This window comes from Eschrichtius robustus, chromosome 3 (genome assembly GCF_028021215.1).
Source record: "Eschrichtius robustus isolate mEscRob2 chromosome 3, mEscRob2.pri, whole genome shotgun sequence".
NCBI lineage: Eukaryota > Metazoa > Chordata > Mammalia > Artiodactyla > Eschrichtiidae > Eschrichtius > Eschrichtius robustus.
In genome coordinates this window covers 30,497,202-30,637,128 of record NC_090826.1, presented here as the reverse complement: position 1 = coordinate 30,637,128, position 139,927 = coordinate 30,497,202, and the positions used below count along the sequence as shown (strand labels likewise).

Genomic DNA, 139,927 nt, shown 5'->3' with positions numbered 1-139,927 from the left:
TTCCCATTCTGTTCAGAGCCTTGGAGTTTAGAAGGCATTTCCAGACCTCCTATCAGTTGAGCCTCACAACCGCCTTTGGAGGGAGACGGACTTAAGTGATGGTACCCTTTTCATAGCTGATAACGTCGAGGTCTCAGGGGAAATGACTGATCCAAGTTCAGCCGACTTGGGTTCTAATCCCAACTCTGCTGCTTATTCACTGTGTGACCTTGGGCAAGTCGCAGCCTCTCAAAACTTCATCTTCAACATGTGGGTGCTTTGCTTTTACCCCCTAGGGTTGCTGTAAGAGGCATATGGAAGCCCTCAGGGTCTGGCACTCAATAAACAGCTGCTGTTATTCTTACTTTTGTTCATATTTTGCCTGCCACCAAACCCAGGAATCAGAGGGCAGGAGGCACAGAGGAGGGTGGGGTGACGTTGGGAAGCTTGTGAGAACGGAGGTAGGACCCTGGGACTGCCCTCTTGGTCCTCAGGGATTTGGGGTAGGGCGTTCCTGGCTGTGCCAGCTTCTGGGAAACTGGCATCCCAGGCTTCAGGGGCGGAGACTGGGAAGAAGTCAGCTCCACCCACAATCCAGGAGGGGAGAGATTGTGAAAGACCCCTCCAGCTTCTAGCCTAGCCCGGCAACCCTCTCTCCCCCCACTTCCCCAGAGGAGGGAGAGCTGGCAGGAGGGCTTCAGGGAGGGACCCAGGAGTCCAACCAAGGTGATTCCTGGAACCCGGCCTTGTAGAGGCAGAGGAATTTGCCCTGGGATTGCTCTCCCCTACTCCAGGCAGATTCGTGCTGCCCCGGGCAGGAGGAGAGCCAGACTCTGGGGTGTTGTGGATGCCCAGCAATAGGGGGAGAGGAGACCACACAGCCACTCTCGGGGTGTCATTGTATCCCTCGGTTCAGCTCTGATTAGGTGGTCCTTGGGGTGCCATGAGAGGCTGGGACGCTCCTCTCGCCCCCACTAATCTCCTCTCCTCTGAAACCGGCTCTCTTGGGCCTCCCCTTGGGCTCCGGGGCCTGGGATTGGGTTGGGGTTGAGGTTGGCTGACCGTGGCAGGAGTCCCAGCCAGCCCTCAAGAGAGGCTGCTTTGGCCTCCTCTCCCCCCATCCCCTTGCCTTCCTTTCTCTCCCTCCCAAGACTCCCCTGTGGTAATTGCAGCCCCAGGCCCCTGTCCTGCCCTGTGTGAGTGGGCGTGGCTGGGTGGGCACGGGGACCAGGGGAGGCGTCCATCCGCGGCTGAGCCAGAGGCCCCCAATCTGGCCCTCTCCTCAGAATGCAAGATCGAACACTGTGAGGCCTGCTTCAGCCACAACTTCTGCACCAAGTGTAAGGAGAGCTTGTACCTGCACAAGGGCCGCTGCTATCCCGCCTGTCCCGAGGGCTCTGCGGCTGCCAACGGCACCATGGAGTGCAGCAGCCCCGGTAAGGCAGGAAGGCGCGGTGGGCAAACGCTGTGGCCCAGGGTCCAGGACCCCGGAGGAGGGGCGGGCTGGGGGGATCTGGCCAGAGAGAGCGTGGGCTGTGCCCTGTGCAGCAAAAGCGCATCACCACCGCCCTCCGAGCTTTCCCTCAGGACTTTTCTGCCTTCTGGACTAAAGACGCCTCTAGCCTGGGGCTGCGGCTGAGAGCAGATGAGAGGGGCTCCCCTGGGGTACCCGGGGCCAGGGGAGGAGACGTGACCCCCTTCTCCTCTTGCTTCCCTCCCCTCCTGCCAGCACAATGTGAAATGAGCGAGTGGTCTCTGTGGGGGCCGTGCTCCAAGAAGAAGAAGCTCTGTGGCTTCCGGAGGGGCTCGGAGGAGCGAACACGGAGGGTGCTGAACGCCCCTGGGGGGGACCACACCGTCTGCTCTGACACCAAGGAGACCCGGAGGTGCACGGGGAGGAGGACGCCCTGCCCGGAGGGTGAGCTGTGGCCTCACCTCCCTGGGGTCGGGGGTCAGCACAGCCACGGGAGTTCTGACCCCCTCTGCTTCCTGCCTGTGGCCCAGGAGAGGGCTCAGGCCAGGACCCCATGCTGTGCAAACCCATGCCAGGCAGAGAGTGGGCCCCGCAGCTGTGTGATGGGTCGGGAAGCTTCTATGGCCCTATCCCTCCCCATTTCTTCTGAGCCAGTGGATGTCGGCACTGGAAGTGCCCTCAGAGGTCAGATGATGGGGGCGTGGAAGGGGGTGTTAAGACCCAGAGAGGTGCAGTGATTTGGCCAAGGTCACACAGCCTGCAAGTGGCAATGATGTGGCAGTGGCGTGGGGTGGAGGAGTGGCGGTGGGGGGGTGGGGGTGGTGCCGTCCTGCCTGTCCCGAGAGCTGCAGTGACCATCTGGGAGATGACCTCGGCCCATTGGGATCCAAGGTCTGAGGAAGAGGAGGGCGTCTGGTTCATCGAGGGGTGGAGGGTGAAAAGGCTCATGGGACCCCTTCTCAGTACCCATGTTGCAGCGCCCTGTGCAGTGGCTGCTTCTCAGAGGAGGCCTTGAGGGGACCCCGACTGCCCTTGGGCCTCCTCCCCACCTCCCCACGCCCAGCTTCCTCACCACATTCCTCCTCGGGCCCTTGGCCATGCCCAGGGCCTCCCTGCTGTGTCAGGACGCCCTTTGTTGACTCTTACAGGGCAGAAGAGGAGGAAGGGCGGCCAGGCCCGACGGGAGAATGCCAACAGGAACCCCGGGCGGAAGGAGAACAAGGAGGCGGGTGCCGGTGCTCGGAGACGCAAGGGCCAGCGGCAGCGGCAGCAGCAAGGGACAGCGGGGCCGGTCACCTCTGCGGGGTCCACCTAGGGACACTGTTCAGCCTCCGGGCCCGTGCAGAAAGAGTCCAGCACTTCTCTGTGTGATGAGAGCTTTACCGAACTCGAGCACTGGGGGCAACGCATACACACACTCTCCACACATACACGTACACACAGATACGTGCACACAGACCCCACGTCCAAACGTGTAACTGACATACATGCAAACGTGTGCACACGCGGACACACACACACACAATCGAGGTTACCGGAAGACACTTCTGTCCCTCGGACATCATTGGGTCAGCAGGGCAGGGAGGCAGAGGGGTCATCTCTGCCCTGCAGGGGGCCTAGTGGCACACACTTGGTCTGTGATGCTCCCAGTGGACACATCAGAGAGAACATTTTCCAGCGTCCAAGCCCAGACCCTGCAGAGTGGCGGCTTCTGGAGGAGCTGATAGGACCAGCCTGGTGTGGCAGACCGCAGCCAAAGCTTGAGGAGTGTTCAGCGTCTCCAGCTGTGTGACTTTATCTTTGGAGAGTATTGTTACACCTCCATGATCCATATCAGGGCTTTCCTGACTCTGAAAACTGCTTAAAGGTTTATTTCAAATTAAAAACGAAAACCAAATGACAACAGTAGCCACAGGTACCACGTTTCTTTTCAGGGTATGGGGTGGGTAGAGTACACGGGAGCAGGAAGGGAAAGGGCTGAATTTCAAGAGACCCCTCCTGGTCTAATTTACAGAAGGTCCAGAGCAGGAAGAAAACTTTGGGGATATGTAGGGCAGTAACCAGATTCTCTACATCTTTGTTACTCAGAGTGTGGTCTGTGGACCAGCATCAACATTATCACTAGGCAGCTTGTTAGAAATGAGAATCTCAGGTCCCATCCCAGACCTGATGAACCAGTCTGCATATTTTACAAGGTTCCAGGTGACTGGCGTGCACATTCAAGTTTGAGAAACACTGCTCTAATTACCTCTAAGGATGGAACAAAGGTCTCGGCCAGTTTGCAGCAGGAAGGATTCTGGTCAGCTGTAAAGGGAGACTTCCCACCTGGGAGAGGTAGAATCTATATACTGAAGGGCTATAGTGGCACTTCTAGGGAGAGGGAGCGCTCAGACTCTCTGAGATGGTTGGGGACCGTTGGACGGGAAGGCAGAACAGTGGATAAGATCACTTCTTGTGGTGTTCTGAAGTGTCCACTGGCAGCCATCCGGGCACCAGGCTCTGGACGAATGTTTGGTTTGCAGAGGGGAGCCAGACAGGGGCCTTACTCTCATGGAAGTTAGAGGTTGGTGGGGGAACAGGCATGAATCAAGTAATCATTTGAATAAATGTATAATTATAAATGAGAGGAGTTAAAGGCAGGCAACCACTGAAACATACACATAGCTATGAAAGTAAATAAAACTAAATAAAAATAGAAGACCCTATCTCGGGGAAGCTTTTTAGAGGAGGTGACATTTGAGCTAAGCTCTGAAGGATAAATAAGAGTTAACACAAAGATGAGGAACGGCATTCTAGACCAGTGTTTTCCAATAGAAATACAATATGAGCCACTTATTTAACATTTTTCTAACAGCCACATTTAAAGAGTAAAAAGAAACAGGCGAAGCTAATTTTAATTCTATCTTATATTTAACCAAATATATGCAAAATGTTATCTTTTTAACATGTGATCAATATAAAAAATTATTAGTGAGATCTTTTACATTCTTTTTTTAAACTAAGTCTTCAACATTCTGTGCGTATATTTACACTTACAGCGTATCTTAATTCGGACACTAAATTTTCACCAGGAATACTTGATATGTATTTTGATTTAATAAAAATTCATGTTGAAAAGTAGATTCACATACCCAAAGTGTTTAAAGAGTAGGTTAAAATTTTCTGATAACTGAATTGAATATGTTTAAAATTTTTTATTTAATTAATTGAAATGAAATAACATTAATAATTCAGTTCTTCAGTTGCACTGGCCACGTTTCAATTGCTCACTAGCCGTATGTGGCTAGTGGCTACTGTATTGGACAGCATAGTCCTATATAGAGGGCACAGCACATACAAATGTCCTGTGGCAGACAGGAGCTTGGTGTTCAATGAACTGAAAGAAGGCCAATACAGCTGGGAGGCCTGGAGGGCAAGAGAGGTGAGATGTTCCCAGAAAGGTCGCCTAGAGTTGGGTCTTTATTCTCAGAGCCAAGAGAGGCCACTGAAGAGTTTTAAGCAGCCAGCCCACAGGATCAGATTTGCAAAAGGCAAGTCTGATCATGTCGGCCGTTGTATAGAAGACAGATTTTCGGGAAGCTGTTCAGGAGGCTGTTGCTGTCATCCAGGTGAGACGTGTTGCAGGGTTGGACTGGGGTGGTGACAGTGGAAATGGAGAGAAGAGGACACAATCAGAGGTATCTGGAAAATAAAGTTGGCAGAGTTTGGTGATAAACCGGACATGGTAAAGGGGAGAAAGGGAGAGGGAGGTGTCAAGGACAAAGTCCCCATTTCTGGCTTGAACATCCAAACAGGATGGTGCTGTGTTCCGAGATGTGGAACTCATGAGGAAGATCAGTTTGGGAGGAGAAAGAAGACCAAAACTCTGGTTTTGACTGTGTAGAGTTTGAGGTGCCCATGAGACATCCTGGTGACGAGGGTGGGTAGACATTGCGTTGACACAGATACAGGTCTAGAGTGCACAGGGGACGTCTGAGCTGGAATGCCAACTGGCGTAGAGAAGATCACTGGGGCTGTGGGTTGGGAAGAGCCCTGGGTGAAGAGAGGCCTCAGCACCCAGCTCTGGGCCCTCCAAGGATAAAGATCAGATAACAGAGGATCGGTTGGCAGAAGAGTCAGAGAAGGAGCAGGCAAAGGAAAAGCCAAGGGAGTGTCACGTCCCAGAAGCCAGCAAGCAGGAGGGGAGATCAAGAGGACCAAAAGCTGCTAGACGCAAATAAACGAGGCCAGGGAACTGACCGCTGACTTACAACATGTGCACCAGTAGTGGCCTCAGCCAGAGCTGTTTGGAGAAGGTGATGGAGGCAGAATTCAGCACAAGTTCTTTCCAGAAGTTTAGCCGAGAGACAGAGAAGTAAGACAGGGGCTAGAAAGAGATATGGGCTCAAGAGAGTGTCTTTTTTTTTTTTTTTTTTTTTTTTTTAGGTGGGAAAGACTCGAAAATGTTTAAAACCTGCTGGGAAGGGTCCAGTTAAGAGGAAGAGGTTGAACACACAGGAGAGAGAAGGGGAAATCAGTACTGAAAGACTCTGTGGGGAGGGACAGCTCTTATAGGAACAAAGAGACGGTGGTGCCGGAGAGGGAAGGCTGGGAGGTTTGGAAGTGGGGAATCTCAGGTCTGTGCACCTGACACATTGTGAGGCTCGACCCACCCATACCTCTGAGCCCCTTCGCTGCTGGTCAGGAGCCTGGGCGGTCATGGGCTGGCTCCGGCCTCTCCCCTAACCCCTTACTTTGCCTCCTCTCTCTGCCCCGGCTCTGTCTTTGCCAGTCTCTCTAGCCCTATGCATCGTCCATCTCTGATTTGGTCTCTCTGCCTTTGCCCCTACCTGTTTCTCTGACTCTGTCCCTTCTCTGTCCCACTTTTTGTCACCGTGTCTTTCTCTGTTCCCACCTCATCAGCCCCTGGCTCTGTCTGTGTGTGCCGTTGTTTCTCTGTTTTTCTGTCTTTGTCTGGGTATCAGGCCCTGCGTGTCTTGGCTGTCTCTGGCTCTGATTTGTCCCCATCTCCCAGAAGCTCAGGTCCTTGCTACTTGAAGGGTGGCCATGGGTCAGCAATTTCAGCCTCATCTGAAAGTTTGCTAAAAATACAGACTCTTAGGCCCCTCCCAGACCTAGAAATCGGAATCTGCCTTGTAACAGATCCCCCAGGTAATTCACGTGCATGCTAAACGTTTCAGAAGCACTGCCCTCAGCTTTCCTCTAAAACATCAAAGCCAAAACCCAGAATCTTAGAATCAGAGTGAGCTGGATCTTCCTGTATCTCCTGCATCATCTGGGTGATGCTGAGGCATTCCGCTTCTCCGCATCCCTCCTAAAGCCGCTCTTGATGCTTTAGGCAATTAAGGGAGGGAACTTAATAGGAGCTCCAGGGGGTCCTGAGCTTCCACATCTGCAGAATTACTGGTGGGAGGGAATTCTCCTGGTACGGATATACTGGTGCATCCAGGTACAATTCCAGTGTGTCCTTGCAAACATTCCCACCTGGATCTACCCCCATCTGTCTCACTCTGTCCTTTCAAGACTAACAATGCTTTTTTTGAGCTGGAGGTAGGGTATGGGTATCAAGATGGGGGGGGGGGGCAGTTACCTGCTCGCAGCCTTAGAAGCAGCCCACCTGAGGCCAGAGACCATAGGTTGGATGAGAAGTCACACTTTGTGATTTTCAGAGTGAGGGTGTGCTGGAGAGAGGAGTCATGTCAGGATTCCTAACCCTGGGACTTCCCTGGCGGTCCAGTGGTTAAGAATTGGCCTTCCAATGCAGGGGAGGTGGGTTTGATCCCTGGTCGGGGAAATAAGATCCCACATGCCACGGGGCAACTAATCCCCTGTGCTGAGGGGCAACTAAGCCCATGTGCCCCAACTACTGATGCCGCACGCCACAACTAGAGAGCCAGTGCTCTGGAACTAGAGAGAAGCCCACACATCACAACGAAGATCCCACATGCTGCAACTAAGACCCAACGCAGCCGAATAAATAAATATTTAAAAAGAGAAAAAGATTCCTAACCCTACTCCCAGGTTTAGGCAACAATAGCATGTGATGTGTATACTGCTGTTATCTGGCCACAGTGTCATTTGGAAAATGTTAAGTTTTTCCTCTACAGGGTCGCAGACTCCCTCAGACTAACACATTTCTGGCCACCTTACCCAGTGCCAGCTCTGGTATGTTTCAGATCAATCCTCCAGAGAATGCATTTGTTTTCCATTTCAGTATTTCAGGTGATGGGATTGTGTTTTCTGAGTTTGTTTTTTTAAGTAAGTTCCCCCCGCTCCACACCGGTTTGTTTGGTTTGGTTTGGTTTGGAAGGACAGAGAGAATTTAGGAAAAGGGTCAGCTTCCTGGGCCCCAATTCAAGTCCCTGACACAGGGCCAGTAATCCAGGTGCTGGCTTTTTTTTTGCCCCTGATTCCAGCTGTGGTCCAGATTAGATTTAAACGTTGAAAACCCTCATGAACGGTGGTAAGGAAGGAGAAAACAACCAGAGAGAACAGGTCCCATTTTTGAAGGATTAAATGCATTCATTGCAAAGGGACTCGAGTGCTGCCTGGCTAGTAAAAGTGAGCCGGAACAAAAGCCTAGTTACAGCGGTGTAGAGAAAATCTGGAGATTAGGTGCCTCAGGGGTTGCTGAGACGGAGCATACCAGAGTTGGGTGCACCTGCTTTGGTGTGGCGTCCCTCCCGGCTCTCCCTAGGGAAAGAGCTGACACAGGGTGAAGAATAAACAGGTTTTGCCTGGAGCCTTGCTTGGCTTCAGCATCAAATAGACCCTGGGTCAGCAGCCCTGATGGGGAGGGTGGGAGAGCCGCTCAACCTGGGTCCCTACCTTTCTCTCCCACCTCTAGCCTACCAGGTTAGTGGGGAGGAGGACGAGAGACCCAGGCCAGTGGTTGGAGAAGGTGGCTTGGGTCCTACCCTAGAGCCTTCCAGAGCTTAAGTAGGAAATTGCGAAACAGGGCTACATTTTTAAAGAGAAAGTATGTGAAATATGGTTCCTCCCTCGCCTGTTCACTCTCCCGGAGCTTGGTGCAGGGTGGTGGGTGAGATGGATTCCTGGCTGGACTCAGTCCTGTGCGGGAAAGAGGGCAGAGCCAAGCCCCCCAAGGGCCCCTCAGGCCAGGCCACAGCAGCTGCCAGCCTTTGGTTATTGATTATTGTTATTGGGAGGCACTTTTTCCATCTGCAGAGCATCAGCCTGGCCCATGGAGAAGGCCGGCTCCTTCCTCTGGCTGAGTTTCATCTCCTGAAAGGGCTGGCTTCTGAGGGCTCCCTCTGCAACCCAATATGTACCATGGGCTGCTGATTAAGTACTTGGAATGTCTTCAGGTCGAGCCAGGCCTGTCCATAAAATGGGAGGCATTTTGGCAGTTCCAAGGCCCCTGGCACCCAGTCTTGGCACTGGCCCTGCTGTCTTCTTCTAGGAGCTGGGGTGGGCCTCCCGCCAGCATGCTTCCCTGGGAAACATCGAAGTGAGTTAAAGTCAACAATGAGTTCATCTCCAAAAGGAATAAGCCGGCAGCCTTCAGGGCAGGGGAACTGGAAAAGGGGGAACAGGGATTCGGGGGCAGTGGAGGGGGTTAAGTGATGCTGGAACAGCCAGACCAGATCCAAGCCTGTCAAACAAGCTGGCAGCTCAAGGAATAAAGAAAAGTGCTCTCCCAGGCCAGTGCTGGATGGCTCCCTTGGCAATGGTGGTGACAATGAGGGTGTCACAATCCCAGGGACCATGAGAAGTGTACTTTCAAGGATTGGGAGCTGGAGCAAGACACTGACTTGGAGAGAAGCTGGGGTAGTTGAGTTGATGGCCCCTTGAGCTCTGGCTCTGCTGGGCCCCAGGGCTGCCTGGAGGGCACGTGCCGATGGCCATGTGGGCTGTTGAACCCACTGTCTCATCTTGCAGGATTCAAAGGGGGAGGACTCGGCTGTCAAGGCCAAGAGAGGAGCAGGCTTGTGATTGCAGAACCCAGCATCTTCATCTGAACATCTCTATCGTTACATTCATCTTTGAGGGCTTGACATTTGGATAATCGTTCCTGGTTTGGGCCAGTGTGTCATTTCTGTGCTCTTCACCTGGGGCATGAGGAAACCACATCCTAAATGGCATTGGACTGCTCTCTACTCATTTGATCTGATGCGCCATGGGGCCGGGGAACCAAAGGCAGAGCAAAGCCCAAAGTGAGCCGTACTCTGGGACTGGCCTGAAGCTGGAGCCACCTCTCTTTGACCACCAAGTGGAATCCTGGCCTCTCCAGCCACCTTTCAAAGGCTGGGCTCCACACGGAAGGAGGGGAGCAGACAGAAAAGCATGATGATGGCCCATCAACTGCTTGTGCCGGTTGAGATACACAGAAAACCCATCTGGTTCAGACTTCGGATCTGACCCAGGGGCTGGGAGACCGGCAACAACTGCCTTGAATATGTACTTGGCCTGTCTCCCAAGGGCAGAACCATTGCTGAAGACTGTGTTTGATTTCTCCCATGCCCTCACATCCATTCTCACAAGGTATTTTATTGTATGAGGTATTTGTCGACCATGCATATTTACAATTCTTTTCCCACCACCAAACCAACAAAATGTCCATGGACATTGCATCTCAATTTCTCAGAAACACATTCTCTTTGCATTCCCATGGCTTCCCCTCTCCCCATTTCTCTCTTCTTCTAAAAAACCTGCTTCACCCTGTTGGTGCTTCTGATTCCTCTCCATGTGGACCAACTTTAATGTTTCTGCTCCCCCCAGAGCTTTTCCAGCCCCCTCCCACCACCATCCTGTGTCTTTCTTTCCTTTCGATGTGCAGCGCCAGGTCCCTCACAGCCAGGCCTTGCTCAGTACATATGTCCCCTGTATTTTCCACCACTTGCATTTGTCTTTTGTTATTGCGGGCTACATGTTTGTCAAGTGAATGCAAAAAAGTGAATGAATGAAAAAGTCTCGCTTGAATGTGTTTACTCTCATATTATTCCTGGAGATCGTAGCTACTGATAAGGCTTACTCCTTTTTCCTTCTGGGAGTAAAAATAAGGCCAGCATCAAAGTTCATTAGGGCACTGGACCAAGAGCAACCTGACCTTGATCTCTTTGTTATTGGCCACCACTGGTTGTGGCAACCCAGCTTACCAGAGTCACTTCCCTCCACTCCCATCCCCCATCCCATCTACTCTTCTGCCCAGAACTACTCAATGGTGCCCAGTACCAATGAACTTTCAAATGTCAGTGCCTTTGTCCATGCTGTTCCCTCCCCCTAAAATGTTCTTCCTCCATGCTCTCATCTGTGGAGCTACTCATATTTCATCCCCAGATTGAATCTGTATGTGAAGGTGCTCCCCTCCCTCTGTGTTTCTATGGACTGTCTATACACCTTTATCACATCTAAGTGTCCCCAGCCCAACGTCAGCTCCTGAAAGCAGAGACTGTGGGATTCATTCTTGCATTTCCTGTCCTTTCCCAAGTCTCACGAAGCTGCGAAGCTACGGTTATAGTTGGAGACACACTTAACAATGGCCAACATCTATATAGCACTTACACTATCCTAAGCCCTTTACTTGCATTGCCTCACTTCATCCTCAACACAGCTCTGTGACATGGGTACTTTTGTTATGCCCATTTTTCAGATGAGAAAACTGAGGCACGAAGAGGTAAAGGGAAGTGAGCAGGGACACACAGCTTATAAACAGTGGAGCCAGGACTTGAACTTAGGGAGTTTGGCTGCACTACCGCCGAGCTGTGTAAAAACTCACATTTTGCATGTCCTTTTCCCCACCAGCGTACCATGACACCCAGCCTGTTCAGGTCTCACTTGTTTATCAAGAAGAGGAGGAGGATCCAGGGCATGGATCATACGTGCTCACAAATAACGCCATAGGGTCCTCACGGGCACCCACCAGGCCCTGCCTCTCCCCTCCAGACCCTCATCAGTCATTGCTGTGAAGCTGCTCAAGGCCACCTTACCACTGCATGGCTGCCGGTATATGCACCAGCCTTGGGCCCCGGGGGGCTGCCTCAGGATGCTCCTGAAGCTGCCTACCCTGGGTGCAGACCTTGAAGATCCCAATGCACCTACACCTCCTTGGGCAAAGCTGAAATTCTTCGCCTCAAGATCACCAAAGCCCATCTCACAAAGACTCTGGACAAAGGGGCTCTTTGGATTTCTGCCTGAAGCTCCCTTCTCCTTTGGGCTCCAAAAAAAAAAAAAAAATCCTTGGCCAGTGTCCCTCTTCCCAGACCCCTTTTCTCCTCCATGCAGGCTCCCTGCGCACCCCTCCCCATGAAATGTAAACCTCTGCAGAGAGCCCCCTGCTGGTCCACTAAAGCATCAGCTACACTGAGATGTGTAGGGACCCCCATCTTTTGACTTCCCAGGGCAGAGAAAAATAACTGTAATTCCATGTTGAGACTGGCAACCTTCACTCTCAAAGGGCAATGGCAACCGACCACTCTAGTCGGTTACATGCCTGTTCAATGCGCGGAACACACACCAGAGCCCCAGGACTGGGTCATGGCCAAGCTTTCTCTGTAAAGGGCCAGGGAGTAAGTATTTTAGGCTTTGCAGGGCAGCTCTTCATCTCTGCCATTGTAGTGCCAAAGCTGTCGTGGACCGTTTGTAAACAAACGGGGTGGCTGTGTTCCAATAAAACTGTATTTATGAACTCTGAAATTTGCATTTCTTATCAGCTTCAGGTGTTACAACATATTATTCTTATTTTTATTTTTTTCTACCATTTAAAAGTGTGAAGACCATTCTTAGCTCATGAGCCCTATAAAAACAGGTGGCTAGTGGGATTTGGTGGGAGGGCTGTAGTTTGCCTACCCCTGCCCTCAGAAATAAGCTACTTGGTTTACGCCTGGTGCACTGATGAGGTAAGGGAGGGGGAACACAGCAGAAATCTGAGTCCCCAGGTCCTGGGCACAGTGGCCAAGCATCCTAGGGATTTGCCCAGCTCTGGCTAGCAGCGAAACTGACAGCTCTAAAGTCTCTCAACTAGACGTTTAAAGCATCTAGAAGATTACTCCAACCTGGTTACACAGTGAGTTGGAAGGATTGCTTTTTCCTGAGATGAGGGAGTTGGCAGATTTGTCTTTTTCTAATCAAGGCTCTAAAAAAATACAGAAATCAAGGGTTTGACCACTTCTTCCTCTGCTGCTTGAGAAGGTATTTGTCCTAACTTTCTTCCATACCTCAGGCTGGGTCTCTCTCTTGGAAGTAAGATTTTGTTCCCAGTCTAGACTAGAGCAGACAAAGGAGCAAGAGGGATACAGGAGGCCAAGGAAAATCTCAGCGTCTTGTTGGGCAGAAGCTGCCCCTAGGGCAAGGCTGACCTTCTGACAGACAGAGGTCCCCCTGACACATTGGTTTCAGGAGTTGAGTTCAGATTCTTTATGTGACATTATTCTTCTGGAAACAATCTAAGGTACCTGGTCAACATTTTTAAAAAGTGTTTCCCTAAGGAAAAGGGGGTGGTGGGCAGGAGAGGAGGGGGTAAAGAATTACACAGAGATTCAGTCTAATGGCTTAAAAATCAAAAGGATCATTGGACAGATAGCTATCAAGTGTAACAGGAAACACACTGATCCTGGGGAGATGACTTAATATGGGCCCTCCAGCCTCCTTGGAGCTTAAACACTTATCTACGATTTGGAATTATCCTTCAAATTCCCACATCAGTGTGTGTTCTGGATTCACTTCTCAGGACGCAGCCAGCAATCTTGAGTTATCTAAACCAGTTGGAAAATTAGAGGCCATTAATAGCAGCTCATAAAATTGCTTCTCAGATTTTCTTAAGCGGAATATGCTGAGGACCACAGGGATTCGGTGATAGGAAGGAGGAAAATGCTGCTAGTTATTTTTCCAAAGCTTAATCTGGGGATCTTTTTTTTTATATATATATTTTTTTTTAATTAATTTATTTATTTATTTATTTTTCGCTGTGTTGGGCCTTCGTTTTCTATGCGAGGGCTTCCTCTAGCTGCGGCGAGCGGGGGTGAACTCTTCATGAGCGAGGGGGAACTCCTCATCGCGGTGCGCGGGCCTCTCACTATCGCGGCCTCTCCCGTGGCGGACCACAAGCTCCAGACGCGCAGGCTCAGTAGCTGTGGCTCACGGGCCTAGATGCTCCGCGGCATGTGGGATCTTCCCAGACCAGGGCTCGAACCTGTATGCCCTGCATTGGCAAGCAGACTCTCAACCAGTGTGCCACCAGGGAAGCCCCTGGGGATCTTTTTGAAGAGCTCCTTACCCAGCAATGAGGTGAATGCCAAGACCAAGATAGACTCTGTTTTTCCCACTTAGAAGTGGTGACCAGATACAGCATCCGTGAAGAGAAGTTTCTTGGGGTTCCCAGGGGTGAATCTCTCAGCTTTTGATTGCTCTCCATAGCCACCCAGCCCATCAGCTTGCTATAAGCTTGTCTAAAACTTCCCTGGCATCCTAGGTTGAAAACTGAGGGCAGTTTGGTCCATGAAGCTCCAGTTGAACACACCTTATTTTTTTGTATCCCCTTGTTGAGGTTATCTGAACAAGGACTGTCTCTTTTTGTTTTCTACAAATGTAACAAAACTCTAAAAACGTATTCCGAGTGCTTCTCTGTTCTTCCAGGATCCTGGAGCCTCTGCACGGGGACTGGTAACTATTTCACACGGAGAAACAGCCAGTCCAGGGGCCCAACTCTTGGCCCCAGCAGGCAGGGGTCACTTCATCAGTACTTGCCAGAGAGACACGGGAAACTGAATAGAGAAGGCTCTGCTCTCAGTTCAACCGGGAAGGCTAAGCCAACAAGCTGGCACTAACTGAGAGCAAATGGCCCTACAATGAATCATTGCCAAAGGATAACGACCCTCAGGCTGCAGCATAAATATCAAGGCATTTGGGGCAGAGCCAAGACATATACTTTTAGAGTGCACAAGACACTGCCGCAGCCTTCCTCACCCTGGCTCTGCTGAGAAAAAAAGAGAGGATCTAAGATAGGTGGGAAAGGAGCTGGGTCTTACCAGGACTGCCTTCTAGTCAGCTCATCAGAAAGCCTCAGGGGGACTTTGGGGAAAGACTTTGTTTTTCAGATCTCAAACTTCTGTGTACCCAGGAATCATTTGAGAAGTTCTTTAAAATGTATATTATCTGGGCCCCACCTCCAGAGGGCCAGATTTCAGTAGCTCTTGGGTGAAGCTCAAGAGCGCAGTTTTTAGAGTTGCCATATGATCCAGCAATCCCACTCCTGAGCATGTATCTGCAGAAAACTATAATTAAAAAAGATACATGCAACTCTGTGTTCATAACAGCACTATTCACAATAGCCAAGACATGTAAACAACTTACATGTCCATCAACAGATGAATGGATAAAGAAGATGTGGTACATATACACAGTGGAATATTACTCAGCCATAAAAAGAATGAAATAATGCCATTTGCAGCAACATGGGTGGACCTAGAGATTATCATACTAAGTGAAGTGGATCCGAAAAAGACAAATACCATATGATATCACTTATATGTGGAATCTAAAATGTGACACAAATGAACTTATCTACAAAACAGAAACAGACTCACAGACACAGAGAACAGACGTGTGGTTACGGGGTGGGGTGTGGGGTGGGGGAGGGAAGGACTGGGAGTTTGGGATTAGCAGATGCAAAGTATTACATACAGAATGGATAAACAACGAGGTCCTACTGGATAGCACAGGGAACTATATTCAATATCCTGTGATAAGCCATAATGGAAAATAATATAAAAAAAGAATGTCTGCCTATGTATAACCAAATCGCTTTGCTGTACAGCAGAAATTAACACAACATTGTAAATCAACTGTACTTCAATTTTAAAAAAAGTCTGCATTTTTTACCAACTCCCCCAAGTGTTTCTGATGCTGATGGTCTTCCGATCACACTTTGAAAAAACGCCTATTTAGAAGCTGCTGCTACTTGTCTATTAGATCCCAATGAAAAAGTTTTTGCAGAATGAAGAAGGAAGTGAGGTCAAGATTCTCTGCTTCCCGTGAAAACACCAGTTCATTCTTTCCTATCAGAACTTGGCACAACGTTTGGCATTTTGAACCACCTTTCTGCTCTATTCCTGTTGGGATCTTCCCATTCACACACACCTGTGCTTACTAGCAGCAAGATTCCAGGGAGTGAGAAGCTAACCCTGGGTCTGGAGGAAAAGAGAAAGCATCCCATCTATATGGTGTGTACTGGGTGTACAATGCTTTCATGTACCATAATTCATATGACCACACTGCAGTCTTTCCAGGTAGTTAAATTAATATGTCAGTTTTAAAGCTGAGAAATTATAGGCCTGGAGGTATGTCATGCCTCCTCTGGTCACCATGACTTGAGGAAGGATATATGTGAAAAATATATTACACATGTGGTAAGCAGGGCAGGCAAACCAAACCAATAACTTTAGCTTGACTTTCCTTGATGAGGCTTTTTATCTGCTGGTGAACTGAGGTTGGTTGTTGGGATCAGCAAATACTGCTGTAAAAGAATTGATGGATCACGTTATAAAAATAGATGGAAAGTTCGTATGTTAAACACAAGCTGAGTATGAGAACAGGAGAGAAACAACCCGCCATATCATCTGGGAAAATGAAACTCCTTGGCAAGACTTCACAACAGCCTGATTCAAAATTTCATAATGAAATTATGTCACTGATCAAAGCCTGAATGAGCTCATGGGCTGATTTTTGCCATTCGTGTTTATTCTGGTTTGAACCAAATTGAGGCATCAGAAATACATTATCCTAGTCTATTCTCCGGAAGTGGGCTATGGCACCCTTGTTTGGGGGACCAAAGGGACAGAGTGAAGCAGAAGAGGACACCTTTGGATCCTCACTGGGTGTGAAGTTGCTTCTGGTCAGCTCTGAGAGACTTCCTCAAACACCATGTCAGGGTCAAGGGCGTTCAAGCAAACTTGTGTTTAAGCTCATGATACTTGCCCTGGGGGCAATAAAAGTGAGTCTCAAGGGACCGAAGGTGTTTCCCGCTCTTGTCTAGGACACGGCCTGGTTTTGCTCTAGAAAGATTGTTTTGGGGTTTGTTTGTTTCAGACTCAGAGAGATAAAGACCCAATCATCCCTCCCACAATTAGAGGACCTCACTTTATACCAAGTTGCTTGTTTTTATGGAACAAGCTACCCCACCCAGGATCCACCTTCTTCTGGCCTAACCACCTCTTCTCTGACCTAACTGGAAGGCACAGTGATGGACACTTCCTGACAACTTGAAGTGCCAAAAAAAGAGGGAGTCTTCTTGGTTGAAACACAGACATCCAGAGACTTGACTTTGGCTAGTAAAAACAGAAACTGCTGGGTCTTACTACCCTCATTCCCCCTCAGGAATGCAGAGACATTCCCATCTGCTACTCACTAAATGTATCCTCCTAAAACTCATGTATGGAAATTCTAATCCCTGATGTGATGGTATGTGTGTGTGTGTGTTGGGGGGGGGGGAGAGATGATTAGGTTTAGATGAGGTCATGAGGATGGAGTCCCCATGATGGGATTAGTGCCCTTATGGGAAGAGGAAGACACCAGAGCCCTCCCGCTTTCTCCAGCATGTGAGGACACAGTGAGAAGACAGCTGTCTACAAACCAGGAAGAGAATTTTCACTAGGAAGCCAACCATATGGGCACCCTGACCATGGACTTCCCAGCCTCCAGAATTGTGAGAAATCAATGTTTGTGGTTTAAGCCACTCAGTCTATGGTATTTTCTACAGCAGCCCCAGGTAAGACACCATCTATTCATTCCTTCATTCAGTGAATATTTATTTAGTCCTTACTATGTTTAGTAGTAAGGACTTAGCCCTTACTAAGTGCTTTTTGAAGTCTTGAAGACACAGTGGTGAACAAACTTTCAAGGTCCCTGCTCTCAAGAAGCTTACATTCTAGTTTTGGGGGAAGCAGCTGATAAACTTGTAAATAACATAATTTCAGCTAGTAATAAATGCCATGAAGTAAATAAAACAGAATACTGTAACAGAGTAACTGCAAAAGAATGGGAGATTGTGATTTAGACAGATTAGACAGGAAAGACTTCCCCCAGGAGGAAGGGTTGCTGGGTAAAATACAGGATGCCCAATCAAATTTGAATTTCACATAAACAATGAATTTTTTTTAGTATAAATATGTCCCAAATATTACATGGGACATATAATATTTATACTAAAACTTATTCCATTGTTTATCTGAAATTCAAATATAACTGGGCATCCTGGTTTTTTTGTTTGTTTGTTTGGCCGCACAGCACAGCATGTGGGATCTTAGTTCCCCGACCAGGGATCGAACTCTGGGACCCTGCAGTGTGAGTTGTTTTTTTAAAAATTTTATTTATTTATTTATTTATTTATTTATTTATGGCTGTGTTGGATCTTCGTTTCTGTGCGAGGGCTTTCTCTAGCTGTGGCAAGCGGGGGCCACTCTTCATCGCGGTGCGCGGGCCTCTCACTGTCGCGGCCTCTCTTGTTGCGGAGCACAGGCTCCAGATGCGCAGGCTCAGTAATTGTGGCTCACGGGCCTAGATGCTCCGCGGCATGTGGGATCTTCCCGGACCAGGGCTCGAACCCGTGTCCCCTGCATTGGCAGGCAGATTCTCAACCACTGCGCCACCAGGGAAGCCCGGAAGCACGGATTCTTAAACACTGGACTGCCAGGGAAGTCCCATGGGCATCCTGTGTTTTTTATCTGCTAAATTTTGCAGCCCTACCTGTAGATGACATTTGAGCTGAGAACTGAATGACCAGAAGGAACTAGCTATGCAAGCTTTAGGGAAATGATGATTCAGGCAGAAGGAATATCCAGTGTAAATGTCAGAATAACCAGAGAGTGGAAGGTACAAATGAGGTCAAATAAATAGGCAGGGACCAGATCATTGAAAATTCTGTAGGGATAGCAAGGAGTTTCAGTTTCTCTGCCTCTCTCTCTCTCTCTCTCTCTCTCTCCTTTAAAGCTGAGAGTGAGGATACGCTGTTGGAGTTTTCAGAAGGGTGACAAGATCTCATTGGTATTTGGCTGCTGTGTAGTCGGCCACTTTTGGAAGGGCTTAGAGGACAAATTCAGAAGATAATTAAACTTAATCTTCTGTCATTGGCCTGGGAAGAGGCATCTACATTCGTGGGTGGACCCAACTAGGAGTTCTAGGCCGGGCGTCCAGGGTAGTTACTGGGCGGTTGCTACGGAGGGCAGCTTGGTGGTTGCTAGGGAGAGAGAGGGGCGGGGCTCGACGCAGGGCGACGTCTAAGAGGCCGGGGCGGGGGCGGAGCCTGGAGTGCGGCGGCGCGCGCCTCGCGTTCGCAGGAAGTCGCGCAGGGGAAGGAAGGGATGCGAGCGGAAGTGACGTAGGCTCGTGCACGCGGTCCATCGTGGTTCGGGCGGGTTGTTTCAGCCCGGCTTGGGGAGTTACGAGATCTTTTACCCCACGTAGGCCGGACCCAACGCTCCGGTCCCCGTCCCGTCGGCAAGATGGTGAAGCCCAAGTACAAAGGACAGAGCACCATCAACCCCTCTAAAGCCAGCACAAATCCCGGTACGGGCGGCGGGGCTCGCGGAGGGTGGGGCTTGGAGGAAGCTCGGAGGGAGGGACACCGGGTGGCCTTGCTTGGAGTGACCTCAAGCAGAGTGGCCTTTGGGGCTGAGAAGGGAGAAGATGATTACTTGTTCATAGGCCCTGGGGAGGGCTTAGTCTTGGACGCCTGTCAAGACTAGATGCCAGGCACCAGGTCTAAAGCCGGGAAAGTGAACACTCAGGCCTGGCAGCCTTGGGGCATCTCCAACTGTGAGGTGCAGAGACTGGGAAGCTCTGAGTTGGAAGGGACACTTAAATTTGACCTCTTCTTGGGTCCCTGTGTGTGTCAGGTGTTGAAGCCCCTCCCCCAAAATAGTTCAGTCTTGTATGAGTCCAGCTCTCCAGCTCAAGGAATTACTAGAAGTACTATAAATTAGATAAGTGATGTAGGCTGACCCAGCTGGCCCTTTACACTTGGCCACACTTGCCTACCACCTTAGCTCTGACCATTTAAATGGGAAAGGGCTAGTAGATTTGGCTCGTGGAGTCATCCCATCCGGTAAAGTGCATAGAAAATGCTACAGATAAGTATGATCGTTTCATACTTATAAAAAAAAAAACTTTCATACTTCAAAAACAAAAGATGTTTTTGAAGATGTGTATGAGTTTTGTTGAGGTTCCACCACAGAATGAACAAGATAGCCTTTGGGGGAGTCCCTTCCATTTGGGTTTAGTTAATAAAACATATTAAAATATGGCCTAAAGTTTTTGATTTTAATTAATGTTGAATGTTTTACCTGGACCGCTGATAAATTATTCAGTTTGTGTAGACTGGGATCTGACAGTGTTAGACCTGAAGAGGCCCTTAGAGATCATGATGTTATAGGTGAAGAGACTGAGCCAAAATAGGAGAAGTGGCTTGTCACAGCTGGCACACGTAGTGAGCAGTAGAGCCACCAGTCCTGTGATTTCTGCCTGTTTTCTATTGCATGACTTCAAGACAGATGACTTAAAGGCATCCCCAAATGAGAAGCTAAGCCGGTATTACTATGCTAATTTGTCCTTCTCTTTCTCTCTGAGATGTAAGGCAAGAATTACTACCTATTTTGCTGTTGATAAAACTAAGATCAAACCTTAGGAAATTAAGAAACTGGTACATTAGGAACACTTATGTGCCAGAATCGTAGTCTTCGTGATGCTTTGCCTGTAGCAGGCACTCAGTATTTGTTAAACTGAGACCCAGAGGTACGTGTCTTAGTGGTTAAGAGCACAGATGGTGATCTGATGCTTTTGCTCAAATTCTGGCTCTTGTACAAAAAAATCTTTGTACAAGATGCTTGCCCACTGTGCCTCAGTGTCTTAACCTGCAGAATGGGAATAATGCATCCCTCTTGGTAGGATTGTTGTATGGATTACATGAGATGATGCCTGTAATGTGGATAGCACAGTGCCATAATTAGTGCTCAGAAATATTACCTACTATCATTTTCAAACACAGTCCTACGGAGGGTTCCAGATTAGGTCAACTTTGTCATACCATGTAGCTTCCAGGAATGATTTTGTTGGAGCAACATGTGGAGAAAGTGGAGATTTTGCGGTGAGGTGGCAGCTTGCCTGCTTTGAGTGAACTAGTTGGTGTGTTTGAAGCAATGGCTATACTTAGACTTGTTGGCTATCAAACAGTGTGCATTCCACTTCTGTGTTTCCTAGATCGAGTTCAGGGAGCAGGAGGCCAAAACATGAGGGACCGGGCCACAATCCGACGCCTGAATATGTACAGGCAGAAGGAGCGCAGGTGAGCGTGGGCGCTGGTGTCCTCTCCTCTTCCCTTCCTGCCCTTGACTTGTAGCTGACACCTGTTAAGCCTTTGATATTCCCACCCCCACTTTCCCCAGATAGGAGTAGTGTATTTTCAAATACCGTTTTATATGATAAACTGAATTTTGGGTTAAAGACATGCGTAGTAGGGGTTGAAATAGTGATTGTGTCACTGTACTGTACAACAGCCTTGTTCCTCACAGCCTCGGCCTCCACAAATGGCATGTTAAATCTCAAGGTACATATCTGTCAGATAGAAATCTGCTTTTCTTTAACAAAGCACGTAGGATGGTGTCATGAAAGCGGCCAGAAAATTTGTTTTTTTAATGACAGACTTTAGATCACAACATTGTGGCACTTGGAAACTCATCACAACTCAGTTCTGCTGAGGCAGCCTCTACCACAGGGGCTTGCTGAGTGTGGCATTTTGCGACCTGGTCTTATTTTGTCTTATTCAATTTGTTTGGTCTTATTCAATTTGTTTGGTAATTGGATTCTTCAACCGTTCTAAAAGATGTGTCTAAAACACAAATGTCAATGAACTTAATCTGCCTTAGTCACCTACTCTGCAGTTTGTTTTAGAATTTCGAGTTCCAGCATAAATCACCCTCTACTTAAAATTCATTTAAACCAGCCTTCAAATAATTATCCAAAAAAGACTCAAGTATGCGGTTTTCTTTTTTAAAGCAAACAAACAGTAAACAGATTTTTAAACATGGTCATTAGTTGTTATTCATCGAGCAAAAATCATTACGTGCTCTGTTGCAAAAGGTTAAGTGGCTTTGGGGCAGTCTGTTTTGAATGTAGAAGTACTTTTTGTTTACCAAAATCTGTATTTCTTGATCACTTAAAACTGGAAGGAGAAAGAAAAAAAAAAAGAGGTCCTTTTGACGGAAAGCGTATTCTGTAAACCCAGCTTTGCTGTAGCCTTTCTTCCATTGTCAACCCAAATCTGTTATTTCCTCAATTCAGGAACAGCCGTGGTAAAGTGATTAAGCCTCTGCAGTATCAGTCAACGGTGGCTTCTGGCACAGTGGCGAGAGTGGAGCCGAACATTAAGTGGTTTGGTGAGTGTTGTCCTCTGCTACTTTTACCCTAGAAAATGTGCGCTGTATGGAAAAGGGTAGACTGTTCAGGTATCTAAAAGGCAGGTATCTGGGGGCTTCCCTGGTGGCACAGTGGCTAAGAATCCGCTTGCCAGTGCAAGGGACACGGGTTCGATTCCTGGTCCGGGAAGACCCCACATGCCGCGGAGCAACTAAGCTCGTGCGCCATAACTACTGAAGCCCTCATGCCACAACTACTGAAGCCCATGCTCCTTAGAGCCTGTGCTCCGCAACAAGAGAAGCCACTGCAATGAGAAGCTGGCACACTGTAGTGAAGAGTAGCCCCCGCTCGCTGCAACTAGAGAAAGCCCGTGTGCAGCAACAAAGACCCAATGCAGCCAAAAATAAATAAATTAATTTAAAAAAAATAAATAAATAAAAGGCAGGTATCTGGGGTGAGGGGAACTGCCAAGGACAGTATGAGAAAGGGATGAGATAAGAAGCCCCCACCGTGAGAAAAGTGCAGAGAAAAGTCATGGCGGTGGCTTCCATAAATGACTTCTTTTTGAAAAGAGCCCATCATTGTTCACCGTGAGTGAACCTCTTAGACAGATGAGATCATCCTTAATGACTAGCATTCATTAGAACGCTCCTCTCCTAATTTCTAGTCACCTGGAGAGGTGACTTTGAGAGGTGCCTTGCAGGTGTGTTTGTGCCTTTAGCCTAAAGTTCCTCTGAAACACTTTTTCTTAGTGGGGTTGTGTTTGGACTGAGTGACAATGAAAGGACCTCTCGTTGGTCCTTCCCAGGAATGAATAGCGTATCTCCAGAGGCCTTGGGGAAGCAGGATTTCTTCCTTTGGAAGCTCCACCTTCATCTCTGTCGGGGCTTTCAGCCTTTCCCTCAGCCACTGCCAGCTGTGTGGGCACATCAGATGGTCAGACCGCATTCTTTGCCTGCTGTTTGGCCTCTGTTCTGGGGGGCAGATGGCAGCTACCTTTGCACATCTCATACGTCTCTTGGTGGGATTGGTACCCCCTAGGAAACTGCAGCACAGAAAAGTGTCCGAGAGAACTCCTTCAAGAGGCCTTTAGCATGGTGGCAAGGTCCGGTGACACTAGATCCAGACCTCCTGGGTTTGAGGCCTAGTTCTGCCATTTCTGGGACCATGGTCAGGTTCTTAAGTTTGCTCATCAATTTCTCCATCTGTAAAATGAAGATAAAAACGGCACCTATTTCGTAGGACTGTTGTGGTAATTAAGTGCATAAATACTCTTATGTAAAGTGCCTAGAATAGTGTCCAGCAAGTAGTACAATAGAAGCTTTAACCGCTGTCATTGTCACCATCCCCGCCAGCGTGGTCGTCTTCACCTTGAGTTTGGCATTTGTGCTACAATGCGCTGTTCAGTGAATACAATCTCTCACTTCCAAGGTGTTCTCCAAGCAGTGTTATATAGTTTCATTTTGTTCCCTTGCAGGGCTTTGTTGATTAATAGTGCCGTCAAACCCTTATAACCCTAAAAACCAGAGCTATGACTCTTAGGTGCTGTGCTTCGGGATTCTCTGAGTATGCTAACTGATCAGCTGTGATTGGCTCCAAATTTCTTTGCCAGATCTAGCAGGAAGTAGGACATTTGTCAAATCTCAGTTCCATTCAGTGATGTTTATTTTTCAGTTTCATCCAGTCAGGAAATTGGACTTGGAAAACTATTGAAACCCTTTGTGTGTCTGGGTTGGTGGATTAGTTCTTAGTGTATGAGTGCAGGAGAGGCAGTTTCTTTGTTTTTTGGTTTCTGGTTTTTTCCTTCTTTTAAGTTTGAAAATGGCTTCGTGGGATGGATGTGTCAGGTGTTTGGGTGAGTGAGGGCAATTTAAAATCTTACCTTTATAGCACTGGGAGATCAGCTCGGTGCTTTGTGACCACCTAGAGGGGTGGGAGGGAGGGAGACGCAAGAGGGAAGAGATATGGGAACATATGTATGTGTATAACTGATTTACTTTGTTATAAAGCAGAAACTAACACACCATTGTAAAGCTCCAATACTCCAATAAAGATGTTAAAAAAAATAAAAATAAATAAAATCTTACCTTTCACTGTGTCCCTGGGAAGATGCAGGCGGAAGTTGTAAGGAGCTATTTATTAAACAGCAACATTCTTTTGTAAAACAGGAAATACACGTGTGATTAAGCAGTCATCGCTACAAAAATTTCAAGAGGAAATGGACATAGTCTTGAAGGATCCGTACAAAGTTGTCATGAAGCAAAGCAAGTTACCCATGTCTCTTCTCCATGATCGAATCCGGCCTCATGTAAGATGGAGGATGTCCCCGGCAAACCACGCAGATCCCTCCTCTCTACCGTACTTTCCTCTTGTTTTTCCATAGAGAATAGTGCCTGAAGCAGTACTGATAAGCTTTCTGAGACTTCTCCTTTCACCTTTGTTAGGGGTCTCACCTTTAGCATGAACCGAATTCTGTCGGAGAAGTTCAGTGGCAATAGTGGACCAAAGCACAGGCTTGGGAGTCAGGCCTGAATTTTAATCTTTGCTCTGTCCCTTCCTGCAGCCTTAGTTAGGGTTCTCTGCGAGCTTTCACTTCCCCGACTGGTAAGTCAAGGTGACCCCCTCCTCGGGTGACTGGATGCAGATGAAACATCCATTAAGGCTCTTGGCACATGGCGAGCACTTAGGCCACCACTTACTTAGACCTAAATAGATCATGGCTATTATCAATACTGCTTTTAAATGTTTTTGGTAAGCAAACTTGTTTAAGTGGTAGTTCCATCAAACTTTGGGGAAGCATAGAATTAGGATTAGGTTGGTGGGAGGGAGACTTTCTGCTTCTGGGAGTTCCTTAGAGAGTCTTTTCAGCTGAAGGAAAGGGTGCCAGTCAGATTGGTTGTTAATCATTGAAGTTAGAAGTGCAGTAAAGACTGAATCTGGCTTGAGTGGAATTAGTTTCACACGGAACCAAAGAAATGGCCTAATGCCTGCCTGCACATTTTTACTTGCTTTGAATAGTAATTCCCAAAAATGTACATAAGTACAGCACAGAGCTTCAGTTCCAGCATGAGGAGGGGAAGAAAACACTGACATGCATACATGGATTAAACAATTCAAAGAAAAGTGTTTACTTGCAGAACAAAGTAAAACCCAAGTCCTGGTTATTGCCTCAGGTTTTGTCAATTAGGCTTTGTTTTATGACAGACTAGAAGAAGGGCACCTATTAGTGGAGTGACTGTTTTCTTTCAGGGAAACACGTGAGTGTAATTCATGAACCACAGACAAGTTGCTCATTTCCTTTGTTCTCTCTGTCCTCCCTAAAGCCATCTTTTAACAAACTATTGAATCCTGTTTATGAGAAGAACAGAGAAGTTCTATTATGGATTTATTGCTTTGTTGCCCATGGCAGTTGTTCAGTGCTTCTAAAATTCAGTGCTTAAATGTCTGATACATAGAATGAAGGGCCCACAGCTGCAGCAGTTTGTATTATGGTGCAGACGGGTACTCAGAGTAACTGATGAGTTTTCTGCTCTGTCCTTGAAAAAACTTACCTGTTTTATTTTTAGTGCAATATCTACTACTCGTTATGAAATCTGATTCTGAGATTTGCTGCACGGTGGAGTCAAATCAGATACGCTTTTAACTTTTGCACGTACACCTGTATGTGCATTACAATTACTATGTTTCTGTAGCAGTACCACAGTGGAAATACTTTAACTTATATTGTCTCTGTATTTTAGTGTATAGACATACTACTACCTTGTACTTACTAAGGTACAGGTTTATAGACACAGATCCAGGTATAGTGTACGTTATAGGTTGAGAGATTTTCAAGGATAATTTTGATCATAATTTTCCCAGTGACATTAGAACCTAGTTCTAATGTAAAACGCGACTGTTCTGTTCGGGGATGTTCCCTTGTTGGAGCGTAGTGAGTAAAACTAAACTGAGAGATGGGTTAGAGACTCTGATAATAGCTTAAGGATCTTTAGGAGTTGAAGAGGTGTCTGTCAAGTTCAGAAGCCACTGGGTTGTTCTCTCTTCCGCGTTTCGTAGCTGGTGCTTACAGAGGAGCCTGTACTGGGGGGCAGAGGGTGTTTGTTTTTTTTGAGGATATTATTCTCTGCCGGCTGTTAACATACTGTTACGTGATAGATCCTAACTCAGAGTTTGACTTTCATCCTGCTTCAAAAATTCCTCTGCCCGTAACTCCTTTACAGGCACATCAAGTTCTAGTTAGGATCAGGTTCCTTTTATCACATCTAAACTCTTATTTTGGACTTTTGCTAGATGTTTTTCATCTGAAGACTTCGCATGTGCATTTAATAAAAACGTTACCTAAATTAGGGAAAATGTTATCTGAAACTAAAATGCATCTTACAAAACAAGCAATTCCTTTTAGCCATGAAAGAAATTAACTTCCAAGAAAAAGTTGGCATTTACAGTTGGTTTAAAAAAAAAAAACACAAATTTGAGCACGATCGTCCTTGACAAAAATCTGTGAATTTGGTGAATTTTATGCACTTGTTTGAAAGCTGAAAAAAAAAAAACAAAGGTCAGAAAAAAGTTAATTTTCAGCGTTGTAGCCGTAATTACATTTGACTAAAGTTTATGATAAATGAAATAAAGCAAAGTTTTTGGCAGGTCTTACACACAACTATTCATATTTGCTTTGACTATTTGTATTTTGTATTTCTCCAGGAAAGCTTACAGAGCTTTCAGAAGAGGGGAACAAGTGCGTTTGCTATTTAAATAAGGATTTCTGTTTTGAAGTCAGGCTGCATCCGTGTTGTAGATTTTGGTATGGGTTGAGCTTTGCAAAAATGAAAGCAGAAAGCCTTTCCCAGATAGGTTTTGAACTTTTTGCTTTTTCTCAGTGCTTTGCTTAGTGTTACCTATAATTCTCCTTTCTCTTTAGAACTCAAAGGTGCACATCCTTGATACTGAAAGCTTTGAAACTACATTTGGCCCTAAAGCACAGAGGAAGCGACCAAATTTATTTGCAGGTGATATGCAGTCACTTATAGAAAATGCAGAAATGTCCACTGAGAGCTATGACCAGGGGAAGGATCGTGACTTGGTAGCTGAAGACACTGGTGTGAGGTACAGTTTTAAAGTTCATGCACATCTCCTCATTTGCTGTTCTGCAATAGACATCTTCTTTACAGTTATTTACCTGCCAGAAGCTCGGTGATTTATCTCATAGATGGAGATCTTCCCTTAGACTAGAAAAATTAGTGAAACTGGCTGGGGCCAGACTGAAGATAATTTAAGGTGGCTTGTTTACTATTGGTCTCTTAATTCCCCCCCAAATAAAAATAAATAACACTTTCTTCATAATAATAACAGTATATTCTATCATAGACAAATTTTTAAAATATAGTTAAATTGGAAATACAACAAAAAGAAAATAAGCACTCATAATTCCACTACTTATGTTAAGCATTGTTAATATTTTGGTGAATATCAGGGTTTACTCTGGACCACTGGGGGTGGGGGGAGTTCATTGATATCCTTTGAGGTTTCTGTGACCCTCTGAAGATAATATGGAAAATTTATGTACATGCATAAAAGAAGTGAGTTTTGTTGTTTTTAGAGAAGGGGAGGAGAAGAAGGATCCATAACTCATCATACTTTCATAGGGGTTCATACCCAAAAGGTCAAGGATCAGTTAAGGATATATATGTATATATATACATTATTCTGGATGTTTTTATTTATAAGTATAGTACTTTAAGACTGTATTTTAACTTGCTTTTATTTTAATATATTTTTCTAAGTTATTAATATATTTCCATGTCAGTTCTTAGTCAACAGCAATATAATGTTTCATGTCAGAGTAGGTTTTTGTTGTGGCCAGTCCCATGGTTAGACATTTATGCTGTTCAAAGTTTTCCCCTATGGTAAACAACTCTAGGGTAAAACATCAATGTGACTAATTCTTTCTCATTCTTAATTGTTCCCCAAGGATAAATTCTTAGGGGAAATGACGTCGAAGAATATGCAGTTTTTTGATAGGCGGCTGCCTTATTACCCTCCAGAAAGGGTTTACCAGTTTAGTTCTCCTGGTTCTCCCTCATGTGTTCCTGAGGTGCCCTAGCGGAGAGGTGCTGTCCCCTGCCTGCAGTGCCACTACCTTGGTGCTGTCCTCAGTCCATCGCTAGCCCTGGGCCTCCTAGAGGTCAAGTCAAGCCGCTCGAGGCCAAGCAAAAAGAGGCAGCGAGTTCATTTATTCTTAGAACTATTTGGACTTTGTATGCGTCTGCTGATTTGAATTTTTTCCACCTCCAAAGGGTACAGTCGGCAGTGGGGGAGAAACAAAACTATTTTTGTTCCAGGGACATTGGGTAAATGTCTTTGAGGCTAATAAATAAGCAGATTCTCAACCTTATCAGGAAAGTTTCACTCTCCGTGGGAGCTGTGGAGTGTGGATTATGGTTCATATTCCTTTTCATAATTCTCTGTGACAGACTGCCTAATTATAGTTGCTTTTGTTTTTTTAATTAAATTTATTGTAAAATATACATAACAAAATTTACCATTTTAATCTTTTTTAAAAATTATTTATTTATTTTTGGCTGTGTTGGGTCTTCATTGCTGCGCGCAGGCTTTCCTTAGTTGTGGCGACCAGGGGCTACTCTTCATTGCGGTGCTTGAGCTTCTCATTGCAGTGGCTTCTCTTGTTGCAGAGCACGGGCTCTAGATGTGTGGGCTTCAGTAGTTGTGGCACACGGGCTCAGTAGTTGTGGCTTGCAGGCTCTAGAGCACAGGCTCAGTCATTGTGGCTCACGGGCTTAGTTGCTCTGTGGCATGTGGGCTCTTCCTGGACCAGGACTCGAACCCGTGTCCCTTGCATTGGCAGGCAGATTGTTAACCACTGCACCACCAGGGAAGTCCCATTTTAATCATTTTAAGCATCCAATTTAGTGGCATTAAGTACATTCACATGGCTATGCAACCATTACCACTATCCACCTCTAGAATTTTTTCACATCATTCCAAACTCTGTACCCATCCAGCACTGATTCCCCATTCCCCCCTCTCCTCAGTCCCTGACAACCACCATTCTGTTCTCTGTCTCTTATGAGTTTGACTTCTCTCTTTAATAGTACTTTAAAAGTACTTTAATAGTACTTTAATAGTACTTCATGTAAATGCACTTGTACGGTATTTGTCCTTTTGTATCTGGCTTATTTCATTAGCATAATGTCTTCAAGGTCATCCATGTTGTATCGTGTATTAGTACTTTATTTGTTTGTATTGGTGAACAGTATTCCATTATGTATATGCGACATTTATTTTTATTCATCTGTTGATGGGCATTTGGATATAGTCATTTTTTAAATTAAGTCTAATTTTGGTCCATCTACAGCTAGTTGTTTTGTTTTGTTTTAATTTTTATTGGAGTATAGTTGCTTTACAATGTTGTATTAGTTTCTGCTGTACAACAAAGTGAATCAGCTATACATATACATATATCTACTCTTTTAGATTTCCATCCCATTTAGGTCACCACAGAGCATTGAGTAGAGTTCCCTGTGCTGTACAGTAGGTTCTCATTAGTTATCTATTTTATACATAGTAGTGTATATATGTCAATCGCAATCTCCCAATTCATCCTACTCCCCCTTCCCCCCTTGGTAACCATAGGTTTGTTTTCTACATCTGTGACTCTATTTCCACTTTGCAAATAAGTTCGTCTGTACCATTTTTCTAGATTCCACATATAAACGATATTATACGATATTTGTCTTTCTCTTTCTGACTTACTTCAGTCTGTATGACAATCTCTAGGTCCATCCACGTCTCTGCAAATGGCACTATTTCATTCCTTTTTATGGCTGAGTAATATTCCATTCTATATGTGTACCACATCTTCTTTATCCATTCCTCTGTCGATGAACGTTTAGGTTGCTTCCACGTCCTGGCTATTGTAAGTAGTGCTGCAATGAACATCGGAGTGCATGCATCCTTTCGAATTATGGTTTTCTCTGGATATATGCCTAGGAGTGGGATTGCTGGGTCATATGGTAGCTCTATTTTTAGTTTTTTAAGGGACCTCCATACTGTTCTCCATAGTGGCTGTACCAATCTACATTCCCACCAACGGTGTAGGAGGCTTCTCTTTTCTCCACACCCTCTCCAGCATTTATTGTTTATAGAGTTTTTGATGATGGCCATTCTGACCGGAGTGAGGTGATACCTCATTGTAGTTTTGATTTGCATTTCTGTAATGATTAGTGATGTTGATGCTAGTTTTGATACCGCTTTCCCTTGGCACATGGTTTTTTCCCTAAAACATCCTTTTAATCTTTATAGTGCTTCATTTGCTCACTTTGGGTCTTTTCTTATTTAGAAATGAAGCCCAAGAAGAGATATATAAAAAGGGACAGTCTAAAAGAATATGGGGTGAACTCTACAAGGTAAGACTTTAAATTCTGTCTCACTGAGTGGTTCCTTTGGCTTTCATGATCTTATATGAGAAAACTGACTTGGATCTATTGAAGCTCTGTCAATACAAATTCCACCTCCAGGATGGATATGGCCGTGCACATACTGCCATTGTTCTAGATAACTGCATTTTTTTATTACTCATATAATAGTAACAACCACATTGCATAGATTCACATATTCTCTGTTAATATTTCTTTGGATTACCTGCTAAATGATATTCTTGTTGAGATTCATTATACATGGTTAGAGCTGCATGAGAATTTTTGAGTTACTTAGTCCAGCCCTCTCATTTTACAGATGAGAATTCAAGTCTAGAAAGCTTGAATACCTTCCCCAGCTTACCCAGGTAGTTAGTGCAAGAGGCTTTGTGTCTCCTGAGTCCTGGTCTAGTTCTCTTCAGCCGGCTGAGTTTTAGGTCCACACTCGAGTAATATTCTCGGTAACGAAGACTTTCAAGCATAGTCACATAATCAAATAGTAACATGATAGGAAACTAGTACCATGAAAGCAAACAAAATTTTTTAGTTTTTTTGTAAAATACTCAAAACCTATAACATGGAAACTTAGAGGTCTAAGAAGTAAATGAGGGACTACCCTGGTGGTGCAGTGGATAGGACTCTGCACTCCCAGTGCAGGGGGCCTGGGTTCGATCCCTGGTCAGGAAACTGGATCCCACATGCATGCAGCAGCTAAGAGTTCGCATGCCACAACTAAGGAGGCTGCTGCAACTAAGGAGCCCTTGAGCCGCAGCTAAGACCCAGTGCAACCAAATAAATAAATAAAATATTTTTTTAAAAAAGAAGAAGTAAATGGTTCTACTCACTAATGCATAGCAGTCGTGAAATAGACCGGTTTCATCCAAGCTAGTTCTATTTGGAATTCAACAAGTTTCAGATACCCACAGGATGAAAACAATTTTTCGAGTACTGATCCCTGGGCTTTGAGATTAGCTACCACCTGCTCTCCTCATAAGACTGTTGAGAGGTTATCTCTATTGTTGCTTTATTTTTCCCAGGTTCCCTTAAATGTCTTCTCTCTTTCATTTTGCCCTTGTACTCCTGTAGCAAGTCACTTTTGCCTCTTTGAATTTGCAGGTGATAGATTCATCAGATGTTGTAGTTCAAGTTCTTGATGCTAGAGATCCAATGGGTACCCGTTCCCCTCACATTGAGACTTACTTGAAAAAGGAGAAACCCTGGAAACACCTCATTTTTGTTCTTAACAAATGTGACCTTGTTCCAACCTGGGCAACGGTAAGTACAGTTGCTAATGCAAAACAGATGACCAAGGCCACATGGCTTGTGCAGGCTCTGAGTTACCCATGAATAAGTTAGTGTCGTGGTCTCTAGGATTTGGGGCAGCAGTTAAGGTGTTGCACTGTTGAGGGTGTAGTCATTCAAGTGTTCTCATCGAAAACAAAACTAAAATGGGCTTCACTGATGATGGGCAGTTACCTTTTTTTTTAACTTTTTAAATTTATTCATTTATTTCTGGCTGCATTGGGTCTTCGTTGCTGTGCGCAGGCTTTCTCTAGTTGCAGCTAGCGGGGGCTGCTCTTCATTGTGGTGCGCATGCTTCTCATCACGGTGGCTTCTCTTGTCGCAGAGCATGGGCTCTAGGCGCGCGGGCTTCAGTAGTTGTGGCATGTGGGCTCAGTAGTTGTGGCTCGCAGGCTCAGTAGTTGTGGCGCATGGGCTTAGTGGCTCCGTGGCATGTGGGATCTTCCCGGACCAGGGCTCAAACCCATGTCCCCTGCATTGGCAGGCGGATTCTTACCCACTGCACCACCAGGGAAGTCCTGGGCAGTTACCTTTGACCCTTGGTGGTTGGCAGTGGGACAGCTGCAGTGCCCATAGGCTGAACGGTGTGCGCCCTTCAGAAGGGGCGGCTGCCGAGGCCCCAGGTCTGTTTCACATTATGTTACATTAGTTGCATTTAGTAGCAATGAAGGCATTTTTGGAATATTGTTTTGTGTTTATAAGACAAAAGACAGGCTTCCCTGGTGGCGCAGTGGTCAAGAATCTGCCTGCCGATGTAGGGGACACAGGTTCGAGCCCTGGTCTGGGAAGATCCCACGTGCCGCGGAGCAGCTACGCCCGTGTGCCACAACTACTGAGCCTGCATGCCACAACTACTGAAGCCCATGGGCCTAGAGCCCGTGCTCTGTGACAAGAGAAGCCACCATGATGAGAAGCCTGCGCACCGCAACGAAGAGTAGCCCCCGCTCACCACAACTAGAGAAAGCCCCTGCGCAGCAACAAAGACCCAATGCAGCCAAAAATAAATAAATTAAAAAAAAAAAAAGACAATGCGTCAACTGTCATACTTGAAAAAAATATTTCAAAGAATTACAGCTAACATTTTCCTTAGACAACTATGTATTTGAAGTACCATCCTGTCATTCAAGCTCTGGTTCTTCCTATGTTGTAAAGAAACAGCTCACAGTTTACCAGCTTCTTTTCTTTTCTCCCTTTAGAAACGATGGGTTGCCGTCCTCTCCCAAGATTACCCGACACTTGCTTTCCACGCAAGTCTTACTAACCCCTTTGGCAAAGGAGCATTTATTCAGCTTCTGCGGCAGTTTGGAAAGGTATTGCGACCTGACCTGTCCCCCCTGCAGTTGGACAGCTGTGGGTTTGTGTGAGAATTTCTCTTCCCAGGGTGTGTCAGAGTTACCAGCCTCACCTTCCACATCTTCTCGGTAGTGAGGACAGTGTGTTCTGGAGATGTGAACACTCACAGAGCCTCAGGATTACAAGGGATTCTGAAATACTCTCTAGCTCAGCCTGTACCCCCATCCCTGACAAACGTCGCTTCCCTTTCTGCCGTGTCCCTGGCACCGGATGGTCCACCCTCTGCTCGGTGATGACGACGGGCCCCCTCCCCACACTGTGTCCCCACTCTGGGCTCCCGGGCTGTGCATTTCTCTTCCCTCTGCCTGGGAGGCACCCTACCGAACTCCAGCCTCGGATCCCTGGTCAGGTGCTGGTTCCTCAGGGAGGCCCTGAAAGCACACGTTCTTGAAGCTTCATGTTCTGTACCTGCAACTTTGTATTTGTGTGTTCATTTAATCTTACCTGGCTTCTAACAAAGGACACCTGTCCTCTGTCCCACCCTTCCCCACTTCCCAGAAGGAGCTCGTCCAACTCGTAGCTGTTACTTCTGGTATTTTTTCCATATTTTTTATGTATGCTTATGAATCTATTTCTTCATCTCACCCCCCCCTCAGTTTTACGTATTTGTTAAGTTCCTACTATGGAAAATGAGGGTTAGATTTCTTACCCCCGTCCTCCCTCTCCACTCCCTCTGTCCTTGTATGACATTTGGCTAAACTATTACTCATTTAGTGTTTAGGTTATTGTGACTGAAGTGTCGGTCCTTGCTGATCCACGGTGCTATGATTGTAATTCCTTTCTAATAGGACCTTCTGTTTTATCTGGTGTTAATTAGCTCCGTTTTATTTGTCACTGACATATCACCAAATCCTCTGGTAGCGTGGGATCTTTCAGAGTGTCTGGCGCCTCCCTTGCAGGTGCACTGGCTGCTCCCCGGGCTGCTGCTGGGTCTTCCTGGGATTTCCTTTCCCCGTCATCCGAATGCAGGATTCCCGTGGCTGTTCCCTGTGTTGTCCTTGTTCACTGGATCCCTTTTCTTTCTTGGTTTACTCCTTCCTTTTTTGTTTTTGTTTTTGTTTTTTTTAATTTATGTATTTATTTATTTTTGGCTCTGTTGGGTCTTCGTTGCTGTGCTTTCTCTAGTTGTGGCGAGCTGGGGCTACTCTTCGTTGCGGTGCGCAGGCTTCTCCTTGTGGTGGCTTCTGTTGTTGTGGAGCACGGGCTCTAGGCCCATGGGCTTCAGTAGTTGTGGCACGCAGGCTCAGTAGTTGTGGCTCTCGGGCTCTAGAGCACAGGCTCAGTAGTTGTGGCACACGGGCTTAGTTGCTTCACGGCATGTGGGATCTTCCCCGACCAGGGCTCAAACCTGTGTCCCTGCATCGGCAGGCGGATTCTTAACCACTGCGCCACCAAGGAAGTCCTACTCCTTCCTTTTGATGGAACATGTTTTCCAAAAGCCTTCTGAAAAGGAGTGCTTAGAAGGAACATTTTTTGAGACCTTGCATTCTGTAAATTTCTTCATACTACCCTCACACCATTTCTTCTTAGAATGTTGAAGACACCACATTGCATTGTTTTCTGGCTTCCGATGTTGCCATTGAGAAATCTGAGACCGTTCTGACTCCTAATCCTTTGTGGCTGAGATCTTTTTTGAAAAAAATTCCTGTTTTACAGTGTCCCAGTGATGTGCTTTAAGGTGGGTCTTTTATTGTTCAGTGAGCTAGGCATGGATGGGACTTTTAGTCTGTTATTTGTCCTATACTGTTTTTTGGAAACCACCCCACGCCATGCCCCCCATTCATCTCTGTTCTTGTTCAGGAATTTGGTTTTATCTCCTGGTTTAATTCTTGAATTTTCATTCTTTTTTTTCTGGCCTCGCCTCGCGGCTTGTGGGATCTTAGTTTCCTTACCAGGGATGGAACCCGTGCCCCCTGCAGTGGAAGCGCAGAGTCCTAACCAGTGGACTGCCAGGGAAGTCCCAATTCTTGAATTTTCTTATCTTTTCTTTGTTTCAGTACATTTATGACATTTTACCCTGTTTTCTGGGAAGTTTCCTTGACTTGATCATTTAGCTGTTCTATCGCAAGATTTATTTTGCCTCTCACTTTTAATTTGTAATTTCTGAAAGCTCTTGTTTATGAATTGCCCTGCTCCCTTTTATAGCCTGTTCTTGTTTCACGGATGCACTGGCTTCTCTGTCTCTGAGAACAATGATAGTGGTATTTGGAAATTTTCCTCTACATTTTCCTACATTGACACTGTTTCCTCCAGGTTGCTGTTTTTCTGTCTTTTCTACTAGAGTCACACTTCAGATGTCTGGTTATTCTTGGTTCTCCACTCATTTAAGAGTGAGCCACCAAAAAAAGGCTAAATAGACTTTATGCAGGGGGTGGGCTTGTTGAATGAGAGATTTCACTGTAGGTGACTGGGCAGAAACCCAGTATTTTGTTGGGGGACACTCTAGATGTCAGTGTCTGTAGGGTGGGTTTTTTGTTTGTTTTTTGTTTTGGCCGCACTGCACGGCATGTGGGATCTTAGTTCCCCAACCAGGGATCGAGCCCGTGTACCCTGCAGTGGAAGCATGGTGTCCCAACCACTGGACCACCAGGGAAGTCCCGTCTGTAGGTCTTTACTCCTGGGCCTGTGAGTTTCCCTAGAAAGGAGTCTTCCTGTCTCCAGCTTGGGCGTATATAGACCTGGCTGCCAGGGTTCTGGGAACTCAGTGGGAGTAGGAGCCTGGGGTTGTACTATTCAATATTTAGACTTTCAGCTAATCACTCTGGGAACACTTGCTTTCAATTACTGTTATCTCTAAATCTAGGGTCCCTTTCAGGTCTGAAAATTAAAGATATTTTCAGACATGCAGGGTTTCAAAAGAGTCATTATCTCTCCTAAGGCTCTGGGGTAGAGAAGTTGGGCACCCATGCCAGGCGAGGGAGGGGAAGGAGAGGTGTGACTATTTCTACAGACGGTCCACTGGTCAGTCTTCTGGATTTCAGTCCCACCCTTAGAGGGGTCTGTACTGCTGATTCCCAAGGTCTTTCGTGATTCATTGGCAGTATATTTGCTGCATTTTTAGTTTTTCTACCTTTGTAGCCATGTAGCTTTCATATTTTGTAGTGGGCCAAGTTAGATACTACTTTTTAACTGCTGGTCTTCTGTTAACATCACACATTAGTTTGTTCTGTCTCATCTCCAGCGCATGCTTTGGTTTTATATGTTTGGCTCTATGGGAGTGTGTGTGTTAATTCCCACGGCTGTGATTCCGGTGGAGTTCGTGGAGGGAGTGAGGTGGGCAGGGGTGTGCAGTCCACCGTCTCTAGTCAGAAGTCCCCATCGGTTTGTAAACTCTTCCTGAGCTCTGCCTCTTTGAGACTTTCACCCAGTGATCTAGCTTTTGAAGCTGCCTTTCTTTTCTTTTGTTGTTTAGTTTTAGCAGTGAAAATGCAAAATATGTTGTGCAGAGAAGAGGAGGGATGGGTCTTGGGATTGCCGGTTGCTGCATCTGCTGAGGTTCTCTTCCCTGAAGACATTTTATCAGTGGATGGTGTTCTTCTAAATTGATGACTAACAAGCTATTTCTTCCTTTGTTTCTCAACCTACATACTTTTAACCTTAAAACATTCAAGAATAATTGCACATGAGTGACTGAGGAGCTAGCTGACTCACCTCTGATTTACTAATGAGTATGTGTATGCAGCCCACGCAGACTGTGCAGGTGGGGTGTGTCTGGGTTTTAAATCAAGTCGTAGCAATAGTTTTGTACTGTATTCTTTATGGTAGCAAAGTAACACAACCTGTTTGTCCCATGGGATGTTCACTCTGCGTGTACGTGGTGTGTATTCTTTTTTTTTGAACAGTTGCACACTGACAAGAAACAGATCAGCGTGGGGTTCATTGGCTATCCAAATGTTGGCAAGAGCTCTGTCATAAACACGCTGCGCTCCAAGAAAGTTTGCAATGTGGCCCCCATTGCAGGTGAAACAAAGGTATGTCTGGCTCGAGGGGGTCTTATTTACTTTGACTTATTTTATTTCCATGGAGGGTGATAATTCAGGACATGGAGATGTCTATCTGCTTCTCTTGGATGAAGATCACCATTGGGAGTTTAGCCTCCATATAATAGTTGGCAATGTCCTGGAGCTGTTTCTGCCCTTTTCGATAAGGCTAAGAGTACTTTGTGTGCCACTGCCTGGCTTTGGCATGGTTTGGTATGTGCCATTTGAGTCTGTTTTAAATTGTCACTCCAACCTTCTGCTTTGATAAACAAAACTAACCCAAGAATATTTGGTGCCTGGGTTAAGAAAGAAAACTCAATTTTAGGGTAGATTCTGTTGGTTGGGGGTCCTACCCTGGAACACAGGGTATTTGGGAAGCACCATGGTTCTGCTGAAAGGAACAGGGGCCAAGCAGTATTAATCTTCCAGGAGTACTTTTAAAAATCAGAAAAAGCTTTACTGGACATTATTGCACAATACTAGATGGAGATCCTGCCTCTGCATTATTTTTAGACCCTTAGCTGTTTGGAAACGATAGTTTATGCCTCGTGGAAGTGCCTCATGCGCGGCCCAAAGAGAGGAGGGGCTTTGGAGCTTCATTACCCAGCAGGTTGCTCCTCTCTGACCCCTACCCCCCTCTCTAGTTTCTTGAGCATCAGGGGTTTGTGAAATCGCTTTCAGGGACTGACCTGGGGAAGACTCTGCTTTTTAGGTCTGGCAGTATATTACCTTGATGCGCCGGATATTCCTGATCGACTGTCCCGGTGTGGTTTACCCGTCTGAGGACTCAGAGACGGACATTGTGCTGAAAGGAGTGGTGAGTATTTTGGTCCCGAGAGGCTCTTTGTTTGCCTTTTGGGGCCAGCGCTCTGTGGGGAACTCTGGATACCTTTGCTTCTTACTCATTCAGCAGTCAGTTTGGGGTCAGCCTGTCTGACCAAACTTGAGGAACATGACACTGAACAGGGCAGTCTCTCCATTCCACTTAAGCCTGTTTGAGGAGTTAGTGGAACCGTGGGCATATCTGGTCAATGTCATCCCACAAAAGAGTTTGTCGTTTACACACGGGCTCCAAAGGGAAGCACGGCCTGTTTATGTTTAGTGATAATTCATCTTCATGGGTTTATGGGTTGAGTCATTTTGGAACTCGGTCATTTCCTCACTTGTTTCTGAAGACGACCGAGAGCTTTAAATGGTTCCACTTAACCTTAACCAGTGCTTCTGGCTATACATCCTGTGCAGTTCCTCCCCTTCTTTCTTAAACTATTCCCTTCTCTTTGTGTCCTGGGATGGGTGGACTTTTAACCATTTCTGCAAGTCAGTAGCACGAAGGGTTCCAGTTTAAACTACTTGCGGAAGTCACACCGTCAGTTTGTGGTGAGCCGGGGTTAGAGCTGAGTTCTGGGCTCCGCGGCTGTGGTCGGCTTTCCATGGCACTCCTTTCAGCCAACTGCATCTCGTCACCTCTAGGACAAGCTCCTGCCAGGCCCCGCTTGCTTTGAGGCATTGAAATCTGTTTTCAGATATGGTTACAGAGAACACTGGGAACTTCACTCCTTCCATAATCAAGTTTGTAAGCAAGAGCTTTCCTATGAACATTTAGGTTCAAGTTGAAAAAATTAAGACTCCTGAAGACCACATTGGTGCTGTACTTGAACGAGCGAAGCCAGAATATATCAGCAAGACGTACAAAATTGATTCTTGGGAGAACGCTGAGGACTTTCTTGAGAAGCTAGCTTTCCGGACGGGGAAGTTACTGAAGGTAAGCCAGGATTTGTGAGAATTCAGACTGGGACGTGCTGCAGGTGTGTGCGTGTGTGGTGTGGACTTTTTTTATATGCATGTGTGAGCAGTATGAAGTGCGAAACTGGGCAGGTAGATGGTGCCAACTGGGACCGCCGCCATGCTTCCAAACCAGGAGGTGGTTGTGTTGTTTGAATTTAATTGGGCCTCTTCCTGCGACATTTCAGGGTGGAGAGCCTGACCTGCAGACTGTGGGGAAGATGGTCCTCAATGACTGGCAGAGGGGCCGGATTCCTTTCTTTGTCAAGCCGCCCAATGCAGAGCCCCCTGTAGCCCCCCAGGTAAGAAAAGGGTGGACCCCTCTCTCAGGAAGCATGGTTAGTGACCTGGGTGTGGTGTGTCTTTGGACCACCGTCTTCTTCCTTTAGGGTAGAACTTTCAGCTGCAGTGTCTCCCATCCCAGGGTGCCACTGCTGTGACCTGGTTGGGGGGGGGTGACCAGGAAGTAGATGTATGATAGAAGCCTGAGTATACATGCCAGTTTTCAGGGCCTTGAAAAAGGAGGGCTTATTCAATGTGAGTGCTCTTGTGGTTTTTGTGTCTTTTCTTCTGCTTGAAGAACAGGCATTTCCAAGATTCTTTTGTTTCATAGACATTACGCCCAACCATGTGCCAGGAACTGGGAGCATAGGAATAATTAACATGGTCCTTGCCCTCAAGAAGCTCGTGGTCAGGTGGGAAAGGAGAGTGGTACAGTGGATGCTCAGGGAAAGTCTTAGGTTTGGGGCCTCTGGGCTAGATTGAAAAGCTTCCCTACTGTTCCATGTCCCTCCCCCCGGCAGTGGACTGCTCAGGGCTCCATCTTTGGCACTTTGCCTTTCTATTTCTAGGGTCTTTTTCAGAGCTCAGCCAAGTATCTTGAAGAAGTGGCTTTAAGTTCTGCTTCCATGCTAGTCTTTTGGGTCCATATTTCCCTGGTTTTCTCTCACTGGGCTCCATTCCCAGAGTTTCCATTGTCAGCTATAAATTTCCAGTTGAATATTTTCTCCAACATTTCAAAATCAACATATCTGAAACTGATGTTACTCAACCTTTTCCCTTCTCCCCACTAAAACCACCAAACAACCAGTACTGCGGGACGAGGCCCTGCCCTTCTGCACGTACACACACACACGTGCACACGCACGCATACACATGCCAGTGGAGGAGTATTTGGTGTTTTCTGATACCAAATAGCTTTCATTTTTCCATACCCGTTATGCAAGCCTCTGACACCAACTGGGTGTCCAGTAACTGCCAGAGTTAGTGCAGACCCCACAGGTTAAGGGCTGAATCCCACAAGACTACCCCAACTTCAGATGCCAGCTGCAGATGGGGTTCTCAGGCTACCCACACTTCTACCCAGCTGGCTACAAATTCAGAGGTTCCCAGGTTTGATAATTTGCTGAAAGGACTCATGGAACTCAGGAAAGTGGTTTGCTTATGACTACCGGTTTATTACAAAAGATACAAGTCAGGAACAGCCAAATGGAAGAGGTGCATAGGGCAAAGTATGGGGTAGATGGTGGTGTGGAGTTTCCATGCCCTCTCCAGGCAGGCCACCCTCCCAGCACGTCATTGTGTTCACCAACCCAGAAGCTCCCCAGAGCCCATCCGTCCTTAAGGGTTTGTATGCAAGGTGTGGAAGTTCAGCCTTCATTACGTAGGCACGTTTGACTAAGATCATCAGCCACTGGTGATTGAACTCAGCCTACAGCCCTCTCAGCAATTGCTTGGGCTCTCCAGTGACCCGTCCCCAGTCTGAAGCTAGGTCCCACCACAGTCATCTCATTAGCATAACTTTGGAGAGGGGCTTATTACAAATAACAAAAGCAAGACACCCCTGTCTTAACCTGGGAGATTCCAAGGGTTTTAGGAGTTCTTGTGCCAGGAACTGGGGGTCAGGGACCAAATGCGCACTTTTATTGTCCTACAGGGAGACACGTAGTAAACAGATATGGATGTAACGTACTGATTGCTGTGAGGGAGGCTAAAGCAGTGTTAGGGGTTTGTGGGAGACAGAGCAGTGCCTCGTACGTGGGGTGGTCAGGGACGGCCTCTGAGGAAGTGGCCTTTTAGGGGGGCCCCTAGTGATGGGAGGCAGGAGCTCCGCAGGTGTCACGAGAGACGAGCGTTGCAGGCGTGGGGAGCAGCGCACCCGAGGCGGAGCGAGCCTGGTGTGTCGTGGCTCCGGGAGGACGTCGCGGGCGGCCCACGTGGCCGAGGCCTCTGACCCAAGGAGGCCGCCCCTGCGCCCGTGTGGCCCTGTGCGGGAACGGCGGCCTTGCTCTAACTCTTCCTCCACGTCTGGTCGTTAAGTTGAGATAGTCAGTGTCCGTCGTCCCCTGCCCCCGCTCCGTGACTCTCCTCCTTTCCTCTTTTTGGTGGTGGCAGCAACCCCCTTGAGAATCCGAAGGCTAAAAACCACCTTACCAGAAAAATGTGCGGAAACGTACATACGAGTTTTGTATAGTTTCCTGAATTTCATGGATTCCCGATGCAGTTAGTGCTTCGCGCAGCCCCCTTTGCCTTTGGAAAATCCCTTGAGTTCCGCGCGCCTCAGCTGTGAGTGCACAATGGCGTCAGCCGCCAGCCCACGCTCCCTCCGCCCCTTCCCCGAAACAGGCCTGGCTAGGCCTGGCCTTTGAGTGTTGGCCGCCTCAGGGCTCGTTCTGAACTCCGAGGAGGTTCCCTCCTCTTTCCTCACACCCTTCCTTCCTTCGAGGTGCCTCCTCAGCGCCTCTCCTCTGCCCTCACACTTTCTAAACTAGCGCTGCGTTCGCCCTCAGCATTCAGCTGGGCCTTCATTCTTCTGTTACGGTGTGTGCTCATTTGGAATTACACTTTTTTTTTTTGGCCGTGCTGTGTGTGGGATCTTAGTTCTATGACCAGGGATTGAACCCTTGCCCGCTGCATTGGGAGCACGGAGTCTTAACCACTGGACGGCCAGGGAAGTCCCAAGGTGTGTGCTCATTTGGGATGTGCTTTCTCAGCAACCCCCATTCCTTGCAGTCCCCAGGAACAGTGTAGGGAACCTCCCCTGTCTACAGTGTAGAGTTGACTGGTTTTGATGGCTAAATACTCTTAGGGTTGGCACATCCTTTGGGACTGTAGCTGTATTCCTCTGATCCTTCCATGCTGGGTTCAGGGTTTAATGCACGTTGACTTAAAATAGATTAACAGTACGACTCAGATGTGCATGTTTTCGATACTTGCCCTTAGTCCTGAGAAGAGGACTGCCTCATTTGAGAGCAGGGTGTGTAAGTTCAGAGATTCAGCAGGGAACTCTGCTCAATATTCTGTAATAACCTAAATGAGGAAAGAACTGAAAAAGAATAGATACATATGTATGTATAACTGAATCACTGTGCTGTACACCTGAAACTAACACAACATTGTTAATCAACTATACTCCAATATAAAATAAAATGAAAAAAAGAAAAAAAGAAACTCAGTTTTCATTTTCTGATTCCATTTCTCTCCCCACCCCACCCCTTTTCGGCCTGACTAGCTTCCATCCTCCTCATCTTTGGAAGTTGCCACAGAAACAACCCAGAACAACCCAGCAGAGGAAGTCACAGAAACTGTAGGTGAGGAGTCGGAATCCATCATTGAGAAGGAAAAAGAGGAGCCCGGTCACGGTGGCGCCGATTCAGAAATGCAGCAGATTCTGGCGCGGGTCCGGCAGAACTTTGGCAAAATCAACGTCATGCCTCAGTTTTCTGGGGATGACCTCGTTCCTCTGGAGATGTCCGATATTGATGAAGAGCTGGAGAGCCTTTCTGCGGAGAGGGAGGAGGAGGAGGAAGAAGAGGAACACCAAGGAGACGAAGAGGAAGAGTCTTACGCAGAGTCCCAGGAAGAACACGCGGGAAACAACACCAAGGCCGTTATTCAAGCCCTGGATGAAAAGATTGCTAAGTACCAGAGGTTTTTAAACAAAGCCAAAGCTAAGAAGTTTTCAGCAGTCAGGTAGCGTCCTCATCTCACGAATTGCAGTTTGCTCGTTCCTTTCCCAGAAACTTGCCATGAGGATTGGAGCAGTGTTTTTGTAGGGCAGGGGAGGGTATTGCCGTTTTTTAAAAGTGATCTGTACGTTTTTCAAATTCAACTGCCTGAAGTATGAGAAGCTTAGTATTGATAGTTCTGTCTTTTACAAATGCCCAGGAGCCGTCAAAACAATGTTGCTTCTACCGATGGTGTTAACCACGTGAAGGGGAGCGGGTTTTCGTTAATCTGCGAGCTTGTCACAGTCCCTGCGTCAGCGCCTGTGTGGGCAGCGGGGGGAATGTTGGACGGCTTCATTACTCTACTCTTCCCCTTTCAGAATATCCAAGGGACTGAGTAAAGTGGTTTTTGCAAAATCCGAAGAACAGAGAAGAACAGTTGAAGAAGATGTAGAAGATACAGGTACAGTTAAATGATTAAAGTCATGTAGATGTGATTTGCATCTTTAGAACGTTGGGGAATCTAAGTTTAATCTCCAAAGTATCTCTTGTACTGTCATCCACACAGATATTTATCATATCTGGCAGGTAACCCTGGTTCCACTTACTGTTTATCACACAAATTCGCTTTTCTTCTTTTTATTCTGCACATGTCTTGGGGTTAAATGGGTGATTTGGGAAAATTCTTCTAAAAAAAGTACGTTATTAACATTGTAATCTAAGGGTGGGTCCAAAGACAAATTTTTTTCTGGGGGGAGGATGGTTCATGTATTTATTCTTTATGCGGTTGGACTACTAGCTCCTATATTGAGTGTGTTTTCAAGACAAACGCAAACCCCGCCAAGGCCACTCAGCGCCCCCAGGTCTGGCAGCCTCCAGCCTCGTCCTGCTTTACTCTGCTCTGCTCACCACACTCCCTTCCCACCGGCCTCTGCCTTCCTCCTCCAGCACATCAAGCTCATTCCCACCTTAGGATTCAGACACATTTTGAATAACAAATTCCTGTTTCTTTCCTCTGTGTGTGCTTTGTGTTTCGTTTCCAGCACCTACCAAAAAGGGAAAGAAGAGGAAGGCACAGAGGGAAGAGGAGCAGTCAAACAAAACTCGCAGGACGCTTACATCTAAGGAAGTATGTGCTTTGGTCTGAAACATCACCCAGGTGTAGAGAGGGGAAGTCCATGTCTTGAGACTCACTCTTTCAGAAACTAACGGTCTAGAGTTGAAATCAAGAAACCCCAGTCTTAAGTGGCCTAGTTGAGGTCAGTGAAACAGGACCAAGGAGTGAGCTGCTGCCTGAAGGTCCTTGAGTTTCTGTCTTGTTTTAGGAATTCCCGATCACTATCCTCAAGCACGTGGACTACTGTTTGGAAGAGTCCGCTGGGTTTATGTGGCCTCAGGGAAATGACACGTGAGCAGAGCTGTGTAGGCAGACAGATCACCGCCTTCTGTGAAGTTCAGCTCTGTAACTGGGCCCTCCAGAGCTGGAGGGGGCCCTCTTCGGAGGTGGAGAGCTTGTTATCAGAGTGATCAGCCTTAGACCAGAGGACCGCTTGTCAGGAGCTCAGGAGACAAGATTCAAGCGTTGGATGAGGGTTGGACCAAATGACAGTCTGTAACTTGGAGTGGTCACAGGTTACGATGGAAGGGCAGACTTGGGTCTGTGAGGTGAACTCTCCCTCGTTGGCGCTGCTTCCAGTAGTTGTGGAGCGGCGTGGGAATAGAACACAGAGAAACAAAGGGGCCTGTTTTATGACTTCCAGTGTTTGATTGGTTTTTGTCCCTCTGTGTGTGTGTGCGCCATTTTTTACAGCGGAGGCGAGAAGCACGGCAGCAGCGATCCAGAAAAGTCGGTGTACGTTACTATGAAACGCACAACGTGAAAAATAGGAACAGGAACAAAAAGAAGATCAGTGACTCAGAGGGGCAGAAACGCAGACACTAGAAATTGAAACATAAGCAGCAACGTTTTAAAAGTTGTTCATTAAATTCTACAAAAATACGCAGTTAGAAACTCTGTTCATTTTCTTCATGCCCAGTTGGCATTTCGAAGGCCATGGATGCATCTGTTCTGAGATTTGACAGTTGAAACCATTCACCAGTGCTAGTGAAAATAAAGATAAGCCCCTCACCCGCAAGGATCTCAGTGATGGGGTCCACTGGAACTTCTGACACTTGAATTAGCCCTGTGAGTTCCTCAAGCGTATGGAGATACCTGACAGAAACAGGCCTGAGGTCTAGAAAATGTGGAGTGTGGTATTTCTTTTGTACTGGCAAGGAGCAATTTAGAACAGAAGCTCTTTGGAATAGAACTGTAAAAAGAAAATTTTAGGGATGTCATGTGCAGAGCCTAGGCTTTAAAATACGAAGAAAAAGCCACAGCAACTTGTGTTGCCGTCATTGAGTCTGCTAGGGGAACCTCACAGGACAGGAGTGCTGTACTATCAAGGACTAGCTTGGGACTAGCACATCTCAGTGACCACAGTTCTTTCCCATGAAAATGACAGAGCACAGACAGGCCATTTTAGTGGAATCTTGGGATTAATTCCTCGGGACACCTGGATGAGGGTAAAAGCTGTGACTTCAAATTTGAGATTAGAGTGTAGAGGGCTTGTTTGACTCAGTGGAACACAGCTGTTCTTGTTGGACTGCAGTTCATCCAGTGAGCCTGGAAGCCCTAGCCGGGACGGGTATCAGACCCGAGCACCTCTCCAAGGGAACACTGAGCACTTGAGGCCTTCTAACCGGGGGAGACGTTAGTGCCTTCTTAGTCATGCTAGTTGTGAAGTTTGACTGAGTGATGGCACTCCTTGAGCTGCTGGTATGCCCTGAATCAAGGATTTATGTCACTAATTTAGTCTTCTGGGTCTATGAAATCAGAAGACCCCTGAACCTCCAAACTGAGTCTAGCTTATGAGGAATAGTAAAATGCAGTTGCCTACAGGCCATGGCCGTCATGAATAATTAGAACTGAGAGTGAGGTTTGGGCTAGTCAGGCTGTAGGGTTGGGTTTTGATTGTCTGCAGAGCAAGGTGAACAAATCAGTGCTGGGGGAGGAGCCAAGGTCCAGGCAGCTCACAGTGGACACCGTGACCTGTATTTCTTTCCAGCACATGTTTACTGTCTTGAAACCCATGGGTTTGACCCTGCCATTGCCTCCTACCCAGGCAGTCCAAAACTAAGGAGGATGGGGTCCATTGACTTGGCAAGCAGCAATAAGATGATACGGTATAAACCGAAAACTCCAAAATGAGGTACTAGAACTGCACTGGAGTAGGGATGATGAAAAGATATCGAATAAGGGCAAGACTGAGGCCAGAGGAGCCCGGATTAAGGGACAAGATGAATTGCAGGGCAGAGAAGCAGCTTTGTGTGGCTGGAAATAAGTGATAGTATGGAGTGACAGTGAGAAAGGAGCTGCTCCACCTGAGAGGGATACAGCCAAAAGGGGTGAATTCTGAGTCTCACTGTTGGAGTTGGCAAATCCCAAGGTTGGCCACGTACAGAGACTTCCTGGACCACACCGCCTTCTGTTGTCCAGCCCGGAGCCTGGCTGCCAGACCGTAGGTGTTGCACAACACTGGGACGGTGGTGTGGCTTCTGACAAATACGTAGGTGGGATTAGGGGAGGGGTGTGGCTTCACTCAGGAAGCTTTTTATTACAAAGGGCTTATGATGGCGTAGTAGTGCTTGCTGAGACCCATATGGAAATTATCACTTCTTTGGTGCAATAATGCCTTCCAGTTGGGCCTGAAAAACAAAAACAAACTCCGTTAATATTTGAAACTTGCAGCCTTACACAAATAGCTGGGAGGTGATAAAAGTCTCCGGGAAGAATAATCCAAATGCTGCCACTCCAAGTGTTTTTCCCTTCATTCCCAACTCCATATTTTCTAGATTAGCTGGTCTCTGGCTTGGCATTCAGTCTTGCTGCATTAGGAGAAATCAGAGCTGTCCTGGTTTCCATACAATAGCTGCTCAGTGTATAATATAAGGCATTGAAAAGGAAATTGAATAAAAGTTGTTGAAATAGTGGTTTTTCAAGGCTCAGATTTCAAGCCTGAGTATGTCTGCTAAGTTAAACATTTGGCTCTCTGGTTGGGAGCCTGGGAGCTCTGTGCTGGGACAAGAGGTTTGGGAAACAGCAGATTTTCAGCCACTGAGACAACCTGATACCCAATTAGAGAAAATTGCCACCAGTGAGTAGGGAGCTGTCCATCTTGTATGTAAAGCTTCAGACACTCGGGAGTTATTTACTCTGCTCCTCTGGCAGCCAGTAAAATAATTCACTGTCATGGTGTGTGAACAGATCTCTAAGTAGGTCTATCCTGCGGACTGCAAACACTGCTTTATTTGCAGTGCAGCTTTGAGCCAATAAAAATAACTCACTTCTAAAGAGTCCTTCACCCTGGGGATTCCAAGGTTGCTTGTAAATGTTAGAAAGATGCCAAGGTATTCTGCTTTGCTCTTGCCGCCAATACCATAGGAGGAACTGAGGAACTTGAGCTTATGATAAAAGAATATGGCAGATAAGGGAGGCAGCTTCAGAGACTGCTAAGTAAACAGATTCACATCTGGCTGTGAAAGTTTCTTTGTTTTGTTAAACTCAGCAACAAGAAAATCTATGTCATCCTCCGCTAGCAGTTAACTCAAGCCCTTCTTTATCTCAAATGCCTGGCCTTGGCTTGTAGTACCAACAAGCCTGCCAATCGCAAGAATGTAAGCTTCTATGAAACTAGGGAGGAAAAGGAGATACATCTAGGGGCCCCTCCTGGCCAGGGCCATGGGAGACAGCCACTAAACGTCAATAGGCCATATATCTAGAGCAGTGGTTCTCAAACTTTGGCAAACATCAGAATGGAGAATGTCGCACCATGCAGTGATTCTGCCCACCTTCACCATTTGTTGGTAAAAAAAAAAAGTATATTTTACTCTTTTCCACGAAGTTTGAATCCTGTTTTATCTCATTATAATTAACACTTGTTTCTGCAAGATTAGCAAAATGATGACAATTGAAGTTCTGTAATGGGCACATGGATGTGTATTGCATTATTCTACTTTGTGTTTCAAAATTCTCATAATAAAAAGTTAAAAAAAAAAAATCACCTGGAGACCTTGTTAGAATGGCTTGCTGGACCCCAACCCCAAAGTTTCTGATTCAGTAGCTCTGGGCTGGGCCCAGTGATTTGTATTTCTGAAAGTTGCGGTGATGAGGATGATGCTGGTTTGGGGCCCAACCCTCTGAGAACCTTTGGACCAGACAGAGAACCTGGAGCTTCAGAAGCCTGGCCCCCTGCCCAGCCCTTTTCACTAGTCCCCCTCCCTCCCTTCAGCTCAGTTGGATAAAAGTATACCATCAGCAAAAGGGCTTTGATGAAAAGCACCTACAGCTGAGTTCCTCTGACCACACACCTCGGGAAGGTTCCTGATTTGAAATGGTTCTTCCCTCTCGAAGGGCCTTCCCTGCCCGCCCCAAATGCAGGGCCTCGGAACTGCAGGTAGGAAAGCACTCCCATGAAAGCCGGCTGGAGAGACCCAGCCCACTCTAAGAAGTCTCCAAAGTGCCAGCTGCCATGGGACAGACGTCCCGCTTCTTGACATAGCCACCTCTCCCAGACGATAGGCAGCTTTTATCCAAGGGGGAAAAAATCCTCCACTGGAGAGCCAGCTGAGGTGTCATGGGGGTTCAGAGCTGAGAATACAGCCTCTCTTCAGTGCCAGATGGAGATGGACAGAGAATCTGGGTAATGATCCCTCACCTCTCCCGGAAAGAGTCAGCTTCCTTTACTCCTTGGCAGTATTGAAAGTCAGTGTAGGACAAGGAACCAAATGCTTGGCCTGCTTGGCTGGCAGGGCCGGGGGCGGGGATGGGGGTGGCAGGAGCTCCACCTGGGCCTGGGCATCGATTACCTTCAGCTGCTGGTTAGTCCGCTTCAAGAACTGAATCTCTTCGTTGTGCCTCTTCTCCTCCACCTGTCTCCTCTCACTCTCCCGCTTCTCGATGGCCTCACCTTTTGCCTTCTGTTCGTTCACTTGCCTCTCCAAATCTCGCTTTTCCGTTTCTAATTCTGCAATCTGAGGACAGATCCCCAGTCATGCTGGGACGTCGCCAAGTGGACGGGGTGGTGTGAGTGCCTGGGTGGAGGGGACCTGGGACACAGCTGTCCAACCCAAGGCATTGCCAGGGTCTGTACTGCCACCCAGTGGGAGGTCGGTGACTGGCAGGGCATGTCCAAGGGGAGACAACTCTGCTGCGACCGGACTGGCCGGGACACTGAGCCAAAGGGTCCTCACTAAGGTGATGGGAGAGCACCTAGGTGGCCGGAATTTGGTGCTGGAATGGCAAGCTGTGGCCCTGAGATTGACAGAAGAGTTGAAGAGGGCCAAAATCTCCTGGTGAACCCACTTACTTTCCTCTCCATGTCTGACTTCCCCTGCTCGGCCTGCAGCGCCTTCCTCATGCCAAATGCCACGCTGCTCTCATACAGGGTCTGGTAGGCAGCGATGGTCATGCGGATCTCGTCCCGGACTCGCAGCAGCAGCAGCCCTCGCTCCGCACAGTTGATGGTAACCTCGCGGATCAGCTCATCTGCCAAGGCACACACATGGCAGTGTCGGAGAAGGCAGGCAGGAGGGGAGATGCACCGCACCTACTGCGAACCACCTTCCTACTGGGAAGTCGGAAGGGCACTAGGGTATGTCCTCCTCACTTGGAGACAGGCCTCAGGGAGGGGCCTTCCCATGCAGCCACTGCTCTGAACTTGGCACTTGGGAGTACAGGCCATCAGCAAGCCTGGTTTGGCCAGTGCAGAGGCAGACAAGAGCCCAGGTTTGTCTGCAGCTGTGGGGGCCCTCTCTTCCACCGTTCGGCAGAAACCGGGTGCTATTCAAAGAATTCTGACTTTTTCAATATAAACATGGTGGCTGTTTTAAAGCAGCTGGAAACTCTTATATGCCCCCTTGGCTGGACTGGTTTGGGGCTGGAAACAGCAGGGTCTAGAGCTTGCCCACCCATCTCCTCCATAAATGCTGACTGGGAGGGCAAACCAGAATCACACTCAGACTGAAGGGAGCCTGCTAGCCCCGTGCAGCTGCCTCAGGGTTTGGATGCGGTTTGCATGTCCGAGTCCACACGGGCTGGTGAGACTAGACGGAGGGCCAGTCATCTGACACCAGCACCCGAGGAGGGAGATCTCAAATCCCTGCGTCTGTCGGGTCACAACAAATCACCCTGAAATATTTTTCTGGACCAAGGCCTAATGTTGATGGATGGATATAAATATAGAACATTAAATTTTTCTGATTAAAAAACTAACATATTGGGACTTCCCTGGTGGTCCCACGCTTCCACTGCAGAGGGTGCGGGTTCAAACCCTGGTCGGGGAACTAAGATGCAGCAGGTCGTCAGGAACATGGTGACTGACAAGGGGGGTTGGGGGACTGGTAAGGGAGGTGGGCTGGGAGGGGGAAGAGGGCACAGTTAGCAGTTCCTGGGTGGGGCAGGTGGGGGGAGACAGACATTCCAGGATGGGGCAGGCTTCAGCTGCGGGGGACTCAGGGCCTGGGTCTGTGGGAAGGGAAGGGAAGGAGGCAGTAGAGGGTGGTGTAGCTTCCCTCGAGGACCGCTCACCGAAACACTGCGAGTACAGCTCCCGGCGCACCGGGCAGATGCCGGTCTCCCGGGCCTGCCGCTGCTGCAGCTTCAGGTCCAGCTGCTCCTGGAGGTGCACCACATCCATCCTGGTGCTGGGGGTGCTGGACACCTGCTGGATCCATAGCTGCGTGTCCTCCACCCACTCCCTGCGGGACAGACACAGCCAGCCTGAGCGAACCCCATACACCAGACAGGGTCCTCAGGATGTGAGCAGAGATGGCACTTTGCGCTCTCTGCCTGAGAGCAGTGAAGGGCAGCTCTGTCCCCGACCCACCAGAATCCTCCACCTCTTTCTCCCCTGATGAGTGTGTGGCTCCAAAGCCACACCCACTGTGCCACCTCCACGGGGCCCCTATCTTGGGGCTAGGCTATCTTCATTCTCCCACGACCCTCTGTGAAGTCGTCATCCACGGTCCAGATCTTACACTCCCAACACGTTGAGGGCAGATTGATGGTGGTTGTTGCTTGATCTGAACGGAAGGCCCAGCGGAAATTCCCACCGACTTGTGGGTAGGAGACACAGGGGACTATAAACCTTGTGCCAGCCAGAAAGAGGTGAATGGTGCTCACTTCAGCAGCACATATACTAAAACCAGAAAGAGGTGAATGTATGTATTGGGGGTGTGTACCTATATGGGCTCCCCGTAGCAAACCTTGTGTTAGAGACACAGCCACGTTCTGGAATCACAAGGGGGGGCCTGAGGGCAGAACCACAATGAGGGAGAGGATTCCATGCATTGTTGAAAGGGAAGCAAATGAAAAACACCCTCCCCTCCTTTGACCTCCATTTCAGAGGAGATTGCAGTCTGGCTTTTACTGTTTCCCCTCTCCATCATAACTTTAAAAACTGCTGTCAACTTATTACATAAAAACAGTTGATCTAGAGTCTGTGCTCCGCAACAGGAGAGGCCGCGATAGTGAGAGGCCCGTGCACCACGATGAAGAGTGGCCCCCACTTGCTGCAACTAGAGAAAGCCCTCACACAGAAATGAAGACCCAACACAGCCATAAATAAATAAATAAATAAATAAATAAATAAAACAGTTGAAAGGCATTGTGATCACAATGTGAGCCACATTGTGGCTGCAGAAGAAAGAAGCAGGGTGAGGGGATGGTGAAGAAGGGAGCTCTCCTTTTAGAAGGGAGTCTGAAGGAAGGCCTCCTAGAGGAGGACTCAGGACTCCGCACTCCTAAGGCAGGGGGCCCGGGTTCAATCCCTGGGAGCTGGATCCCACATGCATGCCGCAACTGGGAGTTCGCATGCCACAACTGAGGAGCCCGCCTGCCGCAACTAAGACCCAGCGCAACCAAATAAATAAATTTAAAAAAAAATAGATGGTGGAAGCAGCGTAAAAAGCAGTCAGATTTGGAAAATAATTTGAAGGGAAAGCCAAAAGAATGTGATGAAGGACAGGACATGTGATGTGAGAGATCAAAGGGAATGAAAGGTGGCCTGCGCCCCTAGTGGAAAGGAGAAGACTGAGAATGAGCTGGTTGGGGGAAGGAAGACATTGTGATTTAGTTTGGACACGTTGAGTTTGAGATGTCTATTAGACATCTTCATGAAGGTAATGAGGAAGTAGTAGAATATATAGGTCTGGAGTTTAGGGGAGAGGACAGGGCTGCAGAAAGACCTGTGGGAGCAATCAGCATATAAGTGATGTTTAAAGCCATAAGCCTGGGTGAGAGCACTCAGGAAATGATGGTAGACAGAGAAGAGGTCTCCCCGCTACCCACGTTCCCAGGATCTAGCCAAGTGCAAGCTCTAGAAACTCTAGGATGCTGGGAGGAAATCTCAGTCAGAAACAGAGACAAGGTGCCTCCTCTCACATCCCCAAGTTCAGGGATGCAAAAGCCTGGGCCTCCTCCCAGCCACTGCTTTTTTACCTCGGGGGCAGGATGGCATTCAAGATTTCTTCTGCCTGCTTTGTAGGATCTGGGACACAGGAAGTTGAGGGGAGCTTGGTCTTTGGTGGCTGTGGGACGGGACCTGAGGGTCCGGGCTGCTGAGGGCTGACTTTCAGTGGCCGAGCCTGAGAGGGAGGGACAAGTTGGGGCAGGAGGTGATTCAGACACTCAGCTCCACACACCCTGGCCCCCTGGGTTGCTCCAGCTCTCCTGCACATCCCTCCCCTCTTCCCAGCTCCCTTTCCCCCGTCTTCTCAGCTGAAGTTATGTTTCAGAGCTGAAGGAGGCCACAAAGAATCTTTGGTTCCACCCCAACCTGATGCTTGTATCTTCTTGAAGAAATGTTTCTGGCACAGCTGCTCAGGCCTCTGCTCTAGTGATGGGGCAATCACTCCCAGATCTATTCTTGGGAAAATACAGATTATTGGGGCTACCGTGAAAAAAGGTGAGCCCTATCCATCTCCCTGTGACTTTCTTCCCCATCCTAAATCTGCCCTTTGGGGTCACCCAACATCTGGGCTTCTTGTACCGCTCTCCCACCCTCCTTCTCCGGTCCCAATTCCCTTTACTCCCAGTCACTGCAGCCTCTGTCCCTCGGGACTCCCGATCCTCAAGGCAGGGATCGGTCTTTCCCCATCGGAGCTTCGTGCTCCCCCACCTTCTGAGACCCGTCCTTACTTTGGGGCTCCGTTTCTCCCTGTTCCGGCTCACCAACACCGGGGTGTCATACTTGAGCAGAGAGTCCGCGGGGGGAATCATGGCGGCGGCGGGAGTAGTAGCCCAGCTGCGGCCCTCCAGTCAGGGCCTTGTTTGCCGTCGCCATGGAAACCTCCCCTCCGCCCTCATGGCCTGGGCGGGGCTTCGGGGCGGGGCGGGGCCAGCAGCGCTAGAGTTTCTGCTCAGCCTTCGCGGAAAGATCTCTTAGCTTAGCTTAGCAGGCCACTTGCTCACCGGGTCGTCTTGGTACTCTTGGAAGCAGGGAAAACATCAGTTCTGAATCCCTGTGCTGCGTCTAGCTCGTGATTTGAATTAGGTGCAGATCACCTTCGTTGACCCTCAATTTTGTCATCTGCAAAGTGGGAATCATCTGACTCCTCAGCGAAGGGTTGGGGAAGATTCCCAGAGGAAGGCATCTGAAGTTGCCGGGTTTTAAAAAGTATTTGCTTTTAATTAAATGGAGAAATGACAACATAACAGAAAGCGCAAGAACAGAGGGGAAATACTAATGATTTGCCCACGGGCTACCATCTGTGATTGCATTTCCTTCTCTTCCTCTTTCCTTGGTATTCCCAAACGTAAATGTAATCACACACTACGCACAATTTTGTATCTTGCTTCTTTCGTTTAACAAGTCAGGGTTTTTTCCATTTGTCATATAGTTTGTAAATAGCATTGCGAATGGTGACATAACATCTTTCCTATCGCTGGGCATGTAGGTTGTCTCTGTGCTCCGTAATTACTATAACAGGGCAACAAACATCCTTGAGAGTAGCTTTTTCCCGAAAGTTTGCTTTTGAAACTTAAATCTCCCGCCTCTCGAGCCGGGTCACTAAGGCCCCGCCCACTCCGGAATCGTATCGCGTTATCTCCGCCGCGAGGGTTTCTGGGAGAGCGTGCACTCGGAAGCGGAAGTCCTAGAGTCAGGTCCGTCATTTCCTTCGGGGACAGGGGTGCTTCGGACATCTTTTTCCTTGGCTCCGTAGGTCTCCTAGTATGAAGGAGGTGAAGAGCGAGCGGGATCGGGGGAGCCGACGAAGGCACCGGGACGGCGACATGGTGGCGGCAGCGGTGGTGGTGAAGCAGGAGCGCCTCAGCCCGGAATCCGTGCCTCCCGTGCACCGCCGCCCGGACTCCTCCGGCGGTAGCCCGTCCCCACCGGCCGGCGAGTCGGGCCGCCCGAGTCACCGCGGGAACCGAGCCCGAGGAGGTAGCCGGTAAGTGAGCAGCAGCCCGGGGTGGACCTTGGGTCGGGTTTATTGAGAAAGGAGGACAGGGCTAGAGCCAGAAACACACCTTGAACGCTGAGCGCTGCAGCTTGGACTTAATCTTGAGGCGATAGTAGTGACCGGTTGTGCTTGTGTTAAGGAACGTTTACTCTGGTACCTGTCACTTGCGTTATAGCTGGGCGTTAAGCGCCTAATGCCTGCTGGACAGGATCTCGCTCCTCCATTTCTGGGTACCCAGCATTTCACCGGGTATGGTCCAATTTAAGTTGTTCGTTAAGCAATGATCGTTTAAGTTGAAATGAAAGATTTTCCCCATTTGCCTGCAAATGGAGTGCGGGAGTTATCTTTTCAGTTATCTGCCCCAAGAAGTTTACATATCGAGGGCCTAGGCGATCTGTCTGATATTCTGTGGAAAAAATTGTCTCTTGTTAGACTCGTTCATTTATTAATTCATTCGACGTAGTTTTACTGAGTACCTATTATGTGCTAAAGACCATCGTAGGTTATAAAATAATGTGGGAAAATATCTATGTAACACTTTTAAAAATATACATGTGTATATGTAGAAAAAAGAAGACCGTCCTAGATTCTGGGGCGGCAAGGATGAACACCATAGATGATCTCTACCCTGGTGAAACTGACCGTGCTCTAGCTCTGAGACAAAATAACAAGCAAATTAAATTTAAAAAAAATAGTTTCAGTTAGTAACAAGTATTAGGGGTAGGTTAAAACAGTAATGTGATAGTGAGAGGGTAGAGGGAAATGGTTCTTCCTGAACCACTCTCTGAAAAGTCCACCATTTGACCTGAGACCTGAATGGTAAGAATAATCCAGCCTTGCAAAGATCTAGGCAGAGGGAATAGCCTGTGCAAAGAACTTGAAGTGGAATCAATTGTGTTCCTTCTAGAAATGGGGGGGGGGGTGGATCCAGTACAGGGATCAAGGAGAGTGGTTGGAATGAGGTGGGAGAGGGAGGAGATAGAGCCAGAGGACTTGCTGATTGATTGATTGATTGAGTGTGATTGTGTGGGAGAGGAGCGTGGGGGGCTGCTGGTGGTGAGGAGAAAAAGAATCAAGGGTGACTTCTAGGTTTTTGTCCTGAGGAACAGGGTGGATGGTGGCACCAGTTACCCAGATGGCAGAGACAGAGGAAAGTTTCTTGAGGGGATGGGAATCTAGAGTTATGTCATCTATGTGAGAAGTTCCAGTAGGCAGTTATGTATGTGGAAGACATTAGGGCTAGAAAAGTGAAGCTCCTTAACTCCTTTAGTGTGATCAGCAGAGACCTTCACAAATGTGGTGTTTGTATTAGTAGGTAAGCCTGATACTTGAAGCTAATTTGTATTAGGGAATGAAAACTGAGATAAAATCTGCATGTATCATTCTCTGAACAGGTCTCCAGCCAAAAAGAAAAACAAGTCCTCAGGGAGAAGAAGCAAGTCTCCCCGGAGTAAGAGAAGCCGAAGTCCTCACCACTCAACAGTCAAAGTAAAGCAGGTAAGTGGATTGAGATGTTTTCATACTGGCTCCAAACCTAGAGCCTGTCCCATCATAGCTAAAGAGTGTTGTGTATGTGTTCACCTGTACTTGCGATGGGCTTTTCTAAAAGCTGGGGTTTTTTGTTTTTCCTGCTTGCTTTGTTAAGTTAAACCTTTTATTTTGAGGTAATTGTTGATTCACATGCAGTTGTAGGAAATAATACAGAAGTGGCTGTTTCTCCCAATGGTAACATCTTACAGAATTATAGAACAGTATCACAGTCAAAACGTTGACATCAGTGCAGTCAAGGAACAAAACATTTTCGTCACAAGGATCCCTCATGTAGTCCTTTTATAGTCACACCCAGTTCCCTCCCACCCTTACCCCTCAACTCGTGGCAGCTTCTAATCTCTTCTCCATTTCTATAATTTTGTCACTTCAAGCATGCTGTGTAAATGGAATCTCACAGTACAAGCCTTTAGGGATTGGCTTTTTTCACTCAGCAAAATTCTTTAGCGATTCATTCAGGTTGTTGCCTCTCTCCGTAGTTCATTCCTTTTTATTGCTGAGTCGTATTCAGTGGTATGGATTTAACCATTTGCCCATTAAAGAATATCTGGGTTGTTACCAGTTTTTTGGCTGTTAGACATAAGGCTGCTATGTAAACATTTGTGGGCAGGTGTTTGTGCGAACATAAGTTTTCTTTTCTCTGGGACACATGCCCGGGAGTGCAGCTGCTGGATGGTATAGTAGTTGTGTGTTTAATTTTTTAAAGAAATTGCCAAACTGTTTTCCAGAGTGCTGTGTTAGTTTGCCAGTTCTTCCATAACAAAATTCCACAGACTGGCTGCCTTAAACAACGGAGCCTATAATTTTCACACAGTTCTAGAGGCTAGAAGTCCGAGATCAAAGTTTCAGCAGTTTGGTTTCTCCTGAGGCCTCTCTCCTTGGCTTGCCTTCTCCACTGTGCCCTCACATAGCCTTTCCCTCTGTGCTCCTATCCCTGGCTCCTAGCTCCTCCTTTAACCACATTAGCCGTATTGGGTTAGGGTCTCACTCATTTTAACTCAATCAGTTCTTCAAAGAGCTTATCTACAAAAAATTTGGCTACATTCTAAGATGTGGAGGTTGGGACTTCAACATATAAATTTGGGGGCACGATTCAGTCCATAACAGTGGCTGTACCATTTTACATTTCCACCTGTCATGTGAGTGATCCAGCATTTGGTACTGGCACCATTTTTTTATTTTAACCATTCTTACAGGTGGGATAGCGGTATTGTGATCTTAATTTGCATTTACCTTGTGGCTAATGATATTGAACGTCTTTTCATGTGCTTATTTGCCATCTGTATTTCCTCTCAGGTGACATGTGTTTTCAGATCTTTTGCCTATTTTCTAGATGGATTATTTGGGTTTTTTTACTATTGAGTTTTAAGAGTTCTTTTTTAATATTCTTAGATACTAGGCCTTTTGGGGTGAGTGGTTTGCCAGTATTTTCTTCCAGTCTGTATCTTGTCTGGTCATTCTCTTAACAGGATTTTTCTCAGAGCAAAAGTTTTTAATTTAGATGGAGTCCAGCTTATCTGTTTTTCTTTTCGTAGATTATGCTTTTGGTGTCATGTCTAAGAATTTTTTCCCTGGCCCTAGATCCTGAAGATTTGTTTTTTCCTTAATGTTTTTCATGTAAGTCTCTGGTCTATTTTAAGTTTGTTTTACTATAAGGTGGGAACAATCTTGTTTATATCTATTTAAAAAAAATCTTGTTAGGACTTTGATTGGAATGGTGTTAAACTTGTATTTTGGGGTGAGTTGGGTTTTTAAAATTATTATTATTATATTGAGTCTTGTAGTCTATGAACATAGGTGTGTCTCCGTTTATTTAGCTCTTTGATTTCTTTCATCAGTGTTTGTAGTTTTCAGTGTACAAGTCCCATGTGTGTTTTGTTAGATTTACACTTAAGTAATTTTTTTTAGTGACTGTAAGTGATATTTTAAATTTCATTGTTTACTTGTTCACTGCTAGTACATAGAAATGTAATTGACTTTTGTATGTTTATCTTACATCCTGTGACCTTACTGAACTCATTCATTTATTTTAGGAGGTTTTTGGTAGATTACTTGGGATTTTCCACATAGATAATCATATCTGCAAATAGGCACAGTTTTATTTCTTCCTTTACAGTGTGTGTGCGTTTTATTTTCTCTTGCTGCACTGTCTGGGACTTCCAGCACTATTGTGGAATAAGAGTAGCGAGAGCAGACTCTCGTGCCTTGCCCTCGGTCCTGATGGACAAGCATTCAGTCTTCTTTTTAAAGAAGCTCTTTGTTACAAAGTGCAAATAGAGACACTGGCATTAAGAAAATGGATTTTCTTATGAATTTGAGAGACTGTGGGCCAACTTTCTGCTACCTAAAAAGATACAAAGCCAGACAGTCTTGATGGTCTGTTGTATGAGTTGGTCAGGCACCACCTTGGCTATCTCAGAATGCAGCCACTGGAACCACAGTACCCAGATCGAACCTCTCAAACCACTTGTAGTTTTGTGTGTGTGTGTGTTTATGTACAACTTGCTACTTTTTTTTTTTTTTTTTTTTTTTTTTTGACTGTGTTGGGTCTTCGTTTCTGTGCGAGGGCTTTCTCCAGTTGCGGCGAGCGGGGGCCACTCTTCATGGCGGTGCGCGGGCCTCTCACTGTCGCGGCCTCTCTTGTTGCGGAGCACAGGCTCCAGACGCGCAGGCTCAGCAGTTGTGGCTCACGGGCCCAGTTGCTCCGTGGCATGTGGGATCTTCCCAGACCAGGGCTCGAACCCGTGTCCCCTGCATTGGCAGGCAGACTCTGAACCACTGCACCACCAGGGAAGCCTGCTACTTTTTTGATTTAATAATTTTGGCATGTTACATTTTGTAGGTTTAAGGTGCAAAGCTGTGTTACTTGGATACATTTATATATTGTAATATGATTGCCATTGAAGCAATATTTACCACGTTATATCATTATAGTGCAGTATTACTGTCTATATTCATTATACTGTGCATTAGATCTCTATGGCTTATTTACTACTTGTTACAAGTTTGTACCCTTAAATACCATCAGTCTTATCCTCTCGCCCCCCATCTCCTAGTAACCACCATTTTACTCCCTGATTTACTTATATATATATATATATATATATATATATGTTTGACTTTTTCAACTTGCAGTTCTTTACCTCTGGTTTCTAAATCAGCACTTTACAGTGAATCCTGGGGCTTATAGCATGGAACTGTTTTGTGATTATTGTTATTTTGAAGTGTCTTAGTTTGCTTTTCTATGCTAACTTCCCTCCTGACCTCAAATTATCTCTTAAAAAGCTGATTTCATTGTGTTAATCAGCTAGAAACTTGGAAATGGCTCTCGAGCAGAAGGGTTTGAGGGCTTGACAGGCAGCTGAAAGTCAGTGACTTTCACCTGGATTGTAAGAGTGCACACGGCCTCTGACTTAAGCATGACTTGTACTTACAGATATTCTCTTCTGCACCACTCAGCCACCATTAAAAAAATAAATTTATCTAGCACAGGAATTATATTCAATATCTTGTAATAACCTATAATGGAAAAGAATCTGAAAAAAAAATATACGTGTGTGGGTGTGTGTGTATGTATAACTGAATCACTTTGCTATACGCCTGAAACTAACACAATATTGTAAATCAACTGTACTTCAATTAAAAAAAAAAAGGAGGGGAACAGGATTGTGGAAACCTCAGAAAAAAATAAATTTATCATTTACTTGTTCATCATAATACAGAATTCTGTAAAATAGAGAGTATGGTTTATGTAGTGTATGGTTACTTCTCTCATTAGCCTCAAAATCGCACCCCTCCCCACAAACAAAAAAATCACCTCACTCCCCAGAAGTAGCCATTTTAATAGTTTGATATTTATACTTCAAGGCTCTGTTATACTTATGTTATCTTCTTTTCCTTTATGTTTTGGGGGGTGTGTGTGTGTGTGTTTGTGTGTGTGTATTCTATGCAAAGATGTTCATTAAAAAATATATATTATCCTACTTGACTTATCAATAATTGAGAGTATATGTTGAAATCTTAGTTATTTTGTGTTATCTGGTTTTGTAATTTGTCATATTCTCTCCATAGTGTCTACTAATTTTGCCTGGTATACACTTTTTGGAAACGAAGACAGAATTGCCCATTGGATTTAGCAACATGGAGGTCATTGGTGACCTTGACCAGCAATTTTAGTGGAGTAGTAAGGGTGAAGCCTAATTGGAGGGTTCAGAAGAAGATGGGAGAAGAATTGGAGACTGATTAAAACCAAACTGTTTTGAGGAGTTTTACTCAAAGAGGAGTGAAGAAATAGGGTGGAAGCTGACATGGGAAATGAGTTCTAGAGAAGAGCAGGTGCCTGTGCTGATGGGAATGATCCAGTGCAGAACGGGGAAGTAGATTGTGCACAAGAGAGGTGAGAATCACTGGAGTGATATTCTGGTTGAGAGGGAAGCTCCCAGATGTAGGAACTGGCTTTAGGTAGAAGCACAGATAGTTTCCTTATGGTCACAGGAAGGGAAGACAGAGTATATGCGTACAGATACTGATGGGTGGGTAGATGTAGAAAATCCCTTCTGAGTAAATAAGGGATGGGAAAGACCATGTAGGAGATTTGAGGACGGAGAAGGGGTAAAACAGTCATCTGGGAGAATGAATAGATCAAGAAAATGTAGGATGGTCGCTGGGCATCATTAAGGAGACTTGGGGTCGTGCTTCTAAGGTAGGACCATTCAGAATGGTTTGTGTCTTTTCTCTAGCCACTTTGCTGTGCTTAATGCTGATTGTGGTTTTGCCAGGACAGTGCAACAGAATGGCATAGGGGCAAAGGATTTGAATATCTCCTCATGGGAGTGATCATACTGCTTGACCATGGAATTTAAGTTAGGAAGGGAAGAGAGCAAGGGACTGTGCAAAGGTAAGAGGATCAAAGGCTTGGATGAGTCTTATTGGGATAAGGATTGTTAGAGTTGGGTAAAGTGTGAGCTGGAAAGATGGGCAGAAGGAGGACTGCTTAAAATGGAAATTATAGAGGGGTTGCAGTTATTGGAAATGAAAAGGTCCGTGTATAACCATGGGGGTGAGTGGCTGAAGAGAAGGGAGGAGACAAATAAGATAATGGGAAGAGAGAAATGCAAAGAATAGAGATGCCAGCACGTTATCGAAATCACCAAGAGTAATGCTGGAGAGGATGACTTGAGCTGGAAGTAAAACTGGCACAAAGTGAGGGGAAGTGACTCAGGATTAGTAAATGACAGCAGCACTGAGAGTAATGGTGACAGTGGTCTTACGTGAGATTCACAGCTGGGTTTTATTTTGTTTTTGTTTTTTTTTAAAGATTTTTTTTTTTTAATTTTATTTATTTTATTTATTTTTGACTGCATCGGGTCTTAGTTGCGGCATTCGGGATCTTTGTTGAGGCATGTGGGATCTTCATTGTGGTGCACAGGCTCCTCTCTAGTTGTGGCACGCCGGCTCCAGGGTACATGGGCTCTGTAGTTGTGGCACTCAGGTTCCAGAGTGCGTGGGCTCTGTAGTTTGCAGCAGGCGGGCTCTAGTTGAGGTGCGCGAGCTCAGTAGGTGTGGCACACGGGCTTAGTTGCCCCGCGGCATGTGGGATCTTAGTTCCCTGACCAGGGATCGAACCCATGTCCCCTGCATTACAAGGCGGATTCTTTACCACTGGACCACCAGGGAAGTCCCCACAGCTGGGTTTTTTAGGGAGAAAGAAAAGGGTGGGGCGTGTTCTGGAATTGGCAGTGAGAAGCAAGGATGACACCTGCCGTATGTCCAGACCCAGAGATGGTGGGAGTTGGGGGAGGTCAGAGGGAGAAAAACAGCCACCATTTGAGGAGCTGCAGGGGAGCAGTGTGCTCAGGGCAGAGCCAGGGTTCTGTTAGAGCGAAAGGAGATGGGAACGATCCGGGAAAACGTGGAGGATGTAGATCAGTTTTGCCGAGCTCTCCATTCCAGGGGGCGTAGTGCAACAACAGCTTCAGGAGTTGAAGAAGGGGACAGATTTGGGGACAGAATCCTTGATGGACAGAGCCTTATGGGGATTAGAGTACAAGGGAGGTAGAGGTGATGACCTGGAATCTGTGACTTCTTACAGTGACTCATTTAATCAGGGATAAAGGGCATAATGAGATGAGTTCTGGTGAACTCAAGGCAGATGGTGGTGGCAAACTTGTGAATGTCTTGGGGTAGGAGGGTGGGGTGTCTGAGGCTCCCTGCCTCTTGATACTTGACTCTGGAGGCTTGGAAGTCTAGGAAAACTGGGTCCTGCTCTGAGCAAGCAGACCCCTACTTGACCCCTATGTATGGTAGGGAGAAGGCCTTGAGGCCGGGGGTGGGGTTGGCGGGGGAGTGGAGGCAAGGTCTCAGTCCTGGTGCTCAGGATTTCCTCTCTACCCCTTTCCAGGAGGGGCAGCCTTGCTCATAGTGTGCGGGCGCCCCCCTTGAACTCTGATGCTTTAGTTATTAGATTAATCAGGGTAAGCCTATCTTCGTGTGTTCATTAAATATTTATTTGTTCTGATAATTCCTTGTTAATATCCTTTGCCCATTTTCTCCTGTGCTGATTTTCAATGCTGAGTCTTTTTTAAGAAACCATCATGTGTTTCTTCATTTTTTTCAGATCTTTAAAAAATATATCTGTTACAGTTGACCCTTGAACAACATGGGTTTGAATTGCACTGGTCCACTTATATGCACATTTTTTTTCAATAGTAGATACTGCAGTACTCCATGTCCCCTGTTGGTTGAATCTGTGGATTCGGACCCTTGAATACAGAGGAACCAGGTATACAGAGGGCTGACTACAACTAGTTGGAGTGTTCGTGCCCCTGTGCCGCTAACCCCCTCATTATTCAAGGGTCAAATGTAGTAAATTTTTATAGGTTTCTTTTTTTTTTTTTTTTTTAATGTTTAAAAATTAACTGCTTGTTTATTTTTTTCAGGATAAATCTGTCAGGTACTGTTGCTACTCCTCTTGAGTTCTTATGGCTACACTAATAATAAAATTGACACAAGGCAGAAAAACAGGAGAAGAAAACCCACAAATTTAAAAATATGGAACGCTTCACGAATTTGCGTGTCATCCTTGCACAGGGGCCATGCTAATCTTCTCCGTGTCGTTCCAATTTTAGTATATGTGCTGCTGAAGCGAGCACTATATGTTTCTTATATGTCTTGCATATTTCTTAATTTTATTCTAGGTATTGAAATCAGATCTTTTAAAATTACTATTACATTTTCCTTTTGGGCATAAGAGAAAGCTAGCTTTTTTTTTTTTTACGTAATTATCTTGTATGTGACTACTTAACTCTGTTAGTTCTGATTCTGTATGCATGTCCCTCTAAGTTTGCCTATAGGTGTTCTTGTTTCTTGGGCTCTGAACATGGGTGTGCACCGTTAGCTCTATAGCTGGGCAGCAGTCTAGGACACCTGTTCTGTGTGGTGGCCTTGCAAGGGGACATGACCACCACTGGTAACCTTATTTCTGTGGGACATTTTGCTCTGAATGCCAAAGTCCAAAGCACAAATGACTTTTTGACTGCAGCTCTATTCATAGACTGTGGACTGCCTTTACCTTCCTGAATCTGTTTGAATTTCAGGAACGTGAGGATCATCCCCGGAGAGGCCGGGAGGATCGGCCACACCGAGAACCCTCAGGACAGGAACACAGGCGAGCTAGGAACAGTGACCGAGACAGACACCGTGGCCATTCCCACCAGAGGAGAAGCTCGGTCGAGAGGCCTGGCAGCGGGCAGCCTCAGGGACGGGATCGAGATGCCCAGAACCTACAGGCGCAGGAATCTGAGCGGGAGTTTCACAACACCCGGCGCCGGGAGCACCGCCAGAAGAACGAAGCCGGCGGTAACGCATCTCAGGACTCACTTCCTCAGCCTGGCCCTGGCAGCAACAACAAAGACAAAGAAGTGCCTGTTAAAGAAAAGCCAAGCTTTGAACTTTCTGGGGCACTTCTTGAGGACACCAACACCTTTCGGGGTGTAGTCATTAAATACAGTGAGCCCCCGGAAGCACGTATCCCCAAAAAACGGTGGCGTCTCTACCCCTTTAAAAATGATGAGGTGCTTCCAGTGATGTACATCCACCGACAGAGCGCTTACCTCCTGGGCCGACACCGCCGCATCGCAGACATTCCCATCGATCACCCCTCCTGTTCAAAGCAGCACGCCGTCTTTCAGTACCGGTAAGTGTACATCTGCAGAGGGAAACTGGAGTGCCAGCAGAAGCCCGGCGTCTCGGTTAGTTAGGATTACTGAGGTCTGTGTGCCTGTGTGTGCACAAGAAGCCCATACCCCTCGTATCTAGTATTAGTCTTAAGGAGTATTATTCATCTAACGAATAATCACTTTATACAAATAATTGCTTACATTTGTATAACAGGCTGGAACTTGGTGTCAGAAATCCAGATTTTGAATCCTGCCACTGCCACTTACCAGGTGTCTGACTTGGGGCGAGCCAGTCTTCTGGGCCTCGGTTTCTACCTACCTCGCAGGGCTGTTATGAGGGTTAAATGGAAATAAAGCTGAGAGTGCCTGGCGTATGTTAGCTGAATCTGTATCGTGACAGTTTCTGTAGTACATCTGTTATTGTTGGATGTTCACAACAATCCAGTGGGGAGGCGAGGACAGGTATTAATACCCCATTTGACATGAGAATATGAAGCTCAGCAAAGCCAAGTGGCTTGCCTAATAAATGATCACTGTAGTAGAACTCTGGCTCAAATCAATTTTGATTTGAACAATTTTGATCATCTCATCTGTTCCCTTGACTCTGAAGTCCAAATCCACTGGTGTATTCCCATTGGGACAGAAGCTAAAATATGTTGAAATATAGGTAAAAGAAGCACTATATTGATTATAAACAATGCAAAAAGTGTCAAAAAAGATGCAAAAAATGTATTTCTTAACCATGGCAAGAGGCCTTGGATTCTGCATTTTAAGCTTTGATCTACCATGAATCCTCCCCGCCCAGTAACCAGTTCTCACCATTTCTACTTGCTCCCAATTTCTGAATCCATGGCCATGCCTTTCCCTTGACTTCCTAGAGTTTGAACTTGAACTGTGTCTAAGCCAGGTTATTTACATCATCTAGACTGTGTTAGCAAAGAGCTGGATGATCTGAGGCAGGATTTCACTCACAGGTTTCTCTCCTTTATCCCTGCTAGGCTTGTGGAATATACCCGTGCTGATGGGACAGTTGGCCGCAGGGTGAAGCCCTACATCATTGACCTTGGCTCAGGCAATGGAACGTTCCTGAACAACAAGCGAATTGAGCCCCAGAGATACTACGAACTGAAGGAAAAGGATGTCCTTAAATTTGGGTTCAGCAGCAGAGAGTATGTTCTGCTCCACGAGTCCTCTGACACCTCTGAAGTAGACAGGAAGGAAGACGAGGATGACGAGGAGGAGGAGGAAGTATCTGACAGCTAGCAAACTGGAAAACAAGCCAAACTCTCGAGAGACCTTTTCTCGCTGCGAAAGCTTTGGGATTGACTCAAAGGGCACCGCCGTGCTCTGTAATGCCTCTTATTGCCTTAAGTCTTTCTTCTGTTGCTGACCAGCTTACGTTTCAGTGTAAGAAAACTGACTTGTGTTTGGTTGAACTTTCTTCTGTGGCACGTCAGCCACATGCCGTGGGCATTTGTTTTCTGAACAGTCTCACCAACACATCGTGTTTTAGTAGAAGCATCGTGGCTTGAGTTGGTGCTTTCAGAACTACTGCGCAGGAAACTATAAAGCCCTGGTTGAAGGGGAATTGTGGCTTGCTTTCTTTGTACAGTTACTTTATTTATATCGTTGTTAAGCTTTGTGGACCGGGTTTGTTTTTGTCTTGGGGGCAAAGCCCTGAACAGAGAATCTTATTCAGCTTTGGTTATCACCAAAACAGCCTCCAGAGTATACCAAAGCTTTGACCTGGTTGAGCTCTTGAGTCATAGAAATTGATTTTGCACTTCGTTGTTTGGGGGTGGGCAGGGGGGTGGGGGAGATTTACCACATGACCTCATTATTGACTGTTGGACTTAAATGGATGCTTTGTGGAGCCTGCTTAAGCTCATGACTGTACAGGAAGGTCATGGCCACTGCCAGTGGGTGCTGATTACATGTCACAAGAGGCTGAAATGGGTCGTGGATTTGTTTCTTGTGAGAGAACTCTGATTTCTCCATGGAGCATGTACAGAATAATTTTGATCTTCAACTTTGCATTTTTATTTAGAGGTTATCTCCATTCTTCCTTCTTTGAGAAACACACTGTCATTTATGTGGCAGGGTCTTTGCTTTATTCTAACAATGTGTATGTGTTGTGTGGTTTACATGTTTTCATCTTTTTAAAAAAACGTTCGGAGAGGTTGTATTTACCTGGGCAATTGGGAATTGCCCAATTTCCTAATTTTCCACCAGAGGAATATGTGTAAGTAGAAAAGTCATAACTGCTTACATCTATTTTGTGTGTGTGTGTGTTTGTGTATATGTATATATTTAAAAAATTGTGTGTGAAAGAGTTGCATATTGATTTTCCTATGAGAATGTTTTGTGATGTAAATGTAATACTGCATTATAGGCAAAGGCCTCCCTGCATTTGAAGAGCAGGTTTTCATTTATATGTATTTTTGGAATAAAAAATAATAAAACTTGTAAATATAGCCCCCTTTCAAAGAGTACTTCTTTCCTAGCACAGAGGACCTTGTGTTCATAGGTATATTTGCTGCTAAAGAAATCTTTGTATCAATATTTTGGAGGTAAAAGTAGACAGTTGTGGAGGGTGCCCTGGGGGTGATAGGACTCACCCTGCACTGGAATCCAGATCTTCAAATTTCAGCGAGTAAGCGGTGGTCCTGTTGAAGCAGCAGTGCTTTTTGAGTTGGCAGTGAAGGGGTTTTCCTTCCCAGAATAGTCAAGAGTTGGGGCAGGTTATACATAGTGGGCCTCATACCAGTTGACCCCTGTCCCTGCTCTTTCACCCTCAGGTGGTGATGGGGGGTGGGATGGGAGGAAGGAGAGATGATGCAAGTCAGTGCTCCTGCTAACTGTTCCTCTTGGGTGGAAACTAATGACATTATTAGATGGTCTTCCTTACCATTGTTTTTCCACTGAGGTCTCACATACTTAGATGTACTCAGGGTTAAATGTTGACTAGTGTGGGGAAGGGCTGCTGACTAATGTTTATTCAAAAGAAATGAAAAGATTGCCCTTTGGGGAATTCCTTGGTGGTCCAGTGGTTAAGACTCACACTTCCACTGCAGGGGGCACGGGTTTGATCCCTTCCCAGGGAACTAAGATCCCACAACCTGTGTGTCATGGCAAGAAAAAAAAGATCCCCTTTGAAGAGTGAACACTTAATAAGGTTAATTAGGTGAAAGGTTACATGAGGGAAGAAACAATGTAAGAGCAATTAGCATCCTCACCCAATGTGCCCTGGCCCCTGGAAGCACATTACATATGTGCATGTCTAAAATGTTGTGTTTTGATGAGTTTTTCTCTTGATCCAGGCTGATGGTTTTCTCTTCCTGGGATGAGGCGCTAATCTGGCATCTCACTCCAGGGCCTCCGTGTTCAATTTGTGTAACTACTGCTTCCTGGCAGCCTTAGGCTTGGCTTCAAGCACCATCCTGCTGAACACTGTGATAGATGACCAATTTGCCTACATTTTTTAAAAAAATAAATTTATTTATTTGTTTTTGGCTGCGTTGGGTCTTTGTTGCTACATGCCGGCTTTCTCTAGTTGCGGTGAGTGGGGGTCTACTCTCTTCGTTGCGGTGTGCAGGCTTCTCATAGCGGTGGCTTCTCTTGCTGTGGAGCACGGGCTCTAGGCGCGCGGGCTTCAGTAGTTGTGGCACGAGGGCTCTAGAGCTCGGGCTCAGTCGTTGTGGCGCACGGGCTTAGTTGCTCTACAGCATATGGAATCTTCCCAGACCAGAGCTCGAACCCGTGTCCCCTGAATTGGCAGGCGGATTCTTAACCACTGCGTCACCAGGCAAGTCCTTGCCTACATTTTCAATAAAAGGTCCCAGTTGTGTAGTAGACTTTTGCTTCCTGGATTAAGAGATTCTTCATGCCAAACATTGATATATGGGCCGGTGTTCCCCGCCCACACACACTTTTTTTCTTTTTAAGAGGGAAAGAAAAGATACTACTCATCTCCAAAGCCAGATATCACCAGCAGACTTCTCATTTGAAGTTGACAAAATCCTAAAACTTTCTTCTTGAATTAATTCATTGCTTAGAAACTGATGTTCATTTTAGCTATTTGCAATTGCTTTATTACCCACCCTTTCTCCACCCTGGCTATCTTGTCTGCAAGTCATAGCTGTTAAAATCAAGCGATCTGCAAAACAGCCCTTTGCTTCTGAGCCCCTCCCCCAAATCCTCTGTGGTGGCCCACAGTTCTGCCGAGGTATGGGACAGAATCTTCAGATTTTCCCCAGGAGCCTCTTCCCAGTCATTTTCTCATTCCCTCTTTCTGACATTGACAAAGGATAGCTCATTAAGAGCAACTGGTGATCTAACTTTTAAATACTTTTATTATATCCTGATGATAAGGGAAAGCAGAGTAATCAATTCAGATAACTGAAAAAACATTTTTTTGTGTTATTGTATTGGAATGCCAAAATACAATACAGCTTGGTTTTTAAAGGCTTAGAACATACATAAATATAAATATATTTATTTATGATTTGATATGGTGCACAGATGGTTATATTTTTTAACATCCTTCCCTTTGTGGAAATTAGTAGTGGATGTGAGGAACGAAATGATGCCACGTTCATCAGAGCCTGTGACATGCACATAACATGCCAGTAATGCCTGCTTGTGAAAGAATGTTCTGATCCCACAGTGTTCCCGGGTGTGTGAGTTTATATCAAGTGAAAAGGCTACTTGATTCATTTATTTATTTATTTTTAATTAATTAATTAATTTATTTTTGGCTGCGCTGGGTCTCCGTTGCTGCGTGTGGACTTTCTCTAGTTGCGGCGAGCGGGGGCTACTCTTCCTTGCGGTGCGTGGGCTTCTCACTGTGGTGGCTTCTCGTTGCAGAGCATGGGCTCTAGGCTCACGGGCTTCAGTAGTTGTGGCTCGTGGGCTCTAAAGTGCAGGCTCAGTAGTTGTGGCACACAGGCTTAGTTGCTCCGCGGCATGTGGGATCTTCCCGGGCCAGGGATGGGACCTGTGTCCCCTGCGTTGGCAGGCAGACTCTTAACCACTATGCCACCAGGGAAGTCCCGGAAACAATTTCAAAAGACAGTTGATTTGTTCATATTTACTCTAAAGTCAAAGTGAATTAATCCAATCAATCAATGGTTACATAAACTTACTATGCTAGCAATCGGTTTACAGCTGTGAGAAACGGAGCAGTAATTTGGAGGTGCGCTGCACCTTTTGCAAGAGATGGTATTTGTGTTTAGTTTTTATTTGTATCTTATTGAAATAGAGTTGATTTACAGTATGTTAGTTTCAGGTGTACAGCACAGTGATTCAGTTATATACACACACACACACACACACACACATATATATATATTTTTTTTTTTTCAGATTCTTTTCCCTTATAGGTTATTACAAAATATTGAGTATAGTTCCCTGTGCTATACAGTAGGTCCTTGTTGGTTATCTATTTTATACATAGTAGTGCGTATATGTTAATCCCAACCTCCTAACTTATCCCTCCCTCCACCCTTTCCCTTTTAGGAACCATAAATTTGTTTTCTATATCTGTGGGTCTCTTTCTGTTTTGTAAAATAAGTTTATTTGCATTTTTTTTAGATTCCACATATAAGCGATGTTACATGATATTTGTTTTTCTCTGTCTGGCTTACTTCACTTAGTATGATAATCTCTAGGTCCATCCATGTTGCTGCAAATGGCATTATTTCATTCTTTTGTGTGGCTGAGAAGAGATGGTATTTGAAGTATGCCTTAGAGACTAGGTAGATTTTTTAAAATGTTTTAATTAATTAATTTATTTTTGGCTATGTTGGGTCTTCGTTTTTGTGCGAGGGCTTTCTCTAGTCGTGGCGAGCAGGGGCCACTCTTCATCGCGGTGCGCAGGCCTCTCACTATCGCGGCCTCTCTTGTTGCGGAGCAGAGGCTCCAGACGCGCAGGCTCAGTAGTTGTGGCTCACGGGCCTAGTTGCTCCACGGCATGTGGGATCTTCCCAAACCAGGGCTCGAACCCGTGTCCCCTGCATTGGCAGGCAGATTCTCAACCACTGCGCCACCAGGGAAGCCCGAATAGGTAGATTTTTGAGCCAGTAGTAGAGGAGGACATCGTTTCAGACTGAACAGGCCAGGGGACCACAGGACTGGAGTGGAATATGTGGAAAGGATTCTATAAAATTGTTTACCTGAGTTTCCCTCAGCAAGGCAGTGGTAGAGCTAGGATGGAAATGGCCTCAGTCCTGGTTCAATGGTCTTTCATCTGAATTGTTCCCTCTCACCTCCCCAGTGGAGCTTCGTGGAGAGTTTTGAGGAGGGAAGAGACAGCTGGTTCATGAGACTTCCTGATTCACAGGATGTTCAAGAAAATCCTAGTGAGTGGGACTTTCACGGGTAGGGCGTGGCTTAGGCAAATCCTCACCTCACCTAGTCATAGTCAGAACTAGTTGGAAATCATCATGTTGATTCAGAAAAATCGACAAATATTTAATCATTGGGAGCCTAAGAATGCATGTACTGAGATCTCTAATAAAACTGGCCAATGTCTAGGAACACTTTCTATGTACAAGGCACAGTTCTGAGCATTTTACATGTTGCACAAATGCATACATTAACTCATTTCCTCCTCATAACCTTATGAGGCAGGCTTCTATTATCATTACATTTTGCAGATGCCAAAACAGGCAAATATTTCTAGACAGAGACTAGCACTCAGAAATGCCTAAGGTGATAAATGAGGCTTTGGAAGCACTTGAAGTTCAATGGGGGAAAGAGGGTGATTGAGACTTCTGGTTCTATTAATGACTGACTAAGTTATTTTTATGAATCCTCCTGCTGAAAACAGCTAAAATATCTGGATAAAATATAAATTAAAAAATTTCTGAAGGCATCCAAGAACTGACAAGTAAGTAGAGAGTTATCAGGCCAAAAGTGAAGATAACAATAATCCAGAGAGAAATGGAGCACAGATGCCTGGAAACCACATTTGATATAAAGACAAACCATATTTGATTCTAGCAAATCAGACCTTACCCTGGATTGAATGGGACAAAAATCAAAACCCAAAGCCCACATACAATGAGTCTAATAGAACATGTTTCCCACAAAAAGCTGGCATGCCAGAGAGCTATACCTTTCAGAATGAGTGGAACAGAAATTGAATCCTCCCAGGGATTTGCAGGCTGGAGCTCAGAAAACATCAAGCCTTGAACTTGGCTTAAGATGACCCTGTACTAAATACAAAGAAAAAAAGAAAAAAGAAGAAAAAAAGAAGAAAACGACCCTGTACTATTAGTGCCTCCAGGTGTCTGATATAAATAAATGAAATTACTTTTTGGAGGAAGGGACGTTTTATCTCCCCTCCAGTTATTTCCACATATTTTTCTGCAAAGATACAATTTTTTTTTTTTAAAGCATACAAGAAAAGGTTCTCACCAACAGAAATAACAGGTAACAGAAACTGATTGTCAAAGACTTCAGATACTTGAATTACAAGGTACTATAAAACGTTCGTAGTTGCTATTTTCAAACAAATAAATGACAAACTTAAAAATACCCACAGGGAACAAGAAATGGCAACAAGTGAAATGGGAGTTATTTAAAAGATCAACTAGAACCTTTTTAGAAATGAAAAATACAATAACTAAATCCATCAATAAATCCCTTTAACAGAAGCTTCAGGGAGAATTAGTGAACTGGAAGATAGGTCAAAAGAAATTATTCATGCACATAAATTTAACAACTTAGAGGAAATGGATCAATTCCCCCAAAACCATAAGCTACAAAAATTCACCTGATATGAAATAGATCATCTGAATAATCTTATAACTATTTAAAAAAATTGAATTTGTAATTAAAAGACTTCCCCCCAAATAATATCCAGGCCCAGATGGTGATGGTTTCATTGAAGAATGCTACCAATCATTACAAGAAGAATTAGCACCATTCTATACCATCTCCAGAAATTAGAAAAGCAGGGAACACCTCTCAACTCATTTTATAAGGCCATTATTATTTTGATACCAAAACCAGACCGAACAGTACAAAACAAAACAAAAACAAACTACTGAGCCACAACTACTGAGCCTGCGCTCTAGAGCCCGTGCTCCGCAACAAGAGGAGGCACTGCAATGAGAAGCCCGCGCAGTGCAACGAAGAGTAGCAACGAAGACCCAACGCAGCCAAAAATAATAAATAAATAAAAATAAAAAAATAAAGAAGCTAAGGAATAAAAATCATATGACCATGTCAATTGATACAGAAAAAGCATTTGACAAAATTCAACACCCATTCATGATAAAAACTCTCAGTAAAGCAGGAATAGAGGGGAACTTCTTCAACCTGATAAGACTGAATACCTTCCTCTTAGGATAAGGAACAAGTCAAGGATATCTTCTCTGGCCATTCTTATTCAACATAGTACTGGAAGTCTAGCCAGCACAGTAAGGCAAGAAAAGGACATAATAAGCACACAGACTGGAAAGGAAAAAGAAATAAATCTCCCTATTTGCAGAGTGTCTACATTAAAAGTCCCAAGGAATCTACAAAAAAACCTCCTGCAATTAATAAAGGAATTTAGCAAGACCCCAGTTTACAAGCTCAACACACAGAAGAAATCCAGAATGCGGCAGAGACAAAAGGATGGAAAAAACAGTGGGTAAAAAAAATAAAGGATTCTTATGTTTAATCTAAGTTACAGAAGGAGAGAGACAATGAGGCAGAGGCATATCTGAAGAAAGATAGCTGTGAATTTCCCAGACCTGTTGAAAGTACAAATCCACGGATTGAAGAAACAAAGAATTTCAAAGCAAGGTGGGAGGGGGAAAAAAAAAAAAGAAAGAAGAATGCAAGAAAGAAGGAAAACAAGCAAGCAAGAAAGATGAAAAAGAAAAAATCCTACCTAGATTCCCAGTGAAATTGCAGAACACTGAAAAATGGAGAGATCAGAGATTGCAGAAGTAAGCAGGGGGCAGGTGAATACAAAGTTAATGGTATTAGACTTACTGATTTTACTTACGTAGTCCTTATTACTTGCCAAGCCCCTTACATTAAGTGATTTACTTCTCACAGCAATTGTATTAGGTGGGCACTATTATTACCTCTATTTTATAGACAAGGAAGTTGAGACAAGTGAAATTTAGCTACCTGCCCAAGGTGACACAGCTTATCAATGGTAGAGGTAGGATTTTGAACAAGGTAGTTCTGGATCGTATGTGTCCTTAACTACCACACATATTTGTCTCCCTAAAGGGCAATGGGAAGCCATGAAAAGGTTTTAGCCAAGGGAGTGACATCACATTTGCTTTCCAAAAACAAATAATCCTGGCACCACTGTGGATGATGTATTAAATGGAGCTAAAGGTGGAAAACAGGAGGCTGTTGGAATAATGTATCAAAAAATAAGGAGAGCCTGGATGAGTGAGGGAGGTGGCAGACAAAAGAAAATAGATTTGCGGGCTCTCCCGGAGTCGAGTCCACTTGGCTCGACTTGGTTTTGGATCGGATTAAGGGGGTGAAGGAGGGTGAGGATGGCACCCATGTTTCTGACTTGGGCAATTCGTCGGACAATGAAAGTCATTCACTGAGGAGACTTCGGAGAGGTCTGATTTTGGACACGGTGAATTTGTGGTGCAGAAACTCGGCCAGGACCAAGAGCAGAGCCCAACACTGACGTCCTCCTGGCAGGGCGCGCGCGAGCCCGCGGGCGGGAGCTCGGCCCGGCACCGCGAGCCTCCGGAAGCCGCGAGCGCAGGCGCAGTGTGTCGGCGGGCGCCCCCTGGCGGGCGGCGGCGCGCAAGGACCGCCCCCAGCCTGGCGCCGCCACCGCCCGCCTCGGCACAACATGGCGATGCACAACAAGGCGGCGCCGCCGCAGATCCCGGACACCCGGCGGGAGCTGGCGGAGCTCGTGAAGCGGAAGCAGGAGCTGGCGGTGAGGGCTGGCACCGGGGGCGCCCGGGTGGGGGCCCTGTGCCTGCCTCCGCCTCCAGGACCCGGCCCCGCCGCGCCGCTCGTTACTCCGCCGACGCAGCGCAGCGCAACGGCCGGGAGTCCGGCGGCCTGAGGACGGCTGCGCATGTCGCGGCCCGCCGGCGCCTCGGCCTCCCAGCCGTGCGCATCCGGAGCAGGGAGCCGGGGCCGGGGGCGGGGCGCGGAGCCGGGGAGGAGGAGGGGGACTAGGCAGGTGGGGGCGTGGAGGAAGGATGGCGCCAGGGGGTGGGGGCTTCCGTGCGGGAGCCCTGGAGAGGAGTGTCCATGAGCTCTGCGGGGTGGGCGAGGGGGGGCGGGTCCACGATCTTTGAGGGGTGGGGACCGGGCTTGTCGGCAGGCTGTAGGAGATTGGTTCGGGCTTGCCAGTGGGCTTTGGGGGGGTGGGGTAGGAGACAGGTGTGGGAGGGGGACCCACACATCCAGACAGGCCTTTGGAAGATGGAGGGGCGCGTGTCCTTTTGGGGACTAGGAGTAGATCAGTTGGATGCGGTTTTTGATGGGCAGGGTTGTGATGTATTTGGGAACATCTTAGAAGGTGACAGGCGAGGGGAAGCGGACTCAGTCTAGGGAATTAGGAATTGTGACACGCACCCGGGACCCCTTGCACCCTGGTGGCTAAGCCCTCCCTCCCCTTGCGTTTTGGCTTGGGCACCGGGAGGCCCATCTTACCTGAAGCTGCCCTTCCAGGTTTCCATAGCAACTGCAGCCCAGTGCAGGCGGCCTTTCGGAGCCTGCAGGGAGGGGAGCGAGTTGGCGCTGGAAGGCTGATCACCCTTCCCTCCCTCGGTAGCAGTATCTTTTATGCGTGGGAGTGGAGACTGCTCACGTTCTTCTTCCGCCCAGGTTCTTGACAGCTGGGTTTCCACGAAGCCCCTGAGTACATGCAAACTTCGGCATGGGTGTACATTTTAATGGGGACAGGCTCTTTCCATTCCATTTTATTCTTAAAGGGATCCAACAAGATGGGTCTAGACTGTCTTAGTCTGAAACAGCCTGCCCCTGCCCATGTCATCCTTCTTTCCACAAGGCTGGCTCTGTATAGTTGAACTTGAGTTTATAAGTCTGATATCCAGATTTCAGTTTGGTTAGGCTTAATGCTTGCATGTAGAAGGCATTAACCACTTCCTTGTTTTTCATCTCTCAGGAAACACTGGCAAACTTGGAGAGACAGATCTATGCTTTTGAAGGAAGCTACCTGGAAGACACTCAGATGTATGGCAACATTATTCGTGGCTGGGATCGGTATCTGACCAACCAAAAGTGAGTGTCAGAAGCCTGTAGTGTTTGTGTTGTGCCCTAGTAATATTTGTGTTTAGGGCTATGTATGTTGTTGGTAGTGACTTGGCAGGGAGACAGTAGTAAAGTGGGGTGGACAGAGGTCTGCACTTGAGCTTGGACTCTGGCTCAGCCACTGCCTCACTGAGTAACCCTGGACAAATCCTACATCTGTATAGTAGAGGAAATCTGGCCAGTGGCACAGGGTTGTGTGAGGCTTAAATGAGATACAGCATATAATACCGTACACACTAGCACTGCTATCCGTGTTTTCTACATTTTAATCAGTCACGAGTCCCACCCTCACAAGATTTGCCATACCTGTGTGCCAACTGTACCACGGTTTATTTAGTAATATTATTCTTGAAAACTTTCTAAATTTTTTGAAAATTTTCAAATCTAGAGAAAAATTGAAAGAATAGTTCGTGATCTCTTGATACCCTTCACTAGCATTCACCAGTTGTTAACTTGTTACCACATTTGCTTTCCTCTCTTTTTTCCCTTTCTGTAACGTGTATTAACGCACACCCCTATATCTACACTTAAAATTTTTTTAAAATTTGAAATCATTATAGATACACAGGGAGTTGCAAAAACAGCACAGTTTTCCCCAGTGGTTGGGTTTTATGTAACCATATAGTACAATAGCAAAACCAGGAAATTGACATTGGTATAATGTGTATATGTAGTTCTGTCATTTTATCATGTGGGTAGATTCCTGTAACTACCACTGCAATCAAGATACAGAACTTTTCCATCATCACAAAGATCTCCCTCATGCTACCCCTTTGTAGTTATATCTCCCCTTTCTCCCATATATATATGTATATACATTTTTTGCTAAACCATTTAAAAGTTAAAAGCAGATATCATGACATTTGCCCCAAATTATGTCAGCAGGTACCTCCTAAGAATAAGAACATCTTTCTTACGTAACCAACAATTATCATGCCTGGAAAATTAGCACTACATTAATAATATTATGTAATATACAGTCTTTATTCATATTTCCCTAATTGTTCCTAAAATGCATTGCTACCTTGTTTTGAACCAGTGAGTGTTTGTGCATTGCATTTGGCTGTTGTGTCTCCTTAGTCTCTTTAATTTAGGAGCTTCCCACCCTTTTTGGTGGTAAGATTGTTTATGACATTGTCTTGTAGAGTGTCCCAATTCCAGGTTTTTCTTATAGTGACTTCATGAGAGATCCTTTAAATATTTTTGGCAAAAATGTTGCATTAGTGATTTGTGTACCTCTTGTTGTTTACCTCTGTTTTATCAGGAGGCACATAATGACAGATTACCCCATTATTGGTGCCGCTAAGTTTGATCATATGATTTCACCATTGTAAAAGTTATTTTTTGCCTTTGTAATTAACAAGTAATTTCAGAGGTTATACATTTTATTTATTTTTATTTTTTAAGATTTATTTATTATTTATTTATTTATTTTATTTATCTTTGGCTGTGTCGGGTCTTAGTTGCGGCATGCGGGATCTTTCATGGCGGTGCTCGGACTCTTCATTGCGGCGTGTGGGCTTCTCTCTAGTTGTGGTGTGCAGGTTTTTCTCTTTCTAGTTGTGGCACGCGCGGGCTCCAGGGTGCATGGGCTCTGTAGTTTGCGGCACAAGGGCTCTCTAGCTGAGGTGTGCGAGCTCAGTAGTTTTAACACGCAGGCTTAGTTGCCCCACGGCATGTGGGATCTTAGTTCCCTGACCAGGGATCGAGCCCACGTCCCCTGCGTTGTAAGGTGGATTCTTTACTACTGGACCACTAGGGAAGTCCCTGGAGGTTACACTTTTTAGGCAGTGTGATTATACTGCTCCCCCCAATTTTTGTCACTGGTTTTAGTATCCATTGTTGATTATCTGAATTTATTATTATAATGAAGGTTGCAAAATGATGATTCTAATTTTACTGTTCCTTTTACATTTATTACTGGCATTCTGAAAGAAGAGTCTTCCCTTTTTATCTTCTTTCCCTTTCGTTCTCTCTCTCTCTTTAGAATCACTGTAGATGCATGGATTTAAAAAAAACAACAGCGTATTGGGATCTAGTACTGTCACTTTGTAAAGGTTTATTTTATTTTTTAGTGTAAATTAATTTATTGAAATCTATACAAAGAAGTGCACAGATCATAAGTGTTTAGCTCACTGACTTTTCACAATGCTAACACACCCATCATTATCCTTTTTGATGCTTAGTTTGTCCCAAACGTGGCCAGAGGGAGCCTCCTCAGGCTGATTTCTTTGCCCTTTTTTTAAAAAAAAAATTTTTTAGTAACTTTATTTATTTTATTTATTTATTTTTGACTGCGTTGGGTCTTCGTTGCTGCACGCGGGCTTTTCTCTAGTCGCTGCGAGTGGGGGCTACTCTTTGTTGTGGTGCGCGGGCTTCTCATTGTGGAGGCATCTCTCCTTGCAGAGCACGGGCTCTAGGTGCTTGGGCTTCGGTAGTTGTGGCGTGTGGGCTCAGTAGTTGTGGCTCGCGGGCTCCAGAGAGCAGGCTTAGTAGTTGTGGCGCATGGGCTTAGTTGCTCCGCGGCATGTGGGATCTTCCTGGACCAGGGCTCGAACCTGTGTCCCCTGCATTGGCAGGCGGATTCTTAACAACTGCGCCACCAAGGAGGTCCCATCCTTGTCCTTTTCCTGTCTCAGACCTGGTATGAGTCATTTCACTAAGGAACTCTGGTTCTTTCTTTAAGTTTTATTTATTTATTTATTTATTTTTTAAATTTATTTTTGGCTGTGTTGGGTCTTCGTTGCTGCACGCGGGCTTTCTCTAGTTGCGGTGAGCGGGGGCTACTCTTTGTTGCGGTGTGCAGGCCTCTCCTCGCAGTGGCTTCTCTTGTTGCAGAGCACGGGCTCTAGGCACGCAGCCTTCAGTAGTTGTGGCATGCGTAGTTGTGGTTCGCGGGCTCTAGAGCGCAGGCTCAGTAGTTGTGGCGCACAGGTTCAATTGCTCCACGGCATGTGGGATCTTCCCAGACCAGGGATCGAACCCGTGTCCCCTGCATTGGCAGGCAGATTCTTATCCACTGTGCCACCAGGGAAGCCCTTTAAGTTTTTTAAACTAAGATTATTTAACAGAGATACTTCATAGCACTAGTCTGTGCTAGATGTTTTTAATAATAGGCATTAAAATAAATACATGTTAAATGAAAATGATTGTGAACCTAAAGCTAAAGTAATCTCATGTGTCACAGTGGACCACATACCGTCCATTGGAAAACATTGCTGTCTACATAGGCATTCAGCCTGAAGGTCATTTTGGTCAATCCAAGTGGTGTGGAGGCATTTCTGTATGGAACTTGGTAATTTAAAAAAAAAAGAGTTCCTTACATTTGTCCTGGTGCGTCCTCAGCTTGAGCCACAGACATAGCTTGGTGCTTATAATGAGTTTCTTGTGTGTGTTTTAGAAACTCCAATAGCAAAAACGATAGAAGGAACCGGAAGTTTAAGGAAGCAGAGCGGCTCTTCAGTAAATCCTCAGTTACTTCAGCAGCTGTAAGTGAGGCGGGGGGATCTTTCTGTGGCCCATTGTTAAGGAAGACCTCCGTTAAGTTTCTGCGAGTTTTCTCTTTCCTGTCCGTCTGTGAGTTGGTTGTCTCTTTCCTTTCTGTCTGTGAGTGCTCTCCTGAGATCTGTGATAATTTTTATAGTAACTGGTGGTTTTTCCTTTTAGGCAGTAAGTGCATTGGCAGGAGTTCAGGACCAGCTCATTGAAAAGAGTAAGTTTATCTTTTTACTTTTTCATCAGTTTATTTTTAAGCTACCATCGCCCCTATATTTAATTCCTATCCAATGGTGTATCTGAAGACTGCATCTCTTGTTCTTGCCTCATCTTTCTAGAAGTTAGGAACCCTTTTGGGTATCCTTAATTCTGTCTTTCTTTGGGGGAAGAAACTACCGTGTCCATCCTGCCTTTTCAGTCACATGAAGGTTGACTTCACCTGTTCAAAGACACAGAGATATGTCTTCACTTCTGTTGAGTCTTAGGGAATTTTTTAAAGTTAAAAAAACCCTTTTATCATGGAAAATTTCAGACATATCTAATAAATCCTCATGCACCCAATTTAATAATTCTTAGGAAATTCTGATCCTATGAACAGAATGCACCTGTGTGTTCTTAAATTTAAAATGGAGAGCAGGTAGTATTTACTTTGTAGAGAAATTGTATCATTCTCTGTATGTAAGCCATACAGTCTAACTCCTTTCTAATTTCTAGTGATGGGACTTAGAACTGCAGGTTTATCTTTCTGTATCAGACTCTATATAGCTGTATTGGATGCTCTCCCTGTGGGTCGGGTCACTCTGAAACACACCCTGCTTTTTGTATTGTGGCTGGTGGGTATTTTCACATGGCATATCTTGTTGTGGGATCAAGTTCTCTTGTTCACATTACCAGGGCATTGGTTTGCGGAGAAGGGATTTTGGTAGTATGGGAATTAGAACTACTCAGTGACTTCAATTATTATCTCTGTGTACAGATTTCTGAATTTTTAGCCCTATCCCTAACTCCTTTCCTGAGCTTTAGTCATGCATTTCTAGAAAATTCTAGAAAATGTCTTCTAGACATTTCCACTCAGATGGTCAGACTCAAATATTTTGTCTAAAACTGAGCTGTTCTTTTTCCTTCAAAATGTGTCTGCCTAGTTGTTTTGTTTCACAGTACTTCTGTTCTCTGTCCTTCAAAACTTTGTAGGCAGCTTTGACTCCTTTCTGCCAGCCTAATCAGTTGGACCAAGTCCTTTTGATTTTTTCTTTCATTATGACTGTCAGTTAAATCTTATTTCTTCTCCATTAATACCACTTCTAGAATGTAGAGCCATTTCATCTGCTTTGTGGAGTAACAAGACTGGTTAAGAACATTCTGGACCTTACTCCTATGAGCTGCGATGGAATGATGGCTGACTCCTCAGTTTTCACAAGAGCCTATTATCCTGCCCCAGGCTTAGCGGATAGTTTAGTATATGGCTCTGTACCTAATTACCCACACAGAAGGGGTGTGCCTAGAAACTGGTCAGGAAGACTCCTAAAGCCACTGCTTTCAGCAGCTTGACTTGAGACAAATACTGACGTAGTGAAGATTTTCTGGAGCATGTGGACGCCATCCATTCCCCTAAGATCTTCCCCCTGGATTGAGCCTCATTTCTGGAATATATCATATTGGTATTCCTTGGTTTTCCCTATAAAGTTGCACTTAGTAACATTTTGGTCCTGTAAAATGTGTCACTCTGTTATTGTAAGAGGATGTTGCAAATGTTTATTATCATTACTAATTATTATCTCCTTTAGGAATAGTTGTTTTCCCTGAACGACTAGTTGGTTTTTACTGAAAACTTGGTAATTGACTGTTTCCCTCTTTGCATGGGTGCTAAAATGCTTAAAGCCAAATTTGGGGTTCCTCTCTAGAAAGCAAATAGGAATTTATAGCATGTGTTTGGGGAATGAATCTTAGTACTACATCCAGCTTACTTTCTTCTTCTGTTCCTCTTTGCTTTACTTAATCTCATTTTAAATTTATTTTATTGGATTTCATTCTTTTAATTTATCTAGCTTGGGTTTCATTGGACTTCATGAAACTATGGTTTGGTATTTTTTATCAGTTCTGGAAAATTCCCAGCTGTTACCTCTTCAGATACTGTGTTTGCTCCATGCTCTCTCTCTTCTCCTGGTACTCTGGTTAAATGTAAGTTAAACCTTCTCTCTCATTTCATCCTTTATGTCTTTTATTATCTTTTCTATATCTTCTTTTTTGTTTCTGTGCTGCATTATGGGTAATTTTTTTTCTGACCTACCCATTCACTAATTCTCTTTTCAGTTGAGTCTGATTTACTGTTAAACCATCCCTTGATTTTTAAATCTTTTATTATACTTTTTAAAAAAATTTTTTGGCCATGCTGCGTGGCATGTGGGATCTTAGTTCCCCAACTGGGGATCAATCCTCACCCGCTGCATTAGAAGTGCGGAGTCTTAACCACTGGACCAACAGAGAAGTCCTGTTACTACATTTTTAATTTCCAGAAATTCTACTTAACTACTTAAAAAATCTGCTATGTGATTTATATATATATATATATATATTTTTTTTTTATTTATTTATTTATTTTTGGCTGCGTTGGGTCCTCGTTGCTGTGCGTGGGCTTTCTCCAGCTGTGGTGAGCGGGGGCCACTCTTCGTTGCGGAGCATGGGCTCTAGGTGCGAGGGCCCCACCAGTTGTGGCACGTGGGCTCAGTAGTTGTGGCTTGTGTGCTCCAGAGCACAGGCCCAGCAGCCGTGGCTCACAGGCCTAGCTGGTCCACGGCATGTGGGATCCTCCCGGACCAGGGCTCGAACCCGTCTCCCCTGCATTGGCAGGTGGATTCCCAACCACTGCACCACCAGGGAAGCTCTGCTATGTGATTTTTTAGTACCTTTCTTTGCAGTTGTTTTCAAACTTGCCTTTTACTTTTTTTAAATAAATTTATTTATTTATTTATTTTTGGCTGCATTTGGTCTTTGTAGTTGGGTCTTAGTTGCTGCGTGCGGGCTTTCTCCAGTTGTGGCGAGTGGGGGCTACTCTTAGTTGTGGTGCGTGGGCTTCTCATTGCAGTGGCTTCTCTTGTTGCACAGCTTGGGCTCTAGGTGCGCAGCTTCAGTATTTGTGGCACACGGGCTCAGTAGTTGTGGCTCGCGGGCTCTAGAGCACAGGCTCAGTAGTTGTGGCGCATGGGCTTAGTTGCCCCGCGGCATGTGGGATCTTACCAGACCAGGGCTCAAACCCATGTCCCCTGCATTGGCAGGCAGATTCTCAACCACCGCGCCATCAGTGAAGTCCCTACTTCTTTAAGTATAGCAAGCATAGGTTTTCTGTAGTCTGTATTTAATTTCAGTTTCTGAAATCTTTAAGAGCCTCTTTCTGTTTGTTGTTTCTGCTGTTGTATCACTCATGAAATCTAATTTCCCTGTGTGCTTGTTGGTTGTCTTTGTGTACTTCTGTTCACTATAGTTAAAAGTATTTGTAGAATAATTTGACAGCTGGGATGAAGGTGCTGTCTTCCAGAGAAGACCTATGTTTGCTTCTGCTAGGACTGCTTGGACCAAGTTCAAGGCTTGAGGGTCCCCAAAAGATCCAAACTTTAATTCCAAGAGAGGAATGAGGAATGGTCTGCTTTGCCTTTCAGTCTTTTTTCCTTTGTACAGAGTCTTTCCGTTGTCTCAGAATTTTTGTATAACAGATCTTGTGGAATGACTCCTGTGTTTTTGATCTTTGGTGGCAATGAAGAAAACATCCCTTTCTCTTAGAATTTGTACTTGTATAGTCTCAGATCTCAAAGATTTTGGAGTTTTGCACTTTTGGCATTTATTTTTGAACTGTTCTGCAATTTTCCTCAAAAAAGGCACTACTTTTGCTTCCTCTGGCTTCTTACGTACCTACACTAGAATGAGACTGGATTAGCATGGTCCCAAAGGGGAATTTTATGCTAATTAGTGAGGCATTGTATATTTTTCTAAAAAGAATAAAGTAAAAGAAAAACAAAGCAGGCAGATTTTATCCAGTTTCCTGTAAAGGATCAGCAGTCTCACCTGTTTGTTTTACTGGGCTTCTCTGAAGCTTTCGTCAAAGCAAACCCCTCCAGCATCTGCATCATTGCACAGGTAAGTGAACAGCTGCATGAGCATTGTTCTGGGTGTCTTCCTTTCTGCCTTTAAACGTTTCGTGCTGATCAGAAGTCACTGCCGCGGCACTATTCAGTAGCTAGTCCTTCAAGTAGAGCATCTCATTTGTAGATGTATTTAACTTAAAATTTGACGTTACTTGCTCTAAGAATGAGTTGCTCAGTTTTATGTCAGTGAGAGGCAAGCTCGTGTGTCTTTTCATGGTGGCAGCAGCAATCGATTGACCGACTTGCTGCTGTACCTTGATATGTTGTAACCCAGTCCTCTTGCTATCACTTCTCTTCTGCTTCCATGAGCCGAGGAAGGAAATGATTATTACTTTGTGCTCTCACTTTGTACGTTAACAGCGTTTAATCTAGTCTCCCCAGCTCCAGTCCCTCTTATAAACCGCTTCTAGCCTAATCTTAAAACACGGGTTTGCACAGAGAACTCAGTACTCGTTAGTTGTTTGGTGTTACTTCCCTGTTCCGAAATTCTGGATGCCTTCATCTTGTTATGTCCGGCTAGCAGCTGTTTTACTGCAAATAACCCTGACTGATTGCTTGGAATTTGACTTATGTGTTTGTAGATCTCAAAGATGTTGAGATTTGAACACTTACTGTGTTCCGGACAGTAAGCAAACTCTTTACATTATCTCATTTAATCCCTAAAGCTACTTCTTGAGGATAGGGAACATGGCTGTAGCCCCAAGCATCTAGCCCAATGTCTCGTCCATAAGAGGTGCTCAGCACGTGAGAGAAAGAATTCCTATTTTACAGACGGGGAAACAGGCTCAGAAAGATTAAGCAACAAGTCAGTTTTCTTAACATCCCCTCGTATTGTCCCCTGTGTTAGATCCCCTAGTCTGACAGTTATGACTCCGCTCAACCTGTCATTCCATTTCACCTGTCATTTCTCAAGCTCTCTGTTTAAAAGGTGTTGTTTGACTTATTTGTCCCAAATACCTTGTGTTTTCTCACCTCTGCACTTTTTTGCATGTGCTACTTTTTGTACTTATTTTGGCTCTCATTTTTCAAGGTCCGGTTTAAATTCCACCCCCTCAGTGAAGCTTTTCCTGAATAATCCGCTCTTTCTTCTCTGACTCGCATAATACTTAGTATCCGTATCAGCCCTTTGGGACATCGGTTACTGCCTGGACTCTGTTCATAGGGCTTTGATTTGATTTACGCTGCTTTGTTTGTGTTTGCATGTGTGCGTGTGTACACGTGTCCCCACTTTATAGACTATGACCAATTCCTCCATCCATTTACTCAGAACTCCCATAGCAACTGGCCCCAAATGAGTGAATAGTTGGTTTTGCTCCCCAGTGTCTTTGAGTAGAATTGCAACACAGACAGAATTTGCCGTATCTAACTTGCCTTCCTTACTTGTTTCCCACCTTTTTAGCTAACCCTTCTCTCCCCTGTGCCCAGCCCCTCCTCAGTTAGTCCTGTGTCCCTTCTGCAATCCTGTCTGTGATCCAAAGCTTTTGTGACTGCATGCCCTGGTAGCCTGCTCCTTCCCCAACTAGTGCCTCCACCATTTGCATTTTCAGAGATGACAGTTTTTATCTGAATAAATAGGATTGAGTACGGCAGAGGAAGGCTGTCCTGACCGTACATCTCCATCTTAGACTCATCTGTTTATATTTCGTTAGATTTTTTTTTTTTAACTTTTTAACCCTTTTGTGAGGGTTGTATGTATTAATATATTTGAAGTGTGTACAGCAGTGCCTGGCTTATGGTAAGGACTGTCTGTGTCAGCTGTTGTTAGCATCTTGCAGTCTTATTTATTTTTTATAAATTTATTTATTTTATTTATTTTTATTTTAGGCTGCGTTGGGTCTTTGTTACCGTGTGTGGGCTTTCTCTAGTTGCGGCGAGCGGGGGCTACTCTTCGTTGTGGTGCGCGGGCTTCTCATTGCAGTGGCTTCTCTTGTTGAGGAGCACGGGCTCCAGGCACGTGGGCTTCAGTAGTTGTGGCACACGGGCTCAGTAGTTGTGGTGCACGGACTTAGTTGCTCTGCAGCATGTGGGATCCTCCCGGACCAGGGCTCGAACCCGTGTCCCCTGCATTGGTAGGCGGATTCTTAACCACTGCGCCACCAGGGAAGCCCTATTTCTTTCTTTCTTTATTTGGCTGCGTCGGGTCTTAGTTGCCACACGTGAGATCTTTATTGCGGCATGCAGAATCTTTTTTGTTGCAGTGTGCAGACTCTTCATTGTGGCGCACAGGCTTCTCTCTAGTTGTGGAGCGTGGGGGCTACTCTTCGTCGCAGTGCGCAGGCTTCTCACTGTGGTGGCTTCTCTTGTTGCGGAGCACGGGCTCTAGGCATACGGGCTTCAGTAGTTGTGGCGTGCGGGCTCAGTAGTTGTGGCTTGCGGGCTCTAGGGCTCAGGCTCAGTAGTTGTGGCGCATGGGCTTAGTTGCTTCGCGGCATGCGGGATCTTCCCGGACCAGGGCTCGAACCCGTGTCCCCTCCATTGGCAGGCGGATTCTTAACCACTGTGCCACATGAAGTCCCACATTCTTTTTAAAAGCCAGAAAATATCCCCTAGTCTGGTTGTTCCTCCTCTGTTGATGAATATTCCCATCATCTCCCTTTTCCCCCACTATGAACAGTGTCACAGTAAACATCCTTGTACCCATATGCTTTTTTGCAGTGGAATTTTAATTTCTGTATGACAGTGTCCCAGAAGTGGCACTACTGTGTCAAAGAATGATTTTCATAAATATAGCCCAGTTACTTTCTGTCGTATGAAGGGAAATGTATATTTGGTCTTTGTCCCCTTTCCTGGCACACAGCTCCTAAAACTCTTGGACTCTCCAGAATATTAAGAATGACTAGCATGGGACTTCCCTGGTGGCACAGTGGTTAAGAATCCGCCTGCCGATGCAGAGGACACGGGTTCGAGCCCTGGTCCAGGAAGATTCCACAAGCTGCGGAGCAACTAAACCCGTGCGCCACAGCTACTGAGCCTGCGAGCCACAACTACTGAAGCCCACTTGCCTAGAGCCTGTGCTCCGCAACAAGAGAAGCCACCGCAATGAGAAGCCCGCGCACCGCAACGAAGAGTAGACCCCACTCGCCTCAACTAGAGAAAGCCCGTGCACAGCAATGAAGACCCAACGTAGCCATAAATAAATAAATAAATACATAAAAAAATTTAAAAAAAAATAAAGAATGACTAGCATGCAAAAGAGTAGTCTTTTGTATGCTAATGAGATGACTGGTGGCCTTGTTCACAGCCCCTCCCTCGCCCGCAGATAGCATCAGATGGGGGCTGGTCACCCAAAAGACCAGTCCTTGACTAGAAGTTTGGAACTTTCAGCCTTAACCCTGAAACCTCCAGGGAGGGGAAGGGGACTGGAGATTGTGCCCATCACCAATGGCTAGTGACTTAATTAGTCATGCCTGCATAATGAAACCTCCATAAAAACCCCTAAATGATGGAGTTTCTGTTGGTGAACATGGTGCAGTGCTGGGAAGGTTCCCAGCCCAGAGAAGGCAAGGAAGCTCCACGCCGCTCCCCATACCTTGCCCTGTGTGCCTCTTCCATTTGCCTGTTTCTGAGTTGTATCCTTTGTAATAAAGCATGTTCCTGATTCTAGCAAATTATTGACCCTGAGGAGGGGGTTGTCGTACCCCTGATTTATGGCTGGTCTGTTGGATGTCTGGGAGGCCCAGGACTGGTGACTGGTGTCTGAAGTAGGGGGCACTCTTGTGGGACTGAGCCCTTAAATTGTGGGTTCTGCCCTGACTCCAGTAGTTAGTGTCAGAATTAAATTCAAGTGTTGGTGTCTGGGGAATCAGGGAATTGGTTGTTGGTGTTGGAAAACACCCTGGACTTTCCAAAAAGAGTCTTGCCATTCCCATTCTTAAAAGCATATCTTGGGAGGGCCCATTACAGATACATTGGGGTAAAATAAGGGGGAAAAAGATTACGTTTAAACTCTTTCATTAGAGTGAATTTTGAATCTACGCAAATGCAGACAAAACAATGAATCCCTGTGTACCCATCACATGGCCCCCAAATCATCACACTGTGGCCAGTCCTGTCCTATCCACACCCTACCTACCCTCACCTCCAGCCCCTGTATTATGTTGAAAAATCTCAGAAATCTACCCCCGTTTCTTGTATACATATTCTAGTATGTTGGGTTTTTTAAAATTTTTTTTAAAATTTATTTTTGGCTGCGTTGGGTCTTTGTTGCTGCATGTGGGCTTTCTCTAGTCGCGGCGAGCAGGGGCTACTCTTCGTTGCGGTGCGCGAGCTTCTCTTGTTGCAGAGCACGGGCTCTAGGCGTGCGGGCCTCAGTAGTTGCGGCACACGGGCTCAGTAGTTGCGGCTCGGGGGCTCTAGTGCACAGACTCAGTAGTTGTGGCGCACGGGCTCAGTTGCTCCGCAGCATGTGGGCTCTTCCCGGACCAGGGATCAAACCCGTGTCCCCTGTATTGGCAGGCGGATTCTCAACCACTGCACCACCAGGGAAGTCCCTTTCAGTATGTATTGCCAAATGATAGTTTTTAAATTGTGGCAAGAACACTAAACATAAGATCTACAGATTTTTTTTTTTAATTTTTAATTTATTTTTGGCTGTGTTGGGTCTTCGTTGCTGTGCGCGGGCTTTCTCTAGTTGCGGCGAGCGGGGGCTACTCTTCATTGTGGTGCGTGGGCTTCTCATTGCAGTGGCTTCTCTTGCTGTGGAACATGGGCTCTAGGCGCACAGGCTTCAGTAGTTGCAGCGTGCGGGCTCAATAGTTGTGGTTTGCAGGCTCTAGGGCGCAGGCTCAGTAGTTGTGGCGCATGGGCTTGGTTGCTCCACGGCATGTGGGATCTTCCTGGGCCAGGGCTCGAACCTGTGTCCCCTGCATTGGCAGGTGGATTCTTAACCACTGCACCACCATGGGAGTCCAGACCTACAGATTTTTAAATGCACAATACGATAGTCTTAACTGTACAGAGTTGCACTGCAGATCTCTAGGACTTAATTGTCTTGCATGACTGAAACTTTATACTCATCAAACAGCAACTCTCCCCTCCCCCCTCCCCCCAGCCACTGGCAACCACCATTCTACTTTCTGCTTCTGTGAGTTTGACTGTTTTAGATACCTCATAGAAGTGTAATCATGCAGTATTTGTTTTTCTGTGGCTGGCTTATTTCACTTAGCATAATGTCCTCCAGGTTCATCCATGTTGTGGCATATGACAGGATTTCCTTCTTTTTAAGGCTGAATAATATATTCCATTGTTATGTATATACCACATTTTCTTTTTTTTTAATACATTTATTTATTTATTTTATTTTTGGCTGCGTTGGGTCCTTGTTGCTGCACATGGGCTTTCTTTTAGTTGCGGCGAGCGGGGGCTACTCTTTGTTGCGGTGCGTTGGCTTCTCATTGCAGTGGCTTCTCTTGTTGCGAGCATGGGCTCTAGGCGCATGGGCCTCAGTAGTTGTGGCACTCGGGCTCAGTAGTTGTGGCTTGCAGGCTCAGTAGCTGTGGCACACGGACTTAGTTGCTCCACGGCATGTGGGATCTTCCCAGACCAGAGCTCGAACCCGTGTCCCCTGCATTGGTAGGCAGATTCTTAACACTGCACCACCAGGGAAGCCCTACCACAGTTTCTTTATCCGTTCATCTATTGACGGACATTTAAGTCGTTTCCATATTTGGGCTATTGAATAATGCTGCAATGAACATGGGAGTACAGATATCTCTTCAAGATCCTGATTTCAGTTCTTTTGGATAAATACCCGTAAGTGGGGTTACTGGATCATATTGTAGTTATATAAATGATAGGCCCTTTACACTATAGTCACACTTAAAAACTCCCAAACAGAACATTTATTAGTAGTGCATTTCTTTTTAATGCTGAATATTACAGGCATACTTTGTTTTATTGCACTTTGCAGATACTGCATTTTTTACAAATTGAATGTTTGTGGCAACCCTGTGCTGTCAGATGATGGTTAGCATTTTTTAGCAATAATATATTTTTAAATTAAGGTATGTACATTTTTTTAGACATAATGCTGTTGCACACTTAATAGACTACAGTATAGTGTTAACATAACCTTTATATGCACTGGGAAACCAAAAAATTTGTGTAACTCACGTTATTTTGATACTCGCTTTATTGTGGTGGTCCAGAACCAAATCCACAATGTCTCCGAGCTGTGCCTATATTCCACTGCATGGATATACCACATTTTATTTATGCATTCATCAGTTGATGGACATTTTGCTGCTGTGAATAATACTTCTGTGAACATTTATGACCAGTTTTGTGTGAACATGTTATCATTTCTCTTGGATATATACTCAGGAGTGGAATTGCTGGTGATTTGTTAACTCAGTGTTTAATCTTTTGAGGAACTGCCAAACTGTCTTCCAAATTGGCTGTACAATTTATATTCCCATCAGCAGTGTTTGAAGGTTCTAGTTTCTCCACATCTTCACCAACACTTGTTACTGTTTGTCTTTCCATTATAGTTACCCTAGTGGGTAGGCAGTGCTATCTCATTGTAGTTTTGATTTGCATTTCCCTAATGGCTAATGATGTTGTGCATCTTTTCCTGTGCTTATTGCCCATTTGTATATCTTCTTTTGAGAAATGTCTATTCAAATCCATTGCTGATGTTTCAAATTTTTTTTTTTTGTCTTTTTATTTTTGAGTTCTAAGAGTTCTTTATGTATTCTGGATACAAGTCTTTATCAGATATATGATTTGCAAATATTTTCTCCCATTCTGTGGGTTGTGATTTTTTTTTTCTTTTTTTTTTCTAGTTAGCATTGGTTTATAACATATAAGTTTGATATGTACAACATTATATTTTGACTTCTGTATATACTACAGTGTTCTCACCACCAAAAGTTTAGTTTCCATCTGTCACCATATAGCTGACCCCCTTTGCCCATTTTGCTCTCACCTCAGCCCTGTGGGTTGTTTTACTTTTTGAGTGATATTTGCAGTTCAAGAGTTTTACATACATGATATAGTTCACTTTACATATTTTTTCTTTTGTCATGCTTGCTTTTGTGGTCTTATCTAAGAAACCATTGCCTAATCCAATAGAGTCTAAGAGATTTATAGCTCCTACATTTAGGTCTCTGATCCATTTTGAGTTAATTTTTGTATATGGTGTGAGATAGGGTTCCAATTTCATTCTTTTGCATGTGGATATCCAGTTATCTTAGCACCATTTGTCAAAAGACGATTCTTTTTTCATTGAATTGTCTTGTCATTCTTGTTGAAAATCAGTTGACCATAAATGTAAGGATTTATATCTGGACTCTGAATTCTGTTCCCTTGACCTGTATGTCTATTCTTACGCTCGTACCATGCAGTCTTGATTACTCTAGCTTTGTGTAGTAAGTTTTGAAGTTCTTGTGCTAATTTTTATATGAAATCAGTTTTCCTGAACCTCAGGACAGGGTTGGTCAGTATACTTTTTCTAGCTTCCTAGTTTTAGAGCTCCTTCTTCTGTTGTTTTCACGAAGTGTTCAAAAATAGGGTTTCATGATTGCTGAGATCTGCTTCTGTTTCTCTCTTCTGCTTTTTTGGGATTGCCTCTTTCTTTTAGCTCTCATATCCATGTGCTACTCAATTTGAAATCTCTTCCCAGTAGTTTGTAATACAAAGACATAAAAAGAAGAAAGGTGGTCCCCTGGTTCTGCTGTCCACATAACCCCTTTTGACAATTTTTAGCAACGGGTAATGTATGTACATATTTAGGATTCTTCAACAGTTCAGGAAAGTGAAAGTCTTCTCCTCCCCCATCCTTTTGTATTAAGAGTTTCAAGAAATTCCTTTCAGGAAGAAAAAGCATACATTTACCAAAATACATGTAATTTTTCTTAAAAACGTATTTATGCAAATTGTTCTTGAACTTGCTTATTTAATATATCTGAGGGATGTTTTAAAATTGGGAGTATGTACAAACAGTAAATGCTGGAGAGGGTGTGGAGAAAAGGGAACCCTCTTGCACTGTTGGTGGGAATGTAAATTAGTGGGAATCACTATGGAGAACAGTATGGAGGTTCCTTAAAAAACTAAAAATAGAACTACCATACGACCCAGCAATCCCACTACTGGGCATATACCCTTAGAAAACCATAATTCAAAAAGAGTCATGTACCACAATGTTCATTGCAGCTCTATTTACAATAGCCAGGACATGGAAGCAACCTAAGTGTCTATCGACAGTTGAATGGATAAAGAAGATGTGGCACATACACATATATACAAAGGAATATTACTCAGCCATAAAGAGAAACGAAACTGAGTTATTTGTAGTGAGGTGGATGGACCTAGAGTCTGTCATACAGAGTGAAGTGAGTCAGAAAGAGAAAAACAAATACTGTATGCTAACACATATATAAGGAATCTAAGAAAAAAAAAATGGTTCTGAAGAACCTAGGGGCAGGACAGGAATAAAGACGCAGACGTAGAGAATGGACTTGAGGACACGGGGAGGGGGAAGGGTAAGCTGGGACAAAGTGAGAGAGTGGCATGGACATATATACACTACCAAATGTAAAATAGATAGCTAGTGGGAAGCAGCCGCATAGCACAGGGACATCGGCTCGGTGCTTTGTGACCACCTAGAGGGGTGGGATGGGGAGGGTGGGAGGGAGATGAAAGAGGGAGGAGATATGGAGATACATGTATACATATAGCTGATTCACTTTGTTATAAAGCAGAAACTAACACACCATTGTAAAGCAATTATACTCCAATAAAGATGTTAAAAGTAAATAAATAAATAAAATTGGGAATATCTGTCAGCTGAAGGGTATTATTACCACTTTTAAAATAATGTTCTTAAGGCTTCTCAGAGTAACTTAGGTAATGGGGCTCTTCTCCTCCTGGGCCCTTTTTCTTGATGGAAAGTCAGGATTCCCATGTGGTCTGGGGAAGGAATCAGGGCCAGCTGTAGGATGTTTTCCCAAGGTCATCTCTCACCTCCCGAAGACCTATGTAATGTTTTTGATAATGCTTCTTGTGTAATTATTAATCCCATTAGCATATTCTTGTTTAAATAACCTTTATGTAGCGAGGTTATCTTGGTTGTATGGTCCAGTCTCCCAGCTGTCTTTAGGTCTGTTGCCTCTGGTTACATTTTTTCAGATTACAAGTTTCTCAGGAACTCTGATAACTTTGACTGTATGTATCTTCCTGTCAGTTAGAACATATGGTCCTTGAGGGTAGGAAACAAGTCTTTTTCTATGTGTTAGTGCTCAAAAAATCTTTCCTGACTGATGGACAAACTGCCTGAGGAGTGCTGATGATGCTTTGGGGGACTTGTGTTTATTCCCTCCAGGGGAGCCAGGAAGTGGGACGGAAAGTGATACTTCTCCAGACTTCCACAATCAGGAAAATGAGCCCAGCCAGGAGGATCCTGAGGATCTGGATGGATCTGTGCAGGGAGTGAAACCTCAGAAGGCTGCTTCTTCTACTTCCTCAGGGAGTCATCATAGCAGCCATAAAAAACGAAAGAATAAAAACCGGCACAGGTCAGTGGTAGGGACCACCTTTCCCCACCCCCTCTGCCCCCACCCTATCCCCACCCACTTAGAGCTTCCGTGACCATTGCTGTGAAGGGACTTTAATAGAATAAACATTCTTCAGGATTGGTGTGGTCTTTCTGTTGCTGATGGGAAGAAATTCATTTGGTCCAAGTGAAACAGGCTAATTTTTCTCTAAGGGAGGAATTAGTGGGCATTAGAGTAACTGTGAAGGAAGACATCCTTCTCAGTGTTTCTAGTGTAGAAGAATTTGATTCCATAAAACTTTTGTTTAATACAGTGAATTTGAAATCCTTTCAGAAGAGAAAAAGGGAAATAGAAATGGAATCTGTGTACTAGTGTTTGGAAGATGCCACTAGCATGTGTTGGGAAGCTGAAAAGTGGGATAAGTCTTTTGCTCCTAATCGTGACCCCTGCCTATTCTTATTCCCTGGAGGATGGACAGAACTGATCTGATAGTGCCTTTATGCTTTTTAAATACAAGTTTTTGATGGCTTATGATTTCTCTATTTGTATATATCTTTGTAAAATGCTGATTTCAGTATCAGAGGAACAATATAAGGGCTATAAGATACGAGAGCACCTTCCTAGATAATGTTTGTTCACTGTGTTTTTTTGCAGTGCCTAATGAGATAGGAATCACATCAGTGGACAGAGAGGTCAGGTGCCACCCAGAGAGGATTTTAGCATTCACTCTGCTTGGGGTTTATATGATAATGCCGGGGCCCGTGAGCTCAGATAATTGGAAATTATACAGCTGAACTCAGAGAGGGCAATGCAGTAGTTTCTAGAGGAAGGAATGGCCTCAAACCTTCTACTGGGAGGTATGAAAACCAGATATCCACCAGGTTGGCGTTTGTCCTGCTCCTCTTAGGAGCTGCATGCTGAGGAGGTGAAAGGGGGCATGCAAGGAAGGGGTGGGCTTCCCTGTGCCAGTCAGTTTGCTTCTGGGCTGGGTTGTCCCATAGAACATTCCCTCAGGCACCCAGGATATTACAGTTGTTACCTTTGCCAGATGTGGCATACAGGGATAATACAGAATTAACTCTAACGGCTTTAAGCCTCCTTGGCATCAACTGATTCTTTAATTCTTTTAAGAGTTTTTCTTGTCAATGGTGGTGGTGGTTTTTAGACCCAGAAATAGTATATCCTCCAGATAGTGACTAAGGACTGCAGCTTAACATTTTTCTGCAAACCAGAAATCACCACGCCAATCTCATAAGTGCAGTAAGAGAGAGCAAAAATTGCATCTCTCTCTCTCTTTTCTTTTTTTTTTTTTGGTAAGGCTACAGCTTATTTAATCACTGTGACAGGACTGACGCTAGTTTATCATAAACAGCAGAGGTCCATACTCTTAAAAATATTTTTTTAAATTGTCAAGATAAAAAGGTCATACTCTATGTTGCTTTCATTAAGTTTACAACAGTGTCATTTTAAATGGGATAATTATTTTCCTATTTCAGAGTATCTAGAGGAGGGGTAAATTCCTTGAAAGTTTCTGGGACACTTTCTCCATTCCTGGTACACTAGACTCTATTGATAGCTATTGTTTATTTCAGGTAATACCTTATTTTCCGTAATGATACGATCAGCTGATAAAAGGGAATTAGGCATTGAACTTAACTTTCTTCTTGCAGATTGCTGGTAGATTTCCATAGTAACAGCATTTCCTACCCTTTCCTCTCCTGGCCCTAGGAACTAACTCCTTCCAGAAAAATACTAGGATTTAAAAAGATATTTGATATTAGTTATTGCCTTCACAATGGGGCTTTCTGTTTGGAAAGCAGGATCCTTTTGTTGTTCCCCAGGTTCAGTATCCTGCTGGGTTTCTCCGTTGGCCTTAGGGACTCACCTGCCCCGAGGGAGGATAGTGGAGCTGATTTGCCTTCTTTCTGGAGAAAATAGGTTTAGCACACCTTCTCAGATTCCTGCCATCTTTAGTCAGGAATTGTGTTTGGCCCAAGCCCCTCACCCCTGACTAATGTCTTAGTGGGTCTGACAGATTGGGGGACAGGGGCGGGGGAGCACTTTGTCTACACATGTTTGTAACTTTGCTCCCAGTACAGTGTCATTTCTTCTTCAATGTACCACACCCCATATTGCCAGATAAAAGTCAACAGTAAATTATTTCAGCAAAAGTCTGAATACCCACCATGTGTAAGACACTGTTTAGTGATGAATAAAGCAAAGTGGAAATAAATAAGTACCCTAGCAAAAAAGGAAGAACTTTGAATTTGTCCTCTTTAGGAATATAAAAATCTATCAAATAATTTTTAGCATTCATAAATGATCACAAGATTCTAAAGTCTTATATTTTACGTGATATCTGAATGATAAGTCCCAGTGTCTTTAAAGAAAAAAGTTGAAATCAGTATAACCTATAGCTGCTCTTACAGGTTTTTGATACTGTACCAAGCTCTAGAATTCTAGGTAGTTTGTGACGTTTTCATGAAGTAGGTACAGTCTACTTCTTTAATTTCTGAACAAAGTTAAGTTAGGCTGAAAGTTAAATTTCTGACAGTTCCTGGTTTGTACACTTACTGTATACTTTTCCCAAATGTCCTAAGTGAAACTGTTGCATAAAGGTTATTGAAGTTAAGCTTTCTTCCAGCTTCACTCTTGCAAACATTGGTTAGGAGGAAATACAGCCGTTTTGCATATTGTTTTACCTCCTGTCTACAGTCTGAAAGGCTCTGGAGCCAGCTAAGGAGCTGGTGTCGTGCCCCTGGTTAACGTTTGCTTTGGAGGTCTGCCCAGCCCATGGTCTGTTAGCGGTGATGGCCCGCAACGGCCTTCTCCTCTAGGCAGCTCCCATCTGGACCCTTACGGCTTGGGTGCTTGTGGATGTCAACTTCCCTTTGTTTCAGTAGGTGCACTGCAGACTTCGGCGTTCCATAATTGTAGCCCTGACATAAACCGTTAACTGCCCTCACCAGTTCAGGGGCAGAGTAATATGGCTCTGTGGTTTTTGGAATTAGACTCTGATTCAACCCTTGGCTTCTAGCCTGAAAGCAGAGAAAAGGAGTACCATGTTTGGACATGCTTAAATATAAAACCCGAGTTAGAAATTGCAAAGTGTTTTTTATTTTCAAAAATGTATGATATTTTTATCTTTCATTTTAGTGAAAGTATATTATGCTGAGTTGTTGGTACTGTCTTCAAAGCACTTTTCATTATGTGACTAAACCCTTTGTTCTCTATTTCTTCTAAATGCCGTGTTTATTTTTCATTAAAATTAAATATTTTAAAAGTTCTAACTCTGAATCTGGCAGTTAATAGAAGGCCTGCAGGTATCTAGTTTTCTAATGAAATAACTTTTCTTTTTATAGTCTGTTCTTCTGATATGAAATCCATTGAGGGAAGGGAATCTCCCAACCACAGAATCTTTGGTGCTTTGATGTTTGAAACTTTGTGGCTTAAGATTCTTAAAAGTGATTTTGTTTCTACAAATCTTGCTAGGGTGGCTAATCAACTAATTTATTCAATTAGGATATTAATTTCTATTGCTTTCTTCCTTTCAAATGCTGCCCCTCAGCCCGTCTGGCATGTTTGATTATGACTTTGAGTAAGTTTGATTTGAATTAGTATTTGTGCTGTGTTGTTTAGTGTGTAGAGACAAATATGCCTTTTTGAGACCTTTCTAACCCATAGTTTATCTGTTTAATTGTAGGTATGTATATTAGGTTAGGCTGGGAAGTTTTTTTTAAAAACAGAAAAACGTGATGGAGGTAACATTTTATTTAATAACTTAAGCAAAATTAAGTAAACTTCACTTTTATGCATTTTAATTTCTTTAAAAATAGATAAGCTTTACTTTGATTCATATTTAAATTGATATCCTGGCTTTGCTTCATAAGAAGATTGATAGTTTAAGATCTTGATATTTTGCTCTGGAAAGATTTAAAAATTGAAATTTGTTGAATTTCTTTTGTGTTTCATGTCCAGGGATACAAACTCCTAGTCTCTTTCCTGTTCTTAATCACTCTGTGTCTCAGTGATTATCAGCAACATAGTTGCAGAGCTAACACATTAACGTAGAGCATGCCCTCTTAATCCAAGCTCTTTAACGTGTAATTTTGGAATAATCTTAAAAAATTGTACGACTTTTATAACTGCTATAGTGTATTTCTTTTTGAGCCATCTAAGTTTACCTTGTGGCAAGAGTATCTGCTCATGTTTTTAATAAATACTTGCTTAATAATATCTGGGTAAACAACTAAATATGACATAGTCTAATGAAGAATGTGGATTTTACTTAACCAAATAGTCTTTGTTATAGCTTGTGCCCTATGCAGTAGCTGATTCTTGGACCCGTTTTCTGTAAATTAAAATGCAAATATCTTTTATCTTTCCTATCACAGGATTGATCTGAAGTTAAACAAAAAACCACGAGCTGTAAGTATCAGCCAGACCATTTGAGAGAGGCTGGTGATTTTTGTAGATGGTTAGAAAAACGTATTTGTCTTCAGAGCTTGAGTGTTCCTAATCTGGGGTCACAGTTCTTGTTTTAAAGTCTGGGGTATCCATCTGGATGCACTTTGACTCTTAGGTTTGTGTACTTTCTTTATAATTTGGAGAGAGAAAGGCTCACACATTTTTTACTGAAGAAAAATTCCCTTTGATCAAATAATGAACTGTTAATACTACCCCTCCTCACCACCCCCGTGCCTCTAACTGGTGAGTTCTCAGGTCTAATAAGGCAGAATTGATGTTTCTGTCCCTTTGTGGACTCAGAAGACAAGCCATTTTCGATGTGAAATATTGTCTGTCATATTTGAAATAGAACCTTTGGCTACAGAGCAATAGCCTAGCAGGGTTGTTGGTGAGAATTTATCAATGTTCTGCTGAGAATAAGTTGGGACTTTTGTTTTTCTCTCTTCAGGATTATTAGAAGACTCATTAGTGCAGAAGCATCCAGGCTATAGAGCCCTGCTTCCCTCCTCCGACCTCACAAAGATAAACACCCCTCACCTGGCTGCGTGGCCATCCATCTCTGCTTTCCCAGACCCAGTGCCTGTGACTCTTGAGTAGTTTGTTCTGAAATGTGGTGACAAACAAGTCATTTCTGTAAGACCATATCGGAGCATTTACTTTGTGTCATTTTCAGTAACAATTGCAGGAAGACCCAAGACATTGTTTTAATCCCAGCAAGTTGCTAACTGTGCATTTCTCCCTTCTTGGAACCAATGTCTCCCCCGGCAAACTGGCCGGCACCAGCTTCATCTGTGATGCGCATCGAGAAATGTTCTCTAGGTTTGTTTTATGCTGAACGTAGAACAAGTCACATTTCAGAGGGAGGCTGTAAATATCTGGCGTTTTCTTATTTTGTTTGTGTTTTATCATTTTTCTATGATTGTTTTTACCATCTTATTTTCTTTTGGGACTTTTTGTAATGCCATTGTACAGCTCATACCTTCCTGCTGACATATCTGATAATCTGTTTCGTGCAGTTGCCAATATTCTTAACTGAAAATAATTTGGTTTACCATAAATAAAATGGGGACTTGGCTTTCTGTTTTTTTGCAGAGGGAAGGTAAAGAGTGTTTGTTTAATAATTACCTATCTTAAATCTTTTTGAGTTGGAAGCAGTTTCATGTTCAAGGAACAGGAAAAGCTGAAAAACATAAGTTTAAATCAGTCCTTTTAAAATAGGTATTTTTATTCTTTTGTATAAATAAAATTTCACAGGCTTTGACTTCTCATCCTTCACTTTTAAACTTGAGATTGTTTTTTCACTTACTTATTCGTATCATGCCTTACGGAAGTTTCTTTTTCCATCTTTTCTCTCTTTGATGGTATTTGCCTGATTAAATATTGCTCTAAAAATCACTAAGGCAAATGGAAAGGCTCTAAATTGTACCCAAAGCTGATAACGCCTGGAGTCCTTGAGCAAAGTGAATGACAGGATCACCGAGAGGCCGCGATGCCCAGCAAATGCCCCTTCCTTTCAGGGTGGATGGGCTGAGGAACCCGTTGACAGTTGTTACCTGCCTCTGGAGCAGCGGCCATCCACCTTGGCTGCACATTGGAATCACCTGGGATGCTTACAAAAATACCAGTGCCTGGGTCCCACTCCCCAAGACTCTTGACTCGGGTACAGCCTCGTATTGGGGATATTCTTTCGAAGAGTCCCTGGCATTCTGATAAGAAACCAAGTTGAGAACCACTGCATTAGGAGACTGGATTGTTCGATTTAAATCCTGTGTCATGAATCAGTCTAAGGGATAAGCTGCGGGGCCTCACCTTTCCTTTGACTCTATTTAGTCATAGTCCTTTACTATGTCCATATCTTTGTTAGAAAAAATATGTTCCATTTGTGGCAATATTGGTAGAGCTGAAATACGGATGGCGTCTGTTATCCAAACACGTCTACCTTGTCAGATGTGCAAAAGCTTCCTCTTGTTCTCAAATAAACTTTTTTTTTTTTTTTTTTTTTGACTCTGTGGCTATTTAGATGTCTTTGCCTATGTCTTTGGTAGCAGAACTTCAGGGATTTTTTTAAGGAAGTAGTTTCTTATATAGATTGTTCCTTAAAAACAAAACAAAACTAAAAACAATGGAAACCAGAAGCTTTCTGTATCCTTTTTTGTCAATCTCCTTTCCCGGGAGGGAAGGATGGGATCCCGGTGGTTTCCTTAACTCTGAGGACAGCACACAGCAAACCTGAAGATATTTCTGACTCTCACAGTTTGACTTTTGCTAGAGATGGAGTAGGACTACTCTTAAAAAGATACATTATTAAAAGCATATCTATGTATATGAATACCTCTATATGTATAATCACGGTTAGAGACATGGCTTGCTTTATACATATTTTCTCTATAAAGTTTAATCATTGACTAGGAGACCTCACAACTTCCCTGTAAGTTGGCCAGACATACTGGAGATACAAGAGTCTTGAGAGATCACTTAGGTTCCCTACGTTGGGCTGGTTTAGGAAAAAATGCCGGGAGATCCCTGCCTACCATACTTGTGATATTTGCAACTTTGGCTATCAGCTAAGCTTAAGTTTGCTTGAGTTTAAAAGAGGATAAGGTTATGACCTTGATCAAGTTATTGATTAGAGGAACAACCGTCCTAGCGGAGGAACACGTGTATTTAGGTGGCAGTTGCCCTCGCAGTTCCCATCTGCGACACTTGGTGGAGGTGGTCTGCTGGGTGGCCTGTGTCCTCCCATCTTAGCCACCCCCACCAGTGACCCCTGCCCTGGAACGGCTGCCAGGACCACTGAAAAGGTACTGCCTTCACCAACTTGGTTGGGTTTGGAATAGTACTTGGCTTCCAGTCTTTAACCTTCTCATCTCTAAGATGGGAATAGGTTGTCCTTTGCTCCTTTTGGTAGTTACAAGATACTAAAAAAAAAATCCAGGCACTTTATGTCTTATCCTGGGAGGATGGTGCCTGTATAGAGCTTCCTAGGGAATCTCAAGTACCCTTTTCCAGGAGATGAGGAAATAGCTCAAAGTGCTCTAAACACCATCAGACCCTAAAAGTTGAACACGGAGAACAGGAACAACCCACAAAGCAGGAGGTGAGAAGCTATTTGGGGCTTAGGGGAGGGACCGAGGGAAGTGTTGTGAATTTGGACAGGGCTAATGAGGGTTGAGAGCATGGCCTGTTGAAGCTGCCGTCCCCATCTTGGGGGCCTTCGGAGTGCTGTAGGAAATTGATCCATAATTAGGTTAAATGTTTACCCTATAATGGAGTTTATTCTCTTTGCTTAGAAGAAAATCCCTTGCTGTGAAAGAGGAGGAAGCAGGCATTAGCATTATTTCCGACTCCAAGATTGAGCCTTTGGGTGCTGGGGTAATGTAAGTACCCTGTAAGTATGTATTCTAAAGAGAGTATTCTTGACTTCTTGACCTGTGTGCTCAGTAAGGGAACTGAAACAAGTATTAAATGGCCTAAGCTTGAGAGCAGTAAGTATGCTGTTTTGAAACACTGTGTGACTTACTTTTTGCTTTTATTCTGACTCCTCTGCCCCTTAGCCTTTCTCCAAATTACTGAGGCATCATTACACTTAAGAACTCACATCGGAAGCCCGGCGGGGGACGCTGCACTGGGCTTGGGTGCGGCGTGGAGAGGGAGCAGGACGGCCCTCTGCACACATTTACTTCTCCCAGGCTGGGGTCGTACCGAGCCCCTGCGAGGGCGATGTGCCTGGAAGGTGCAGAGATACGAAGAAGAAGGGGCTGAGGTTCCCATTCCTGTGTTAATACAAATTAACGTTATCAGGCCTGAATTTTATAAGTGGTAAGCTTCATGATTTGAAGCAATTTTCCCTTTGAAAAACCGCCTCTGTGGAGTAACAGTTTTCCTCGCTGAGATGGGCTGTGGCGGAGTTGATTCTCATCCCCGCTTCAAAGGGTGCTGGTCTCCAAGGGGAGGGGTTGGGGGCTGGGAAGAACACGGCAGGCCTTTGGTTTATATTTACTTTCTGGCTCAGCCTTACTTAGTTCCTCATTTTGTGTTATATAATATGCAGAAATGTTCATTCATTAGTACATGTAAGATAATTTGTAAATAAATATTAGGTTGAACCACAAGCAGTCAACCATTTTAATCTTCCAGAATGGCAGTTATCGTGGTTTAACAACATACACATGTTGGGGGTAGGTGTGCACCAACTTTTCACTGTTCGTGTACAAGAATAAACATTAGCTGGGAACTCCCTGGCGGTCTCGTGGTTAGGACTCCGCGCTTGCATTGCTGTGGGCCAGGGATTGATCCCTGGTTGGGGAACGAAGATGCCATAATCCGCGTGGTGCCAAAAAAAAAAAAAAGAATAAACATTAGAGACCCCTGGCCAATACAGCCCTCCTCAGATCCCCATCCGCACCCCCATAACTTATTTCTCTACTCAAGGGTGCTTTAAAATATCTAATTTGAATAAGTAGTACATGCAAGTGGCATATATTCAAATGGTACTGAAGTGCGGTCAATGAAAAGTCAGTCCACCTGCCCCTCTGCTCCCAGTTGTCCTTCCCGGAGACAGTTTCCTGTGTATCCTTCCAGAAGAACCTTGCACATACGTGAGCAACATGCACACCTATGTGTGTCTATTACCGAAATGGGAGCATACTGTTTTCAGCTAGTAATATAGCTTAGAAAATGTTCTGTAAATGCAGCGGCCTCGTTTCTGTTGGCTACCTAATACTCCATTACATTTGTTACCAAAATCTATCTAACCCAGTCCTCTACTGATAGTGTTAATGTTATTTCCCATCTTTTGCTGTTTCAGACAGTGTTGTGGTGCATTACACACATCCTTTTGCAAACACAGTGCTTAGCGGTGGGATGGCTGAGCCAAAGGGTTGAAATACGTAGAACTCACTGTGACTTTATCTTCCATATCACTTTAAAAATAGGAATACAGGGACTTCCCTGGTGGCGCAGTGGTTAAGAATCTGCCTGCCAATGCAGGAGACACAGGTTCAATCCCTGGTCTGGGAAGATCCCACATGCCGCGGAGCAACTGAGCCTGTGAGCCGCAACTACTGAAGCCTGCGCGCCCTAGAGCCCGTGTTCCATAGCAGGAGAGGCCACCGCAGTGAGAAGCCTGCTCACCGCAAAGAAGAGGAGCCCCCGCTTGCCGCAACTAGAGAAAGCCCGTGCTCAGCAGTGAGGACCCAGTGCAGCCAAAAAAAAAAAAAAAGAATACAAGTATTTCTTTCTCCTTTTCCTTTCCTCCCTATTCTTCCAGTTCCTGAGAATTTTTCTTGGGTAATTTGTTACCCAGAACAGCTGGAATTTTCTGGAACTCTAAACTTTGTAGGGCGGACTGTGACCTCTGGTGTTGCTTTCCAGGTGGAGCTGCAAAGACCACTGAGAATTCCCTGTTTTTGCCTTAGCACTTACTTTCCATATTTTTCTCTTTAGATTTGTGTTTTCGGATCCTGCCAAGCATCCCAGTTTCTAGGCCCTGTGCTCAGGCCTGGGCTGGCAGCCCTGTGGGCTAAGCAGGCCCCCTGCTCCCCAGGCAGTCCTTACCAGGAGGTGCCAGCAGGTGGCAGGCAGAGCACCACAGTGCCCCTAGCCTTTAGTGAGGCTCTTCTCTGGAGAGCAGCCAGAATCAGAGCCTTTGGACCCTTCCCAGTGACCTGCCTCCTAGCAACAAGCCTAACCTTGTGCGGTGAGTGGGTTGCCCACTCCATTTCTCCCACCTAGTTTTGCAGCCATTTCTTAAATGGGTGAGCAGTTTAAGATCACCAGCAGCGGCCTTGAGTCGGGCTTTGAGGCCACACCCCAGAATGACAGCCTGGGGCCTCCTCCCCCTCCAGGAACTAGCCGGAAGGATTTACATACCATGGCCTGGGAATGCTTCATTTTCCTTAATTGTAGGGCCCTACTTCCTGTCCCTTTCAGCCAAATCTCCCACACCCTTTCCATGAACTAGGAGGCCCCCAGAACAGGCTCTTACTCACCACCCTCTACCCACCCTGCTATATGGTCTAGGGGAAAAAAATGAGCCAGAGGTTTGAGGATCCCTGGGGCAAAAGTGCTAGGATCCCGGAACTGCCTTCTTTAGGGGCAGGAACCCCTGGAGACCAGCTGGGCCCAGGGCTTGGGCTGATGGCACTACCCCTCCCCCAACTCTAGATTTGTGTCCCCTTGAATCCCAGTTTCTCTGTGGCTCGCTCAGTCTGTTTCTCATAGAGACCTGCCCAGCACCTCCTTCAGGGCAGGGGGCTTGCCCTTCTGTGTAGTGGAGACACAGTCTGGCTTTTCCAGGGGACCTGGGGGGAGGAGGGAGGGCACAGAGCGTGGGAAGAGGGAGGAAGTGGCAGCTGGATGGTGACTGGTGGCCTCTCCCAGCCACTCCCCCATACCACCCTGCAGGAGACCAGTGCTGTTTGGGGTGTTAGCAGCACTGGGGTGGAGGTTGCCCAGGAGCTGCTCTCCTGGAGCCCCAAAGCTCTCCTGGAGCCCCAAAGCTCTCCTGCTCCTAGTTTAGGCCCTCAGATCTTTAGGGACTGTAGTGTTTCATCAGGCTGGCGCGGTGCGATGGGGACAGAGGGGGCGGGGACCTCCAGGCAGGGAATTGCATCCAGTTCTCTGCCAGGGAGGCCAAGGTTTCCGTAGTCATCCTGCGCCCCAGTGTGGTTAACCTGAGGGCAGGACAGAACTTGCAAGAAGACCCAGGGTCAGGCCCCTGCTGGTGAGAGCCCCAGGGTGGGGTGTAGGGGCCTAGGGGGGTTGGGGGAAGGGCTGGCAGGAGGCCATCCTCTGTGAGCGCCCCAGGGTCATTTCCCAATGCAGGGATTTGCATACGCTCCCGTTTCCCCACTGGCTTCTTAGCCCTTGGAACCAGGAAAACAAAAGGAGGAAAGAGCCGGCAGGGCAGTGACTGGAGCTTGATCCCCTCCGGCACCTCAGTGGCTTGAGATCCTGTCTCAGGGTCGCGTTCTGGCCCTGCCACTCTCTCCTTCACACTTTTTTTTCCCCCAAGTATTTCTATTTTCTTTTATTATTTTAAAAAATTTTTATTGGAGTATCGTTGATTTACAATGTTGTGTTAGTTTCAGGTGTACAGCAAAGTGACTCAGTTATACATGTACATATATCCGCTCTTTATTAGATTCTTTTCCCCTATAGGTCATTACAGAGTACTGAGTAGAGTTCCCTGTGCTGTACAGCAGGTTCTTATTAGTTATCTGTTTTATATACAGTAGTGTGTACATGTCCATCCCAATCTCCCAGTTCATCCCTCCCCAACACCCCTTCCCCCTTGGTAACCATAAGTTTGTTTTCTACAGCTGTGACTCTATTTCTGTTTTGTAAATAAGTTCATTTGTACCATTTTTTTAGATTCCACAGATAAGCAATATCACGTGATACTTGTCTTTCTCTCACACTTTCCAACCGTGTTGTGAGGTAGGCCAGGAAGCCCAGGCCCCGAGAGGGCCACACAGCCAGTGAGGGGGACCCGAACCCAGGGCTGCTTCCTCCTGTGCTGCCACCAGCCACACTGAGGTGTCCTCTTGTCAAATCTAGGGAGAAGCAGGGACCATCATGTCCCTGTCACAGGTGGGGACGCTGAGGCCTCGTGAATAAAGATGCTTCAGCGGGTGGGGCAGGAGGTGGTGAGGATTAAAACCCAAGTCATGGGAAAGAAACACGCTGGGCATTGGGCCTGGCAGCCTCTGAGCAGCTCTGCCCGGAAGCCAGATTGAGAAAGAGGCCTGGAGGGGAGGCTCCGAACCCTGGACGGCCAGCCCAGCCAGGCCGAAGCTGCTGGGAAAAGCAAAGATGACAGGGCACCGAACTGACTCAGTCCTCCACGAGCCCGGCCCCAGCTCGCACCTGCTGTGTGGGCTCTGCTGCCCTTGTCCGTGCCTGCCGGCGAGCCGGCAAGGCCAGGCGGTACCACAGCAAGCCCAGACCTGCTGCCCACTGCCGCCTCTCCACTGCCCACCTGCCTGTGGAATCTGCCTCTTCCTCCCCTCCCCACAAAGCAGAAGCAGTGAATGACCAAGAGTTCAGCTCTGGTCCGGAACCAAGTGTGAGCCTTCACGTTCATGGAGAGCAGGCTGGTGGGATGGGCAGAGGGGTGAAGGCACCCTACTTCTCCTTCCCTTCCGGGCCTCCCTTGGGGCCTCACAGCCTTCACGACCCTCCCCGCCCCGTGGTGTGCAGAGAGGGGCCACATGGGTGGGACTGCTGGCACACCTGCCGTGAGCAGGGCGGTGGGGTGGTCAGGCCAGCCCTCCTGCTGGAGGGTCCCCATGCAGATGGAACTCCACGTGGCCGTGAGGGGCAGGGCTGAGGGCACCCCCTCCACCTCCCTCCCCTTCAGGGGCCCAAGAGTCGCTGTGAACTGGTGTCTGGGTCCCTCCCTTCCTCAGGTTTGTGGGGCCAGGGGACCCCAAGCAGAGGCCCTGCCTGAGTCTGTCCTCCGTGGGACCTCGGGCAAGTCACTCAGCTTCGTCAGCGGCTGATAATGAACTGGACAGTCCGGTATTTTAGCTTCCTGTCTATAAACACAAAGGCCCATAAATAGCCTTTAATCTGGAATACAGTTCTCGACTGGAAAAACTATTTTATAAATGAGGCAGCGACATTTCCTGGTGCAGGTAAAGCGTCCCGAGGCGGCTGGACGCGGCAGGCACAGAGCGCCTGGAAGAGCGCGACATGGGGGCTTGGAAGTAACGTTTGCGGCAGTCACTATCACATTGTGCGCGTGGATTCCAGCCTGAAGTGCAGGCTTCTACAGAGCGTTCTGGGCCAAGAGCAACTGGCGGGGGGCGGGGGGGACCCTAATGTGCAGGGAGATCACCGGGGTGGCCTTTCCTACAACATGCTGCACAGCCGTCCTGTGGGAAGGCAGTTTCTAGAAAAAAATAGATACAATAAAAGCTTCACAAATAAAAAGTACAAATGGGGTGAAATGTTCAAAGATGTAATTCTTAAAACTATTTTTTCCATTGCTGATGGTGTTTGGGGATCATCTGACTGTCCAGCTTTTCACTTAAAATATTTAACATTTAAACCTCATTTTTATCTGAAAAAAAAAATTGTGTAGGACTTCCCTGGTGGCGCAGTGGTTAAGAATCCGCCTGCCAATGCAGGGGACACCGGTTTGAGCCCTGGTCCGGGAAGAATCCCACATGCCACGGAGCAACTAAGCCCATGCGCCACAGCTACTGAGCCTGTGCTCTAGAGCCCACGAGCCACAACTACTGAGCCCGCGTGCCACAACTACAGAAGCCCGGGTGCCTAGAGCCCCTGCTCCGCAACAAGAGAAGCCGCCACAATGAGAAGCCCGCGCACGGCAACGAAGAGTAGCCCCCGCTCGCCACAGCTAGAGAAAGCCTGGGCACAGCAACGAAGACCCAACACAGCCAAAAATAAATAAATAAATTTATTTAAAAAAAAAAAAAATTGTGTATTCCTGCCTGGCCTTTTCCTTCCAGGGGCAGATAGGAAGGTTGAGATGGTGGGTGGAGGTGAACACAACATGGATGCTCTCAGGTCCTCCCGTAAGGTACAGCCCTGTAAGGTAGGTGCCATCATCATCCCCACTTCATAGATGCGGAAACTGAGACCCAGAGGGGTAGTCACTTGCCCCAGGTGACATTCGTGGTGGCAGAACCTGTTCTTGTGTTTGGGGCCAGGGACCCCTAACCTCCTGCTTGGAGGTTACCCTGGCAGGGCCTCTCCAGGCTGATTCCACCCCAGTGCCCCCGACTCCACTCCGGGCCTGAAGCAGGGCAAGATCTGGGAGGACGGGACAGAGCTGAGCCCTTAGGCCCACTCTACAAGCTCTCCTGGAACGCTCAGCTCTGGTCACGGGGCAGACGGAGGGGCCAGCCTGATCCATCCCCCTACTCTCCCGCGACAGCACCCCTTCCCCACGCTGCAGCCTCAGGACTCCAAGCTTCATGCTTCTGCTTCCTGACACTCTGCCCGTGTGTCCACGGCTGCCCCCTCTCAAGGCCTGACCCAAGGCCTCAGGAAGGACGCCTCTACCCCAAGGGACAGAGCACTCTCGGTAGAACTCAGAAAACCCTCCTTCCAGAGAAGGGTCAGGGAGCTGGTGTGGAGGCAGATCCGGGGTGCCCACCTGCTGAACTTCCATCACCAGGAGCTGGCCCCACCCGGAAGCAACAAAGACCATCACCTCTTAGAGGGGCTCACATTGTACTTTATTGATGTGTGAAGAGAGGCAAGGGCTTTCCAGTTAAAATATTTAACATTTACACCTGTACACACACATACACGCGTTCCCCCCTTGGGGAAGGGCGAGATGGCTCTGAATACAGAGGAAGGGGGGAGGAGGAGAGGGTGGGGCAGAGTGCCCTTGACCCTGCAGGGGCGATGGGATAGGAGCACAGAGTGGGACGGAAGTGGGTTATTAAGAAGCATCTTGCTTACTAACATGAAGCCCCGTGCCCGCTAGAGCACGGACGAGGCCTCATTGGCTTAGAGGAGGGCCCACGGAGGGCGGGCACACGGTGCCCAACGAGCCGGCCAAGGCCGGCATCCCAGGGACGGGGCGGAGGTGGGGGGCCGTGCAGAGGGCCCCCAGCCCAGGCCTCTGCTCCCCGCTGCCTCCCTCCCCGCCCTCTGAGAGAAGGAGGGTTTGGGCCTCAGCCACGGACTGACAGCCGTTACTGGCAGCGTCTCCTTAAACTACAGATACAATGTGCATCAACAGGGTGATCGCTCCTGACCCCTTGGGCAGACGCCTAGAGGTGCCAGAACCAATCCTACAGTATCTTTGGTTTGTGGGTTCTCTTCCCTACTTGAATCCTCCCTCTGTCCAGCCTCTAGGCTGGGGCCGGGGCTGGCCTGCTCGAAGGCCCAAAGCCCAGCCTGGCAGCCCTCGGAGGCCGGAGGTGCTGCCCGGGCGGCTGGCCAGCTTACTCACTGAGGTGCTGGGACTTGTAGGAGAGGATCTCGGCGGCTAGCTGCTGGGGGTCCAGGAGCTGCGGGAAGCGCCCCATCACGGCCTCCACCAGGTGCGGGGGGAAGACGCCACACAGCTTGGTGTACACGCTGGCTCGCTCCTTGGCCAGGCTGCCTGCCCCGCCCCAGGGGCCCCTGTCAGCCCCTGGGCCCGGCACCCGGGGCTCCTGCAGGACTGGGGTGGGTGGGGGCAGCTGGTATGGCTCAGACCAGTACTCTCGAGGTGGAAAGGCAGCCGGCGGGGGTGCGTAGTCAGCAGGGACGCTGAAGTGGCCAGCACCCATGGTCCGGCTGAAGGCAGAGAAGGCCGGAGTGGCGGGGAGCTCGGCCCCATAGGGGCGGTAGCCGGCGTAAGGGCCCCGAGGTGGGCCCGGCTCAGCAGGGCCGCCTCCTCGAATCCCCCAGAGTTCTGACATCTGGCTCTCCAGGGAGCCAATGCCCGAGTCCAGGCAATCCTGGGAGGTATACGGGAGAGAGTCCAGGGTCTGCGGGAACCAGTCTGAGGGCCCAAAGCTGCTGCCACTGCCCCCACTAGGTGGGAGGCTCCTGCCTGCCGGGGTGAAGGTCTGTGTCAGGCCTTCCCCGTGGGTTCCCGGGGATGACTGGGCCCCCAGCTTCTTCCCATCCGGGCTGCACTGCTCATGCTCTGTTGGCAGAGAGCTGGGCTGAGAGGAAGGTGAAGGCCGCCGGCCACTTTTCTCCTTGCTTGGCGGCCTGGGGGGCGAGAGGAGGGCATTGGCACGGAGCTCGTCAGCCACGGAGCGCTGGGGCCGGCTTGGCCGCTCGGGGTGGAAGAATCGGCACTTTATCCCATAGGTGCATTTCCTCCCTGGGAGAGAATTAAGGAGGGCTCTCAGCCGGGGGACTCTAGAACCAGGGGGTGGGAGACGGAAGGGGGTAGCACAGGAAACATGGGGTTGGGGGTCCCCGAGAGAAGGAACATGGGGCGCAGGCCGACTTAGGCAAGAGAGGAAGGGGATGGCGTGAGGAGGGCCCTGGAGGGTGGAGCTGGGGGGTCTTACCATAGGGACACGGTTGCTTCCTGTGCTCGGCCATGAGTGGCTTCTTACGCAGGAAGTTGTCCAGGCTCGGCCCGTGACGGCCCAAGGGGTCATCAGGGGGCATGAACCTGCGGAGGAGGTGTGAGACATGAAGGGGGACTTCCCAGGGCTGAGGAGAGGGCAGGACAGTAAGCCTCGCTAGCACGGAGAGGAAGGCAGCTCCTAAAACTGGTGTCTGCCCAGCACGACATCCCTGGGCTCTAGGAGGTACTGTCCCAAGGGAGTGGAGGAGGTCCCAGTCCAGAAGGCCGCAGCCATGGGCGCCTTTAGGGCGACTCTCCTACTGGGAGCTCGCTGAGGCAGAACAACTGAATCTAAAGCTGCATCCACTGGCCTCTGGTCAGAGCTTCGGTGCTGGGAGGTGGAGGTGCTCTCTTGGAAGCACTGACCACATCCTGTCCCACATGCTCCTGCTCCTTCTCCATCCCCCAAATTAGAAAGCCCCAGTCTGGTCCCAGCCTGACCCTTCCCACATGAGGCCTGCTGCCTGGGCCCAAGGCCACCGCCCCGCAGCAGAGCTGCCCCAGCTCCATCCTTCCCACAGGCACCTCCCTGCGGTGGCCGGAACGTACTTGTCGTTGACGAAGGAGTACATGAGCAGCCGCTCCTCGATGAAGCGCTTCCACTCCTGCCGCTCGCCCTGGAGGTCCCGGTAAGTGTCATTAGAGACCACGATGCCGTCGGACTCGAAGGCCAGCTTCACGATGAAGCGGTCGTCATAGCAGACCACGCGCTTGCCGCCCACGCGCCTCGACGGCGTGAACACCAGGATCTTCTTCTTCTCCAGGTCCCGCAGGATATGCTGGTCTGGGAGGCAGCAGGGGCGCAGGTCAGGGCCCAGCCTGGACCCAGAGCCAGCTCGCAGGGCTCCCTGACCCCCCGGTTGCCAGACACAGGGCTCTCAAGGTTCCCCCAGGGTCGCGGGAACAGGAAGAGGCTCTGCAGAGGCCACTGCTGCGGCCCAGCCCCTCGCTGGGCCTGGCGCCTAGTTTGCTGCCCAAAGACCAAGAACCCCAGGGAACAGTCTAGCAGGTCCTGCTCAGGGAAGGCTCCTCAGTAGAGCTGGGCTGCCTCCTTCCCCCTCCTGGACACTAGGCGTGGTCGCGCCCAGCCTGTTCTCGAGGGACCTAGGAATGAGCCGCGGCTTGAGCTGGGGCCAGAGGAGTGTCTCAACCAGGACAGAAGGACCCACACAGAAGGGGCTGCTTTTCTTGGAGCGGGCGGCCCCAGCCAGCCTGCCCCCAGATCTCAAGACTTCCAGGGAAATAAACTCAGGTTCTCCTCCCAAAGGTTGGGGGCTCATGTAAGAGCAACGGTAGCAGCTGGCACTTGCTATGTATGTACCAGGTGTTCTTCTGAGCACTTACGTGTATTAACCCATGTGATCCTCACAACCAACCCTGCGAGTTTATCAAATCCTCACCCCATCCCGCGTCTCAGATCAGGGGCAAGTGGCTCAGAGCCAGAAGGAACTGAGCCAGGATTCTAGAGCCCAGGGGCTTAGCCGCCACACCACGCTGCCCCTGTGCCGTTGGGGACATGGCAAGAGCATGCCACCATTAGGTGAGGGAGGTGCCCAGGACCCGGAGGCAGAGGTTGCCCAAGGTGATCTCTAAGGACCGCTGTTCAGAGCAGGGATGCTGAGGACAGCAAAAGCCAGGAAAAGAATGCTGGTCCCTGCTTGGGGCCTAGAAGCTGTTGCTCACACCCAAAGGCTCTCTACTGAGGAGGATCGGGGCTCCTGGGGCAGGGAGACCATGTCCCTTCAGAGGTGCCACTCACCTGTGATGGGCACATCGGGCCGAGGCTGCTCTTTCCTCCAAGATGGTACAAACACTGTGATGTCTGTGTGGCCCCGCTCCAGAAACCAGTTCACTGCCAGGAGGATACCCCGGCAAGAGAAGACCTCCTTGTTCCCGTGGCTGGGGAGGAGAGGAGGGCGGGGTCGGCCTGCTGCTTCCAGGCCCGCACAGGAGGGAGATGGGTGGCACTCCAGCCCCTGCCCGGGCCGGTGGAGCCGCTGGGCTCAGCCCCCCGCCTTCTGGCCGGGGGCCTAGGGCCTGTATTCCCTGCTGGTTCCCACACTGCCCGGGATGGCCAGACCCGGGGCTTTCCCTGAGGTTCCGTCTCCTGACAGTGAGGAGACGCCCAGGAATCTGGCAGCACCCACTCCCCACATGGGGAAGGGTCAGGCCGCTTACAACACACCTGGGGGTGGGGGAAAGGCACTGGGACCATGGAGACACAGATGTACACAGGCTGACTGAGTCACCACCCCTCCCTCGCCGGCTCAGCAGGGCTGAGGGTGGGTGCTGGGAAGGAGAAACCAGATTGCTCCGGATTAAAGTTGGATTACAGTTCAATCCTGCTCAAACCGCAGGGGCTGGGACTGAGGACGGCGAGGGACACGGGGCAGGAGGCAGCTGTGAGGTCTTTCGTTCTGAAAGTGAAAGGAACTGCTTTTCCTCCGACTGCCAATTCCCCAAAACGCCTGGACTCCCTGTTCTCTTCTTGCCCTTTTGGAGAAGGCATGACCCGAGGCAAAAAGATGGTCTGGAAGACTCTGGGGACTCTGCCAGCAGGAGAGCTGGGAAATGGGACATCCCCCTGCCGTGGACCAGACCTCACCCCATCCAAATGTGGCTGGGTCAAGAAGCAAGCCCTGAGGTTGCTCTGGCTCAGCTTCTCTGTCTGAAAAATGGGCCGGGTGGTCTGCAGCCTCCTTAAGAAGGGCCCATGTCAGTGGGACAACGTTCCTGTTTTCTTGAGGCCAAAGACAGTCCAACAAAGTGGAGGTTCCAGCTGGCTTCCTGGGAATGGAAGGGGGCTCCCAGGTGATACTGGGTATCATGGCAGGGCTCCAGGACCAGGCTAGGGGGCTGGAAGGGGTCAGCTGGGGCTCTCACCCCGACAGTCCCTGCCCCTCAGCGTACAACTCAGACTCTCATATTTGGCACATAAAACAGAATAAGCGTTACGCAAAAGAGGCAACTCCATGGCCGACCACATCCTGTGGCTGGCTTGGGGGCGGTAATAGCTGGAGCCCCAAGAGAAGTAGAAAGGGAGGTAGGGCAGCTGGCGGGCACGGAGGCTGTCTGGGAGTGAGGTGGGGGGCTCCCAGGGCTGAAGGTCTCCGTAAACTGTAGGTGAGGCAAAGTCCAGCCCGAAGGCAGGGCTCATCCCCACCGGGTGGGGCCTCCCTGCCATCCGCCGGCCTGCTTATAATAAAAGTTAACATTTACTGAGAGCTGTGAGGCAGGCCCTGATCTCCATGCTCAATACTGAATCACCGGCAAGTCTCTGAGGAGGGTACTATCATTAAAGGGCCCTGGCCCCTCCACCCCCAGTTTTTTTTTTTTGCTGTGCTGCATGTCATGTGGGATCTTAGTTCACCGACCAGGGACTGAACCCGAGCCCCCTGCATTGGAAGTGCGCAGTCTTAACCACTGGACCACCAGGGAAGTCCCACTTGCCCTTTTATTCAGGTGTGGAAACTGGTCCACAGAGGGCAACCAGTTGCCAGCATCACACAGTAGCAGTGGTCCAACCGAAACGCAGACCCAGAGGCTGTGCTCATAGCCACCACGGGTACTGATGCTAAGACAGTACAAAGACAAGTGCCAACCCTGACAGCAGGCCCGGAGCGGGGATGGGCGGGTACCAAGCACCTGCTGGAGGCCAGGTACATCTCACACCTCCTTGCTTCATCCTTACAAGGCTCTGAGACTCATCGAAGGTTCCCTGGCTACTGGTAAGAGGCAGAACTTGAACCCACATCTGGGGGTACTGGATTGCCTTCCCGCCCCTAACAGAAGAGCTGAGGTTTATTTAGGAAAGAAAAAAAAGCTCCCAAACTTGAGTTTGAACAAACTGTTCAGAGGGTGGGGCAGGCTGGGAACAGGGAAAACCATGCATCTGGCAAACTTCTCTCCTCTGTCAGGACCAGGTGAGGTGTCACTGCCTCTGAGAAGCCTTCCCTGACCTGGCAGGATGGGTCAGGTCCCAGGTCTGCCTTCGCAATGCCCAGTGCTTCCCCCTGCCCTAGGCCTTCTGTCTCCCCAGAAATGTGGGGATGGGATCATCTCTGCCTTGGATCCCTGTCTCAGGTACGCAGTTTGCACATGCATTTACCTGCCTCCTTCTATACACACGTGTGTACCTGCATATGCCCCATCCCAGGCCAGCACCTGCAAGCCCTGGGACTTCATGGGACACCGGGGCTTCCAGGACAGTGTACTGCTTCTGGGCATCAGAAACCCTGGCTGGGGACAAGTCTGCTCTCAGCTGCCCTAGCCCCCAGAATATCCCTTAAGCAGGTAGTCAGAGCCTTAGTCTTGGGAGAAGTAGAACACATGTTCCAGTCTCTCGAGTCAAGCCCAGATCCTGCCCTCCCAAGCCAGGAGTGTCTCTCTACAGCTAACTTTAGTCCCCCTCCGCTGCTGTGGAGGAAGCTGTGCTGGCACAGGAAAACCAGACATCCTCCCATCCCACACCACCGTCCTGTCGGCCCAGAAGGTCAGGGCCTCTCAGCCTGTCTAACGAGACACTGGTTAAGATGTGCGATTCCGTAGGAGACTCCAGCTCAGCGGCTCCCGCCCTAGGGCAGAGGGCAGGGCCAAAAGGCAGGCTACCCAGGTGAAAAGATCTGCCTGGGCTGGGCCCAGCTAGTGGAGAAAAATTCCCTTAGAAGGAAACAGAGGTGAATTTCCCCACGATTTGCATATGGCAGGGGCTGGCCCGCCTGCCCTGGGCGGGAGGGGGCAGAAGGGCAGGAACCCTGCAGCAGCTGAGACAGGAAGTTTGAGGCTGGAATTCCCCTCCTGCTACTGCCCCAGCTCAGAAAACCCCTGCGGCTCGGCCTCTGGCCACCCACTGCACCACCTGCCCCTCCTCCCGCCCAGGCCCCTCCTCCTTCTGCCGGGACACAAACACACACAGCACATGGCTGCCCCCGGGGCTCAGCGCTCCGGCCCACGCCCCTAGAGGAGGGAGTCACTGACTGATCCCAGCCAAACACTGCTGGAGCCTGAGAGGGATCCCCTAACTCTCAAAGCACATATTGTGACCAGCAGCCGCTGGCCTGTGGATGCCAGCTTTCCTCAATTTCCACCTAGGCTCAGTCCGTTTCAGAGATGGAAAGACTGACCCAAAAGTGGCTGGAAGAGGGCCACCTGCGCACCTGCTGAGCTGGGCCAGGACCAGCCAGACAGCTGAGCTGGGCCAGGTGGGCCAGGTGTGGGAGGGGCAGAGGGGCAAAGGCATAGAGAGGCCTTAGGCAGCCCACCTGAGAGACCTCAGGGAAGCCAGGGAAGGAGCCCTTCCCACTCCACACCTGTGTCTGGGATCTCCCCCTCCACACCCACAGGAACTTTTCCTTGTGAACCATCCACCCAACCCTGACTCACCAGCCTGCCTTGAAAGGACTGGGAGAAAGCAGGGCCAGAGGGCAGGGCCTGGATGGAAGGGAAGTCTGGGCTCCCTGGGGTCGGCAGCCCTCCCACCGCCCCCCGCCCCCACCCCCAGGCTGAGCCTGCCTAGGGGAGAGGTGGGATGGTTACAGGGGCTGAGTCCTGGCTCTGCCCCCCGGGGAGCCCTCAGAGCCCAGTCCAGCACAGGTGGCTCCAGCAGAAGTGACCCAAGTCACTGCTCCCCTGGAGCCAAAGCATCAAGCTACCCACCCACACCCCTGATGTAGAGCCAGATCCTCGAGGTTACTCTTGGTCACAGCTACAAAGACCTCAGTAGCGGGGCCCGCTTCCATGGGAGCCCAGGTCTGGGACAAGGCCTCAGCAGTCCCAGACTCTGAATAATAGTAACAATAACAACAACTACTACTGATTAATGAGCCCTTACTTCTCTCCAGGTTCTGTGCATTCACTCCTCACAACCACCACCTGAGGGGTGGGTTAGTCCCATCTCATGGAGGAGGAAAGAAGGCTCCTATGTAGTAAGCTGGAGCCCACAGTCTGATCCCTCCTGAAGAGCATAAGGTAGCTCTGGAGACAGAAGGACCTGAGTTCGAATCTTTGCTCCGGCACTTACCAGTCGTGTGACCCTGAGCAACACTCTGAGCTCGCTCAAACATCCCTAAAACCCACTTCCAAGAAGCCATGAGGATTAAGGGAGCCTCCTGGCACACAGTAGGGCATCCATAAAGGGCTTCCTCTAGACCAGTCTGGAGAAGCGGTCAAACTCCTTCCTGAAATCCTCTCTACCACAGGTGCAGAGACACACGGCCACTATTCCCGGCCACAGTCCTGGCCACAGAAGTGACATGTACCTCATAGCCACGTTGCTCCCATCGATGACCACGGGCCTCAGGTCACTGCCCTCCTTGTCCTCCTCGGGGGGAGAGGGCTCCAGGATGGGGGCCTTGGGGTTGCCCCCACCCCGGGGGACCAGAGGCAGCTGAGGGCAGGGGTCCGGCGATGCCTGGCGCTCCCGCTCGGCCGCTGACCCATGTTTCACCAGCTCGCCCAGCACAGTGTTGGTGTCTGCCTGGACCCCCAGCTTCTGCAGGACACTGTGGATCTCAGCAGATGAGTAGCCCAGCTTCCGGAAGAAGTCAACCTTCATCTGCAGCTCTGCAGTCCTTGCCTCCTCAGCCGTGGACTCCTGGGCCGGCCTGGGGGTCCCTTGGCAGCTGTGGCCGTCTTCAAGCTCCCACAGACTCATGGTGGGGTGGCTTCCTGGGTGGGCCTCTCTCTCCACCGGCCACTCACAGCTCGGACTGGTGGAAGGCACTTGTCACAGCTCCTGTATGACAATCACGAGGGTTAGGGGTGGGGAATGGCTCTCTCTCTCTCACCCCTCTCCTGACCCCGCCCCATCCAACAGGATGAGAACACGCGGATTGGTGGCAGTATGCAAAATGTAAAGCCATCTTCCGCGTTACCTCTGTTATCCTCTCAAAAGCCCTCTCAGCTAGGGAGCATCATTCCCTTAATACAAAGGAGGAAACTGAGCCACAGACGTTAAGAACTTGCTCTAGGTCATCCAGCTGTTAGCTGATGGCGCAAGGATTTGAACTTAGGCAGTCTGACGACTCCTCCCACCCCACCCCCCAGCCCCCGTCAACCCAGGGGACCCAGAGGTCTTGGGAGGCCTCCGAGGACCTCGCCGCGCCCCGACAGCTGCGGGGCGGGGCTCTCAGATGGAAACCCACTGGGTTGGAACTGCGCTGGGGGGGGGGGGAGGGGGGGCTTCCCCGTTGAAGCCATCGCCTCCTCTCGCCCGCCTGCCCAGTGCTCGGAGCCCAGGCCAGGAGGCGAGGGGCCCGTGGCCGGACTCCCGGACCGGGGGAGGGGAAGTTTCCGGGGCGACCCACCAGAGAGAAAAGTTGCTGGGAAACTCTGGTTGGCCTCCGGGCTCGGTGACGCTGAGGGTGTCCCGGCCCAGAGACTCGCGAGCGCTCTATTCCCCCTCCGGACCTCGGTCTCCCTACCCCCAGGATCCTCCGACTTGGACTAAGTTGGGAGGATCCTGGGGGTAGGGGAGGCCGGAGCTGACCGGCCCCACGTCCCTCCCGCTCAGGTCAGTCCCAGCCAAAGCCCTTCCCATCCGCTCCTCCGCCCGCCCCCTAAGCCCGCACCCGCGCCCCCTCCCCGTCGCGCGCGTCTCACCTTTCAGTGCGCCTGCCGCGGCCGGCGGCATCTCCATGGGGCCGAGTCCCGGGGGCCAGGCCGGCGGCGCTTTTATATGGGGCGGGTGGGCGAGGAGGTGGCGCTCGGGACCATGACGCGGAAGCCGGGCGGGGGGGGCGAGAGCCGGCCCGAGCGGCAGGGGGCGGAGCGGCCATCGCCCCTTCCTGCTCCGCCCCCCGCCCCGCCCCGCCCCATCACTCCCCACCTCGCCCCGGCCTCAGAACCCGCCTCCGCAGCCCGAGAGCGCCAGGCCTGGACAGGAATCCGGGCAGGGGCGCGGGCAGCTGTCCTTTCCGTGAACCTCTAGCCTCCCGCGGCGAGGAGATCTGCAGGGCGGGAGTGCATGGCCCGCAGGCGTAAGGTAAGCCCAGGCTGAACCAGGTACGCGCACCGAGTTAGGCACGGGCAGACCTAGTGTACGGCGATACAGGCACAGGTACAGCCGCGTACTTTCAGACCTAACTAAGTATGCCGAAGGTACAGTACGGGACACAGGCGTTGGTCCACACACACGGCTGGAGGCAGAGCCATAGTTATCAAGACAGGTACACCCAGGCAGGCACTATTCGCATTGAGACAGGAACACTCAACAGGTACACCGTGATTGGAGCAGGTACACAGAGCTGGGGCCCCATCCAGGGCCAGGTACAATTTTTTCTGAAATAAGGACCTTGCCAGGATAGAAGGGCAAGTACAACCTGCCTTGTCCCAGCTGGAAAGACTTGCAGCCAGGACCAGGAGCTCCCATTCCAGGGCACCAGGTGCCACCTTTGTCGCTTTTGAAACCACCAATGATCCCACCTAGCCAAGTCCCTGCTTTGTTGTCTGGTCATCTTTAAAGACCCCCAAATACCTCTTCTTCTGTGTCTCCCAGGCACAGGACCCCCAGGGGCTGGCCTCCAGGAGAGGGGGAAAACGAGGCTCCTTCCGTTGTGCCAGCACACGTGCTCGCTCACCGCTACTCCTGCCCAGTGCTGTGTGTACTGTAGACGTAATCTTCAGAACAGCCCCTTTTATAGTTGGGAAAAATTCAGTGAAAAGTGCAGTATATTTAGACATTCATTCATTGTAGTAACTACCTTTACGGTAGTAAAAATATTAAGTAATGAGTCCAGGTTAATAATCATAATGATGATAAGTCAACCACAGCGATAATGCCTCGCATTTATGGAGCACTTGCTGGGCGGCAGGCACTGTGCCAGCGCCTTGCAGACACTTCCGTGCCTTTGCATCTCCTATCTCAGCCCCGGGAGTGCCCTCCCCTTCTTCCCTCCCTACTGCTGCCTGGCCAATTCTATTCCTCTTTTTGATGATGTCACCTCCTCTGTGAGGCCTGCCCAGACTCCTTTGGTGCTGAGTTGCTTCCTCCTCGGTGCTCCCACAGCACCCTGCCTATGACCCTACGTGCCGGATTGTGATTGCCAGCCTGGACCGCCTCCTGGGCCAGGACCGGGCTGGGACTCCGCCCGTACTCCCAGGCCCTGTGCTGCCCAGCACTGTGCCAGAGGGAGCCAGCAGGACTGGGCGATGAGTCACACAGCTCCGTGTCCTCCCAGAGTGAGCCGCAGTCTCGCTCTCTTCCGGCTCATGAAGGCGGCTCTTTCCTGAGAAGCTGACTGTCTTCTGCAGAACCCAGGACTGCTCTGGTGAAACCCTGATCCACTTCTAGCTGGATTTTGCAAACTTTGGCCCGAATCCCCAGGAGCCCTCTGGATCTAATGTGCTCAGTCCACCCGCTCCCCGCCCCCCCCACCGCCACCCCCATCCCTTGAACGCCCATCTCAGTGGCTGGGCTTGCCAACTTCCTTCCTGGAGCCTTCCTGCTCTCCTGCCACCTGCTTGCACCTGGCTAGCCTGAGTGGGGTCTGCAGAGCTCCAGGACTGGTCGCCCCCTGGGCGGGGGGGCGAGGAGAGGCTGGAGAGGGAAAGGTCCCAGGAATTACCTAGGACTTTGGTAGCTCCACCGGGCAGCTCAGACTGGGAAGGACACAGGAGCTAGGTCACCACTGTAGGAAGTGTGGGCAGGCTGCCCCCAAGCCTTAGCAGTGTGGCCGCAGAAGTTCAGTTCCACAAGCCCTCCTGGAAATGGAGAAAGGGCCAGATCCCTCCCATGTTTTGAGGCTCCTAATATATTTTAAAAAGACTTGTCGGACTTCCCCGGAGGTCTAGAGGTTAAGACTCTGCGCTTCCACTGCAGGGGGTGTGGATTCGATCCCTGGTCAGGGAACTAAGGTCCCACATGTCACACAGCATGGCCAAAAAAAAAAAAAAAAAGGACTTGTCACACTAGGAGCTATAAATATTGAAGTATGTTTTAAAATTCAGTTGAACAAATGAACTCTTTCATCGTGTATTCAAATGCAGTGTAGTACATTTGGGCTACTGACAAGATAATTGGAGGGTTTGTTTTAAAAATATATTACTTCCTCGGAGAAACGGCTGATTCTAGGGCTGGGATAGGGAAAAAAGTGAGCTTGGAGTGTCTTGTGGTGCCAGAGTTAGGAAGTGCCCCAAACTCAAAAGGGTAGGAGTGTGTCAAACGGACTCGGGAGCCAAAAGCTCCCAATGGCCAAAGCTGCAACAATTAGAGCAATAAAATAGATAATGGAGTATTAGATAGTAACCCAAAGTATAAAATCCATATCCCTGAGTTGGTACTGGTAGAAATAAATTGTTGAATAAATAACTAGCTGGGTGGGGCCAGGGTAGAGACAAATCTTACAAATAACACATGTAGGTTCTCCCTTCTCCAGGCTAATTATCCTCTCCTCTTCCTTTGAATGTGCCCTGGGCTTAGTGACTTGCTTCTAAATCACAGAGTAGGGAAAGGGAACAATAGGAAGTGTATGGTGGAGACACCTGGCAGACACCACCTTGACCGAGTGATCACGGTTACCACCACCCCATGATAAGTCAAGTGGCTATCACGTGCCCCCAACAGTATGTGATGAGGAGGGCAATTCATCCCTGTGGTATTCTTCCCCAAACCCGTAACCCCAGAGAAAAACCTCAGACAAACTCCCATTGAAGGCCATTCTACAAAATACTTGATCAGGACTCCTCAAAACTGAAAGGGTCACGAAAAGCACGGAAAGACAGAAGCAGACCAGAGGACATGAAGAGACACGCCGGGTGGATGCAGTATAGTTCCTGGTTGGATCCTGGAACAGAGAGAGCATTAATGGAAAAGCTGGTAAAATCCAAATAAGGTCTGGATTTTAGTTAATAGAGATGTACCAATTTTTTTCTTTTTTTTTTTGCTTTGACAAAGGTACCACAGTGGTATGAGATGATCACATTAGGGGAAACTGAAACTATGTGGGGGTATGCGGGAACTTTCTCTACTATCTTTACAACTCTTTTGTAAATTGAAAATTAATTCCAAAATTAAAAAGTTTATTTAAAAAATATGTATATAATTTCATGGGCCTTGTAGGTAAGAAGGTCAGATGGCTTTGTTCATTTCTATTGGTATATATCTATATATCCTATATATCTATATATCTATATCTATAGCTATATCTATATCTCTATATATCCTTTTGGTCTATGAGGTCCTGGCCAGATGGCGCCCCCTCTTCCCCCAGTTCAGCCATCCCTGCTCCCTGTTCTTTGCTGAACCTTGAATGCTCACATTCTGGACTGTTAGAGCTGGAAAGCCCCATAGAGACTGATTATCCCAGAACCTTTAGTTTATAGATGGAGAGACAGAGCAGGAAAGGGACTTGCCTCTGGCCACATGGCAAGTTAATTTTGGCAAAGTTGAGAATGGGACTAGCCAGGCTTTCTCCATCCCAGGCATCCCTGGCCCCATTTGCCAGAGACAGGGAGATCAGACCCACACAGGTGCTCAGAAATACTGGTGACTTAACTTGAGGACCTGATAAGGGCAATGCCTTACTCAAAGGAGAAGTAGAATCTCAGGTGTCTGTTGGAGAGAGCAGTGGCAGGGGACCCCTTTGGCCTCGCTGTGTGCTTGCTTAGCCAGTGAATCCTACCTGGTTTTGAAGATTTAGGAAGAGGCGGGGTCTGAAGGCAGGCAAAAGGGTGAGTTAGCTTGTCCCCCTACCCCCACTCCCACTCCTCCCCAGCCCCAAAGCCACTGCACTGAAGGGGCCTGAGAGAATCCTGCAAGGCCCTGATGGTATGCAGAACCTTGGGTCCCCAGTCCTGGGGTTGAACACTCCCCAGTCTGTACTGGTGGGGCACAACTTTGGTGAGATCCTTGAAGCTACCAGAGATAGCTTCCCTCGGGCCAGGAGAGTCCAGGCTGGGCTGAAGTGGTCCTGCTGCTGACCTTACTGGGGTGGACATTCATGCCCTCTGGCCCGAGATGGGGAGGGGCCTGCCCCTGTCCCGCTGCTGCCTGCCTCACTGTGTTTCCACACTGAACTGTAATGGTCTGGGGCACCACTGTCTCCCCACCTCACTGTGACTCCTTGAAGGCGGGTCCCTGGGACACGACCTGGCACAGATGTTGGTAAATCTGTGGTGAGTCAGTGAACGAGGCAGCCAGGGTTCCAGGTATGTTTTGCTGTGGACATCTCTGTTGCTTCCTCTTTGCCAAATCCAGCTCACAGATGTCCTCTTGTATCTGAAAAGGGCAGGCATAGGCCTGGGAACTGGGGAGTCTGAGGTTCACCTGGGCCTCCAGCTGAGCCATGTCTGAAAGGCTGGGTGGGAGTAGAGAACTAGAAGCTTCATGGGTGAACTTGCATCTGGGCCAAGTCTAACCACAGCTGGGCTGACGTCGACTCACGTGGTCAGTGTGGCCATCCACAGATGAGGTTGTCATTGAGACTAGTTCACAAGATCCTGGAGGTCACTAATGTGCAGCTCACATGCTGGTCAGAAGTTCTGAAGGGCTGTTTGAGATATCGCTGGTTGATAAACACACCACAGGAAACTTGCTGGTGTCTCTCCAGCACCCTTCGTCCGATTCCCCCTTCCTATTAGTGCTGGGAATTTCCCAGCCATGTGATCTGGTCAGAAATGACCCCATTCCAGCAGTGGGGCCTAACTGGCTTAAGCAAATCAATACATCTTATCCTTCAGGTTTGGTAATTGGTCAGGAAAGGGTACATGGCCCAAATCAGGCTAACCAGGTTAATGAGTCTCAATTCTGTGTCTTTTCTTTATGTTAACCGGGCAGCAAGCTCTCTGTTTCTTGCCAATCACAAGTGAGAAAAGCAAGTAGTCCCATGAGTTTCTGGAAGCCACCTTGTGACACTTCAGAGGAGGCAGAGCCAAGAGACTAGAAGAACACTGGTCCTCTGTAACAGCTGCTGGATCGAGCCTTGCCTGAAGCTATTCCTAGTTCTAGACTCTTTGCCTATGTAAGCCCATAAATTCTGTCACTCACAACCAAAAATATCCTTTATAATGATAACAATAATTACTTAATATTTCTTAAGTATACAATAATTACCTAAATACAGCTTAGGGGATAAAATCTTACAAAATGTGAGGTCTGTGGGGATGGTTTGGAAATAATAAAATAGACTCTTAGTGGTGAAAAGGTCAGCAAACTGCTGATCTAATTCAAGCTTTGCCACTTGGCACATGGTAAAACGAAGGCCCAGGGAGGTCTTGAGATTTGCTTGAGGTTTTATAGCTGCTCAGAGCCTCCTGACAAATTCTTGATGTTTAATGATAATAATTGGAATGCTTGAATTTCTATGCATTCCCTGTGAAATCATTGCTTTGTGTTTTTCTCTTTTCTTTTGTGTGTTTTTCCAAGAGACAGAGAAAGAATGGCAATAATCCTCTTCATTTTGCAAACAGGGAGGCAGAAGCCCAGAAAGGCTTACAGATTTGCCAAGATCACACAGAAAGGCAGTGGTAGAGCTGGTCCTGGAGGCCAAATGTCCTGAATGTCATTTCAGGTTCAGCCGCCTCCACCTCTCCTCTTGCGCTAGCCACCTCTGCCTCCTTTAGGGTAGGAGTAAAATGAAGGGTATGGTGGGGTCCCTTCATCTGGCCTTGCTTCTCAGCTGCTAAGTGATTAAAGAGGACTTTGAGTTGTACAGGCCAAAGAGATGATTGTAGGCCCTGGAAGATGGTCCTCCCGCCACCAACCTTAGGAAAACCAAGGCTGTAAGGCTCAGAGAAAACTCAGGATATTTCTGTTGCCAGCGCCTCCACAAGGGAGGTCAACCTGGAGAGATGGGAGGCTGTATGCATGAGATTCTGGCCTCCCAATCTATGTGACCCCACCTCTGACATCTACCCTCTCCTCCCCAAAAGCCTTCCACGACCCCCAACATTTTCAGTAGGCACAGGATTGATATGCCGGGTTGCACAGGCAGTGCACTGCACAATTTGGATTATGATCTCAATGGCGCCCCCTGGAGTTGTACAGTTCGCAGCTTGCACAAACATACAGGATGAGCCCAGGTTGTATTTCTCAACATGTTTGAACACTCCAATTGTTTTTACAGAGATCAATGACCTCACAAACCCTTTTTCGAATAAAGAAGATAATTTCTTTTTTTTGCAAGGTAAGAAGATATTTTGAGAAAATTTATTTTATTTTAGATCAGTCTGATTCCAAAGGTTGTATTAGAAAGTGTATATTTCGTAAGATTTGTTATTTTAAAGGCTACTTTTGACCCTTTCCTATTTAATAAATGATGCCAACTGTTTAATAGAATTTAAATTAATTTTATGAGGAAAATTAAGATTTATAGACAAATGAATTGAAAATATCTTGTTAGGCTTGATTTGGAGACTGAATGTATGCTGAAATTGTCATTATAGATTGAAATTTAACTACATGCTATGAATTAAAAAACAGATTTGCTTTCAATACATGGGAGTTTAGAATTTTGGCATCTTGTGCTTCATTTTTGTGATTTATTTGGTTATTTTCAAAACACATTTTGTGCTTTGTTTCTAAACGAAGAGATAAGAGAGAAGATATCTCCTCAAATAACCCATTTCAGGTATGAATATTACTGTTATTAGCTGTTATTTCCAAAAGATGAAAAGCTAAAATGGCTATATTTTCTCTTTTTCCTGTTGGTTTTTGAAGTACTAGAGGCATCTTGATGTTATACACAGATTTTTTTTTTTTTGAACAGGTGTTACATAAACAATGTAAAAGGTTCAAAAGGTACAGGTGTGTTTTGAGTAGAACCAAAATCTCCTTTCCATGGTCCTTAAAGTGTTTCTGTTCTCCAGGAACAACTGAAGTTAGCAATTTCTTGTGTATCTTTCCAGATAGAATCTATGCAGCCACAAGCAAATATTTGCTCACGTACATTCTGCTTTGTTTCTCTTTATTTTTATACAAACGAGGCCCTCTCTACAACCAGCTGCACCTTGCTTTTCTCACTTCCTAATAGACCTTTGAGATAATTCCATAATTTATTTAGGCAGTTTGTGACTGATAAGACATTTAGGTTGTTTCTGACCTTTAGCTATTACAAACAACACCGCAAGTAGACCCGCATCTGCTCACCACTTTGCAACTGCACAAATACATAGTAGGATGAATTCATCTTGCTGGGTCAAAGAGTGTCTTAGTTTGCTAGGGCTGCTGTAACAAAGTACTACAAACTGAATGGTTGAGCAACAGAAATTTATTATTTCACAGTTCTGGAGGCTGGAAGTCTGAGATCAGGTGGGGCCAGGTTGGCTCCTTCTGAGAACTGTCAGGGAGACTCTGTTCCAGGTCTCTTCCATGGCTCCTGGTGGTTTGCTGGCACTTTTTGGTGTCCCTTGGCTTGTAGCTGCATTACCTCATCTCAGCCTTGATGTTCACATGGTATTCTCCTTGTGTGTGTGTGTCTATGTCCACATTTCTCCTTTTTATAAGGATAACAGTCATGTTGGATGAGGACCCCTCTCCACTCCAGTATGACCTCATCTTAACTAATTCTATCCGTAATGTCCTGATTTCCAAATAGGGTCACATTCTGAGGTACTGAGGGTTAGGACTTCAACATGTGAATTTGATGGGGGGACACAATTCAACCCATAAGAAAGGGCACGTGAGCGCTGACCTTTAGAAGAATACTGCTAAATTGCTCTTCATAGAAATCGTACCATTACCTTCCCACCAGCAATGATGAAAACGGCCCATGTCACCATATCCTTGCCCCACCGTGGTCACCAGACGTTTTGATCTTTGCCAACCTGGTGGATGCAAAATGGTATCTCATTGTATTTCACTTACTGTAAGTGAGGATGAAGTTTCTTTTTTCTTACATTTGAGACCAATTTGCATTTTGGGGGCTGACTAGTTGTTTACGTCCTTTGCCTATTTTTCTATTGAATTATTGGTCTTTTATCCTTACTGATTCACAGGAGCTCTTTAAAGATAAGGGAAATTAGCTCTTTGTGATAGATTTCAAATATTTTCCTTTCCTATTCAGCTGTCATTTGACTTTGTATGTGTTTCTTTTTTCTTTCTTTTTTTTTTAAAATTTATTTCTTTCTTTATTTTTATTTTTGGCTGTGTTGGGTCTTCATTTCCGTGCGAGGGCTTTTCTGTAGTTGTGGCAAGCGGGGGCCACTCCTCATCGCAGTGCGCGGGCCTCTCACTGTCGCGGCCTCTCGTGTTGCGGAGCACAGGCTCCAGACGTGCAGGCTCAGTAGTTGTGGCTCACGGGCCCAGTTGCTCCGCGGCATGTGGGATCTTCCCAGACCAGGGCTCGAACCCGTGTCCCCTGCATTGGCAGGCAGATTCTCAACCACTGCGCCACCAGGGAAGCCCTCTTTTTTCTTAACTCAGGAAAAATTTTCAATTTTATGTAGAGAAACAGATCATTTTCTTGTATGGTTTGGGGTTTTTCTGTGATACGTAAGAAGGCCTCCATTCTTAAGATTATGACACAAATATGCCCATTTTTTTCTGACACATATATGGTTTCTTTTTTTTATGTATAGTTAAAAAAAAAATCTGTTGGAGGGAGTTCCCTGGTGGCCTAGTGGTTAGGATTCCAGCTTTCACTGCCATAGCCTGGGTTCAGTCCCTCAGTCGGGGAAGTGAGATCTTGTAAGCTGCGTGGCACAGCCAAAAAAATAAATAAAATAAAATAGGTTAGAATTAATTTTGGCACGGGTGTAAGGTAGGGACCCAATTTAGTTATCCTGGTGGATTCTTGGTGGTCCCAACAGTATTTATCAAATAACGTGTGAAAATTATGATCAGATGTAAGCAGTGTGTAGATAGGAGGAATTTACAGAAATATTTTCGTTAACTTTTTTTCCCAATTAACTTGTATTTCAGCATCAAATTTTGTTTTTTTAGGATTTTTGTCTTTAACCAGTGATCTATGATGGGTATAGACTATAAATTTGTTATTATAATAAAAATAATTTAAAATTGTTTCATAGGCAAAGCTACGCCAGGGGCTGGCAGTGTTCAGCTAAGTGATAAAAGGACTGAGTAACTGCGAATCACCGTTTGCCAAGCACTCAATCTCTCAATCAAGCAATGCCCTTTAAACAATTAATACAATGTTTGTTTGTTTTTTTGGCTGCACTGCACCGCATGTGGGATCTTAGTTCCTGGACCAGGGATCCAACCTGTGCCCCCTGCAGTGGAAGTTCAGAATCCTAACCACTGGACTGCCAGAGAAGTCCCAATACAAAGTATTTCTTAACTGATTAAAATACAGAAATTGAAACATAACCCAGTACTGCATGTAAAGACATGAATCCCCTGGGAAAACTCCTTAAGCCCTTGTTGGTTCATCTGAGGGGGTTAAGAGTTTGAATCCCAACTTCACCACCTCCTGGCCCTGCCACCTTGGGTAACTTGCTTGACATCTCTGTGCCGCATTTTTCTTCATCTATAAAATGGGGAAAGCAATAAGAGAAGGTTCTGTAGGGCCTGAAGTTTCTGCAGTTTGTGGGGGGGATCTTAAAAATTACAAATGTAAAGTGAAATGATAGACTAAACTCCCTGAAGTAAAATGGAATGGGGATGGATGTAAAATGAAAAGATTTTTCATGAAAAAGGTTTTGGCTGAAGGTTCAATATAATCCCATGTTAAGATGGCTGCCCCCAAACTAATGTGATCTTAGGCTGCATCTTTGGCGGTATAGATTGAGGATGAGGGAGGTGATAGCTGGAAGGTTGGGTTCAATTCTGGTTGCCATACCTTTGAGGGGACAGGGAGAGACCAGAGGCCAATTTGTGGAGGGCAAAGGATAGTGAGGAATTGGGGATCCTGACTTCAGAGAAGAGAGACTCGGGGGGCAGAGAAGGGAGCACCAATAACCCTGCCTGCTCCAAGGGCAGAACGCGGAGATGACAAGGCACTGAGAACCAACTCTGACAGAACTGTCCCACAATGAAAAGGATTGTGTTCAGAGGTAGTGAGCATCCTGTCACTGGTGGTATGCAAGAAGGATTAGGAAAGGATTCCTGCTTCGAGCTCTCAGTTTCAGCAAAAATACTAGACCTTACTGATAAAACATCCTTGTTGGCTATATATACACATATTGTAGTCAACAAATATGTAGTCCATATTTCCCCTATTTTAAGATGTACTTTAAGAAATGAATATTACTGAAACTGGGATTGTCTTACAATCAGTGTGTACACTTAGTGAATAACGCATCCTTCTTTCTGAAAAGTTGTTATTCAAGCATTTTTGAATCAGCAAATGAAGTGTACAATTTGGGAAGTTGTTCTGACAATCTGTATTTCATCTTACATTTGCCCTATTAGAATGTATGTCTTGAACTATAAGAAATCTATCTAAATAAATGATGTATATTAAAAAAAAAAATACAGCCTTCTCTTCATAGTGAAGCCATACTCAATCTATTGAATCTAGCAGCTGGTGACATTCCACCTTGTCACTGCCATCCTGGCATCAGAAATGGAACAGAGATAGGCTATTAAACCGGTTTTAACAAATTCAGGGCAGAAGGTTCTTGGCTGGGGGAAAAAAATTCCACTTATCAAGAGATGTTATTCCTTCAAAGGATGAGAACCTGTTTCTTCATGAAGAGAGTTTGGAGGGAGCTTTTTGTTCTGCGAGGCCAACATCTGGATTTGACTATGTCCATCCTCAAAAGGAGATTTCTCATAATGGACCGGACTCCAAACACTCAGAGCACAAGGACCGGTGCGTTTTCAAAAGGAGACACTTCCTGAGACGCGTGAGGGCCCTCGTGTCTCCGCAGCGCCAGCTCTGGAGGTCGGGGGAGGGCCCCGCGCCCTTGACGTCTAACTTTCACGCTGAAAGACTTTCCGTCACCTTCCGCCTCTCCGCCGTACTCCGGGAATTTGGGACCTGAATTCATTTAAAAACACTTGTGGTTTCAGGGAGGCTCTTTTTTATTATAAGGCTGCCAAGGAGATCTTACCATGAAAAACCATTTGAGAGACGAGAAAGAAGGAAGCCAGGCCAAGGCCGGCGCGGGCTGTGCGGTGGGTTTGGGAAGGATGCTACGCGGGGCCCGGCCACCTGCCGACCGCGCAGGCGGGTACGTGCCCGCTGAGGCGGGTTCGAATTCCGGCCCTGCGGGTCCTTTCCGACGCGACCTTGGGGGAAGTTGTGTAACCTCTGCGCCCCGCGACGCACTTTCCTGGAGCCCGGAACTGGAACGAAGCCTCTGGAAGCCCTGACATCAGAGGTGACGCGAGTCTTCGCAGGCGATGACTAGGCAAAACCCGCTGCCACTCCCTTTCCCGAGTCCCGGCCGCGCGGCGCGGGCGTGTCACCTCCGACCAGGTGTTTCTGGCTCCTTCAGCAGCTTCTCTACGGCCCCGCACCCCAGCGCCCCCGGGGCCCGCCAGACCCTCCCTGCCTCCTCGGCGACGCCGCCGGGCCTCTGATAACACAGCCCGTGGGCTGGGCTGTGGCGCCCCCTCGTGGTGACCGCAGGGAGGCGGGGCACGAGCACCTTATTGCCACATCTCAACCAAAGGAAGTCCTTTCTGGGGTCCAGCCTCGACCTCTCCTGGGGCCGTTTGAAGCATGAAAGTCAGGTCGTATGGAATCCAACCGTTCCTTTTCGAGGCTGGGCCGGGCCACCTTGAGGCCCAAATGGAAGGGACCACCTGGAGTGGGACCCTGCCAGCATTTCTCTGCCGAAAGGGCCCTTTGAGGAGTCAGGCTAAGGACTGTTGTGCTGGGGGTGCATGAGTGGGGATCTCACCTAGGTGTGGGAAGGACAGAGGGGCCCCCAAAGGAAGGATCGTAGTTTAGGGCTTTTGAGAAAAAAATAAGGACTGGGAGCGGAGCCTGTGCCTGAGGGAGGGTTTTGGTGCATCCCCCAACTCACTGACCTGGTCAGCTTCCCCCCACCTTCTCCTGGGACAGATTTTATCAGTGTTTCAGCAGTATTGGGGAAGGGCCTCAGTGAGCCATTTTTCTTAATAAAGCAAGAGGGACTCAAGTTAAGCACCAGGCAGAATGTCTCAATGATGAGAGATGTTGAACCTCAGAAAAGAAAGCAGAGGGGGGACCTTCCCATCAAGGCGAGCCCCCAGGTGAAGTGAGCTGTGGACAAAAGTGAGGCGGCCCCGGAAGCTCCCTGTCTATCCCGAAGGGCCTGTGCCTAGGGTGTAGTCCTTGGGGTCCCAGGATGGAAAGGCCTCTTGTGAGGTTCTTGGTGGCTCTGGCCCTTGGGCATGGGTTGAACCTGGGCAGGTGAGGATGGGCAGGGGGAGAAATCGAGGTCCAGAGTCATTGCTGCCCCCATCCCGGCCCACTTGGCAAAGTCATCTTCCTTCACCGCTCAGCTTGCCTCTTCTCTGGACAGTTCCTGATGCCCCTGAGAGGTCCTGCCGCCCCCCTGTCCCCCAGGTGCTCCCATCACTCCTGTCCTATGATGGTGGGCTCCAAGCCATCCTGCCCTCTGGGCTGTCGTGCTCCGTCCCGGCTCTCTCCTCCAGCACCCAGCGTGCTGTCCAGCACATCGCCAGTGCTCAGTGAGTATTTGATAACTTCAGTTGATTTGGGAAGGGCTCCAGGTCCTCCTTGGCTTTAGAATAGATTTGGGCAGGGGGAGAAGGAGGCTTGAGTGGTGGTGATCTGGGTTGTCCCTCCTCTTTCTGAACTGCCCTGTTTCAGACTCTGAGTCCCCAGGGAGGGTTACTGCCCCCTCCATTTAGACCCCCTCCTCACACTGCCTTAGGATCCCAGCCTATCCCCCTCCTCATCCAGCTTGGCCTCTGATTTCCCATGCTGGGCCCATCTCCCCTGCATGGCTGCCCTACTCACCCTGATCAGGCTCTGACCCTCACCCCGGGCTGCCCCCATGTATGGCTGCCCCCTCACCCCGTTTGTGTTCTGACACTCCAGGCCAGGCTGTCCCTTTAGGATAGACACTCTCCCCACCCCGCTGGGGCTCTGACACCCTGTGCCAGGCTGCCTCCCACAACGTGGACCCCTCCTCACCCGGCTGTGACACCCCCCTCCTGTCCGCCGTCGTTCTCCCACCCCCACGCAGATGTCTCCCTTGCTCTGCTGCCCCTGATGGTTTTCAGACTGAACGGTTCAGGAAGGAAGAAAGAGAAGAGGAGGAGCATAAAAAGTATTTTAACGGTGGAAATTTTCGTGCAAGCAAAACCTTGGAAAGAGTATGTAAAATAGAGCTACTCTGGTTCAAGGGGGGGAGGGGGGAGGAGGGGAAAGGGGAGGGGGCAAGAGTGAGCCTGGAGCCCCACCCACTGGGTCCTACTCTCTCAGAACTGTCATTAAATCCTGCCGGGGGTGGGGAGTGGGAGTAGGGAGGTGTTCCTTGGTGTACCATTTGGGAACTGCGGGAAAAGAATTCTGCCTAGAATAAAAAGGGTGCCACTTTGCAGCCACTAAGATGTCCTCTCTGAGCTTTTCTGAGAAGGTAGCTCCCACAGACAGAGGGATGGAGCTTGCTGGTAGCCGTTGCTGCTGCCTGGAAGATGGGTCTCTGAGGGGGCCAGAGGGCCCTGGGCAGGTGTTGGGGGCCTGTGGGTAGTGGGTCAGACTCTGCAGGACACAGGCTGTGAGTTACAGGACTTCTGCGTGCCAAGGCACCGGCCAGATCACCCCTTCCCCATTTGTGCCCCTTTGTGACCCTCTCTGTCCCCATCTCTGGTCACCTCCAGGAAGAGAACCTGGAAATTCTGCTTCGGTGGCTGAAGTAGATGTCACTGACTTTCCAATGGTCAAAAGTGAGCAACACTTCACAGTTTACAAAATACTTTCACATCCATTCACTGGTTGATTTGATCTTTGCAACTGTTGGTAAGGGTAGTGCTGTGGCTAATCCCTCCACCCCCAGCTTCCCTGGAGAGAAGAGGAAGTTGAGCATCAGGAGTTGCGTAAGTTGCCCTCAGCGGCAGAGAGGAGGCCCGGAATCCCAGCCTCCATTCCCAGCACCTTCCGGGCACCCTTGGCCTTTCCCCAGCCTCTCCCCACCCTGACTCTTCATCACGCTGACTGAGGTAATGAGCTTCTTTAGCCCGAGCCAAGTGTGAGGTTAGGGCTCCGGGTTAGGACTCTGTAGTCAGGCAGAAAACAGGTCAAGGGTCAGGACCTTTTCCCCAGAACCCCGGGGGGCAAGCTCTGAGCCCCCCCTCACTGGTGTGGGGGATTTGGAGTAGGATGACCATATAATTAGTCATCCAGATTAGAACACTTTAGAGAATGAAAGGGAGCGCTATTAATAATGACTCCATGGCTACAGCCGTGAACAGGGAGGTGAGGTCACTATTATGGTACCACCTGCCCAGCTGCTCCTTCTCCACCTCCACAGCCTCGGACCCCCAGACCTGATGCAGAACATTGGCCATTTACTGGGCATTTAGCAGTGCTGGACACTCCATAGAGCTTGCTTTATTAGATTTCCATGACAACGTGTGGCTGATTCACTTATTGTTCCCATTTTATTAATGCAGAGACTGAGGCCCAGAAGACTCTTGCCCAAGAACACACAGCTGGTAAGTGGTGGAGCTGGACTTTGAACCCAGGGAGCCTGGCTTCCCTTGACGGGATTATAATAACATTTTAATGAATTGGTTTTGCCCACAAGAATTGCCATGGGGGCTTCCCTGGTGGCACAGTGGTTAAGAATCTGCCTGCCAATATAGGGGACACCGGTTTGAGCCCTGGTCCGAGAAGATCCCACATGCCGCGGAGCAACTAAGCCCGTGCGCCACAACTACTGAGCCTGCGCTCTAGAGCCCGCGAGCCACAACTACTGAGCCCGTGTACCGCAACTACTGAAGCCTGCACACCTAGAGCCTGTGCTCTGCAACAAGAGAAGCCACTGCAATGAGAAGCCCGTGCACCGCAACGAAGAGCAGGCCCCGCTCGCCGCATCTCGAGAAAGCCCGCACGCAGCAGTGAAGACCAACACAGCCAAAAATAAATACATCGGAAAAAAAAAAAAAGAATTGTCATGGAATGGGGTTTCCCAATCTTTCATCAGACCTCTCCACCCGCCCCCGCCGCCCCCCACCCCAGTCTCTCTTAGCTGTCTTTAGCTCAGGGACATCATTAAAAGGACCTTTGAGTGGTGAGGGGATGTGTAGATGAGGAAGGGAGCAGGGAGTGGAAGAGTAGCGGCAGGATGAGAGTAGTAAAAGCTACCATTAATTAAACACTTACTGCGTACCAGCCTCTGTTTTAAGTGTTTTCAGTGTATTAACCTGTTTAATCCTCACAACACCCCCTATGAACCCCAAGTAACATTATGATTCCCATTTTACAGATGAGAAAACTGAGGCCACCTGCCCTCCATTATGCAGCTGGTAAGTGGTAGAGCCAGGACCACCCAGTTGGCTTAACCATCATGCAGTTTGTCCTTGAGGAAGAGGATGCTGCTGGCCCAGTGGTGGAGTCCCTCTAGCCTGCTTCCTCTAGGACACAGAACCTGGAAATTCTGCTTTGGTGGCTGAAGCAGATGTCACTGACTTCCTAATGGTACTCATCAGACAGTGAGCAGCACTTTGCAACTTTCAAGGAGGAGGGAGTCCACGGTCTGGCCTTTTGGGGGCGCCAGCCAAGGCTGTCCGACTCCCTCTTTGGCTCCGCCATCTCCCTGCAGGGGCGCAGGTGGGCAGAAGTGGAGCCTGATCCCTGCTGCCCTCCGCGGCAGCTCATTTTTCATTCATTTTCCTTAAATGCTTCTTGCTCTGTTTTTAAATCTAATTTTTCAGCTTCTTTTTTTATCTTCACTCAAGTTGCTTTAATGAAACGAAAACGTGTCTGTTTTCCCTCTGCTGGAGCTGCCTGGGGAATTTTAACATAAAACAAACAAGTTGGCTTTTAAAATTAAAATTTTATGGGTGGCATTTCCTCATTTAATGGGAGGCACAAAAGGCTGGAGCAAAACCAGTTAACACGGGGTTGGAACTCGGTGTTCAGCAAAATTAAGCAGCAGGAGCACAGTGTGCTGGGAGCCGTTAGGTCCGGGGGGCTGAGTGAGATGCGCAGACAGGCGGCGTGGAGGGCGGCGGCCGCCCAGCACCACTGTGCACCCCAGACGGCCCCACACACGTTTACATACAGCCCTCACCACCCCATCCCCTGCCCCCAGGACCCCATGCCCAGGTGCCTGTGTGCACACCTGCTCTGTACATTCAGATGGCAGGCGATTGTGTGGATGAGCAAACAGGGGTAGGGAATGGCTGCTTTGGATTCCTGGGGTGCTGGACACCGAGTCTGGAGAGGCATCCGTGAAAGAAGCTAAGGTCTCTGCAAAAGCCAGGATTCACTAGGGAATTAACGCCCCCGGGACAGTATGAGTCCCATCCTGTCTTGATCACGGCTGTGCCCCAGGCCCCAGACAGAACCAGGAGTGTGGTAGGTGCTCCACAAACACACGATGACCGAATGAATGACTTCATTCGGGGGAACTCAGCAGTGAATCACTCAAAGAGTCCTTATCGCCTACCATAGGACCCTTTTTTTTTTTTTGTAGAAATGGTGAAAATGCTACAGGATCCAAGGAGGCAGGGGCAGTCGTGGTGGGCTCACCATCTGAGAAGGGCTTTGTGAAACCAGCAAAGGCAGAGTGCAAAGGCAGCCAGGCCAGGGGTCTGGCAGGAGCAAAGGTCTGGAGGTGAGAGGTGGACGTGGCTGAATCTGGCCAGAAAGTACGGTGTGTGCAAGCAGAGGACTCTGGAGAGGTCAGAGGCAGCCAGGTTGTGAAGTGTGGGACGAGGAGCTTCGTTGGACTTTATCTCATGGGCAGTGGAGATCCACTGCAAGTTCCAAAGCAGATTGATATGCTCAGAGGTGGTTTCTGGGAGACTGATTCTGGAGGCTGGTAGGAGGGAAAGGAAGAGTCCAGCCTGGTTGGGGTGGCATTGGTCCAGGCTGAGCTGAGGACCTCAGGTTGGGTGGTCAAAGGGATGTGGGACCCTCCTGTGAGCTGGGGAGCCCTGGAGGAGGAGCAAGTTGGGGAAGTGGAGGTGTTCAGTGTGGCAACGCCAGCTCACCCGCAGGTGTGGACCTGACTGTGCTGACGACACAGGAAGTAGATTTCACACTGACATTTACAACCCGATCCTGTAAGTACTGGGCCCTGGTGCCACAGCCCTGGGAAAACAGGCCTCATAGCTTCAGAGAAAGGGCCTGGGAGACCTCTTTTGCTTCCTTCATCTCCATCCCACCCCCCCCACCCCTCAAGTGACTCTTTCTGTCCTACACTGGGGCAGCTTTCTCCCCATCCCTTCTGCCCTCTGACTCCTGATTCTGTGAAGAGGACCACTCTGGTTACTAGAATCACTAGCGCGGCAATAAGACAAGGAAAGCCGAGTGTCCCACCTACTCTGAGTTAGGAAATCTAGCTGGTCACCATGACGACCACCAGCAGCCTTAGTCTTCCCCAGTCAGGGCTTCAGACCCACAGGTGCGCTCCTGGACAGAGTCCTGCAGGCCCCAGACAGACCTCCAGCAGGGGTGTGGGCAGTGGGAGCTGGGTCCTGGCTCTCTTGGGAGGGTGTCTTTGAGGGAACATCTGAGGTTGGAGGAAGGGGTTTCCTGATACAGGTCTGTGCTCTGATCTGTGCCCATAGAAGAGTCGCATCTGAGGCGGGTCTGAGGATGCAGGTGAGGGTCTCTGAGACCAATTTGAGAAGCCTGAGGTTTATTTGTAAGTATCTTTGAGGCCTGTTTGAAGGCCTAAAGACTGGGTTGGCCTGATGACCAGTAGCATAAAACCAATAAAAATGTCCCAAGGCTAAGGCTGATATTGACCCTTCTCCCTCCATATAACAAAGAGAGTAAATCTGGCCAAACTTGCAGCGGGTTCTTATGGCCAGGGGGCTGGTAGAGAGGCTGTCTTTCCTTTGGTGATGGATGAAGTTTACCCCAAACTACAAAACAGTTGGCCAGAGCCCCCATTCTATCCCAACAACCAGCTGGCTGACCTCGACAAATCTGGCAAAGGCAATACACTTCTTGAGGACAACACCACCTGCCCATCTTCCAGGGGAGAGAGACACCATGCGCCCTATCTGAAATGGGTTTTTAAGTATGAATAGCAGTTCACCTGGTGAGCAAGGTGGGAAGGACCATATTGACTGAGTGACACTGGTGAAGACACGGAAATGTGAAACAGTTTTCTGTGGGCCAAGAGAACTACAAGTACATCAGTTTTCCTGGAGTCGAGAACTTGCAAGAGCTACCATGTGAGTATCACACAAAATAAACTAAGAGAGAGCACCTTGCAAACTGTTGAGTGCTACACAAAATGAGGCCTTGCTGTTACCGCCCATCTCTCTTGTTTATCATGGGAACCAAATGAGTCAGTGTGTGAAGTTGCATTGTAAACTGGAAAGTATGAAAATGTTAATTAATATATTTAGAGAGCAGAGAAATTAAGCGTGAGAATATGGAGATGGAGTAGACAATTAAAATATCTGCTAATTTCTCTCTTGAATTCACATTTTAGGCAATGTTTGTAAACTGAGAATTCTAATTACTTTTCTCCGTCACACCTCTTTTCAGATGAATACACTGTGAGAGAATTATAGTAGCTATTAAAAATACTGTCAATTTCCTGGTAGATCAGTTGGGACTCTTTATATAGCAAGTAACAGAAGACCCAGCACAAACTGGCTTACCCAGTAAAAGGAAGGTGTAGTTTTTATGTGATGTGAAAGTCCAAAGATAGCGTGAACTTCAAGATGGGTTTGATCCAGAGTTTGTTAATCCTGATGCTCAGGCTTGTTTCTCCATGTTGGGTACCAATAGTTCCTAGGCTTCTTCCTCCAAATGCTGGGAGAGAGCGGGGCGTCCCTTCAGCCAACCATCCAACAAAATTCCTGAGCTTCATGTCTGATTGGACTAACTTGGGTCATGTGAATGGGGAATGCCAGGGTCTGTTTGGCATAGGTCTGGATCAAGTGTCCATCCCTAAAAACAGTCACTGTGGGACACGAGAAGGTAGAGTGGACACCCACCATACCTGGGCACTCAAGCGGACAATGGAGCTTCAGGCGTGCAGACCTGGAGTCATGTTGGTTTCTGCCCTCATTGCTGGTTCAGCATCTAAACTCTCTCTTCCCTGTATCTCTTCCTTTGCAGGTGTGATACTGGTCCAGGCCTTGTCCCATGACCCCACATTTAAATTACTACCATTGTGGGTTTTTTTTAGCTGCTTACTCAGTCCCTAGCCTCTTTGCTTGCCAGTGCATTTTTCTTGATAGCTGCCCAAAACTTTAATCATAGAAAAGAACACATATTATAGCTGATGTGATGAGATGGGAAGCATGATTACAAAATTTAGCTATGGGAAAATTATCATCATTTGCCAAAGACCCAATTTTATCACTAGAAAACCCAGTAAAATTAACTCAAAACAATTAATTATGGCAAATAAAAGAGTTTTGTGAGATGTCGGAAACAAAATAAGAAAAAAGCTCTTTTCAATAACAACAATAATCAGTTTAAAAATATTGTAGCAGATTACCTGGAGAAGAGGGTTTTTACTTTTTTTTCTGTAACTTCATGAGGAAGCGCACTTGGGGATAGTTGGTTTGTGGAAATCAAGTTGGTTTCTAGCGGTGGAGACGCACATGACCTTGAATAAGACCCCTCCCCCCACCCTTTTTAAGAACATCACCAGGATGGATCCTTTATACAAGTAAGGCAAATACCACCTGTTTTTCTAGGAAGAGGCCTGGAAGAAGGAATCTAGGTGCAGGAAGGCAAACCAAGATGGTAATTATTCTGTTTTGTAATGACCGCATTTAAGTGGTTTGCTCTAGATGTGACCTGGTTTTATTGCCTGGGCTAGGAGCATAGGGGAATAGGGATTTTCAGGTGGAGAGAGAGAGAGAGAGAGGGAGGGAGAGAGGGAGAGAGAAAAAAGAGGAAGAGAAGAAGAAGGGGAAGAAGAGGAAGAAGAAAGAGGGGGAGGGGAGCCAGAAGAAGGGGCAGCCAGTGAGGTGACAAGCAGCCCCCCAGGACTGTGTGTGGAACACGTGAGCACCTATCCAGCTTCCCCAGATGCCAAGGTACAATTCTTAAAATATTGTAAACATAATTCTCAGGCAATAGAGAGTGAGCACAATCAAAATTTTATTTAACTCAATGAGAGTTGAGCAAAGCTGATTCAAAGGAGGATATGAGAAACTCGTATGAAAAACAATGATGGAATATGATGACTAAATTAGATACAAAATTGGTTAATATCCTACAAGGCAATAAAACCCTAACCTTTGGGGTTATTTTCTCCTCTGGATGGAAATCATTTGCACCTTATCAGTTTTCTACAAGTGAACATCTAACTTTACAGAGCATGGGCCTTGATCAATAGTAATTAGAATGTCAAACAAAGCTGCAGGCCCTAGAGAGTCAGCTGACTCTGGGTGGGCTTGTCGGCCAAGTCACAGGATGGGGAGAGATCTCACAGCCATCTTTTTGCCGATTTCCAAGTTTTGAATAGGACTAGGGGAAAGGAATCTCCTAGACGAATGTGCTTTGCACAATGGGAATTTGAGTGTTGGGGGCTCAGAGTCATTACAGATGGACCCCGAAAAGAAATGTGAGCCCAACTTCCACTAAGGTGAAGTGGGGCAAATAAGAGAAGGGTCATTTGGTGCCAGTGGCTTGGTGGTCTCCATGTGGGGATGGGAAGATGGGCTGTACCCACCCCTGTGCCATGTTTTGAAGTACCTCTCCTTGGACTCAGAGTTACACTAACCTTTTTATTTTCTGGAGGCTTTTTCCTGCTTTTTTTTTTTAACTAAATTTTTTATTGTGGTAAAATATACATATATACTTACATAACATAAAAATTACCATTTCAGTACTTTTAAAGTGTACAGGTCAGTGGCATTAAGTATATTCACATTGTTGTACAGCCATCACCACCTTCCATCTCCAGAACTTTTTCATCATCCCAAACTGAAACTCTGTACCTATTAAACACCAGATCCCCATTACCCCTTCCTCCTACTTCCTGGCGACGACCATTCTACTTTCCGTCTCTCTCAATTCAAATACTCTAGATACCTTATATAAGTGGAACCATACTGTATTTGTCTTTTTGTGACTGGTTTATTTCACTTAGCATAATTTTAAGGTTTATCCCGATTGTAGTCATGTATCAGGACTTCATTCCTTTTTTTTTGGATAAACAAGTGTATTTGTAAATTTAGTCAACGTACATAATTGACCTAAAAACTTCAATAGAAGGATAAATTTTAAAACCACTTGGAAAGCCATCTCTATGAAGTGATTTTTCCCAGGACCTTATACCAGCTGACACCATTTTAACCGGCAGAGGTTCCATGAGCTGAAGCTGTGTGTCCCTCCCCTACAGCAAGTTTACCCTAAGGGTTATTATAATACAAACTCCACAAGGAAAAGAAGTTTGGTATTGTTCCCTCTTGGTAGAGAAAAACTCAACCTAGTTATGAGACCAACCACAACACAAAGAAAAGCTGCACTAACTACTATATTAGTAATAGATGATGCTGGTGTGAATAACTTGTATTATATTCTAGAGCCCTTATAAATAAATCCCCCATAAGTGTCTGCATTATCAGCTAGAGGATTAGTTAACATGTGGTAAAATGAGGACTTACGCAAGGTATAACGTGCAAAGCATTTTACTACGTATGAAAAACAAGTACAGTCTAATTAGGAGAAAACCAACCGGACTCCATATCACACACACCTTAATGACAAGACTCCCCACCACATGTGAATGTAAAACATTTAATTAAAAAATGTTGACACTACAATATATAAAATAGCTATTATAAATGCACATAGTGTATTCTATAGCTGCAGGTTTACTTTTTTTTTTTTTTTTTAAGGAAACTGTAAGTTACACTGTGGTTAAGACTTGTATCTTCACCCTTGAAAAAGCCCACATTCTATCACAGTGATGTATGGTCAGACTTAACAGCCCCAATTGTAAACACTTGGATCAAGTCATAACCAGTTTACTGCAAAAGGACCCTGTACACATTTATCAATTCTAGTACCTTAACAGCTACCCACCAAGTCATTAACATACAGAAACATGCATCATGAGAAGCAAGAAATGTCACCCATCCCTTCTGCATATGAGCAACTTGTCACTCCTGAGCGACAGTGCTCATATCACTGGGGTCTGTGAACAGTCACTTTTCGCATTCATCCTGAGTGAAAGATGGAATGACTTAAGTACAAATGCAGCATATTATAAACAATTTCTTACAGAAGAAGTCACAAAGTAAACCAAAGTATTTTACAGAATTTACTACAAAACACCATAAAAACTTCCTTCACTTAAGCTCTCTCTCCCCGTATCCGGCGAGCCAACTGGATGTCTTTGGACATGATGGTGACTGTCTTTGCGTGGATGGCACACAGATTAGTATCTTCAAATAAAACCCACCAGGTACGCTTCACTAGCCTCCTGAAGCGCACCAATGGCGGCACTCTGAAACCTCAAGTCGGTTTTGAAATCCTGGGCGATCTCCCTCACCAACCTCTGGAACGGCAGCTTCGGGATCAGAAGCTCGGTGGATTTCTGGTAACGACGGATTTCTCCAAGAGCAAGGGTCCCGGCCCTGTAGCGATGAGGTTTTCTCATCCCGCCGGTAGAGGGGGCGCTTTCCCGGCCGCTTTAGTGGCCAGCCGTTTGCGGGGCGCTTTGCCACCCGTGGACTTACGAGCAGTCTGCTTGGTTCAGGCCATTTTCTTTCACCCAATGCCGAAGTCTTACACCGCTTCTCGGACCGCCGCGCCGCTCCTGCTGCCCAGTAAAGAGCTGCAGTTGCCGAGCTAATGGAAGAAGCTCCTCCGGCTAACGACCAAACCGCTCTGCGCCCTTCATTCCTTTTTAAGGCTTATTAATATTTCATTGCATGTATATACTATATTTTGCTTATTCTTTCATCCATCAGTGGACACTTGGGTTATTTCTACCTTTTGGCTATTGTGAATAATGCTGCTGTGCACGTGGGTGCACAAATATCTGTTTAAATCCCTGCTTTCAATTCTTTGGGGGTACATTCCTAGAGAAGGGATTGCTGGATCATATCATAATTCTATGCTTAATTTTTTGAGGAACCACTGCACTGTTTTCCACAGTAGCTGCACCATTTTACCTTTCCACCAGCAGTGCACAAGGGTTTCAATTTCTCCGCCTGC

General features: G+C 47.1%; 6 protein-coding genes, 1 long non-coding RNA gene, 1 other non-coding gene and 1 pseudogene across 10 annotated transcripts in view; 5 read left to right on the top strand and 4 right to left on the bottom strand.

Moving 5' to 3' along the window:
• Positions 1–3,240, top strand: part of RSPO1 (R-spondin 1) — a 19,740-nt gene extending 16,500 nt beyond the window's left edge. The window contains exons 4-6 of the mRNA XM_068537878.1: positions 1,266–1,415; positions 1,709–1,897; positions 2,602–3,240. Coding sequence (XP_068393979.1) covers positions 1,266–1,415; positions 1,709–1,897; positions 2,602–2,768 — 506 coding nt within the window. The 3' untranslated portion in view covers positions 2,769–3,240. The remainder of the gene's footprint in view (positions 1–1,265; positions 1,416–1,708; positions 1,898–2,601) is intronic.
• Positions 3,241–18,770: 15,530 nt separating this feature from the next.
• GNL2 (G protein nucleolar 2) lies at positions 18,771–44,616 on the top strand. Its single transcript, XM_068539544.1, has 16 exons — positions 18,771–18,973; positions 20,663–20,747; positions 21,743–21,837; positions 23,986–24,125; positions 26,736–26,920; positions 30,174–30,240; positions 31,366–31,524; positions 32,748–32,861; positions 36,747–36,875; positions 37,597–37,701; positions 38,488–38,646; positions 38,855–38,968; positions 42,178–42,638; positions 42,994–43,076; positions 43,657–43,742; positions 44,424–44,616. Exons 1-16 carry the CDS (start codon positions 18,910–18,912, stop codon positions 44,553–44,555), a joined length of 2,178 nt encoding a protein of 725 aa, XP_068395645.1. The 5' UTR covers positions 18,771–18,909; the 3' UTR covers positions 44,556–44,616.
• A 243-nt stretch (positions 44,617–44,859) lies between these two features.
• On the bottom strand, positions 44,860–52,984 carry DNALI1 (dynein axonemal light intermediate chain 1). Its single transcript, XM_068539545.1, has 6 exons — positions 52,851–52,984; positions 52,152–52,297; positions 50,241–50,410; positions 49,021–49,199; positions 48,521–48,685; positions 44,860–46,360 (listed from the first exon to the last, which is right to left on the bottom strand). The coding sequence occupies exons 1-6, from the start codon at positions 52,929–52,931 to the stop codon at positions 46,325–46,327; spliced, it is 777 nt and encodes a 258-aa protein (XP_068395646.1). The 5' UTR covers positions 52,932–52,984; the 3' UTR covers positions 44,860–46,324.
• Positions 52,985–53,843: 859 nt separating this feature from the next.
• Positions 53,844–66,241, top strand: SNIP1 (Smad nuclear interacting protein 1). The gene is made up of 4 exons (XM_068537877.1): positions 53,844–54,106; positions 55,513–55,615; positions 63,262–63,860; positions 64,842–66,241. Exons 1-4 carry the CDS (start codon positions 53,886–53,888, stop codon positions 65,104–65,106), a joined length of 1,188 nt encoding a protein of 395 aa, XP_068393978.1. The 5' UTR covers positions 53,844–53,885; the 3' UTR covers positions 65,107–66,241.
• On the bottom strand, positions 62,711–62,817 carry LOC137763262 (U6 spliceosomal RNA). The gene has a single exon (XR_011073804.1). It is a non-coding gene; the product is annotated as a U6 spliceosomal RNA (small nuclear RNA).
• A 7,394-nt stretch (positions 66,242–73,635) lies between the features above and the next one.
• MEAF6 (MYST/Esa1 associated factor 6) lies at positions 73,636–98,694 on the top strand. 2 transcript variants are annotated; one of them, XR_011073493.1, is made up of 8 exons: positions 73,636–73,759; positions 74,963–75,078; positions 78,509–78,596; positions 78,775–78,820; positions 92,059–92,251; positions 95,934–95,991; positions 96,625–96,658; positions 97,146–98,694. XR_011073493.1 is itself a non-coding variant. In XM_068539543.1 (7 exons), the coding sequence occupies exons 1-7, from the start codon at positions 73,670–73,672 to the stop codon at positions 97,152–97,154; spliced, it is 576 nt and encodes a 191-aa protein (XP_068395644.1). In that variant the 5' UTR covers positions 73,636–73,669; the 3' UTR covers positions 97,155–98,694. The 2 variants fall into 2 exon arrangements, 1 of the variants encoding a protein (XP_068395644.1); XM_068539543.1 differs by lacking the exon at positions 95,934–95,991.
• An 8,088-nt stretch (positions 98,695–106,782) lies between these two features.
• ZC3H12A (zinc finger CCCH-type containing 12A) lies at positions 106,783–116,433 on the bottom strand. The gene is made up of 6 exons (XM_068539542.1): positions 116,355–116,433; positions 115,013–115,488; positions 110,515–110,654; positions 109,305–109,539; positions 108,694–108,800; positions 106,783–108,500 (listed from the first exon to the last, which is right to left on the bottom strand). Exons 2-6 carry the CDS (start codon positions 115,405–115,407, stop codon positions 107,626–107,628), a joined length of 1,752 nt encoding a protein of 583 aa, XP_068395643.1. The 5' UTR covers positions 115,408–115,488; positions 116,355–116,433; the 3' UTR covers positions 106,783–107,625.
• Positions 116,434–116,613: 180 nt separating this feature from the next.
• Positions 116,614–132,579, top strand: LOC137762109 (uncharacterized). Of its 2 annotated transcripts, XR_011073492.1 has the most exons (6): positions 116,614–116,736; positions 122,816–122,875; positions 127,320–129,273; positions 129,795–129,924; positions 130,608–131,265; positions 131,416–132,579. It is a non-coding gene; the product is annotated as an uncharacterized lncRNA (long non-coding RNA). The 2 variants fall into 2 exon arrangements; XR_011073491.1 differs by lacking the exon at positions 122,816–122,875.
• A 6,422-nt stretch (positions 132,580–139,001) lies between these two features.
• LOC137760975 (histone H3.3A-like) lies at positions 139,002–139,471 on the bottom strand (annotated as a pseudogene).
• Positions 139,472–139,927: the final 456 nt, after the last annotated feature.

What these genes read in the sequence shown, in the direction of transcription:
- DNALI1 (XM_068539545.1), bottom strand. Translation starts at nt 52,931, where the DNA reads ATGATTCCCCCCGCGGACTCTCTGCTCAAGTATGACACCCCGGTGTTG. An exon ending in GCTGTACTCGCAGTGTTTCG is followed by an intron (nt 49,200 to 50,240) that starts GTGAGCGGTCCT and finishes GTGCCTTGGCAG; the next exon opens with ATGAGCTGATCCGCGAGGTT. An exon ending in GGACTAACCAGCAGCTGAAG is followed by an intron (nt 46,361 to 48,520) that starts GTAATCGATGCC and finishes TTTGTTTTTCAG; the next exon opens with GCCCAACTGGAAGGCATTAT.
- ZC3H12A (XM_068539542.1), bottom strand. Translation starts at nt 115,407, where the DNA reads ATGAGTCTGTGGGAGCTTGAAGACGGCCACAGCTGCCAAGGGACCCCC. An exon ending in GCCCGATGTGCCCATCACAG is followed by an intron (nt 109,540 to 110,514) that starts GTGAGTGGCACC and finishes GCTGCCTCCCAG; the next exon opens with ACCAGCATATCCTGCGGGAC. An exon ending in GAAGCAACCGTGTCCCTATG is followed by an intron (nt 108,501 to 108,693) that starts GTAAGACCCCCC and finishes ATTCTCTCCCAG; the next exon opens with GGAGGAAATGCACCTATGGG.
- GNL2 (XM_068539544.1), top strand. Translation starts at nt 18,910, where the DNA reads ATGGTGAAGCCCAAGTACAAAGGACAGAGCACCATCAACCCCTCTAAA. An exon ending in TATGGGGTGAACTCTACAAG is followed by an intron (nt 30,241 to 31,365) that starts GTAAGACTTTAA and finishes TTGAATTTGCAG; the next exon opens with GTGATAGATTCATCAGATGT. An exon ending in AGCCCCCTGTAGCCCCCCAG is followed by an intron (nt 38,969 to 42,177) that starts GTAAGAAAAGGG and finishes CGGCCTGACTAG; the next exon opens with CTTCCATCCTCCTCATCTTT.
- SNIP1 (XM_068537877.1), top strand. Translation starts at nt 53,886, where the DNA reads ATGAAGGAGGTGAAGAGCGAGCGGGATCGGGGGAGCCGACGAAGGCAC. An exon ending in CAACAGTCAAAGTAAAGCAG is followed by an intron (nt 55,616 to 63,261) that starts GTAAGTGGATTG and finishes TTTGAATTTCAG; the next exon opens with GAACGTGAGGATCATCCCCG. An exon ending in CACGCCGTCTTTCAGTACCG is followed by an intron (nt 63,861 to 64,841) that starts GTAAGTGTACAT and finishes TATCCCTGCTAG; the next exon opens with GCTTGTGGAATATACCCGTG.
- MEAF6 (XM_068539543.1), top strand. Translation starts at nt 73,670, where the DNA reads ATGGCGATGCACAACAAGGCGGCGCCGCCGCAGATCCCGGACACCCGG. An exon ending in CGGTATCTGACCAACCAAAA is followed by an intron (nt 75,079 to 78,508) that starts GTGAGTGTCAGA and finishes TGTGTGTTTTAG; the next exon opens with AAACTCCAATAGCAAAAACG. An exon ending in CCTCAGTTACTTCAGCAGCT is followed by an intron (nt 78,597 to 78,774) that starts GTAAGTGAGGCG and finishes TTTTCCTTTTAG; the next exon opens with GCAGTAAGTGCATTGGCAGG.